The 144,179-nt window shown below is 38.2% G+C and overlaps 5 protein-coding genes, 5 long non-coding RNA genes and 1 pseudogene across 51 annotated transcripts; 6 read left to right on the top strand and 5 right to left on the bottom strand.

Moving 5' to 3' along the window:
* Positions 1–16,116: 16,116 nt before the first annotated feature.
* Positions 16,117–18,340, bottom strand: LOC136242927 (uncharacterized). Its single transcript, XM_066034434.1, has 5 exons — positions 17,974–18,340; positions 16,892–17,217; positions 16,680–16,827; positions 16,421–16,625; positions 16,117–16,367 (listed from the first exon to the last, which is right to left on the bottom strand). The coding sequence occupies exons 1-5, from the start codon at positions 18,193–18,195 to the stop codon at positions 16,237–16,239; spliced, it is 1,032 nt and encodes a 343-aa protein (XP_065890506.1). The 5' UTR covers positions 18,196–18,340; the 3' UTR covers positions 16,117–16,236.
* Positions 18,341–22,549: 4,209 nt separating this feature from the next.
* LOC136247758 (uncharacterized) lies at positions 22,550–23,774 on the bottom strand. Its single transcript, XM_066039584.1, has 2 exons — positions 22,611–23,774; positions 22,550–22,558 (listed from the first exon to the last, which is right to left on the bottom strand). The coding sequence occupies exons 1-2, from the start codon at positions 23,772–23,774 to the stop codon at positions 22,550–22,552; spliced, it is 1,173 nt and encodes a 390-aa protein (XP_065895656.1).
* Positions 23,775–27,984: 4,210 nt separating this feature from the next.
* On the top strand, positions 27,985–29,241 carry LOC136247757 (uncharacterized; annotated as a pseudogene).
* Positions 29,242–44,376: 15,135 nt separating this feature from the next.
* On the bottom strand, positions 44,377–48,741 carry LOC136246535 (uncharacterized). 2 transcript variants are annotated; one of them, XR_010696588.1, is made up of 3 exons: positions 48,578–48,741; positions 46,011–46,199; positions 44,377–44,486 (listed from the first exon to the last, which is right to left on the bottom strand). It is a non-coding gene; the product is annotated as an uncharacterized lncRNA (long non-coding RNA). The 2 variants fall into 2 exon arrangements; XR_010696589.1 differs by having other exon boundaries at positions 46,063–46,199.
* A 97-nt stretch (positions 48,742–48,838) lies between these two features.
* LOC136246534 (receptor-type tyrosine-protein phosphatase F-like) lies at positions 48,839–55,096 on the top strand. 2 transcript variants are annotated; one of them, XM_066038029.1, is made up of 10 exons: positions 48,839–49,344; positions 49,724–49,775; positions 49,886–49,957; positions 51,948–52,084; positions 52,805–53,017; positions 53,115–53,346; positions 53,401–53,688; positions 54,294–54,407; positions 54,528–54,653; positions 54,961–55,096. In XM_066038029.1, exons 1-10 carry the CDS (start codon positions 49,276–49,278, stop codon positions 54,963–54,965), a joined length of 1,308 nt encoding a protein of 435 aa, XP_065894101.1. In that variant the 5' UTR covers positions 48,839–49,275; the 3' UTR covers positions 54,966–55,096. The 2 variants fall into 2 exon arrangements, with proteins under 2 accessions (XP_065894101.1, XP_065894100.1); XM_066038028.1 differs by having other exon boundaries at positions 54,525–54,653.
* A 16,352-nt stretch (positions 55,097–71,448) lies between these two features.
* On the top strand, positions 71,449–93,511 carry LOC136246549 (uncharacterized). 10 transcript variants are annotated; one of them, XR_010696609.1, is made up of 7 exons: positions 71,449–71,502; positions 84,518–84,633; positions 86,169–86,281; positions 92,507–92,627; positions 92,920–93,009; positions 93,079–93,217; positions 93,304–93,511. It is a non-coding gene; the product is annotated as an uncharacterized lncRNA (long non-coding RNA). The 10 variants fall into 10 exon arrangements; XR_010696611.1 differs by having other exon boundaries at positions 86,164–86,281; XR_010696612.1 differs by having other exon boundaries at positions 84,518–84,638.
* On the bottom strand, positions 78,176–80,796 carry LOC136246545 (uncharacterized). Its single transcript, XM_066038044.1, has 8 exons — positions 80,682–80,796; positions 80,526–80,618; positions 79,237–79,736; positions 79,019–79,189; positions 78,699–78,971; positions 78,569–78,636; positions 78,422–78,518; positions 78,176–78,372 (listed from the first exon to the last, which is right to left on the bottom strand). Coding segments are annotated over exons 4-7 (429 nt in total). The 5' UTR covers positions 79,106–79,189; positions 79,237–79,736; positions 80,526–80,618; positions 80,682–80,796; the 3' UTR covers positions 78,176–78,372; positions 78,422–78,517.
* On the bottom strand, positions 82,525–121,377 carry LOC136246546 (spectrin beta chain-like). Of its 12 annotated transcripts, none has more exons than XM_066038045.1 (5): positions 106,749–107,321; positions 106,647–106,696; positions 106,532–106,592; positions 89,926–90,108; positions 82,525–83,427 (listed from the first exon to the last, which is right to left on the bottom strand). In XM_066038045.1, exons 1-5 carry the CDS (start codon positions 106,754–106,756, stop codon positions 83,391–83,393), a joined length of 339 nt encoding a protein of 112 aa, XP_065894117.1. In that variant the 5' UTR covers positions 106,757–107,321; the 3' UTR covers positions 82,525–83,390. The 12 variants fall into 12 exon arrangements, 5 of the variants coding, with proteins under 5 accessions (XP_065894117.1, XP_065894121.1, XP_065894119.1 ...); XM_066038047.1 differs by lacking the exon at positions 82,525–83,427 and adding exons at positions 83,435–83,688; positions 86,573–86,622 and having other exon boundaries at positions 106,647–107,321; XM_066038048.1 differs by lacking the exon at positions 82,525–83,427 and adding exons at positions 83,711–84,627; positions 86,573–86,622 and having other exon boundaries at positions 106,647–107,321.
* Positions 107,733–111,335, top strand: LOC136246550 (uncharacterized). 2 transcript variants are annotated; one of them, XR_010696617.1, is made up of 3 exons: positions 107,733–107,978; positions 110,559–110,616; positions 110,661–111,334. It is a non-coding gene; the product is annotated as an uncharacterized lncRNA (long non-coding RNA). The 2 variants fall into 2 exon arrangements; XR_010696618.1 differs by lacking the exon at positions 107,733–107,978 and adding an exon at positions 108,736–108,845 and having other exon boundaries at positions 110,661–111,335.
* Positions 120,588–123,074, top strand: LOC136246547 (uncharacterized). 6 transcript variants are annotated; one of them, XR_010696606.1, is made up of 12 exons: positions 120,588–121,383; positions 121,434–121,537; positions 121,583–121,657; positions 121,738–121,817; positions 121,876–121,972; positions 122,022–122,118; positions 122,170–122,264; positions 122,323–122,420; positions 122,471–122,564; positions 122,617–122,779; positions 122,830–122,884; positions 122,934–123,074. It is a non-coding gene; the product is annotated as an uncharacterized lncRNA (long non-coding RNA). The 6 variants fall into 6 exon arrangements; XR_010696605.1 differs by having other exon boundaries at positions 120,589–121,383; positions 121,716–121,817; XR_010696604.1 differs by having other exon boundaries at positions 120,591–121,383; positions 121,583–121,697; positions 121,741–121,817.
* Positions 123,075–129,580: 6,506 nt separating this feature from the next.
* On the top strand, positions 129,581–137,362 carry LOC136246533 (uncharacterized). 14 transcript variants are annotated; one of them, XR_010696585.1, is made up of 9 exons: positions 129,581–131,173; positions 131,476–131,526; positions 131,845–131,918; positions 132,384–132,457; positions 133,063–133,188; positions 136,426–136,561; positions 136,614–136,852; positions 136,901–136,943; positions 137,111–137,362. It is a non-coding gene; the product is annotated as an uncharacterized lncRNA (long non-coding RNA). The 14 variants fall into 14 exon arrangements; XR_010696580.1 differs by having other exon boundaries at positions 129,582–131,173; positions 132,384–132,526; positions 133,063–133,166; XR_010696578.1 differs by having other exon boundaries at positions 129,585–131,173; positions 133,063–133,166.
* The last annotated feature ends 6,817 nt before the right edge of the window (positions 137,363–144,179 follow it).

Here is a 144,179-nt window from a genome sequence, read left to right as displayed (position 1 = left end):
AAATCACCTGTAGAGAGTTCAGCTACAAACAAATCTCCCTGTAGAGAGATCAGCTAGAAGAAATTACCTTGTAGAGAGTTCAGTTACAAAGAAACCACCATGTAGAGAGTTCAGCTTCAAAGAAATCACTCTGTAGAAAATTCAGCCACAAACAAATTGCCCTGTAGAAAGATCAGTTAGAAGAAGTTACCTTGTAGAGAGTTCAGGTACAAAGAAACCATCATGTAGAGAGTTCAACTGCATATAAATCACCTGTAGAGAGTTCAGCTACAAACAAATCTCCCTGTAGAAAGATCAACTAGAAGAAGTCACCTTGTAGAGAGTTCAGTTACAAAGAAACCACCATATAGAGAGTTCAGATTCAAAGAAATCACCCTGTAGAAAATTCAGTCACAAACAAATTGACCTGTAGAAAGATCAGTTAGAAGAAGTTACCTTGTAGAGTGTTCAGCTACAAAGAAACCATTCTGTAAAGAGCTCAGCTGCAAACAAATCACCTGCACAGAATTCAGCTACAAACAAATCACCCTGTAAAGAGATCAGCTAGAAGAAGTTACCTTGTAGATTGTTTAGCTACTAACAATTCACCCTGTAGAGAGGGCAGCAAGAAGAAGTCACCTTGTAGAGTGTTCAGTTACAAAGAAACCACCATGGAGAGTTCTGTAATAAATATATGTATTATATATATAATTTGTACATTTACTGATAAAATCAGAAATATTTAAAGTACATCTGCTTCATCTTTTCTTCTTCCTGTGGTAAAGAAAAAAAAGACAGGTTAAAAAAGTACCAAAGCCGGCCGTAGGCTGGCTTTGTGGTATACAAATACAAAAAGAAATGAAATCTAATCTAAAACAGCCAAGTTGTAAAAAAACAGTGCGGCCCTCAAAAAGGCTATGGTAAAAAAAGATGTGAAATCCAAGGTGGCGGCCAAGAAATGGCTGTGATGGTAGGTTAATGGTAAAAATTTTTAATAACGGCAATTTAGGTGAATTTTTTTGCCAAGACCAAAAGGCACAAAAATTTACCTGAATTGTCGTTATTAAAATTTTTACCATTAACCTACCATCACAGCCATTTCTTGGCCGCCACCTTGGATTTCACATCTTTTTTCACCATAGCCTTTTTGAGGGCCGCACAGTTTTTTTACAGTTTGGCTGTTTTGGATTAGATTATTATTACTAGAGAGTCCTTACTTAATTAATTGTTATTTTCATATAACCATTGTTAACATTGCGGTCATAGCTTCAGGATTGGTGCAGCAGAGAAAGGAATAGAGGACTCACGGTCAATCATCAAGACTCTGCTTGGGGAGATGGAAACAGTATTGCACACATCAGAGTACAGTATATGCATCTAGTGCATAACACCAGAGCCTTGATCACCATTGAAATTAAACAAACTTTCAAACTTGGTGTAGCAATTTAGACTAAAAGTTGCAGTACTTATACTTTCCTGAGGGAATGCGCCCCCATGTAGAATCCCTTGCCCATGTTCAGTTCTTGTCGCAGTTCTTTGCCCGACATGCATAGCTAAGGCCACTCCAATTGGTAATTATGTTTATGGCCCTTTGAAATCAGTTTTAGGTGCGGGCAGGCGGAATTCAGCAACAAAGCAACAATGAAGTGACTGCTCAATTAGAGGATTTCTGTGATTTACTGACTGTTCTATTAGAGTATATCGATCCGCACTATGCACTCTACCCATTTCTTAGGTTTTCGCTGATAAAATACAAATTATAACACTTAGTTAGTTAGATTTAGCATACTTGTTGCAGCCCAATATTTGTTTCTGAAATCCAGGCTTTTCAAAAAGCTGATGCTGGAATTTTACCCATGTATTTCTGAAATTTCACATTCTCCAAAAAAGGTTGCGGGCGGTGGACCAGAAACATAATTAACAATTGGAGTGGCGTAACCAAGGACGGTTTAGGGGGGTGCTTGGGGTGCTCAAGTACCCCCCTCCAAAATTTTACCATGTGCAAGCTAGGAAGCTTCTAGAAGTTGCAGTATAGATGTAATTGCATCTTATATGTATGCATGGGCAATGAAAAGATGGAAAGAGAAGGGAGAATGGCTAATCTTTACTAAGAGGGGTTCAAATTATACTTTTGGTGTGAGACTTAACTTATAAGCTGCTAAAAATCGAAATACTCTAATAGAACAATCAACTACTAGAACATCCATCATAATGTTTTTTTCAAGAAGTTGCCAGGATGTTTTCTTGACCTGTACACTGCTATCTTACCATTGCTCCAAACATCCTATAATCACTTTCTGAGAACAACTTCTGTCAAATAGTCTAATATTATAGATAATTTATAGTGGTTATTTTCAGTTGTTGCTACATTGATGCTTGGGTTGACATGCTTAAGTAAAACAGTTAATTTCTTAGCATGTATACAGTTAACAAGGCTGTAGTATCTGAGAACTGTTTGTTTTAGTTTTATCAGTACCAAAGTTCCATATTGCATTTATCTGAATCTAGCATCAACTGAAGCTAATAAAATTTAATGTCATACAATGTTTGCACTCCGAAACCCCTTGAAGCTCAACTTAGAAGCTCAAATGATACCACAGCATTTACGCTGTCACGTTATAAGGGAGTTAGTTGTGGCCAAAAACTAATTGTATATGTAAGTGATTTTGGACTCTGGTTGTAAAAAATTAATATGGTGATGGGGCCATAATATAGTTGTAAAAAGTCAGATTGAAATAGCAACAGAACAGTCTATGCCTATATATACTACAAAGTTGAAGTTATTTTTGTGTTGTATTTTAAATCACTACAATGACCTTAAGATCCAATCCTGTGTATGTCTTTGACAATCCACTATTATGTATTGCCTTATAATCCAATAACATTTAAAAGTGTAGTTCTGTTTTTCTTACAACTGAACACATCCATCTTGTACCCCCACAATCTTTCAGTACAATAGAGTATTTGGTTAAAATAGCTTCCAGATTCAATCTTGTGATAGCTATATTATTCCAAAAATTTCCAGAGGGAGCATCACCCCAGACCCCCCAGCTGGAAAATTCTACGTATGCGTACTCTACACACTGCATGGTGAGTGTATACTTGCCCTCTCTTCATTGTTACTGTTTGGACGTTATAGTTTGAGCCATGAGACTGTAAAGCACACTAGCTATCCGGCATACCTTAAGCCAAGCAATACACTAAATTTAGCAATCTTGTATGTTGATGACTTTACCATATAAGTTTTAATAATTCGTGAATTGATGTAATCAATTGGCAAAAAACCAAACTCTAAAATTGCTAAATTTAGTGAACCGCTAAATTAAGGTATTTCAAAAACAAAATTAATGGCAAGTAGCTATTGATCATATGTGTAAATTTTTCTGTCGGGGCATGCCCCCAGACTCCCATAGATAGAACATGTGTGTTTCGCACACTATAGCTAGTTGTAACCAGTTTCGCTTTTCTTAGCCAACCAAACATTATGTTAGCACCCCCCACTTCTGAAATCCTAGATCCGCCCCTGCTAACTGCTGTCAAACCATCATGCACACAAATGATTTTAGCAGCGCACAAACAATTCTTGACAGCTTATACTATTATTAAAGTAGACATACCGCATTGGTTGAACACCAGGCTGACAATTATCACGTGATCTATTTAGGGGAAGTCTTTTGGAAAGTCCCTGTAACACCTCAAGTGGAAATACGTATGCGCGGTTTAAAATTGAATGTTAAATGGCAGTCCAAGTCGAGGTCCAAGTCTTGACAGAGAAGTAAAGCCGTAGTACTAATAAGAAGCATTTCTTTTTTGTATTGTAACTGGATTTTCAGTGGCGAGGCGTAACTATTTGTAACGCGACGTACACCACTTGAAGAGTCAGAGAGTCTAGAATACTGAGGCCATATGTCATGGAGGTACTACAACGAAACGAGTAGTGAAGAAAGATAAAGTTAGTGTGTAAAGTGCCACATTGCCACACACTGAGTAACCGCGTTTATATGATAGGCTTTTAGACGTGTGTGCAGTGCAAATTCACTAACTTGCTAGCAGCAAATGCCGGTATTATATTACCTCGAGGAGGGATTGTCGACTAGGCAACCACCACTTGCCACTTACATTGTCAGAAGTCTGGGAATGTTGGCTGCAGGTAGAAGAAGAAGGCAACATGTGTAATGTTTGTATGTACTCATTTACACTGCGTACTGGTATTAAGGTTATGGTATAGTCACGGGCAATCATTCAAAATTTTGAATGCCTATCGATTCTTTTTGAGAAGATCATAAAACCAGTCTAGCAGCGTGAAAAGTTTCAAATGAAGGTGAAGCCCTTCATATTTAATGTTCTTATGTAGCTACAGTTTAGTTTGAGGCAGGTGGAATACTACAATTGTTGTAGTAACACAAGTAAGCCAGCCCGTACATCGCTCAGTTCCAGCTGTCACTACCATGTTTTTCCGCCGCAAAACACCGCAAAAGCTGTAGGCTGTATTGGCATTTCTGGGGCATAGTGATACTGTATATTAAATTTATTAGGTCCTGTGGAAGCGTTTTTGGCGTGTTTCTTCCCAGTGACTCAGATACAAGCCTTCAAAGAGTTTGTTTCACTCGAAAAACTACTAAAACTTCAATAAAACGTCTATACAACCAGTAACTTAAAAAATCGCTTCCATAAGGACCTAGATGTTTTAGTTGTTTAATCACTTGTGTTGAAATTATAAGGATTCAGTAATCTGTTAGTCTGGTTTTTGGCAGTGCGTTTTTATAAAACATCACTCTGCTGTGGACCACACACCCAAGAACAGTTGTTATTCTGTAGTAAAAACAAACAAACACAATAATTAGTTGTATTGCTAACACAACACAGTTGTAGAAATTATTTATCCCTGCTTGGGTTAAAGCAGGTTTTGTAATTTGTTCCGCCCACGCATTTTAAAACTATTCTGTAACCTTAATGTACGTTGAAACCTGTCTAATCAGGTCTCTGTGTAGTCACCTGTTAAAACCAGCCAACTTGTAAATCCCCAAATGTGTCATTTGTGCAAAAAGTGACAGATTTCAGGTGTAATGTATTCAATGCTCGCCTGTTGGTTTTTACAGGTTATCTGGCCATAGCATGTGGTTTACCAGTAGTAGTTGGATGTGGTCATGGTACATACATAACTTCGGACCAGGCAGAAACTGAGTGTCATGAATTACAGGTCAGTGTACATACAGAGGAATTGTAGTATCTTGTGTGTTCTTTTTGTAGTTCTCAAATCAAGTGTACATAGACTGTAGTGACATCAAGGGTGTTGTGAATTTCCAAGTCAGTCTACGTACTAAGGAATATTGTTTTATCTCATGTTTCCTGAATTTCCAGGATCAGGCGTACTGTTATGATGGGACCAAACTAATATCCCGGTTAGTTTACATGTTGTGCTTAGTATTTTCCCATATCCAGATTTTAGTACTTGTCAGGCCATCTGGATCAGTGCATTTCTCCGCCATCCCTATTATTAATATAAAAGTGAAAGATAATAGGCGCTGCACAGGCGAAGTGCCTATTATCTTTCACTTTACGTCAAGACATTTGGAATTCGTTAATTCCAAATGCCAACAATTAACGTAGTGGCTTAATCATTAAGAGTAAACAAGCGTTGTATATCAAAGACTGTGCCAATGATGACAGAGGCTAAGGTTATAGTGGTGGGTGGATATGTGTGAGGATTTAAATATTCGCGAAGGCTTGTTCACTCTTCCAGGTATTTCTCGGGCCTAGTCTGGCGCAGCCCGGCACCCTACTATTTGTGAAGGGGCGGCTACTCCAGACTATCTCGTGCCTCCTTTCACTTTTGTCAACTTTTTTGGGAAATTATTTTTACAGTAAAGACGGAAGGCTGTCCTTCAGCTGTGCCCTATTTAGTCATGAATGCATCAGGTTTAATAGCTGGGTGGCTGGAGCAATGCATGGGGGTAAAATTTCTTTGCTCAAGGAAATGACAGTGGTAGTGAGTCCCAGCTATTTTCGCTTAGGTTGCGGTAATCACCTCATACAGGCTCTGTCTACAGTGCGTAGTCCATGACCTAGGTGCCTGTTGGTACCATCTTTGCTGAATAAGGTTCATGTTATTTTTGTTATGTGGGTACAGTATGTAGTCAGATAGCATTGATCATGTGGTAGCTTGTGGTTTCTATGGTAAAATTTTTACCACACCCCAAATTTCAGCAAGAGCCACATATACATATTATGTGCTAGTTGAATTTGAGATTGGCACAATTTTGATTTTTCATGTAATTTATTTTTTAGCTACTAATGTGGTTTTCTAACCACGCCCATTGATAGTAATCATGGTAACAAGCTAACAGTTCATTATTGTCAGTGTATTCATTAGAAAATACTTATGTAACGACTGTAGGAAGCACCTCCAAACTGATGTTGGTACACTTAATGTCATAACAGGAGAGGGTCAGCCTGTGACAATAACACAATATTAAAATATTACAGCAGCTATTATTGTACTATAATATAGAAATGAAGAAATTGAAGTTAATACTGCTTGTGAAGTTTATACTGTTCATAGATTGATTTCAAGCAATAAACATAATGTTCTGTGCTTTTATTGTAATTATGTAATATTATTACTTTTGTGGCAACTAAGTAATATAACGAAATACACTATAAAAACAGGTTATATAACTCAAGTTACTTATACAAATGTAACACATTACCTAAGTAATATAGTTACTGTAACGAATCTAATATTACGTAATATTATTACTACAAGTAATGAAGTTACTAATCTCATTAGTAATACACTGAGTAATGCCTAGCCACAATGAAGTAATGAATGAAGCTTATTCACCAGCTCTTACTTATAACCAAGATTTGGACATTGTCCAACAATGCAGTCGTGTCACGTGATAAGGTGGTAGTTTCACACATGACAGCTTAAGGCTATGGACACAAAGTAATATAATATGTAATATTATTATAGTTACTTTATTTTATGAGTAATATGTACCACCCCAAAAACACCTTCGCTGTATAAAAGGCGCGCCCAAGAAACTACAAGTACCTGGAACCCAATGTAAAAAACAAAAGGTAAAATCAGCTTGGCTGAAGTGAAAAGTAACTGGTAACTTAAAGAGCTGATATCTGAAGCGGCCAAGAATACAATTACTAAAGTTTAATCCATGCAAGAACACCTTGGCTATAAAACAGATGTATACATGAAAGTAACTGGCAACTGAAATGGCTGATATCTGAAGCGGCCAAGAATGAATGGTCATATACAACTAATTCAAAAATTTAACACTGAACCTTTATCATTCAGCTGTGTTCTATATTCACTCTTGCTGCATCGTAAAGTAATTTCTTTTAACTCTAATTGGCTGGTAATTTGGCCACCTTTTTTAATAGTCAGTATAATAGAGCAAAAAAAGGCGGCCAAATTACCAGCCAATTAGAGTTAAAAGAAATTACTTTACGATGCAGCAAGAGTGAATATAGAACACAGCTGAATGATAAAGGTTCAGTGTTAAATTTTTGAATTAGTTGTATATGACCATTCATTCTTGGCCGCTTCAGATATCAGCCATTTCAGTTGCCAGTTACTTTCATGTATACACCTGTTTTATAGCCAAGGTGTTCTTGCATGGATTAAACTTTAGTAATTGTATTCTTGGCCGCTTCAGATATCAGCTCTTTAAGTTACCAGTTACTTTTCACTTCAGCCAAGCTGATTTTTTTTTTTGTTTTTTACATTGGGTTCCAGGTACTTGTAGTTTCTTGGGCACGCCTTTTTTACAGCGAAGGTGTTTTTGGGGTGGATATCACTCATTTTTGTCAGTGATAGACTCTACATTTGGTTTAAAAGGTAATTTTTTTGGAAATGAGCAATTAACATTAATGCAGAATATTATCTTGGAGAGTCAGTAAAATCCATACATAATAATGATTGTTTCATAACACCGTAAATTTGGAAGTATGAATTTACGGTGTAGTATGACTGTTCTATTAGAGTAAATTTATCTTTACTGCCTGCACGTCATGAATATATCTCATATCTGTGCATGTTAAATGCTTCAGACACCTAATTAAACTTGCAAGTGCCTAATTAGTTCACAGTTGCTACACAGCTATAAATACATTTGTAATTGTTATCATCATAATCATTTATCATGTTATAACCATTTTTTCAATAATTTGGTCACAACTTCAGGATTAGAGCAGCAGAGTAAGGAATAGAGGACTCAACCATCAAGACTTGTATATGGGAGATGGAACAGTATTGCGATGGACAAACCTGGGACTAACCCCTCAAGGGTGTTGCAGTACAGTATAGATGCAAGACCAGAGCCTCGATCGTCACCTTTTGACTGTGATCACAACTTCAGGATTGGAGCAGCAGAGAAAGGAATGGAGAACTCAATCATCAAGACTCGGGGAGATGGAATAGTATTGCCATGGACAATGCCAGCACTAACCCCTCAAGGATGTCACAGTGCAGTATCAACACAACCACTCCAACCAGTGCATAAGATCAGAGCTCAATCATCACCTTTTGACTGAAATTTTTATACTTGATGAAGCAATTAAAACAATAAAGTTGTAGTACTTGTACTTTCCTGAGGGAACATGTCCCCAGAGTTCCAGACTCCCTTGCCTGTTCAGCAGAATAATAGGATTGAGCCTTACTACCACTTTCACCTTTATTCTTGGCCTGAATGTACATATCAGCAACATAATACAGTAGCTGTGGATAATGCTAGTTAATGCCCCTAGGCAGAGCTATAGGGGTGGGAATTTTTCCCTACTATCATACTATCATAGTAGTTCTTCTTGCAGTTCTTTGCCTGGCCATCATCAACTGCTGTCCATCAACTGGTGTCAAAACATTAGTCTCGTCCCCCAGATCCTTCCTCAAGCATGCTTATCACACAAAAATAACTTAGTTTAGCAGTGCACAAACAATTATTCATTGACAGCTTATACTACACTTACCGCATTGTTGAACCATGTATACCACCAGAATCCACCAGATTGACAACTAACAGTTGTCAATCTGGTGGTTCAATCAGTTTACATGTTGTCATGTTAGTGATTTTTTCCTAGTACCCAGATATTAAGTGTATTGTATTTAATGCCCACTTGTTATGTTTTTAAATTATGGTATATCAGTGTAGACAGTGCAACAGTAAGCCTTCAGTGTTGTAGTAACTATTTGTTTCATAATATTATGTTGTTGTCCCGGAATGGCACAATTTTTGGGCAACCAGTGTGAAGTCCGGTGGTACAAACATTGTATTATGACCAAGTTGTGATAGCGTACTTTTGTTTGACTAATGTCCTAATGTTCTGGTTTGACTAATGTCCTAATGTTCTGGTTTAACATGCTTACCCAACAGTTATGTTATTCATTCACTTAGCCTGGGATATAATTTTTGTTCATTTTGATTATCCATGCTATTATTGACACAGCCCGACATATTGATTTTTTGTACATTCTCTTTTAATTCAGTGCCTGCTGGATTGTGTCATCAGATATCGAAACAAGTGTTTTTGGTGTTGTGACCGATGTTCCAGGTCAGTTGCATGAGTGTTTAATTTAAGGTTAACTTCAGTGCCTGCTTATTCTTTTACAGGTCTCAGTATCGTCATGCTGACATACAAGAAATCATCACTATTGTTGGAACTATTTTTAGTCAAGTCTTGATGTGATGTTAATTAACGTTGTTACACATTGTTGTATGTTTACCATATGGCAAGAAATTATCATGGCCATCATGAAATTTGAATATTGTGTAAGTTGTGTGGACCAACCCCAACTCATACATGGTCACTGGCAAACCACGAGCCACAACACCAACCACATTCGAGCAAACCATTACAAAATTTTTTGCACCATTTGTCTGTGCATAATACTTAATGAAAGCCACAACACAAGCTACATGGTACACACTACATAGAGGTGGTAACCCCTAAAGGCTTGTTACCTTTTGTATTCACCTTACCGGCCTTTGTGGTTAATCTATTAAAAATTACATGTAAATAGAGAATTGAAGAGTATGCTTAAAGCACCTTCGCTAGTGATTTTGTTCTTCAAACCATAAGACAACTGGCGATTTTTAAATGCTTGCGTGGGGTGTGGTACTAAATGGAATTTAAAAGATTTCTGCTTAAAACGCCATCCCTAGGGAACTTACGGTTCAGCACGCTGTCACAACTTGTTTATCAGGCATTAGAATTTGTGTCCACGTCGTGTCTTTAAAAGTTATTGTAGGGATTAGAGGTTGATTGAAGAAAATCCGCTTATAGGCAAACCAGGATTGGATAATGTCAGTGCTAGATGGACTATACAAACACGGCTATGTTGACTGGTTGATTGGTATAACGTGACAATAGTTGTAACATAAGGTAGAGAAATAAAGTGAAATACGCCTATTTTTTATTTTGCGATGGTTACTTTTTTATTTTAGCGAGGTCGCAAGAAAACTATGATGATGATGATAACGACTCCTAAAGATTTTTTATCACGTAACGCAATACAAATCTATTGAGAGATGTTGCATAATTTAGGACTAATATTGCGAAACCGGCCCTACACGTAAATAACTCACAGTATGGGCCGCGCGTCTTTTAATTGGGCGAGCGCTTTGTAGTTTCTTGGCCGCGCGACTCACTACCGTGAGTCTTGATATAACTGTACCTAAATAGTTCAGTTGCAAGTAATATGTAATATGTAACTAGTTACTTTTACAAAGTAACTTGCCCAACACTGGACTGACATTAAGCATACTGAAACCAGTTTGGATATGTTCTGTAATGAGACTTCAAAAAAACACAATTTTACACCATAGTAGTTTAAGTATATAGATACATGTACATGCACACAACACACTCATTGTCACCGACTCAATTTTTTTGAGTACGTGCATAAAAAATACACATGAGACCGAATTTGACAAAACTAGGCTTCCACACACATCCAATTCTCTGACTTTAATCAACTATATAACTTGACTACTCAGCAAGCTATTGACCTAAAATTTTCACACAATTCTACCATAGCATGGCAAAAAATTCCAGGTCAAAATTTGAAACTAATGGCATAATCCTACAGTGAGTTACGGTGCTTCAAAGTTATAAAAGTGGATGTGTGTGGAAGTCTTGTTTTGTCAAATTCGGTCACTACATAAATTATAGTAACTCTAGAATTGCTATAAATTTCTGCTATTGTCTGGATAAATTCCTTTTGTTATCTTACTTCTAGTGTCCCATGGCCAAGACAAACATGTTCTTTCCTATAAAAGCAGGAAGACCTCCTAATTAGTTACTTATAGTTTCCCATGGTCTTTGCAGGTCCCTGAACAGAGCACAAGTACTAAAAGCAAGGAGGAATTAGCTGCAGACACACAACTAGTAGTACACAAGGTGACTGGTCAGCCACACTTTAAGCTATTGTAGATCTTTTAGCGTGCAATTACATAAAGAATTGTGAGCTGCCTTTTGTGACCTGCATTTGTTTGACTAATGGACTCGATTATACAGAAGATATACAGAAAGAACTGTAAAATTGGCTGGTCTTGCAGGCGTGTGATGAGATGGCAATGTTATAGATGAAATACAAGATGAATTAAAGGAGATACTTTTAAAAATGAACAAAAATGTTTGTTTATAACTGTAATACAATTTTCGCATAATTTTACCATTATTGTAGCATAAAATGACCCTTAAAATTAGACGCTACCACTAATACACAGCTGTCATGCATTTTTGTATAATTGGGATGGATATCTTCTGAAAATGCAATGAATTTGAACTGATTCAGCTCAGATAGTACCGACTGACCCCTCTAGTTGATGGGCTAATGCGTTTGTCACAATTTTCCGTCAAGTTGGTCAGCTGTCATATGCTTTATTATGTGCATGTGGGGACTATATGTACATTATATAGCTCACCATCATGTCCTTTGTTCAGCCCTTAAAGGCAAAATTCATATAACATATAATAAAAAAGAACAAAAATGCAAACAGAATATCTAGCTATGACCATTTTGACAACAAGACGAAGGCTCTACTGCCTTAACAATCGGCCAAAGCAGATCTATAGCTACTCCCTAGCTTAACAAGCACCATCTTTTAGCTACACATGCATTTATATAAGAGGCAATAAAAGACTCGACAGCATATATTGAGGATGTTACTATAATTTTTTGGTGACAAAATATAAGGGTTAATAAAGCAGGCTTCTACAGCAACAGTTGAACAGTGGCTTTATTAGATTTGTTGATTGGAAAGTGTCCAGATTGATATCTAATGATGCTGATAAAGTCATAACATGTGAACAAAGTATGTAGCTACATAGTTGCTGGCTGGGGGCCTAAACTAGGGTATATATAGCTATACACCAAGAACCCTAGCAATTTAAGGCATATATAAGAAAAACACTCTAATGCAATTGACAACAATAGCTAGTAAAGCAAGATTATAGTAAAGCATGTAATTATTAAAACAGGCAAATTCCTATATACCATAATTGAAGTGAAAGAATATTTCTGCTATAGGCTAGCGTAATTAGATATCACATTATGAAAATGTAATCTCCTATATATAGTCACTATATACAAACTTAGTCTATGTGGTTTGTCCCTTGGTCCTATAGCTATAACCTGCTTGAGAATTGGGAGAGTTTGACCATTAAAGTAGAAGGCAACTATTTATGATTTATTTTATCCTGTCTGTCTGTCTCTATAGTTAGGTCGATCCCTGCAGGGCAGATTATGCCAGCGCATATTAAAGCCAGCATAATAAATAACCACAAGCATCAAGTATAATGTCAGCATTATAGGGATAATTTTTGAAAAATCTATTAAAATTTGAAATGCATGCACCCTAAAGAAACCAAATGATCACTGCCAATACATATTATTACTGCATATCATATTCATCAACCATTTCCAAGTTGGTTATCAGAAATCAGATTGATACTCTTATAAAGCAGTCAAAATAAAGCAGTTGAGAACACTAATAAACTTTAATAAAGCAGTCATTTCCTGAACATAATCTTAATTTTAAAAGCATTGATTTTTGAGCATTGTTCAAAAGCATACTATGTAATTATAAGATTTTGAACATAATAGGCCTGAGCTGTCACATATCAATGACTGCATGTTTGTTAGTATATATATTAAGTGTGTTTGCCTGTTTAATGTCTCACTGGTACATGGGGACAAGTTTAATAAGGTTAGTGATATACTGACCACGTGATACTGTTGCTTCCCCTAGGTGGCACAGATGGTCAGACTGAACCACTGTTGGCTAGGCTGAACAAGCCTGACCATTGTGAATTGTGATGACCATAATGCCTGCCTTATTGAGTAGACAAAATTGCAAGTACAATGTCATTCCCATATCAGACCTGCACAAATTGTGATGAATTAGTGTGACAATAATATAGTAACAGCTAGCTTGCTGGTGGATTATATAGGGTCAAATAATATAAATGTGAAATGAATGACACAGTTGCTCATACCAGATGTCAAAGCAACAAGAATTTAGGGTCACCTTTGGATTTTGACAAAATACCTGTGTTGCTCATCACCATACCCATACAGTTTTTTAGCCTCATAAATCACACAATTTCTTATTTATTACAAACATGTACAGTTGCAACATTCATAAATTTATTAAAACTCAAAAGGTCATCAATTTAAAATTAATAAAGGTCATAAAGTAATTTGAAATGTCAATTGACATTGTTTGATCAATTAGCAGTGCAGTTTGGTGCAATATTTGGGAACATAAATGCTGCATTCAAGATTGCTATATATGTTCAAATATGATTAATATTGTCACTATGTTAACCTAAATAACAGTTTGTAAGTCTAGCTACATGGTCTAAGCTTGTACATATAGACTGCTGCTGTTCTATGCACACAGTACTGTATAGATATTACTGAGCTAAGAGAAAGGAACTTCTTCACTGTTATCAGCTGTAATTGCTGTTTATCCTCATGTATGAATGGATTTATTTCAGAGATGTCTTCACTTCAATATAGTGTTGGATATAGCTTTAGTATATTGTAAAATATAAATATTATTGCGGAAAACCCTATTCAGTGGAGTACGCTATGATCTGTCCTATACAGTATTTCACTATTCACCACTGCATCACTTCTAATTGAGGTGTACCTTAGTGGTAATGTAGAGCTTCCTTTAAACCCTGGAAAGCTTAATAATGTAAAAAACTTTGACAGAGCACACTATGGAACATTGTTTTTGTGCTATTTTTGTATCAAATATGACACCATAATATAAGAGCATAATAGTCTGAAGTGCATAATGCTTGCATATTATGTGGTTATTTCGAACTGTGGAGCTTATTTTCAAAAACAAATCAATTCTTTCTAACAGAGCAGTCAGTGGAAACTGTAAACAGCAATAGAGCACTCAAATGCATTGTACAAAGTTAGATAAATTCTATTTGAACGTTAGTTATAGATGTCTTAGGGTTAGTTGTTACAGATGTTACAGGTTGCAATTGCAGTTAAAGATGTCCTGTTCACAGATCTTGTAGCTAGCCACACATATAAAGAAGCTTGATCATTTCTTCTTCGGTAGTCTCTAGTTGGACCATGCAGCTGACTCTCTGCAGAAATTCCTCTAAACAACACATGAAGAGACATGTATGAAATTTACAACTCTTAATTTTTCAGCAATGATAGACACTGGTATAGCTCAACTGTACATTGCATGGTCAACATACGTAGTTGTATACTGAAGTCATCCAACTACTCTATTAAATTGACATACAGTGAGATTCAAAGTAGAGTAGAAACAGTGCATGTATACAGTATATACAAAGTTGTTACGAAGACATCAGCATCCCTAAAAGGTAACACATTGCAATCACCAAGTCACCACTAATGGCCTTCGCATCTGCCAACAGCCACAAACAATTGTCAGTGTTGCATATATATATATATATATATATATATATATGTATACCTATAGAGAGTGCGCTTTAGAAGGCTTATCTGATCACACTCTAGAAACCCCACTATACACTAAACCACTTGATTATATGCTGTGTACCTCTACGTATATATTGCCTTGACGATGGAGGGGAATGTGATGTGCTATTTTTGGAATTTAAGAAAACTTTTGATAAGGTTCCCCATTCACGATTATTTACAAGCTTCATCATTTTGGTATTAGCTAAAGGTTTTCTGTTAATTATTATGGATTGAAGGATTTTTAACAAATCAATCACAAATGACAAATGTTCTATCTGGTGTTTCACAGGGCACGGTCTTGACACTTTATTGTTTTTACTATAAGTGAGTGATCTCCCTGATTGTGTTCGTAACAGGATAAAGTTATACTCCGACAATGTTTTATTGTATTCAGTTATCCACTCATAAGCAGACTGCATCCTTCTGCAATAAGACTTAAACTTGTGATACCAATGGTCTGTCATATGACTTATGGACTTTAATCCTATTATGTGTGAATTCTTACTGATTACTAATAAAAAGAATCCTACTTGCTACCAGTATTACAATGGCAACTGCACCATTAAGCAGGTAACGCACAGTAAGTACCTAGGAGTACCTATTGATGAAAAGCTGGCATGGAATGAATTTATCCATATTATTTGTAACAAAGCTAGACAAGTCAATGCCTTTCTGAGACAAAACTTTTACCAGTGTCCTCTTCATGTTAAATATAACTTGACTATATATGTATAAATCTACGGTCCAGCCTATTATTGAATTTGCTTCACCTGTCATTGATTAGAAGAGGGTCATTTGCCGTTAATAATTTTTGGAAAGGTCTGATTTATATGGATCTTGAAAAAAACATGGGAATCATCCATTATCAAAATTAAACTAATTGCTTGGACACACACTATATGTTACACACAACTTTCCATCCCCTCTACCTTGTGTGATCATGCACCTTTGTATTAATATTAACTTATTCCCATAAGATCAACTCAATAATTTAAATATTAATAATGATGGTTGTAAAACATAACATTAGCTACATGTATGCACAATAATATTTGTGTTGAATTACATTGAATGAGCAAGTCTTTTGCTAATGTCTATTAAACATAATAAACCTTCCCTGAAGAGGTAATAATCACCATTTACCAGACTGTGGAAGGCTGGTGACAGGTCTTGATAGAGACGGAAGAATTCAGTCTCTCGTTGAGTAACCAAGCTGGGATTTGTAGCTAACGGATCCTCGCCAAAAGGGGTAAATATTGTTATGTGTCCCCAATGGATTCAAAACTTTGCAAGGCACTTTGCCCATCTGGTATTGCATTGGGATCAATCATTTGTGCCATGTTGCTCTCAAGCATTAGATGTATTGGTACTCCTCTTTGTCTTTTGGAACCTATAGGATGTATATTTATCTACACAAGCAAACAGCCATGTACTCGACCTCACCTGGTATGACATGGTAATTCCAAGCTTGAACTGCCATAGTCGTTCCAATGTTTGCTACCTGCAGTGTGTACCATGACATACAAAATTTTGTGTGATGACAATCCCTGTTTATGTCACCATTTCCCTCTAGAGTGATCAGACATGTCTTAATGGGGTAATTAACCCGACTGTTGATCTCTACCCAGATATGTTCTACGCAGTGATTCTAAATACATTTACATAATTGTTGATGTTTTACATAATTATTTCACTACTATACCTGTTTGGATGTGCTCTGCATATGCGGGGATCGTTTAGTGTTATGTCTTAGGTGAGCTAGGCATTCTTGAACATAAAGCTTTAAAATCCACTCTTTCCCCTGGTCTACCCTGATCTGGTCCCACAAACCATACTGCTGAATGATTGGTCTATAATATGAAAATAAAAGTGTAATACTTGTAACATTGATCTATTATGGTATGATATGCTCACTGATATAAGTGCTCATATATGTCCACATTGTTTTTTATTGGCATTGAAATGAATCCAACAATCATCCCACTGTAACTGTCCACCACTGCTATATGAGTAACACCATACATGACCAATTTTTCGTTTTGGTCAATATGGAGCTTGTGGCCTGCATATTCAGCATAGTATGGAATTGGGTTTGTTTGACGTGCAGTGGCTGTAGTACGGGCATTATGATAGGCACTGTTGTTACGGCTAAGTGAACTTGCAACTCTATTCTGACTGATGTGGACTCCCCTGGCTGCTAACAAGCCTGCCATTGTCTTTCTTCCATAAGTTGGTCCAACCTTAACACAGATGATACATATAAATAGTTGTATTTATATCTATAATATAGATCAGTATATGCGTGTGGTTAATGCGGTCATGACATGTGGTCGTGAGATTATGATAAAAAATTACATAACTGTATGCATGTTGAGCTGACCAGTATACATATTTTTACATGAGGGGTGTGCAACCATGCCAATTCGCACTCAAATAAAATTGATATGCAACTTAGCTAGCTAGCTAGTTTTGCCTTTGAGTTGTTTAAGCTTAGGCCATCATTAGTTTATTCCTTGTTTCCTGTCACTGCCTTAGGTAGCCACACCAAATTTTAATTATTTGATTATTGATCACTTGTATGGAGGGAGGCACAAATTGACTTACCTGTTAAGGTAAAAGCATATAAGTATACCAATATGAAGGTTGGAGTCGGTCCCTCCACTCTTGTTGAACAGACTGCATAACCTTGTGCCTTTTAAGATCTAGATACTCTAATAGAGCAGTCATGTGCGTAAACAGAGCTATATATATAATCAAAAGTCACCTCCCGCCCACATCATTTTTGTTGCACTAGGTGACGGGGAAAAGCAATATAATAATGATGATGGCCTTAGCTTTTATATATATATATTTTTTTTATAAAAATTAAATGAAATCACTTATCACACTCTTAGCTATAGCTATTCGAAATCAAAGTACCTACAGTAGCTATACTTCTTAGTTCGTAGTTAGCTATACATGTGTCACTAAAGTACCAATCAAGTTTAGCTATCTACCTGTACAATGGCTTCACTGACTATCATATCCACTTCTCTGTCACTTAACTGGGACATCTTCTTAATCCCCTTTTCACTGCAAAATCTTTCTATCGACCGGACACTGAACCCTCTTTCACCGGGAAAGTTTGTTTGTAATTCTTCACTAATTTGTTTGTGCGTCTTTCTCATAACCTGCACCCTGAACTTGATAAAACTTTCAATTTTTTCTAAGGCTGACATGCCTTCGGTAGTTGGAATATGACGTCGCGCTTCTAGTTTTTGTGTGACCAGCTAGTCTCAGCTCCTTCAGTAGCTTTGATCATAGCGATAGATTCAACAATGAAGTTAGTTAAGGTATTTAATATCTAATCAAAAACAGCTAAGCTGTAAAAAAAGTTGCGGCCCCAAAAAGGCCATGGTGAAAAAAGATGTGAAATCCAAGGTAGCGGCCAAGAAATGGCTGTGATGGTAGGTTAATGGTAAAAATTTTAATAACGACAATTCAGGTGAATTTGGTCTTAGCACAAAATTCACCTGAATTGTCGTTATTAAAATTTTTACCGTTAACCCACCATCACAGCCATTTCTTGGCCGCCACCTTGGATTTCACACCTTTTTTCACCATGGCCTTTTTGGGGACGCACCTTTTTTTACAGCTTAGCTGTTTTTGATTAGATTTCACTTCTTTTTGTGTTTGTATACCCCAAAGGGGATTTTCTGTTCTTTACCACAGGAAGAAGAAAAGATGAAGCAGATGTTAAATACTTTAAATATTTCTAATTTTATCAGTGAATGTACAAATTATATATATATATATATATATAATACATATATTCATTACAGAACACGCTACACGGTGGTTTATTTATAACTGAACACTCTACAAAGTGACTTCGTCTAGCTGATATTTCTACAGGGCGATTTGTTTGTAGCTGAACTCTCTACATGATGGTTTCTTCGCAGCTGAACTCTCTACATGGTTGTTTCTTTGCAACTGAACTCTCTACAAGGTGGCTTCTTCTAGCTGATATTTCTACAGGATTTGTTTGTACTGTAGCTGAACTCTCTACATGATGGTTTCTTTGCAGCTGAACTCTCTACAAGGTAACTTCTTCTAGCTGATGTCTCTACAGGGTCATTTGTTTGTAGTTGAACTCTCTACATGATGGTTTCTTTGTAGCTGAACTCTCTACAAAGTAACTTTTTCTAGCTGATGTCTCTACAGGGTCACTAGTTTGTAGCTGAACTCTCTACATGGTGGTTTCTTTGTAACTGAACTCTCTACAAGGTCACTTCTTCTGGCTGATCTTTCTACAAGGTGATTTGTATATAGTTGAACTCTCTACATGATGGTTTCTTTGCAGCTGAACTCTCTACAAGGTAATTTCTTTACCTGATCTCTGTACAGGGTGAATTGTTTGTAGCTGAGCTCTCTACAAGTGACCTCTTCTAGCTGATCTCTCTACAAAGTGATTTGTTTGTAGCTGAACTCTCTACAGGTGATTTGTTTGTAGCTGAACTCTCTACATGGTGGTTTCTTTGTAACTGAACTCTCTACAAGGTGACTTCTTCTAGCTGATCTTTCTACAGGGTGATTTGTTTGTAGCTGAACTCTCTACAAAGAACTTCTTCAAACTGATCTCTGTACAGGGTGAATTGTTTGTAGCTGAACTCTCTACAAGGTAACTTCTTCTAGCTAATCTCTATACAGAGTGACTTGTTGGTAGCTGAACTCTCTACATGATGGTTTCTTTGTAGGTGAATTCCCCAAAAAGTAACTTCTTCTAGCTGATCTTTCTACAGGGCGATTTGTTTGCAGCTGAATTCTTCACAAGGTAATTTGGTTGCAGCTGAACTCTCTACATGGTGATTTCTTGTAGCTGAGCTCTCTACAAGATGACTTCTTCTAGCTGAACTCTCTACAGAGTGATCTTTTCGTAGCTGAAACTCTCTACAGGATGATTTGTTTGCAGCTGAACTCTCTACATGATGGATTCTTTGTAGCTGAACTCTCTACAAGGTGACTTCTTCTTGCTGATCTCTCTACAGGGTGAACTGTTTGCAGCCGAACTCTCTGCAGGGTGATTTAAACACTCTACAGGGTGATTTCGTTGCAGCTGAACTCTCTACATGATGGTTTATTTGTAACTGAACTCTCTACAAGGTAACTTCTTCTAGCTGATCTTTCTACAGGGCGGTTTGTTTGTAGCTGAATTCTCTACAGGGTAATTTATTTGCAGCTGAACTCTCTATAGGGTAATCTTTTCGTAGCTGATCATGAACTCTCTCCAGGGTGATTTTTTTCAGCTGAACTCTCTACATAATGGTTTCTTTGTAGCTGAACTCTCTACAAGGTTACTTCTTCTAGCTGATCTCTCTACAGGGTGATTTGTTTGCAGCTGAACTCTCTACATGGTGCATAGTTTCTTTGTAACTGAACTCTCTACAAGATGACTTCTTCTAGCTGATCTCTCTACAAGGTGATTTGTTTCTAGGTTAACTCTCTACAGGGTGATTTGCCTGTAGCTGAATTGTCTATCAGATTAACTGGTTGTAGCTGAATTACCTACAGAATAACTTGCAATGTAATATAATTGTTTGATAGAGTAAATTATAAACGTAGCCGAATGCTCTATTAGGGTGACTGTTCTATTAGAGTATCTCGATCTCGCATTTGCAACACGTAGTTGGTTTTCGAATCATGACTCAGTGGTTTGTAATCCGATTCTTCTGTACTACTACAAGGACTTTCTATGATGATTATTCCAGCTACACACCGATTTTCAGCTCCTTGCTCTAAGCGGTTTCCCTGGTAGGCATGAAAACTAATAGTTTTTTTATTCATAAAAATCGATTGCGTAATTGTGACATAGGTTGGGTTTCGTGTCATATCTCCATGGTCTTTATCTCGATTCTCTTCAAACCACAAAAAGGCACTCCTACGATGGTTACTCCATCTACATAGCAATTTTCAACTGATTCCTTCAAGGGGTTTACCCTGTGGGCGTGACAGACCTTCGACCTTATTTTACGCGAATAATCGATCATAACTCCGTGAATGTCCATAGGATTCCTACCAAAGTTGGTACTGAGATCCGCCTTAATGAGCCCTTCAAGTGTGCTAAATTTCAGCCCGATTGGAGCACGCATTCGTGTTTTATGGCGAATTTTGCGAAGTGGGGGAAATGAAGAAGTAGAAGAAAAAAAAACCGAAGAAATTAAAATGAAATTTTGTTCGCTCGTATCTCGGAAATGGCTGGAGCGATTTTCTTCAAATTTGGTATGTAGACTCCCATAACGAGCCGGCACGTCTGTAGCAAATTTGGTTCCAATAGGATAAGGAATCACAGAACTACATAGGTGTGAAAATTGCGTTTTCTTTCTTTATATTTGTATTTGTATTTGTATTTTAAGGATAAAGGCTTATTCCTGTACATCCATAAACAAAATTAATAATTATTATGTACTTAGCTATTCTAATTACTATACAAAATCAAATAAGCAATTACTGTAGTGTCTGTCCAGCAGTGTTTTAAAATCATTGACAGAGGGAGAATCAACAATAGATTGGGGTAATGAATTCCAGTCATTGATTACTCTGTTACTATAAAAATTAGATCTTGTATACGAATTAGTGTGATGTTTGAATAATTTCCTTGTGTGACCTCTTGTTACAGTAGAAGTGGATGGGGTAATTAAATGATTTTCTATATCATAACTGCCTTTGAGAATTTGGTACAAAAATATCAAATCACCCCTTCGTCTACGGTGTTGTAAAGATCATATGTTTAGATATCTTAATCTGTCGTAGTATGATAAATGGTTGATAGATGGAATCATTCTGGTTGCTTTACGCTGCATTCTTTCAAGTTTTTGATTGTCAAGTGTGTAAGAAGGTCCCCATATGACATTGTTATATTCAACAATTGGGCGGACAAGTGTTTTATATAGTTTTACCATGACATCAGAGTCCTTACACTCAAATGATTTACAGATGAGACCTAGAATCCGGTAGGCCTTTTTAACTACCATATCTGTGTGAATGTGAAATTTTAATTTTGAGTCAATTTGTATGCCAAGATCTCGAATGTTATCCAATAGCTCCAGCTGGATTCCTGCTATAGTATAAATCCAGCTGGAGCTATTGGATAACATTCGAGATCTTGGCATACAAATTTACTCAAAATTAAAATTTCATAGCTCTTCCTGTTAATATACTCACGGTGTGGCGCGCCGGCTTCTTGGGCCGCACGACACACTATCGTGTGTCTTGATTCTGTAATGGAGTAAGTTATAAACGTAGCTGAATGCTCTATTAGGGTGACTTTTTTTTTTTAAACCATCAGAATAATGATGAAATGACAAAATTACATACAGAGCCTCGGACACATGCGACTACAAAGATAAGATCCGCGTAGGCATGGCAAGGATACACACAAAAATAATTAACTACAAAACTTAACTTAAAGTGTCCAGATTGGATTACTACGTGCATAAAAGATTCTCTGAGAGGAAGTTATAGCCACAGCAGCTGCTCTATCAAGCAATGCTTTCGTCTTGGAAAAACTCAGATTTGAAACTCTTTTCATAGATGTTACTGTCTCTGTAAGGTAATGGCCAAGGCAACCAATTTCAACTGTGTGGTAATGACTAACAAAACCCAAGCGGTCAAGCTCAGCAATAATTTGCAGATATTCTGGCTTCTGCTGCTTACGTTCTCGTGCAGCAGAAAGGTCAGCACGAGAATTAAATGGGCAGGTAAGTTCCAGAAGTACAACAGATTTCATTTCTGCATTATATATAACAATGTCAGGTCGGTGAGAACACACTAGTACAGCAGGGGGAATGGTGGCAGGAGGAGAGTCAGACGCACGTTTGCCATCCAAATCAGCAAATATTTCTACATTATCCAAACAAGCTTGCAACTCAGACATCAAACATAATAAAACAGCATCATGACGAAAAGTAAACCTGCCTTGCTGCAAAGCCACAGGACACCCATTTAGCACATGGTGACAAGTTGGACGAGGTGACAAACAAAGTGAACAAGTTGCACCAGTTTGTATATGCCAGCGACGTAAATTTAACGGAGTTCGTAATGTATCTGATGAAGCTCGCAGCACAAACGAAAGCTGGCCTGGATGAAAACCCAACAGGAGTCGATTCCACAGCTTAGAGTCAGCTTCCAGAACAGCACTTGATTCAAATTTACATTGAACAGAGAGAGTGTCCAGCTTCTCTTTGCATAGTGTCAATTCTCTAGAAATGGCAAGGTGTTTGCTAGCTGTGTAGAGCTTGCGAGCCGTAGGAATAGAGTCCAGTTGAGCTCTGGCTTCATTGAGTAACTCCTGATGAGAACTGTTAATCTGGAGGAAATTGGAGGAAAGATCCACTTGTAAGGCCAACTCCTTAATCATCGGATCTGATGAGGAGGAGATGTTGGCAAGTAAACTAAGTTTACACTGCTTTGAAATTGAACGCACACTAGGACAGCAAACACCTGGATAGTTCAAGATCACACGAGTGGCACTGCGAGGTAAACAGAGCCAACGTTTCAGGTATTTAGTAGCTAGATTTTCCATTTTATTGATAGTGGATGGTCCAACACTATCAACAGTGAGATGGAATCTGATGATTGAGAGAACATAATTCCTATAAATCCATACTTGGTACTCAGGTCTTAATGGCAAACTATCAACTTTCTGTATAAGGTCAGAGAACCTAGCAAACATAGCTTTGCCAGAAGCACTTTTGGTAGCATGAGCAAAAACTCCAATCAACTTCCCCAAATGTTCTATTAGAGTATCTCGATCTCGCATTTGCTACACGTAGTTGCCTTTCGAATCATAACTCAGTGGTTTGTAATCCGATTCTTCTGTACTACTGCAAGGACTTTCTATGATGATTATTCCAGCTACACACTGATTTTCAGCTCATTGCTGTAAGCGGTTTGCCTGATAGATACGAAAACTAATAGTATTTTTTATTCATAAAAATCGATCGCGTAATTTTGACACAGGTAGGATTTTGTGTCATATCTCCGTGGTCTTTATCCCGATTCCTTTCAAACCACAAAAAGGCACTCCTACGATGGTTGCTCAATCTACATAGCAATTTTCAACTAATTCCTCAAAGGAGTTTACCCTGTAGGCGTGACAGACCTTCGACCTTATTTTACGCAAATAATCGGTAATAACTCCGTGAATGTTCATCGGATTCCTACCAAAGTTGGTACAGAGATCCGCCTTAATGAGCCCTTTAAGTGTGCCAAATTTCAGCCCGATCCGAGCACGCATTCGTGTTTTATGGCGGATTTTGCGAAATGAAGAAGTAGAAGAAAAAACGAAGAAATTAAAACGAAACTTTGTTCGCTCGTATCTCGGAAATGGCTGGAGCGATTTTCTTCAAATTTGGTGTGTAGACTCCCCTTGCTGGCCGGCACCTCTCTAGCAAATTTAGTGCCAATCGGATGAGGGATCACAGAGCTACATAGGTGTGAAAATTGCGTTTTCTTTCTTCCTGTTAATATACTCACGGGTGGCACGTCGGCTTCTTGGGCCACACGACACACTACCGTGTGTCTTGATTAGCTATACGCCATTAGTCGTAATTACAAGTCATTTGCAATTACTATGTTAAATAAATGTAATAACCACTGAAAAGAGCTGCTTTCTGTGATGCTAGCTCTATACTACTGCACTTTTTTTAATGAACCAGAAACTAAACTTTATGCTAGATAATAGTCTATCAGTAACATGCTTTATTTTCAGTAAGCTTTAAGACATTATTTTATTCTCAGCCACCATAATCATTTAGTGCCAGACCGTAGCTAGCTAGTAACTGTAACCGCAAACGATCACTGGTGACATTACATTCACACCTCATATGCATCATCCAAAGTGACTGAAAGATAAAAGGTAATGATCAGAATTTACTCAGATGACTATCGGCAAGAGTACATAATGTATATATTTAGGAGAGTATCCATCGCTGTATTTATTTTATTTATTTATTTATTTATTGATTAGCAAACACCCAACAGGGTTTTTACGCTAATGTACAAGGTACGTACACATAAGTGCCTAGTTTAAGTTACAATAACATAAGTGCCTATAATTTAGGTTACAATAATGATTAGTACTAAGTTACAATAAGTGCTAAGTTACAATAGGTGCTAGGTTACAACTAGTGCTAAATTACAGAAAGTGGTAAGTTACAATAAGTGCTAGAATTACAATGAGTGCTAAATTACAGTGAGTGCTAAGTTACAATAAATACAATAAGTGCTAAGTTACAGTTATAAAGTAGGAGTAGTTGATTGTTTAAATGTTTCAAGATCAATGGTAGATAGATTTGGGATACATAGATCGTTCCAATGGGGAATAGTTCTGGGTAGGAATGAATAGAGATACGTGTTTACTGAAGATTGTATGTGATTAAATTTCTGATCATGATGGGCTCTGGTAGCAGTTTGATTTAATGATGGCAGACAGCGATTTGGGACCAATAATAAATGATTAACTATCTTGTACAATAGGATGAAGCGTGCTTGCTTTCTGCGTTCTTTTAAAGATGGCCAATTTAGTTCATTTAACATGTCTGTGATACTGTCACGGTGGTGTCTGTTCCAAGGCTTATTTAAGACGAAACGAGCAGCTCGATGTTGAATCATTTCAAGTTTAGAAATGTCGTTTTGGTGGTGTGGGTCCCAGATGGCACAACAATATTCGATAGATGGTAGCAGAAATTGTTTGTAGGCATAATCTTTGAAGTGTTTATGACAGGAATGTAAATTTCGCTTTAGGAAACCAAGTAATCGATTTGCTTTGTTGCATATGTAGTCAATGTGATCGTGCCATGAAAGTTTATTGTTCAAGTAAACTCCAAGATATTTAATCTTTTCTACTGATTTCAAGGGCACTCCATTCATTTGATATGTAAATGTTTTGGTGGTATGGTGTGTGGTAACTTGTAAGATGTTGCATTTAGATACATTAAAGTCCATCTGCCATTCATTTGCCCATTTTATAAGAGTAGTTAAGTCATCCTGCAGAATCTTCTGATCACTTGGTGAGTGTATAGGCCTATAAATTAAAATGTCATCTGCAAACAGTCGCAACTCACTATGTATGTTTGTAGATATGTTGTTGATATATATTAGGAAAAGGGCAGGTCCAAGAACTGAGCCTTGGGGGACACCAGATGTTATGTCACAAGATATGGAATAACGGCCTTCTATTACTACTTGCTGGGTTCTGTTGTGTAGAAATGATTCAAACCATTCCAGCAAACTTCCTCTCACTCCCCCTTCAAAATGCACTGCGTAATAATGTTATGCAATAGTCATCATCACCAAAGGTGCTAACTTGCTTCAAGAGCTGCAAGGGCCTTGAAGTGCTTGCAGGTCTTCCCTTTGGTATATCAACGCCTATCAACAAGTCTTTCATGGCGAAGTCATGTGTTGGAGTTTACTGAAATTATACTAAAATATTCAGATATGTTACACAATGTTGCACAATTGTTACGCAGTGTGTTTTGAAGGGGTAATACAGGCGTTGGATACTCTCCTAAATATATATATTATGAACTCTTGCTATCAGGAATAAATAAACCTGTTTTTTGTTTTTTTTGTATGATCTATGTTTGATATTCAATATTACTAGCTAATTAACAGATATGTACATACGTATAGCCACAATTGCTTGTGTCTGTAACTAATACAACATGATTTATAATGGTAGCTTGGCTATCTGTCAATCAGCTCAGTTAAAGCAACTGATGGCCAAGAATAATTATCAGTTGAAGACCAAGTGTGCTTGTGGTCATGCTGTCAACAGGAATATCTAATTGTTGGTCACACTATGGTAGACATTGGCAAGCATGGAACGTCCTGGGTTGTACTACATGCAACCATGGTGGTTTAAATTGGCCATGGTCACTGCCCTGTCCAAACAAATGCACAATGTCCTTTGTTTATGGCAGAAATCTAATTAGGCTGTATCTCTGTAAAGATTCTAGCCAATCATAGACTTGTATGCAGAACAATCAGTTCTGCATACAAATCTCATACAAGTCTCCTGCCTCAAAACTGATGGGGCTGCTGGTCCCTCTGGTATTGATGCTGCTGGTTGGCGGCGTATGTGTACTTCCTTCCAGTCTGTATCTGCTGATTTGTGTGATTCCCTTGCCTCTGTTGCTAGACGGATGGCATCCACTTACGTAAATCCTCATGGCCTTTCACCCCTCTTGGCTTGCCGCCTTATTGCCCTTGACAAGAATCCAGGCGTTCGTCCCATCGATATAGGTGAGACGAGTCATCGGATTATATCCAAAGCTATTCTTTTTATGGTGAAGACTGACATTTTGGAGGCTGCAGGCAACCTCCAACTTTGTGCTGGTCAAGAGGCTGGCTGTGAAGCTGCAGTCCATGCTATGCAAAGCCTTTTCCATTCTTCTAACACCCAGGCTGTGCTTTTGGCCGATGCCTCCAACGCTTTTAATTCCTTAAATCGGCATGTTTCTTTACACAATTTACACTTTATCTGCCCTCCACTTGCTGTTACTCTTACCAATGTGTATAGGGAGGCATCCTCTTTAATTATTGATGGTGAATGTCTACTCTCTGAAGAGGGAACCACTCAGGGTGATCCCTTGGCTATGGCCATGTATGTGCTCTCTACTGTTCCTCTTATACAAAAGTTGGATGGCTTGGCCACTCAAGTATGGTTTGAAGATGATGCTGCTGCTGCTGGGTCTCTTGCTGACCTGCTGGTCTGGTGGAAACAGTTGTCTGGTTTGGGTCCTGGCTATGGGTATTACGTGAATGCTTCCAAGTCCTGGTTGGTCTTTAAAGAAGATTACTATGACCAAGAGTTCATAATATATATATTTAGATAGTATGCACTCTTGCTATGACACTGCCTGCACTTTATTTGCTGGTACTTCCCTGCGCATTACAATTGAAGGTCGTCCCTACTTGGGAGCTCCTCTTGGTTCCCCTGAATTTAAATCTGTCTTTCTTCAGGAAAGGGTATGTCAATGGCGGAATGACGTTATTCAGCTTTTCAATTTTGCCTCCAGTCAGCCACATGCTGCATATTCCGCTATGATTCACGGCCTGTCATCTCGTTGGACCTTTTTAACTAGGACTGTGTGTGATTTGTCCTCTCAACTCGCTCCCCTTGAGGAGGCTATTCGTCTGCACTTGCTGCCGAAGTTATGTCTCCATGCCCCTAATGACTCTGAACGGGCTATGTTTGCTTTGCCAATCCGTCAAGGGGGCCTTGGTGTATTTGACCCTTGTAAATCTTCCCAAGACAACTATCAGTTTTCCACATCTGTTACATCCCCCCTAGCATCTGCCATCCTGAATCAGCTTTCTTGCTTTGATTCCTCCATCCTACAACAACAGCGTGCTCTTAAACAAGAAGCTCTATCCATCAAACGTCAGAATCTCTCTCAAAGATTTTCAGAGTTTTTCTCGACTTTGTCCAACAATCTCCAACTGTCTCTGAAACTTGCTGGTGAGAAGGGTGCATCCTCCTGGCTTTCCACTTTGCCTTTGGAATGTCATGGATTTGCTCTCCACAAAGGTGGCTTTTGTGATGCGTTAGCTCTCCGTTATGGTTGGTCTCCTAAGAATCTTCCTGTCAGCTGTGTCTGTGGCAGATCCAACAACATTGAACATGCTCTCAGCTGTCCAAACGGAGCCTTCCCTACCATCCGCCACAATGACATCCGAGATTTGACTGCAGAATTAATGTCAGAGGTTTGTCATGATGTATCTACTGTACCTCCCCTTCAGCACTTGAGTGGTGAATCTCCCTCCCTACGTACAGCTAACCAAGATGACGGTGCTCGCTTGGACATCAAGGCTTCTGGATTCTGGGGTTCTCGGTTTGAACCTACTTTTTTTGATGTTAGAATATTTAACCCTTATGCCCCTTCAAACCGTTGTAATCCCTATCACCAGCATGAAACTTCAAAGCGCCGTCAGTATGAGGAGAGAGTGCGAGAGGTGGAACATGGTAATTTTAGTCCTCTTGTTTTTTCAACTTCTGGACCACTGTGGCTTACAAGCGCCTGGCCTTCCTCCTATCTTGTAAGTGGAAATCACCCTACTGTAGGGTGATGAGCTGGCTTCGCTGCCATCTTGGCTTCTCTTTATTGCACTCTGCCATCATGTGCATAAGGGGTTCTCGCTCCTCCTCTGGTCATCCCTTTAAGGGTCATGTTCCAGCATCAGTTGACCTTACACTGAGGGAGGGGCGTTTTGGGGCCGTTTAAACCCCCATTTCCTTTTTTTTTCTATTCTGTGTTCTGTAGGTTCTGTTTCAGTAGCTCTGTAGGTGTATTATTATTATTATTATTGTTAATTAGCAAAGCCCACTAGGGGCAACACGCTAATGAGCATTACAATCACATATTATAATATATTACTTACAGCGTTCTTAAATGTTTCAAGATCTATTGTGTCGATGTTAGGAATTTGTAGGGAGTTCCATTGAATAATTGTTCGAGGGAGGTAGGAGTATTTGTACACATCAACTCTTGTTTGCAATTGAGTTAGCTTGAGAGGATGTTGAGCACGGGTGGAGGACACTGGAGTTGGTGACGGTAAGTAATGATCAGGTATTGCTAGTAAGTTCCTGACAATCTTGAATAGGAAGGTGAGACTAGCAATTGTTGTTCTGTTTTGAAGTGTAGGCCATTCAAGGCTGGTTAACATGTCTGTGATGCTATCATGGTTTTGGTTAGATCTGTGCTAGGGTTTGTTCAAAATGAAACGAGCAGCGTGGTGTTGAATCATTTCTAGTTTACTAATACTAGTGTGATGATAGGGGTCCCAGATGGTTGAGCAGTATTCTAATGATGGTAATAGCAATTGTTTGTAGACGTGTTCTTTAATTTCTGATGGTGCATTGTGAAGATTTCTTTTTAAGAATCCAAGGAGTCGATTTGCCTTGTTACAGATGTAATTGATGTGAGGATCCCATGATAATTTGTGGTGGAGATGGATTCCAAGGTAATTGTGTTCTAATACTGTAGCCAGTGGAATGTCGGACATTTTGTATGTGAAAGTACTCTTGTTATGGTGTGTTGTTATCTGTAAAATTTTACATTTGGAGATGTTGAATTCCATTATCCAGTCAGTTGCCCATCTTGTCAGTGAGTTTAAATCATCTTGAAGTATTTTATGGTCTTGTGGTGTTTTAATGGTTTTGTAAATAAGGATATCATCTGCAAAAAGATGGGTCTCACTTTGGATGTTGGCAATGATGTCATTGATATAAATCAAGAATAGAACTGGTCCAAGAACAGACCCTTGGGGAACACCAGATGTTACATCACAAGTGGATGATTTAGAACCTTCTACTATAACTTGCTGTGTGCGACCATGAAGAAAGGATTCAAGCCAGTGTAATATATTCCCTCTTATTCCATAGTGCCTTAGTTTGTAGAGGAGTCTTGAGTGAGATACTTTATCAAAAGCTTTAGAAAAATCTAGTATTGCAGCATCAACTTGTAAATTTGTGTCTATTTGTTTGGCAATGTCGTTGATGGTGATAAATAATTGTGACTCACAAGAGTGCTTAGACCTAAATCCGAACTGTCTGTCAGAAAGTATATTTTGATCTTCCAGATGCTTCATTAGGCCAATGAAACTTGATTACCAGTTTCTCGCTCAGATTTGTGAAAATTTGATGCGGGCGGGCGGTTATTATTCATTATTCATTATTTTTCCAAAAGCACAACACGCATCCAAACATGAAGATTTCTGTCAAAAAAACAGTGAGATCTACACTGATTATTCTTGCATTAAATAGCTAAAGTACGTTACTAATCTATAACAAGTGATTTTTCCATTAGAGTATAGCTGATGCTGTATTAGAGTAAAAGTGACTGTTCTATTAGAGTATTTCGATCTGAAATACCAATAATGAAATTCCATGCGGGTGTATCAAAAGCATGCGGGCGATGACGCGAAACTGCTAATCAAGTTTCATTGGCCTTATTTGACTTACTATAATGTGTTCCATTGATTTGTGTAGGAATAGGCTAAACCCATTTTATAGAACATCTTAGCGTACAGTAGAGTGTGGTGGATGGGAGTGCCAACTTGGGCCGGTTCTTCTTTCTTGAAAAAAAAATAAATAAAGAAAATAAAAAATAAATAAAAAAGAACAATCGGTTTCCATGGAGAAACACGTAGCCAATTCGATGCACTCATGGCACACCAGCAGTTGCTGCTATATAAAGGTCTGGAAATGCTACAGCATCATAGTCCTCATAGACTACCTCAGCTATACACTGTTATCATGGCTAGCAGCAGTGGTTCACGATCAGGCAGGCGAGTGACGCTCCAGCGAAACGGAAGAAGAGTCGAACTCAGTGTGAGACAGACTAACACGGAGAACATTCGAAAGCTATTTCAGGTCAGCAAACTAGCTAGCTAGCCCTATCATGGGCGCTGGACTTTTAATAATTTAGCTATTATTAGCCTTGACTGTACGACTGAATATTCAGTGTAGCTATAGCTACTATCTGAAACGATCTTTTATACTTATTTATACAGGTTAACCCAACAGATATGTGGTTACGGGACGAATGTGATGGTACTATCTACTTCCCTGAACCTGACAGTGCCTTTGACCTACACAGTCTACCTGAATACGCGACACTAGTGGTGGAGGAACCAACTGCCACTGGGTTGAATGCTAGGGCTGGATTTTCTCCTATCACTCCTCGAGGTCAACAGGTTGTCGCATCAGCAACAGGGTCCGCTACATCTTCCCAAGGCAGCTCTCTCCCACCAGCACCTATATTTCGATCTGTGGTTGCCTCAAAGAAAGTCACAGTTAGTATCAAGATATTTAGAGCCAGACTGATCCTAAGCAGAAAAAACAAGAAGCCTGATTTTGAAACTATTGGTCAAACGTATGTAGAGGTAACGGAGACCACAGCTAAAGTTGTAAACATTAAGCAAACAGTACTTTTTATTTTTTTATTTATTATTTTTTTATTAATACTTTACAGAACTGTACAGATCAATAAATAAAATTAAACAATATTCAAGAGCTTATAACAATTAAATTACAGAACTGAAGGTCTACCCGGTGGTGTCTTGCACTGGTAGCCATAATTAATTACTTACAAATTACAATAAGCTATATAACTACAAATAATAATTACAAGGGGTAGCTATAAAGAGTACAAGTTAAAGAATGAAATAGTTTGTAGGAGCTGGAATGTTTAAACATTTGGAACAGGGGCAATGGAAATAAAAAGTACATAGGTTATTACTGTCAAAATTGTTAACAAAATGATTCCAAAAATAATTCTTGAGTTTGAATTTGATAGTTAGGAGGGTTTGGGATAGGTCAATTAATGCAGGGTAAGCTGTTCCACAATCTGGGTATACGGTAGAAGTAGGAATTCATTACGCTGTTTTTAGATGCTATCACGTGTCTAAGTTTGTAACCTGCTGATCTTGTTGGTCCATAGATAAATTCTACAAAGTTTAATATGTTGAACTTTTCAGATGGAAATTTTACTGATTTTATAAAAAAACATGATGTCAGCTAAATCGTAAATATACATCAGTGGAAGAAGTTTCAGTCTCAAAAGCCTTTCTTTGTAGTTACTGGTGTAGTCATTAAGAATATATTTGGTTGCCCTCCTTTGTACTCTTTCTAACAGTTCAATATCAGATAGTAAATATGGCTTCCACAAGCAAGAACAATACATTAAAGTAGATCTAATCATTGAAACATACAGATTCTTCCTAGTCTCCAAACAGTAACTTTCCTTAAATATGCGGCGAAGTAATCCAAAAGATTTATAAGCTTTAGAAGTAATGTCTTGATAGTGTAATCTCCATGATAAACTATCAGAGAAATAGATACCAAGATCTTTACAGCTATCAGAGCAAGGAATGGTATTTCCATTGATGGTATAAAATGAATTAAATATGTTGTGATAACATAAAAATATAAATTTTGGAACACTGAATGCAAGGTTATTGTTATTACTCCAATGAGAAACTGATGAAAAATCTTCTTGAAATCTATGGATGTCCAACTCAGACTTTATTTTCATAAAGCACTTTGTATCATCAGCAAAGACAAACATATTGGATGAATGAATAGCAGAGGGAAGGTCATTAATGTAAATTAGAAAGAGTAAGGGGCCAAGTATACTCCCCTGTGGTACACCTGACAATACGGGTAAGCAATTAGACAAACAGTTGTTGATAGAAACACATTGTACCCTATTACATAGGTATGATTCAAACCGCTTCCAAAGAGTTCCAGTGATCCCAATGTTCCAGAGTTTCACCATTAGTTGATTGTGTGGCACACTGTCAAAAGCCTTTCGAAAGTCTATGTGAACAACGTCCACTTCATCCTTGGAAGTTATCAGTTGGTGGTGATATAAAAGTAATTGTTGTAGGGTTGATAAGTTACTCTGGAAACCAAATTGACAAGGGGTAATACACTTAGCCACAGTACCAATCATCTTAACATATATCAGGTCTTCTAACACTTTTGAAACATTGCATAACAAGGAAATGGGTCGGTAATTTTTGACAGATGTCTTATCACCAGTTTTGTAAATTGGAGTAATCTTATGTGTCTTCCATTCAGTTGGAATTACACTGGTGTTTAAGCTGGTGGTAAATAGGTGAAACAGTGGTGCCACAAGAGAGGTGGCACAATTTTTTAAAATGCTAGGAGCTATGTAGTCAATTGCAGTTGCTTTGTGTGGATTAAGATTAACGAGAGCATTAAACACATCAGACTCTGTTAGGTTTATTGCGCCCAGGGATTTGGCTGGAATACTTAAATCATTAGGATTTGGTTCTAGGGAAGTACTTCTAGCAAAAACAGAGAAAAAGTACTGATTGAAAAGCTCAGCTTTATAATGATCAGTGTTGGCTACATTAGAATTGAAATGTAACTGTGGAGGTAGAGTATGAGACTTAGTACGAGACCAGTGGGGGGATGAGTATACCATTGTCACCACCGAAGGTTTAGAAATAGAAGATTCCCAAAACGTCTTACTATGAATCAATAAGATCTTATATGATCATGCATGAGCAACTGTGGGACTCTTACTAAGGTATACCTTACAAGATCTTTGGTTGGGACATCCAAGTATCACATTGATTCTCAACATGCATCCAGTATGTTATTACTCAGAAAACCTTTCCTTGAGCATAAGTGTGATACATCCTTGAAGCACATTGATTCTCAACATGTATCCAGTATGTTATTACTCAGTAAACCTTTCCTTGAGCATAAGTGTGATACATCCTTGAAGCACCTTGATTCTCAACATGTATCCAGTATGTTATTACTCAGAAAACCTTTCAATGAGCATAAGTGCGATACATCCTTGAAGCACATTGATTCTCAACATGCATCCAGTATGTTATTACTCAGAAAACCTTTCAATGAGCATAGGTGTGATACATCCTTGAAGCACCTTGATTCTCAACATGTATCAAGTATGGTATTACTCAGAAAACCTTTCCTTGAGCATAAGTGTGATACATCCTTGAAGCACCTTGATTCTCAACATGTATCCAGTATGTTATTACTCAGTAAACCTTTCCTTGAGCATAAGTGTGATACATCCTTGAAGCACATTGATTCTCAACATGTATCGAGTATGGTATTACTCAGAAAACCTTTCCTTGAGCATAAGTGTGATACATCCTTGAAGCACCTTGATTCTCAACATGTATCCAGTATGTTATTACTCAGAAAACCTTTCAATGAACATAAGTGCGATACATCCTTGAAGCACATTGATTCTCAACATGCATCCAGTATGTTATTACTCAGAAATCCTTTCAATGAGCATAGGTGTGATACATCCTTGAAGCACCTTGATTCTCAACATGTATCAAGTATGGTATTACTCAGAAAACCTTTCCTTGAGCATAAGTGTGATACATCCTTGAAGCACCTTGATTCTCAACATGTATCCAGTATGTTATTACTCAGTAAACCTTTCCTTGAGCATAAGTGTGATACATCCTTGAAGCACATTGATTCTCAACATGTATCGAGTATGGTATTACTCAGAAAACCTTTCCTTGAGCATAAGTGTGATACATCCTTGAAGCACCTTGATTCTCAACATGCATCCAGTATGTTATTACTCAGAAAACCTTTCCTTGAGCATAAGTGTGATACATCCTTGAAGCACATTGATTCTCAACATGTATCGAGTATGGTATTACTCAGAAAACCTTTCCTTGAGCATAAGTGTGATACATCCTTGAAGCACCTTGATTCTCAACATGTATCCAGTATGTTATTACTCAGAAAACCTTTCAATGAGCATAAGTGCGATACATCCTTGAAGCACATTGATTCTCAACATGCATCCAGTATGTTATTACTCAGAAAACCTTTCAATGAGCATAGGTGTGATACATCCTTGAAGCACATTGATTCTCAACATGTATCAAGTATGGTATTACTCAGAAAACCTTTCCTTGAGCATAAGTGTGATACATCCTTGAAGCACCTTGATTCTCAACATGTATCCAGTATGTTATTACTCAGAAAACCTTTCCTTGAGCATAAGTGTGATACATCCTTGAAGCACATTGATTCTCAACATGTATCGAGTATGGTATTACTCAGAAAACCTTTCCTTGAGCATAAGTGTGATACATCCTTGAAGCACCTTGATTCTCAACATGCATCCAGTATGGTATTACTCAGAAAACCTTTCCTTGAGCATAAGTGTGATACATCCTTGAAGCACCTTGATTCTCAACATGTATCCAGTATGTTATTACTCAGAAAACCTTTCCTTGAGCATAAGTGTGATACATCCTTGAAGCACATTGATTCTCAACATGTATCGAGTATGGTATTACTCAGAAAACCTTTCCTTGAGCATAAGTGTGATACATCCTTGAAGCACCTTGATTCTCAACATGCATCCAGTATGTTATTACTCAGAAAACCTTTCCTTGAGCATAAGTGTGATACATCCTTGAAGCACATTGATTCTCAACATGTATCCAGTATGTTATTACTCAGAAAACCTTTCCTTGAGCATAAGTGTGATACATCCTTGAAGCACCTTGATTCTCAACATGTATCCAGTATGTTATTACTCAGAAAACCTTTCCTTGAGCATAAGTGTGATACATCCTTGAAGCACATTGATTCTCAACATGCATCCAGTATGTTATTACTCAGAAAACCTTTCCTTGAGCATAGGTGTGATACATCCTTGAAACACCTTGATTCTCAACATGTATCCAGTATGTTATTACTCAGAAAACCTTTCCTTGAGCATAAGTGTGATACATCCTTGAAGAACATTGATTCTCAACATGTATCGAGTATGTTATTACTCAGAAAACCTTTCCTTCAGCATAAGTGTGATACATCCTTGAAGCACATTGATTCTCAACATGTATCGAGTATGTTATTACTCAGAAAACCTTTCCTTCAGCATAAGTGTGATACATCCTTGAAGCACATTGATTCTCAACATGTATCGAGTATGTTATTACTCAGAAAACCTTTCCTTCAGCATAAGTGTGATACATCCTTGAAGCACATTGATTCTCAACATGTATCCAGTATGTTATTACTCAGAAAACCTTTCCTTGAGCATAAGTGTGATACATCCTTGAAGCACATTGATTCTCAACATGCATCCAGTATGTTATTACTCAGAAAACCTTTCCTTGAGCATAGGTGTGATACATCCTTGAAACACCTTGATTCTCAACATGTATCCAGTATGTTATTACTCAGAAAACCTTTCCTTGAGCATAAGTGTGATACATCCTTGAAGCACATTGATTCTCAACATGTATCGAGTATGTTATTACTCAGAAAACCTTTCCTTCAGCATAAGTGTGATACATCCTTGAAGCACATTGATTCTCAACATGTATCTAGTATGTTATTACTCAGAAAACCTTTCCTTCAGCATAAGTGTGATACATCCTTGAAGCACCTTGATTCTCAACATGTATCCAGTATGTTATTACTCAGAAAACCTTTCAATGAGCATAGGTGTGATACATCCTTGAAGCACCTTGATTCTCAACATGTATCAAGTATGGTATTACTCAGAAAACATTTCCTTGAGCATAAGTGTGATACATCCTTGAAGCACCTTGATTCTCAACATGTATCCAGTATGTTATTACTCAGAAAACCTTTCCTTGAGCATAAGTGTTATACATCCTTGAAGCACCTTGATTCTCAAGTGCTTGTGGAACTCAACAGACAATTGAGCACTTGTGCTGTAAAGCATTAATAAATAAAGTGCAATGGAACTTCATGAACATGCATAACTGCATGCTTGCAGCACAAATATCTGGTCAGACTCCTAACCCTGACTGGCTAAGGAGATGTATATAGCTCATGCAGTCACTGTTTGTGCCAGAAGAGTGAATGGGTGTAATGATCAATCAAAAGAATCAAACATGAATCAAACGCTAACTGAATCTTTTCAAGTGAAATGATAAATATAACGCCTGCTCCAATAGTGTCGCACAGTTATAGTTAGATCAGTAGCAGTTTGGGTGCAGCAATCATGACCAAAATCGGTAAAACTGCCTCGAAGCGAACCCGGTCCGACCAAGAAGCGACGGCAGAGCCGGTTCCACCTAAGCGGCAAAGGAAGACCAATCCGAAGGTTGGTTAGTGTAGGTTAATTGTATGGTGGCCGACTCATAAAGCTTCTAGCTACCTTAGTCTCGCGGAACCGTGACAGCCAGCCCGCCCAGCGTCCTGACCCAGAAGAAACCGTCACAATTCCGCACAGTCGCGGCTCACCCGAACAACCACGCAGAAAAGGAAAGAAGTCTGGTAAGTATTCAGTAGCCATGTGCATAGCATCAAGTTATTTTTTATGCTCATTCTATATAGCTAGCGGAAATGGCGTAAACACCACCAGTTCGGCGTCGTCACGTACAGCAGTTGAGCAGTACCGCGACAATCCGTCAGACGTGGAGTACAGTGAAGAGGATCCGGAGGTAGAATCAGATGGGGATCCCGAATCAGATGAGGTACGTATTATATAGTCTCGCCTGGCCAGACCGCTTTTTCCCGTATATTGGCTGGGGAAAAAGGGTCTGGTGCAACTCCAATAGCTGTTTACTTCTGAGCCGTCCCCAGATTCCGGGGACGCTAATTGAATAACATTGGTCACAAAGGAGGTGCCATGACGTCAGTAAAACTATAAAGTATTCCTACACTCCTGCTCCGGTTGTGAGTCTTGTTACACGATGAGTAAACAGTTATTGGAGTTGCACCAGACCCTTTTTTCCCCAGACAATATACGGAAAAAAGCAGTCTGGCAACGTGAGACTACGTATTATATAGGCGCTCTTGCATGGTAATTCCTTTAAGCCAACACCATTTAGTATAGGTGCAAATTTTAAGTCTTTGATTGTTTAGACCACTTGCATGCTGCTTGGTCAGTTTAAATGCAATGTGTAACTATACAGTATATCCTCTTACAGGATAATTGTGAGGAAGTAATATCTAAGGCTAAGGTATGTAGCTATGCAAGTGTACATGTATAATTGCCATTAAATTTTAGGAGAGCATTGAAAACCCTATAAAACGTGCCCGGATAGTGGATTATCTTGTGGACCAAGTTGATGAATTAAGAGCAATGCAAGATGAAATGAATGCAAAACAAAACAAAGTAGTATAACTCAAAGCGTCATGCATGCAGGTTATCTGTTTGTCATTTAATTTTACACAGATACTTGAAGAATTATCAGTCATCAAAAGGATGATGAAGCCACAGTGCCAAGAACAATCTGTACCTGCCCACCACATGGTTAACGGGCAAAATGCCATGCTGTGGACTGTTCGTGATGGCAGGGCATTTGCCCTTACTTTAATGACAGCAATATTTGACAAAGACAAAATGGCAGGCCGCCTTTGTTTTATATCTTCCGCAGGCCGAAAAAGAACCAACAAAGAATTGTTACCACAAGATGAGGTATGCATGCATGCAATTGCAGTTAGTAAAATTCTAACACTTTATATAATGTTGCAGGTTCAACTCATAGTGAAATTAGTAATGGAGCGTTTTCCCGAAACAAATATGAGTTTGTTAAGAGAAGTAATGAATCAAAAATGCCGGTGTGTGTATATAAGTATAGTGCTACATTAAAGTGTATATATACTACAATGCAGGGATTCAGCTCCTAGAAAACAGCAGCTACATAATGTACAGGAGGGTACTCATGATCATGGTGGTGGATCCCGAGGTGATGATGATGAACTATCAAATGAGCAGTAGATTTTTGTATTGTATAAATTGGCTTGCGTGACTATGTGATTTTTTTGTGTATTGTGTTATTATTGTGTAGTTAATATTTTGTATGGCCTGTTTTTGAATTAGCTACATAAATCTTGGCATATACAATATAGGTGTATTGCATGGACATTTGTTACCGCTGACCAAGTATAGTCAGTCGTCGACCAAGTATAGTCAGTCAGTCATGCCATCATATCATGGTTACGGTGAAACAGCTCTCCCATGAATTTTAAAGTTTCACATACCACAGTAGTGCATGCCTGTGGTTGATGTTGCCATGATTTTGTTGTGTGTTCTATTATATAGAATTAAAGCAAAAACATAAAGCAATATGAAAGATGGTCAACAAGTATATGTTCACTACAATGTATGGTGAATTGTCAAAGTAGTGAATGTCACTATACCTATGTAGTGAAGTTCCCTATACTTAGTGATTCACTACTATATATGTAATGAAATTGTCACGTAGCGACGTTCACTATAATAAGGAGTGATTTTCACTACTTTATAATTCAATATCTTGTAGTGAAACTGTCACATAGTGACGTTCACTACAAAAAGTACTGATGCTCATGACTCTACATATATGGCCATCACCAGCAATATGTATTAGTTAAAATATTGCCGCAAGTGCTATATGGAAAATAAAGCACAAAGCGTGCAGCCGAGTGCTTTATTTTTTGTATAGCACAAGCAAGGCAATGCTTTTAAAGGATTTATATGGAACTTTCTAGTCACCATATACTAGGACTCGTGATAAACTCGTGTTGTGCGAATTGTAGCCAGTACACATACAAACTAATTTAACAAATAAACTTACATGTAGTTCACCATGTTTGGCGCTGTACAACTCTTGGTTTAAGATGATTTTAGTTGAAAACCATAATCGATTATATTGTAAAGAATTTCCGTGATACTTCCAGGATTTGTCCATTAACATTCACAAACGTAACAGCAATGCTACTTTTCACCAGCCCATCATCAAAATATTCAGGCATGTGTATAAAATCATTCCAGTGGTAGGCTTTCTGTTGGCTAGGGTGCTGGCTGGGATGATTAGTCACTCAGCGAGGCTCGGGCTATCAGCCTGAACCGGCTTGAGTGATGAGTTGTACTGGAACAAGTGCTGTGGGCTATTAGCCTGCATCAAGCATGTGAGGCAACAGTGCTTTATTGCCCACAAAGAGTGCTTTAACTACCACAATAAAACACATATTGTGCAATGTGTGCTTTATTGAAGTAGTTAAAGCAATCTTTGTGGTCAATAAAGTACAGTTGGCTAAAAAGTGTGCTTTATGGCATTTAAAGTACAACTTTCCCTTTGATCTCAGCCCACGCAAAGTTCTTTAAAAGTGTCTTAAAATGACCTCTTAGTATAAAAGGCACTGCATGCATGCACGTATGTAATCCTCTAGCTCTGCAAATAAGCAAGATTTATGTCCACCCACCATGCAATGCAATTTGATTCTCTTAATTCTAACTCTACAAAAGCATTTAATCAAAACCAGTTGACCATTTTGCACGATTTTGTACTCTCTGCTAGGGATAATTAATTTATGTGTATCATCATTGTCTTTAGCTGTTTTGTTTTGTATTGTGCTGTGTGTTCTTGTAGGGAAGAACAGCTATTGCCAACTACAAAGAGGTTAAATAAAGAATCAAATCAAATATACGAGGGCTGCAACAACTTTTACGCAGCCCTGAAAGGTATTCTCCTCAACTATAGTAGTAGGAAATTTTCAACTACAAAACTTTCGTGAACTTCGCAAGTAACAGTTTTTTCAGGAAAATAAAATCGTGAAATGTTGGAGGTGGGTATTACCTTTGTCAAAAAAGCTAGTTTAATTTCTACACTTTCATGAATTTAAAAATGTGAAAATCATAGTTTAGACTATTTTGCAAAAGTTTCATGCTTTGAAAATTTCTCACTATACGGTAAAACAGGCAGGAAGACTCACTTGGCTGCTTTATTGGGCAGACTAGGTTATTCAGACTAACCATATTAAACTATACTACTAGTCCAATATACTTGCATGCACTTATATGAGAGTACTCTTGTTTATTCATAATGGAGACTTGTATAGCTGGGAGTAAAATGTATGATTTTACTAACCACTATATTAAAATAACAAAGCACACAGGAAATTATAAATACCAGTAAATCGAAACCAATAAGGTGCTAAAGACACATCTCCATGCTTTTTTCTCAGGTATTGTCGACCTGCAATGGAAGACAACCAAAATCTTTAATGGTTGTACATGCAGGCAAACATGAAAAGTGTCCTGATTAAAATATTACATATATAAATGCAGTGTCGAGTCTTATTAGGGTCAAACTGGATATACTGTATGTGACAGGGCTTGCAAAAATAAGGCATGATATACATTATGTATTACTGTGTGTGAAACCTTTAAATATCTACATGCACACATTACATATGTAACCGGGATCCCATTTCTCTGTTTTTATATTTAGGTAAGAATTAAAAAGCAAGAATACCATTTGTCCTTAGAGTTAACTGTGCATCAGTGTAAGAGTGTGCATTCATGTGTGATTGGGACAATTACAAGTATTATTCTTATACAAGTATAAGCAAAAATTAGTAATTTTTCCTTATATTTGTTTGTTTACTTTTAAAAACATAATTATAATTAGTGAACTCGCGCCTACCACCTCTGAAGAAAGGATGGCACGCCCAAATGCGTGCCCCAATAATTGCATAGTGGAAAGTTCATAAGCCGGTGTGCCTTATGTTTAACTAAATTATTTAGCTCTTAATAAATGGAAAACTGTTTGAATAGTACCTCTGCCACTACAGAAAATACGGAAGATTCGCTCGTCAAAAACACACACACCAGTAATCGATTAGTGCGTAAATATTATAGGCATGTAAATGCCTTACGTGCCCCTAATATCTATGATTAGTGTACGGCGAACGGCACCATTACCCTCTATTTTCAGCTACCGGTGAGGCTACTGATATGTTGAACACTTGCATAAGTAAGAAATGCCTGAGTAAGTCTCGCACTAAAGCCATTACGCGCGTACCACAAATTGTCACCTTTGCAGTACTGGAGAAAGGGACTGGGCACAAAGGACCTTTAAGGAGGACAAAGGTAGCACCATGAAGCAGCCACTGCGGTTGGTGAAAAGGCACATCTCGGGACGAAGTGACATCGAACAGTGAAGAAATCAGGCCTGTAGTCTTAGCCATTATTGAGTTGTGTTTGGCTTAAGGCATCTGTCAGTCAGTCAGTCAGTCAGTTAGTTAGTGGTTAGTATAAAATTGTATTAGTACTAGTAATAGCATGGGTAGCAGTGAAATTTGGGATAAATACCACTCGTGTTGTATTGGAAATGGCAAATTTCCAATACAACACTCGTGGTATTTATCCCAAATTTCACTGCTACCCATGCTATTCCCAGTTAATACCATACTCGCTGCATATACGCATGCTGTGCATTAGCGTTGCTATGTACACAATTTGTCACTACGTACTAAACACGCGTCAACACAAATTCTAGCCAATGAAATTGCAATTACAACTTTTTCACTGCTACTAGTGAAATACGGGATAAATTTCACTGCTACTATTGGGACTTTTGTATGGGCAGTGAAACAGGTATGGTGGTATTAAATAAGAAATTTTTTAAATTTCATAGCAACTTAGTGGAAGGGTTTAGGATTGATCTGAAAGCATTTTTGAGCTTGGCTGTGCCTAACCAATACAGTGAAACCTCGATTATCCGAACTAATTGGGGGGGAAGGGTGTTCGGATAATCGAAAGTACATAAGATTGAACATCCATACATTTATATACTGAGCTTTGCTCAACTACTCTAATCAAGCATACACTTTTTGACAAAATATCCTAATTGAACAGTCGTTTTGGTGTTCGGATAATAGAGAGTTCGGATAATCGAGGTTCCACTGTACTGCCAAACTGTCATAAAGTTAATATTAGGCTGATTTTTGGGTGATATTTTAGGGTAAGAAACCCTAAACCTCCATGATCTCTAATATACATTTACTACCATACTGTATGATGTAGTGTGCTGACAGTAATGTATTGTCTTTTCATAGATAAATGAGTGTGGTGGTGCACAGTATGGCTTCCACCATTGTCAACAAATGGCCACTATTGGGTATGCTGAAGAACAGCTGAAGCAAATGACAGCATCACCTCTGCACCATGGGTGCTGGAAGTTGAGTATGACCATTAGTGTAAGTGTGTCCATGTCTTGCTAATGGGTGAGGTGGGACTTTGGGTGTCACTCTGGGGCACTAGCCCTCCATGGATTTTCCTAGCAAGACTCATAGAGTTTGACTTGGTGAACAGGCACCAGGGTTAGCGGGACCATCTTGTTGGTACGTAACTAGTGACTTTACTTTTTGTGTGCTTGGGGCATTCTCTATTACAGATATTTTATAGCGTGTTAACAATGTTTTATTTTGTCATCATAGATGAATGGGTGTGGTATTGCTGAGTATGGCTTCTGAACTACCATCAACATCCACTACTGCTACTGAAGGATGCATCACCTCCCTGGACGGTATTAGACAATGGAGAACAGACAATATTAAGATTTTTAGTTTATAATAGTGTGCTACATTTCTGAGAATGTTTAATGTTACATTTTGCATTCCCTTCTCACATGTTTTTTTTTAAAAAATTAATTGTATGTGATGAATTTACCAAATACACCTCACAAATGTTACATTAGGACAATACAGTAGTGTGGGATAGCCATTAGAGAAGGGATGATGCATTGTTATAAGGCCTAGGCTTGTAGATTAATTGTGACTAAGTCATATTGCAAGGATGTAAAGATTTATATTTTTCCCTCACAATAATTATTTCAGGTTGCAATTACAATGGAGATGTACTACAAGATGACCTGATTACACATACCTGTAACCGTGCTACTACATGGACAGTCACTTGAACTAAGGTGTGTTAATAAGAGAGGTGCCTTATTAACTCTTGACTATAGGGTATCCATGATTTTACAGGGTGCATTTTTGTACCTACGTAATATTCGTAAAAGATATCTGGCTCTAACTACTGCTGTCGCTGCATGTGGCAACATAGTTCCAGGATAAAGCTCTTTTAACACGTGGACTAAAATAAATGCAATAATACTTCATGTACAAAATTAAAATAATTATGTCTGCTCCATGCTAGTCAGCTCGCCATCAAAGCTACAAATAGAAAAAAATTGTATGTTGAGACAGCAGTGCGCTTCATTTAACATACACTGCACTACACTTCATGGAAAAACCCGCCCACTCACACACAAAAGCAAAGCCAAATCTTTAGGATGGTGCACTGACCCAGCAAAGCTGCATTATAAGTTAGGCACTCTGAGCCAGTGCAAGCAAATCCATCTGGGAGCTAGAGAGCTAGTACCCCACAAGTGAGGCTGTATCATGCCCCAGGGTGATGGTGTGGACACCTGAAGTCCCACCTGGACTTCACCCATGGACAGCAGTTAGACATTTGCCTCCCCAGGTACTCATTGATGTTACAGCTGGGTGGGCTGCTTCCCTAGTTAACACCAAGTCCCCATTTCACAGACACGCACACACACACACACTCTACACATACACACGTATGATACACTGCGCAAAAGATAACAAAGTACTCGCAAGGGCTCACACACGTTTGTTAGCTGCGAAGCTTCACTGCTTAAGCTTTAGGAACAGGTCACATAGCCTTTATAAACAGTACAGCACTAAGCGGATCAATTAAATAAAGCCCATTTGTGTTGCATTTACACTAATTGAATCAGATGGTAAGTGGTAAGTTCAAGGCAAGGGGTAGCCAATGCCTTGGGACTCTCGCACAACATCTGAGAAAGCCAATTAGAAATACAAATATTGAAATCCAAAATCACGTAAAACAATGGAGAAAGTGGGTTTAACAAAGTGGAGAATGAAATGGATTAACCACGAATGGCCAGAATAAGATGTAGAACAAAAGCAACTGCATGGTAGCTAGTAATTTCGGTAAAAACAAAAACATCAATAACAAATTTGTATTTAAAGTATTTAGAAATACTTAAATATTGGGACTCTCGTACACCATTCCGGAATTTGCGTGGGCATTGGCTACCCTTCGGTTCAAGGGGTAGCAATTATCCACACAAAACATCAAAATGGTTTATGAGAGTCCTGCATTTTAAAAGGACTTCTAAATATTTGTAAATCTATTTTGAATGTGTTTTCTTAACAATGGTGCTAGCTACCTGTACCATTGCTCTCGCCCTAAACCTTGTTCTAGCTATTCATGATCAATCGATTTTTTCGTCCACTTCCTTAAATTCACTTTCTTCACTGATTGTATGTGATTCTGGATTTAAGGATTCCTAAATATTTGCACATTTCTAATTGCATTATTCAGGTGGTGTATGAGAGTACCCCTCTGAAAAGCTCATAAGTAACCTAGCAACAAAGATTTAATTACCACTGATTCTAAATATGAGTCATATGTGTGGCTTCACAAACCCCACCAAAATACACTGCCTACTTAGCAGTATTTCTACTTATGACCACTTCACAAGCTGTTCGCAATGCTTTCATGTAAATTCCAAACTACAAATTCTATAACATACAAAACAAAATACCACACGCCACACATTACAACAGGTCATGGTATGCTCATCTCATCCTTCTCAATAAACGCGTACAGGTTGGCATTACGTACTGAGTTGAGAGATCACCAACCATATTAATAAACGTGTTCCAGAGATGAGACCACTACACTCCTAACAATTACCAGTTGACTGATATCCCGTCGCACACTCATATGGCCTCATCTTCACTCTGACCGTCTTCCTACCCTGTTGGCATTCTGCACGTTCTCTGTGATCTACTTGTGATAAATGACTGGCAGAGTTCTCCACGTTGCTATGACTACAGTCAAGATATACAACGTGCAGAGATGTGGATAGATTGAATGACAATTCACAAGAGGCAAAATTATGTGTGATAAGATCACTGAAATAGTGCAACTGATCACCGCTGTACTAAAATTACACCATTACATGTACACGAACACACACGCACGCACACACACACGTACGCACGCATGCACACACACAGATTTGTGTATGAACTAACATCAACATCACAGAATTAACATGCTCGTAGTTGGGATTACCAATGCTTAAGTTATCCGACTGATAATCTAATAAAAAATACAAATACTGCATACTTGTCACAACATTCTTAGCACACACTACACAAATGCTTTCTCTCTCACATAGTCTGGCGTGGCCGACCCTTTTTTAGGCGCTCATAAGTGCCCCAATAAAGGGTCTGGTCTATCTAGCATTAGGCAGTTGTGCCTAATTACCGAAAATTGGTGCGTCCAATGAAATCACAACATTTTAAATTTTCGTATGGTAACTAGGACAACAGGTCAAAACAAAAGGCTTGGAAATTCATTGTTTAAATAGGATGGATGGATATTCTTTTAGCAGGGTCTGCTTTCTTTTTAAAAATCAGCGTGTATCGAACGCCATTGGCGAGGTAGCAGAATTAGTGTCTCTACAGCCTCTACACCAGCCCAGCAACAATCGTTTATAGATAGTAAGTCAGAGAAGTCATTAACCCTTAAACCCGCATAATCCAGAAAACTGGATCTGATGTGCGTGTCATAAACAAGCCTCTGTAACTTTCAAAGCATACCCCTGTTAGCCATGAATTTTAGGCCATTCATTTGCTGGTGCAATAAGAATTAAAACAGTACCTAGGGTTTTACCCTAGTGCTAAACTATAGGGCCAAAACCTTCCATGAAGACTAGGTAAAGAAACACGGATATTCTTTACAAAATGATCCATATCTCCACAATGCTTGCTGCTATCCTCTTGAAACAAACGTCATTCGTTTTGCCGTTAAATTTTACACCAGACAGTATATAGATCACATGATTAAATCCACAATCAAAGGTCGTGGCAGGAAAATGCAGTCATGGAAACAAGGGTTCCTGCTGTTCAGCGCTTCATAACAAGTAAGCCATTAGTAATCAGAATGTTCAGTTAAGCTTCTCCAAGTAGCCCAGTAAACAGACTTTCAACCAACGTATAGCTTTAGGCTGAAGTATGAATTAAGTTTCTTTAACTTAATATAGTCATTCATGCCTGTATTGTGCCATCACGCATTCCCCAAAAATATTTTGCGGGTTTAAGGGTTAAAACATCGTTGCTGTGTTGTGATCGTGAATTTTGCCATGATTGATAGTGTGAGCCGCAAAAAAATTAATACATTCTTAGGAATGCTAGATAGACCAGACCCTTTTTTTTTCATGGTGCTTATAGGCATCTAAAAAAGGGTCGGCCACACCAGACTATCTCTCTCACACACATCATACACAAATCAAGTCTGTAGCCATATCCATAATTCGAGTTATGTTTGAAGACATCAGTCACTTAGTTAGTTAGTAGAAAATTCTGTTATATAAAGAAAATATAGAATTTTTTGGGAAAGTCCAAGACATTTTTGAGCCTATCCAATACTGCTAACATGTTAGGAAGGAAATTAAATGCAAAGGTGGTTTTTTGAGGCAAGGAAACCCACTTCTTGATCATCCCTACTATATAGTATGAAGTGCTACAGCAATATATTAAGTAACTATAAAAAATGCAAAAGATTCACTTGTTGGAAAGTACACCCTGATCACAATTTATTGTATAGCCATTTAACTTTGTTGCAGTTATAAATAGCCCACTACCTGGTGTTGTAAAGGAAGAAACCACTCTGCATTGCTACAGAAAATGTAATAATTTAGCTGTTAGGAAGCTATTCGCAAGATTGACACCTTACTGTACTGCCAACAAAAAGAAATGGATACAAAGGAGAGCAAAAGTAAGGTAAGGTCGCGATACATCCATTGTACGTAGTATGCCAAAAAGCATGTCTCAAGCCCGAAGCCTTAGCCATTATTGAGCTATGTTTGCCTGAAGGCATTGCGATCAGTCAGTAGAAAACTCTATTAAATAATTATGTAGCAACTACTCTGGGCTACTCTAAACACACTTTTAGGCTTGATTCTATACCTAACCAATGCCGGGCCCGGACCAATCCTGCCAAGGTGTCTAGAAGGTATTGCTAGGATGCTTTTTGGTTATTTTGTTTTGAAAAGGTGCTAATCTTCATGATCCCTAAAATACAGTGCTACCATACTGCAAGATACGGTATTACTGTACTACATGATTAAACAGTAACTATGACATTTTGTAACAGTAACACATTACAATTCTCATCTCTGAGGTAACACATTCAGACGAACCTGAAATCGCACCCTGGACGCGGAAGTAGAGAAATTGTATCAACAAATAACACTTGGGTCTGTTTGACCCAAGCTAAAACACTAGACAAGTCTTCTTCGTCATCCATTTCACTGGCAGTACATGAAAAATATAGAATACAGTGTCACCATGCCATTGTTATAATCATTACCATATATGGATATTAAACCTTACGATTGTGGAATCCTATAGTATACATTACTACTCTACTCCGTAAATGTAATTACCATGGCAAAGGGAAAAACCGAGGGTGGTCTATTGCAGTCGAGTTAAAATACGTATGGTCGACTTTAGATAGGGATGGAACGAAAAGGGAATCATCTTCAATACTTCTTACTAGTCTCGCGTGGCACAGACCGCTATTTTCGCGCAGGGGCTTATCGATTATAAGCCCCTGCGCAAAAATAGCCGTCTGTGCCACGCGAAACTTACTTCTTACCACGTATTGAGGGTTAGTTAAGTACATACACAGACTCTGCTTGTACTTAAGATGTTGCTAAACTCATAAGCTTTGGTGCCGGTGCGTTGAATGGTGTTGGCTTGGTGGAATGTAATCGAAAAGCGGTCAACAATCGATCGCTTACGCTAATGGCAATAATGACATTCAATGCGGGTGCTTCCCATTATGCGAAGGGTCGGGCTATGCTGTAAATCGAGCCATAGATAATAAGACACCCCTATGATCGGGCAAACATACAAGGGCCACGTGATCCCGTTCCAATCCCGGCACTTCAAAAGCCAATTTACTTTTTTTTTTTTTTTTTTTTTTTTTTTTACCCGGGCTTGATGGACTGCCCTTGCCTACCACCCCCAGCACATAAATGGCCTGTGCTGGACAAACCGGGACTTTCTTAGTCCACGGCAAACTGAGACTCTGCCCGAATCAGCTCCACAATTGGGGGAGTCTTAACATAGTGACCGATGGATGAGCGGGCTCCGCGGATGCATTGTATGGAGGACCGCAAGAGAGAAAAAGATAGACAGCACCTTAACCACCCCATGACAACAGAGTAATCATCGCCCCACTTGTTTGAAAGTTGATGAGCCAAGCGTTGATAAAAAACAGAAGCCTCATGAGCCAGACCACCAGAGGCAGACATTACCAGGGGGGTAAAAGCCAATTTACTAAACTCACACAAATGATTGTCGAGATGGATCTTGCAGTATTGCTAGTCACTTGTAAGTTCCGCTAGTTATACTATCCCTAGGTACCAGTGGTTACCGGAATAGTATATGTATCTATGGTCACTAGCTATTAGCTAGCTCTATTATCAGTATGTATGTTGTAGATTCATTGCTGTGCGCGTGCTCAACTTGTGCTGGAGAGAGTGGGACTCTTCCTGCTAGTGTACTGCTTAGACGTAAGTACAGTGCTAACTGTTGTACATAATATGTACTCATGCAGTCATTGCATAATGTGTTTCAAACATGTAGCACTCCACAGAAAAGATGCTCTGCTAAGTCATTTTGTGGTGGCATGCTAATACCATAGCTACCTATTCATTTGTGCTCTGTGTATAAGTTGCATACTAGGTGTGGGAAGAAATCATAATGTGTAGCTGGGCCAGTATCTTCTCTAAACTCCAAAATAAGGCTTCACTATATGATAGATTTGTTGATAGGTGTTGATTAGAATTGATTTATCAAAAGGAAAGCTTAGGAAAGACCAAAAGGAAAGATCTAGCTAAATTATTTGCCAAATCCTTTGCAAGTGAAATCGCCAAAATTTTGTATCCTACAGTAGATGAGAGACAAGCATTTCATAATTTATTGTTTACTAGATCATCACCATAAAAATCCTTGTTTACACTTGTTTTGAAGCAAAGGTGTGGGTGCTGACAGTAGTACTTCCTCGAGGTCACAAGTATCCCCATCTTCTTTTAAAGTTCTTTAGTGATATGATTTTATCACAAATTTCATCTGTGATGGGTTTGTATTCTGGCTTAATTATATCTGCCAGGATAGTTCTTGCTGCTGACTGTAACCATAGCCACACTGTAGCTAGCTAGCTGATTTCCATAATAGCTAGCTAAACAAAGTATACACGGTATTAATGTGATATCATATAGCCACAGCCTTTTTATAACTGGTATACGTACTGTATACAGCCCATTCATGTGATGCTCATCAAGCTATAGCAATGCTTATTAGCTATTTGTCAGGCTTGTCCCAGTGATAATGATGCTACAAGCATCTGTCTAGTTCAAAGAGCCAAGAGTTCATAATATTTTAGGGGTGGGGGGAGTATCCTACTTCAGTAAATGCGTACCATACTGTGAAGTTATGACACAATACCTTGAAGAATTTCAGTAAAACATTGGTTTCTCTAGGATATCACTTTAACACTTCGAGTGTTGATAATACCCCCAATGGGTTGCTTATTGAAGCCACTGTACCTCTACCTTTTGCTGAGCAAAAGCCTGGCATTTGAAGGTGATTATAGTATTGCATCATAACTTCAGGTATGCGTTTATACAGGCTATAGGATACTCTCCCTCCTATGATATTATGAACCCTTGATAGAGCTATATAGCTGTTCACATGGGCTACAGGTGCTGTGGGAACAAAATACCACCATTGGTATGGCCCATGAAATCATCTTTTTAATACCATAGAGATTCAATTGCATCAATTTCTCACCTCACACACATGTAAGGGGCAGGTTAAAAGGTCAAATCTTAGGATGCAAATAGTCATTATTCACATTGTCATAGTGTTTTGGGAGGTAGTGGTGTTGGTTGGTCAGTAGAAACTACCACTAGTGTAAGTGAGTGCAAAATACTGTTTGCTTTCCTCCTACATAGTCCTGTCCCAGGAGAATTTGACTCCAATTCCCTACCCATATCTCTTTTCACTTTATTGCAAATCAAATGCACAAGTATTTCCTTGTACTTACTGTATAAAACATGGAATTTGCTACTGCAATTCACAGACTATGTATGATAAGGTGTAGTTTGTATTTGTGTACCCAGTTTTGGTAACACTACCTTCATGTATGTTATATATCCTAAGGTTGCAGTACATGTTGCTGTAGACCTTCAGCGCTGGTCACTGTTTTAAAGCATTAACAAACGTGTTTATACTACATATGTACTATATGTAATGTAGCATAAAATGTACTATGCTACATTTATGTGAATATTGTTATAAAATGTACTATGCTACATACAGTACAGTGCTGTATGTACTATGCTACATACAGCACTGTACTGTATGTAGCATAGTACATTTTATAACAATATTCACATAAATGTAATGCACTGTGCACTTGCAATACACTGTATTACATGCATGTATGTACCACAGAGCTGATAACATTAATTGTTGTTTGTGTTCTTGTCTGTCACACAGGACCACCAGACCCACCTGATCAACTAGCATTGTTATCACTATTGGCTTATCAGGCTCAAGTGTCCTGGGTGCAACCGTTTGATGGCAATGACCCAGTTGTGGTGTTCCATATCCTTGTATGGAACAATGATGTAAATGTGAGTTGTGTGTCTGTCTCTATAGTCATGTCTGTTTCTTGCCTGTAATCAAAAAGTTTAGGTTTTGGGTTCAATACTTGGTAAAGTACAAGGGTAATGTAGGCAGGGGAGGCAGGTGCCTCATCAAATTTGGTGGCCACAAGACAGCTCATTAAACACTTGTATTAGCTATTAAACATAGTTTTATAGCACTAGCAATTAACATGTTTATAACTCAACTTAGCTACACTATAGATTTGCAAGAATCCATCCTAAAGAGGTTTCTGAAGATTAGAACAGGACTGGTAAAGTTAGATCAAGATACCCTAATAGAGTGGTCATCCTAATAGACACTCATCTTAATACAACAGGCAATATATTGCTGTGCTGCAATGCTGATATCACCCTCCAGTACAACTTCAGATGACCTAACTTTCAAACATTCAGTATGTCCACAGACCCCCTAGCGCATGTAAATCATACTAGAGTGCAAGCATCATTTTAAGGCTACATGCAAGATTTGCTTCACCTATTTAAAAATTCTGGCTACGCCCCTGAAGTAATGTCTATTTGTTGTTGCATAAGAAACAGTAGAAGGAATTGTCTGCACTGACCTCAGTTGCGTGTACAATTTCCCTGTGCTGTGACTGTTTATATATAGATGGTTTAATCCGATGTGCTAGTATAGTGGCTGTACAGTATGTATGTGTATGCTAGTATATGTATTTCTTTGGAATCTAGTTCACTGTCAATTCTACCTCTCCGATAATATTATTTACAAATCTCCAACCCAACATGTTGTACTGGTTCCAAGTTAAGGCTGAGAATGGAATCGGAGTCGGAAATTTTAGTGAAGCAAAAGAATTTGTTACCCTATCTCTCCCACCACCATCTCCACCCGGTAATGTTACAGTGAAGTTGATTGGTATTACGTCAGTCAATATTAGCTGGCAGGTTAGCAGTCCATTACATATACTGATGTGGTACATACATACCTTTGTAAATGTAGTGAGGCACACCTGTTACCAATTGTCTGTTGTACCATTTACAGATTCCAGTGTTCAACTCCAGTGTGGGAAAAATACTGTACACTTATGTACACTCCAAAGTTCGTAATATTCAAAAGTATAAGCGTTTTATAAATGAATGGATAGTCTGTAATGAGACCAGCATTGTCATCAACACCTTGGCTAAAGGAACAGACTACTTTATCAAAATATGCTTAGGTAACAAAGTAGGAAAAGGTCCTTGTGAAGTGAAGATGATTAGTACACTCACTACAGGTAACCATTATGAAAATTGCGTGAATTAAAACTTGATCACTTTTGATTATGTAGTACCTTCTGTACCAGTGGTCAAGACACAAACAATTAACATGAACACCATCCAAGTGACGTGGGAAGTTGAGGATGATGGGGGAAATCCCTCATTGGATTATTCTTTGAGGGTGTCAACTGACATTAACAGTGTAGGAGAGTTAATACTAGACAATATAGAGGTGGAACACAGGCAATCCCGGGTGAAGAACCTGATGCCAGGAACTAGCTACTGGTTTAATGTAGTAGCTCACAGTAGCAGCGGTGACAGTGATATGGGATGGTCAATAGAAACTACCACTAGTCCATGTAAGTGAAATATGTGCTGTTTGCTTTCCTCTTAATCCTGTCCCCGGAGAATTTTCCTGCACAAAATTCTAATTGCTCACCCTTTCTGTAATTTCTAAAACTAATGATTTTATTTGCTCATTAATTCTTATAAAACCTTGAATTTGCTACTACAAGTCACTGAATATAATCTTTTGTAATAATGCAGTGGCGGAGCTAGAAATTTTCCGAGGGGGTTTCAAGTTTGCAAAGTCTTGTCACGTAGCCACATGGTATGCCCGCAAAGGCTTCAGGCACTAGTAACACTAGCCTAGATCTAGGTTGAAGACCAAAGAAAAAAGGTCTCAGCTTGTTGTTGTAGCAATTTCAAAACCTGATGGACTAGTTCAACTAGTAACAGTCCTCCTCCAGCATGGTATATGCAGCTTGCTGCCAGTTCTGTACTCCACTCGAGCGCTTGTAATGAGTAAAGGGTGCGTGCTATTCTCAGAGGGGGTTTCCATGCACTGAAACCATTGCTACCCCCCTGTATCCGCCACTGTAAAGTGCAGTTTGTCCAGTTCTGGCAAACTTAATATAGTATGTATGTCATAGCCAAGTGATGTTTATTGCTAATACTTCACCAGATGGCTCTTCACTGGCAAGTACACATACCACAACTTTACTGGAGTACCAGTACTCAGTACGAGTACCAGCTACCAGTACCCACATTATTTCACCTTCAAGTACTAGTATAGCAGGTACGTATATGTACATGTACAGTTAGTTTGTGGGTGCTAGAGTATGATATTATAGTGTGTCCTTTACTTACAGTGCTGTACATATTACAGTCTTTTGTGTTCACTTCATGTTTATAGCAGATGGATCATTTGATAACTCAGGGCAAAAGATGATGGAATTTGTAGTCTTTGTTAGCTGCTTTGTGATGGGAATTTTGTTTGCTGGCTGTTTTGTGATATCTTACAAATTAGGCAGCCAAACAATGAGTAAGTTGACATACTGATGTATGTACATGACATGTGTTACAGTGGAACCCCTCTAAAAGGACAAACTCTCTATATAAAGGACACCTGTCTAGGCCCTAAATCAGTAAAACTAGTACTTTATGGACATAAAGGGCACTTTTTTCATTTAAAAAGGACAGAAATAATTTCTCCAACGGTGTCCGGCTTAGAAAGGTTCCGCTGTACTGCTAAATACTGGCGTAGACTGAAGGTATCTTTCCCTCTAAAAATCCCCTGCATAGTGTCTGTGCATGCGTGTGTATAATTGTAATGCTTTTTCATTGTGTAGGTTAATTGCTATGGAGAACAGTGCATTAATACAAACAGACTTATCAATGATCGAGCAACACAGAATACAACATGTTTAACTACTTAATTAGAGTATGGCTTGCTACATAATATTGAATATTAAATGATTAGTGAAGTGTTTGTTAATCTGTACAGAGGCAGGGAGAGGCATACATGGGTAACACAGTTGTGCAAACAAACACACACATTTTGAGTACATGGCCATATTTCAACATTGTCTCTTTTACATGGGGAGTTGTTATCTATATTACGGATCATGACTAGGGTCTAAAATTATAATGCTGCGTTATGTGAACTGAGGCTAGACTACTGGTCCCATAACCAAGACAAGTCATACCTTTAACAAGGTATATAGATGTCACTTATGAGTATAGTTCATTATCTATGATACAAGTTACCTATACAAAAGCTCCATGACAAGGATTGCCCATATATGGACTTCACAGTCACACATCCCTCTTTATGCTACATATATGATCTATGCTTAGGGTGGAACAGTGACATGCACTCACCATGGTACAGATGTCTTGAGACCTAGTGCGTCATCCCACAACAAATTGCATTTTATGGGAAAAAGTGAGGGCAAAAGGTATGGAGAGTTCTATGCAAAATCATCCTGGAGCGTAATATTTTTGCCACCGCTCAAACATGTAGTATACTTTTACCTATTAACTTGCTTTATACCAACAATATCTATATGTATCTTGTAGTACGATTCCTCCATTTGGCTATAATTTAAAAAAAAATACAACATCAATTGTTTGCATTTTTGCCCTCAAAAAATGGTGTCTTCGTGATTATTAGAATGCCACACCCTAGGTCGCAAGATGTCTATAGTCAATATTTCCATGCACTGAGCATGTGTGTTGTGTCTGTACATAGCTGTTATGTATCTTGAGTGTTAGTTTATTAAGCAGGCTTGGTCTGTAGAAGTACTACCATGCACATACAATTATTTCTCCACACCTTTTTTGATAAGGGAAGACCGGTTGCATCAGTATATAGAAAAAGTGCTGCTTTTCAGCAGTGCCCTCATTACACCACATATACACACAATACATTAACATAGCTACAAAATAAATTCAGCCAAAGTAAGACTTATATGTAATAGTTATACCATGGCTGCGAGGGATTTTGCTGATAGAAAAATACCAAGCAGCCTTGGTATAAGTGATATATATATCACTCCCACGTACTCACCTGATAGGTGAAAGAACTAATGGTAGTTGACCCCATTTCATTTTTACCCTACCATCTGATGATCGATCGTGGTTTTAAAAAGCATTGGCGAATGGCATTTAGAATGTTATTCATACGTTACTACACAAACACACTATGTCACGATATTTATGATTGTGGGATTGTATTCGAAGTTTACTGAATTATTAGCCCGCTAACTTCGCTATTGTGATGGTAAGTAAGTACAGTACTTTAGGCTATAAATTAAGTAAGTTACTATGTTAATTACAGTAGTTTAGACTATAAATTACTGACCTAGTTTAAGTAGGATCTTGTCCAGTGGTTTGCTCATGGCTTCATGATGGCTGGCATGCGATGTGTAGAAATACGTATCCATGCATCACCCTGGTGATTACTTAGCCATTAGGCTAATTATGGGGAAAAGTTTAATACTACCATCTATTTGTAATTTAGCAACTACAGCTAAATTGGCTCTAAGTTCAATACTAAACCCACAATACAAAGTTGAATGTCGGCCAAAAGAGTTCCAAATTTTATTCCCTTATAATAGAAACTTTTTACCAAATGTAGTCCTGGCTCTAGGCACAAAGAGGCAATCACTGTTTTTTTCAGTGTGGCCCATGGTAGATAACAGTTGTAGTATAGCTACTTAAAAGTGTCCATCAAATAGGATAGTGAAAGCTGATGAAGAGTTCTAGCAGCATGAAATCGTCATGTTCAGACAGGAAAAAATTTGTATAGTCAGTCAATGAACAAAACTACATTCAAACCTTTTAAAGCACCACACAACATCACAATAGTCTAGTACCAGAGGAAGGACAAGAGTACAATACAACCTGCCCAACAACTCATTAGGACATAAACAATAGAGACAGTGCAGTCTAGACTGTGTCCTCTATTGAGTGTGCCTGCTGAGTACACCAAGTAAAATTTTTGTCAACATGATATTAGGATGGTACCTGAGAAAGTTGTCCATATTATTATAAATTATTTCTGGAGCATCACGTGAGATCACGTGACCTGCCAAGAATCCTGGAGCAGTGGAAAGAAGTCTGGTCAGTGTGTGGTGGCTGGCACTGATCGTGGAGTGATTCCAAAGTATATTTTTGTGTGTTTGGCTCCTTTACAGCAAGATGAGTATTAATTGTGACTGGATTTTGGAAAAACGATCCAAATCGCACATTAGAAGTTCCGAGATAAACGGTTTTAAAGAATTCAAGCCAGCATAACTCTCCAAGGATAGCAAGCACGCGTGTGAAATTTACACAAAAGATGCATCAATCTGTTACCTTTCAAGCCACTTCCAGTACTTGTAGCTGCTTGTACAGTTTCCCGCCAAATAAGATAGAAAATCTGAGCAGTTGGACGAGCGAAGTAGTATCACAAGTGCTCACAAAGGGGTGGAGGCTGGGTGGTGGCGGGGAGGGCAAAAGTTAGACCTCAAAATGGAGGCAGACCACGATTGGAGTCCAGACACCAGATTACAGGGCTGTGCTGGCTCCTTAGTGGTTGATATGTAGCAAAATCAGCAGAGAACACGTCTGGCCAACATTACAAGGCTGTCCACCAGTAAACCACTGACTCTTGCCAAGCCAGGTCCTTCACAAGGCCTGAAACCGCCATTTGAGCACTCCACACCACCCAGAAAAGACGTGTGTAAAAACCAGCCTCGTGTAGTTTGAGTAGTGCTGAGGGTCAAAACTTGTAGTACGATAGTGTAGCTATCCACTGGTGGTGTTGGTTTGATTTTGCCTGATGTGCGATTTGGATCGGTTCTGTAAAATCTGGTCACATATCACTATCTCGTAATTCCTGTTGAGAATCAATCAACATCACATGAGATTTACCCTTTCACATTGAAACTTGACTGGTTGGGTATGCAGCCAGAAATCAGCATGCAGAATCAAGATCACTCTAGATCTGTAAACCACGTTTTGCCAAAAGCAAGTCACCAGTACTCACATGTAGATCCATATCATCTGACACATCAATTATAGCTATACATATCAGTTTGTCTGGGTGCATCATCCCGCGACTGCATGGCCGGGGATTCGATTTTCAGGACCTTGTTAGAGTGGAGTCCCACTTAGTTTGATTGCTCCAGGGCCTCAACTTCCTAGTATGGCCCTTATTTCAGTTATCCAGCACGTAGCATCAGTGCTGGGGGTGGTGGCAAGGCCGGGCAGTCCATCTAGCCAGGGGAAAAAAAAGAATTTTCAGGATTATCACTGAGCATGCTTGAGTCCGGTCCACTGGTCCGAATTTTAGCAATCAAGTCCAGTCCGGGCCACCTGGTCCAGTCGGAAGAATACTATAGAGACATAACCCGAGACCTCAAGTCTGGCTCGTCGGACTCGAGTTGACACTAGTCTACGGTCAGACACATGTTCAAACGATTATAAACACCCGTAAGCACATGAACTTGATGAAGACAGCTTAGGAAAGTGCTATAGTTTATAAACTCAAAAGCGCGATGTACCATAGATAGAATATTTTCCGGTTACGGAGAATATACTATCTATGGATGTACTCGGTTGCGAGTTTCGGGAATCAACCTTAACGGGCACCTCCTGCCTGAAGTAATGTGTACACGTGATTGACATGAAGTGCTACATAGGCATCAAGTAGGGCGATATGCCTGCGTTGAGTCAAAAATAGAAAATCTAAGGTTGAGTAGCAGGCTCAGTTCAAGCCGGCCTATACGTTCTTACACACAGGTAAGTAAACTTTTGTTGTGTTTAGCTATACATAGCCATAGCAGTACTGTACATAGATTTAGTTAGCTATTTCAGTACGGGAAAGTATACTGACCACTATGATACCGGTAAATTTTAGAGCGTGCGTGTTTGTGTGTGTTATAGCAGAGAACTGTATCAATGCGCTAGCTTCCGACTAGCTACTTACTGAACTATGGCTATGATGTGGATCAACTCCGTCTGACATCATGCAAGTTTGTAGGTAGCTAGCTATATGCAGTGATAAGGCCACTCCAAAAATATTCTCTGTTTCCCGTCCTGGACTCAGGCATATTTGCATGTGAGCGGGCGGTCCATTTCCATTATTTCATTATAAGATTGGCTAGCTTTTCAAGCCATTATTTACCTGGCACAGCCAAAAAGGCTGTGCCAGGCACGTTTAAGCTTGTTTTTTCCTTTGTAAGTTGCAAAAATAACACAAACGTAAAGTTTGTGCTGACTTGATTGCACTGCTGACACGTGAGCTGACGCTGTTTTAAGATAGCTTTTACTGAGCCTATCAGTATGCAAGAATAACCGGTAAATAATAGAAGAATACGGAATAATGGAATATTTAGAGCTGGCAGTAACCACACGCGGGCGGTGGATGGGAAACAGAGAATTTATTTGGAGTGGCCTAATGCAGATCGTTGCGTTTATGACATTCATCTGATGATGAAGTTTGCTCTACGAATAAATAGCTATATAACAATAACTATAGCTATATATATTCCAATTTAAAGCTTTGTTGGCTAATTATTGCATGCGATAGCGGTACATCAATGAGCCACTTAGCCTTTGTGCCCAGGCTGCTTTTTTTTCTTCTCAGTTTTTGTGCAGGGGTGGGAGTTCAGATACACAAAACCACATCGCGTGACGGAGATTCACAGATCTTTTTTAACCACCACCCTCACAAAAGCGGTCTGCATGGGCACGAGAATACTTCCAAAGCACTACATTACCAGAAATAGCTACATCGTCATATAATCTTGCATGGCTTGCGCTTTGGTTGTTTTATTAAACTAATGTTCCAACATCACAAAAGAGTCCAAGCTGAGATGCTACTGTGCATGAAATATACCACGATACATATACAGCCGGTGTACTCCAGCTTGGAAACAGCTAGCTGCAGTATTATATAGCTAGCTTTAACAGTAAAAGACTGTTTGAATCATTGAGTTAATTATTTTACGTTAATAGCTATATATGGCATTCATTTTCTTACTTTATGCTCATGCAGGTATATACGTAAACATTACCAGAAATGCATGCTCATCGAACCTTGTATGGTTTCAATTCTTTTATTAGAGTGTTTCAGCAGTGTTTTTTGTTTAATATCTTGGTTATATTATTTAATCACAAAGTACTATGGGCTAGAATGTTTCTTTAAACACATTTCCCTTCACGATTTCAATAAAAAGATTGCTGTTTTGACATCTATAATTGTGGTTTTTAAATGTACTGTCCACAGGCTTTTCAAAACCACAGTAATTAATGTGATTATTGTAGCTATCACAGCAATTAAAGTACCTGCTGAGAATGGCTTTTTACCTATAGCTAAAGAACGGTGCTTTCAGAAGTATAGATATTTATCAAAAGGCAAAACACTCTAATCAACAAACAGCAAAACTCCTAGTTTTGTTTTGTTTCTTGCAAATTTACAAATTTCAGATACAGTAATAAACAAGATAAGCACATTCCTAAAGAAATATGCTTAATTTATTGTGTCAGTACTGAAATTTATCCAAGGCAGAAATGCTCCCTAATAGAGCAGTCGATGACCATCATGTTTAACATAATTTCTGGTACTGCAAAGAATACATGTAGTGAATTGTATTCGATATGATTTAAACTATATGTTAAGAAGCCAAGTTCACTTGGAGCTATAACATATATTATTATTATTATTATTAGCACTTTACAGTGACCAGCATGTAATCTATACCGTGTAAAAGCAGTTGTGCATAGACAAGAACTAGGTTACATGTCTTGTCAGCACAGCTATAAAACAACATTGTGCATGGGTAATGTTCTGCATTGAATGCTTTATTATTATTGCTGTCTTGAGTTGTAAATGATGTTTGTAGTTTACAGAATTTAGTAATCTGTGCAGAGTGTGATGGCAGACCCAGGGCCAAGACGTCAATACAGAAAGTATCTCCGATACCCCACTATACCTATCCCCAAGACCACCATGTGGAGGAGAAAGAAACGACTCAAACAAGTTACTTATTCCAGCGAGCAATTGGAATCTGAAGGTTTGTCGCACCACTATAGCAATATATTTTGTATTATTTTGCATACAAACATATACTTTGGTATATATAATTATGCAGTCAATTTTTAAAAGAGTTTTGTATATAACAGGCCAAACTTAATCAAGAGTGTATTTGCATACTGATCTGGCTAGTGTACATGCATTATATTGATGTCTACATTACAGCTACAGTTAATGAGCCAGTACTTTGTGGAAGTACCCCACCTCTAAGTCAACTGGAACCAACGTTAGTAGATTCCCTGCCATCATCTCCAATTCTGTCATCATTAGCGTCTCCTCCGCCCAATGAATATATGAGGGAACTCGAGGATAGTGCACTCCATAAAGATGCACTTGATCATGATTTACAATCAGTTCATGATGAGCCAATAAAACCGGTGTACAGCAACCCGGAATCATTTCAAAAAATCTACAATGGCAGCAATATTTCTGTATGTGGCTTCAATTGTATGATTATGAAGTTTGCTAATAAGCATAATCTAACCTACAGTGCTATTGATGAGCTGCTAGAATTGTTAAACATTATTTGTCCAAGGCCAAACGAAATCCCAACTAGTATATATAAGCTGAAGAAGTTTTCAAGCAATTTGAAAACAATTCGAGTAGCAGGGTATTTTGCGCCAATTGCAAAATTTTTGAAGATGAGGGTCGATGCACTTGTAAAGTACCGAATAAAGGTCACATGGTTTCTACAGGGGTGGAAAAGCCTTTACAAGCTATACTTTCTGGTAAGTGTGATTGTCATGTTTAATTATATAAGCTGCATGTATATGCGTCTATAAGATTATAGCTGGATCTGACCATGCATGTAGCCATGCTAAGCTCATCAAAGTTGCATTTTTATAGTACGTAGCTGTAACAGCTGCATGTGAGAGAACTGGTCGTTATTAACTTTACTTGTGAAACTAGAATAATTAGCTATATATATGTGTGTGTGTGTGTGTGTGTGTGTGTGTGTGTGTGTGTGTGTGTGTGTGTGTGTGTGACCAAATTTTGGAAAATCAACCACTTTGTCACATTTGACACCTCAAATATTTATGACTGAAACAAGTCATTGTAAGGCACTAATCAACTTTATAGTGAGTACAGAATTAGTCTGTACCCTGAATTCCCAGAAAGCTTTTGAAATATTTAAATAGCCACATTATTTGCTTTTATGGCAATGCAGTAAAGTACTCAATTCTATTTATTTCACGCGTGACAGAGTGGTTGATTTAAATCCGGTCACATATAAGCTTATTATTACAAAGCTTTCAGTGCTGTGTCCGTATGATTATGTATTTGCTTCTGTCGATATATAGATCATTGGAATTCTTTAATTTTTTCTAAGGGAAAAGACTCCCTTGATACCATTTCTGATGTTTGGGATAGTGCACACCTAAATGGAGATGCCTTTTTTAAAAACACAAGAAATGTTGCACTATCATTTTGTTCTGACGGAGTTCCGATATTTAAATCTTCAAGGACAGAAATGTGGCCAATATATATCTGCATATTGAATCTTCCTGCATCAGTTCGGACAAAAGCTAAAAATATTATTTTGAGCAGTTTGTGGATTGGGATAGGAAAGCCATCTTTTCACCATCTATTAGAACCACTTTTGGCTGAGATAAACTATTTGACAACCGTGGGCATGGAAATTGAACTACCAACTGGTAATGTAACAGTTAAAGCCAAGCTAGTGTTAGGCATTTTTGATTTGCCTGCAAAGGCTTCAATTCTATCTTGTACACAGTTTAATGGTTACTATGGCTGTAGTGTATGCCTCCATCCCGGTAAACAAATGTCACGTAGAATGGTCTATCCACCACGAGAAACCAGCATGAGGACACATGACCAAATAAGATCATTTGCTCAAGAACCGATTGAGTGTGGCAAACCAAAGAAAGGCATAAAATGCATTTCGCCATTAGCAGACTACCTAAATTTAGTGGATTCCGTCCCAGTTGATTATATGCATGCAATTCTTGAAGGAGTTATGAGTAAGTTGATGAATCTCTGGTTCCAATCCAGTAATTGTAGGAAACCTTACTATCTTAATAAGAGAAAACTGAGAGCTATTGACTGTTTATTACTAAGGCAGACTCCACCAGATGATTTCAGTCGAGCACCAAGATGCATAGCAAGTCACAGAAAATATTGGAAAGCCACTGAACTGAAACAGTGGCTACTTTACTATTCTCTTCCTTTATTACAAAGCAAACTTCCTCCGCTCTACTGGCACCACTATTCTCTGCTGGTATGCACAATGCATATTTTGTTAAAAGACGAGATTTCATCAAATGAGCTACAGGCTGTTGAGATAATGGTCAAAGATTTCTTGAATTTATTTCCAATACTATATGGACAGATCAATTGTACACACAATGTACATCTCATTTCACATCTCACCAGATATGTCAAGCTGTGGGGTCCACTGTGGACTCATAGCTTATTTTGTTTTGAAAACAAAAATGGTTTGATAAAGAGCCTTTTTCATGGAACCAATGACATAGGTCAACAGATTTTGTTCAATGTAAGTGCCCAATGTACTGTAAACTCGCTTTCATATGACGTAAAGTTAAGCGATGGTGATATGGTAGCCAGCTACTTAACTGGTGACAACAATTTCAAATCTAACATGTTTCAAATTGCTGAGCACGTATACACAGTGGGTAAAATCGAGCTTGTGAGATTGACCAAAGACCAGCAGGACGCACTACAATTCCAAACCAATGGAAGAGCTGAAACATTTTACAGACTGCACAAGTTTGGAGTAATGTATCACTGCACTCAATATACACGTCAGACATGCAGCAAACGGAACAACACTTTTTGTCAATACCGTAGGAGTGGTACAAACCACTTTGGGAAAATTGTTTTGTTTGTGAAATATCCAAAGCCATGTGCCTTAATTGAAGAACTTGTGCCATCTTTCCCTACCCTATCACAACAAGCTGGCTTTATTAATCACCCAAAGTTGACTAAACATCAAAGAGTGGATCTATTAAGCAGCATCATGCCTACAGTATCTCAAGGAAGACTGGTTAGCATTGATTTAGCAGATATATTTAAAAAGGCTGTTCTGATGAAGGTCGGATCAAAGGAGTACATTTGTTCAATACCTAATTCATATGAGCATCATTGATCACACATTTTTGCAGAGTCAGTCACATATATGTGACATGCTGAGTGAAAACCTGCCACCGTTATCGCATAATTCTGAGAAATACTTATTGAAGCACATCACTTATGAACATTCCTGTTCACTGTTTACTGAATTGATTAAAATGCACATAAAACAATTTTGTAGCACAAGTAATTTACCCAATGTGACTATTCGACTCGTGCTATAATTGTAAGAATATCTTTATATTGTCTTGGTGTGATGAAACAAAGTAATTTATTGCTATTAATTTATGCTGCAGTGAATATTACAATAACAGCTTCATTTTTTAAGTTGACACAGCCTTTGTACTTGGATCTATGGGCGTATACTGTATTACTTGGTTAAACACCGAGGCTACTATTACCTTAGTCCCAAAACTCGGTGTGGCTACAAGGGTGGCTACTGTTCGAGGGTGGCATTTATTGTACTAAAGCATTGCATGTGGCTACTACTCAAACCATGCAAGTTCAAATTCGAAGAAGTAGAGGAATTCCAGGTTCCATTTTCGTACTAATTGTCTGCTGTGCCATACAGTCTACCATACAGTGTGAGGCGTTTTGATTAATAGCCGCAGCATTTATTCAAGGCTGGCGTTTATACTACAGCTGTACTCTTCATTGTGGCCACTATTTGAGGTGCGTTGTTTAACCAAGTAAATAAGGCATGTAGGCTAAACACTGTAGCTTGCCAAATTTCCCAATCCATTAGCCTGCACCTTCATGACTCACTACTGGAGATTTTGTCCATGAAAATCCACGAAAAAAATGTTCACCCTGTGAAAAGTGAAGTTTTCATTGGGTGGCACCAATCAGTGAAATTTTATTTTCATAGCATTTTCATAGGAAAATTTAATGAAAAATCAATGAAAAATTACCACTGAAACTTCTATGAAAATCAGTTTCACAGAGTTTTCAGTGGTAATTTTTTCATTGGGTTTTCATAAACTTTTCCTATGAAAATGCTATGAAAATAAAATTTCATTGGTGTCACCCAATGAAAACTTCACTTTTCACAAGGTGAACATTATTTTTCATTGGATTTTCATGGACAAAATCTCCAATAGTGACTAATGTCTGATAAAATAAGTACAGTATGGTCACTGTACACGAAATCAGTTGTTCTGTGTAAGTTCCTAATGCCAATTGCTATCACCTCACACCAATATACCAGATACAGCTGAAACTTCTGGATAACAAAGTAGCTATGAAAAGAAGCTTGAAGTAAACTGCTGTCAGTGAGTAGATATCCAGTGCGCCGAAAAGAATTTAAAGCCACTACTCCTACAATCGGAATTCTCTACCCCAATATGTGATTGATGCAAATTCTCCTAATCAGTTTAAGAGCCTGCTGGACAGACATTATAATGTAATGTATGATTTGTAATGTACTTTTCTGTGTAGCTATGGATGTACTGGCAGGCCTATGCTAGAAAAAGCGGTCTGGCCACGCGAGACTAAGGCCTATGCCTCAGTTATCCAAAATTTACAATTACAATCGAAAACCTTAGCTAACTATCTTCATTGGAGAAAATGTCAGTCATAAAAAAGGAAAACAGAAAGTTAGCTTAATAATTGCTACTGCAGCTCGCTATATAATTCAGCGTTGTACGCTTCCAGCTTCGCTGCAGCTTGTTGCACAGCAATGCGTCAGTCTCGAGGCCTATACTAAGTGATCTTCTGTTGCACGGCTGCAATAAGTACGCGGTCTCCAGTGATCTATGGACTGTAACTCGAGGCTGTGGTGAATTCACTAAGGACTCTGATTCCGGCTGCTGCAATCCAACTCGCCTCTGATTCTCACGTTGAGAGCACTTAGGCGTGATCTCGGCGAGGATTTGGGAGGTTTGCAAAGTAATCGGTAGCTCGCTTGGTTCGACCGTTGCTTCCTCTTTACCTTCTTGGTAGATTGCATCATGATTGCATAACAAACAAATTTCCCATCAAAATTCGTGCGCGCGTTACACGTGTTGATTCACGGGGCTTTAATTGGAAGCTTCTGGATGTCTTCAGGCTGCTAGAGTGATTAGTCCTTCGCCCCTTTATTACTATGGAGCGATTAAGGGATGGTTGTCATGACAGAAATACGAAAACGACACAGCTACAGCCGGTTCTCTAAAGAAGGAGAAGGAGGGATTTAATTAGAAATATATAATAAAGGCCACTCGACCAGTGCACGCTTACTGAGAAAGTGAGTACTTATAAGAGGGAGTAATCGTGTACAAATAAATTCTTGTTTAGTGTACGTCTACATGTATGTTTTAGCTACTTGACAGGAAGTGCAGTTTTTTGCCATAAACACAAGGCTACATGAATGAGTTGAGTAGTCTGCTTTTGCTGGCTTCTTTTTCCAAGGCCACTGGCAATCTGTATTGATGGTCTAGGCCCACAATAATGGAGCTCTTGTCAGAGAGTAGACAGCTGTGTATGACTGTACAGCTCTGTGAGGTTGGTTAGAGTGCTGTAGTGTTCATTTGCCTCAAGTTAGTCAGTTTTGAATCCTGTATGGTCCACAGCTAGGCTTATTTCACTCCTTTTCCATCATCTGACATTTTGTTTCAACATTTCCTTGCCTTCCTTCCACCACCCGCCCATTGTTGAGTTTTAAAAAACTATCTAAAATGGCGGGAAACTTAGTCCTTGGCTACTTGTTCACTGGATGTTTTAAAGGTAAGGGATTGGTGTAAAATGTGTGGAAATTTAGTTCACGTAGCTTTACCCATTGGCGAGCTATAACACTTTGAATAATTAAAACTGGCATATCTCAGTACCTGTAAATAGGCTATAAGACCGGTTTCATAGATCCAGTCACCTATATGTCTCTAATATTATAGAAAAGTCAACAAATAGCAAAATAGTGCATAAAAGTTTTTTAAAATACTGAGTTACCATGTAGCTTGGTATTACTGCATAGAAGGAAACTTTAGTGAAATTCTTGTTAAAATCTATTTGGCAAAATAAACCTTAGTGAATTTTTAGTCTATTGAATAGTGTGCCAATGAAATAGTAGAAGATTGGTGGATTAAACTTTGGCAAATTTTGAGCAATTCACCAAAGTTTCCCTCTATACGGTATTTTAGTCATTGGATTGGGGTTGTAGAGCACTATAATAGAAATGAATGTGCCACCCAGACGCTTAAATGGTAGCTGTCACCTGATATTGGTTAAGCAGACAGCAAAATTGTCGTTTGGATTATTGGGATTTGTGTGTCTGTGTGTCAAACTGCTGTCTGTGCATGTTTCACTAATGGGTGAGGTCCAGGTGGGACTTCGGGTGCCCATACCATCACCCTGGGCATGGTACAACCCCACCTTCAGGGTACTACCACAGTTTGTAGTACTAATACTTGGCCAGCCCATTCATCTCTCCGTGAAAGCCAATAATATATTTTTAAATGTGTGTACATTTAAAATTGGGTCATATTGTGGCTGTACTACTGTAATTGATTTATGTAGCTGTGTGATGGGGGTACCCTAAGTGTATTGTAAGCTTAGCTTATAGATCAGCTGATAAGTAATAGAGACTTGAGTCACCCTTTAATTAATATAATAGGAAAGACCTTTTTGCATCAGGCAACTGATATCTATTTTATGTTAATTAAGGTCTTGAATACAGCCTGTATAGGAGCATATACAGGGATTTTAATTTTGTACTGCAAAGGCCATGCATGATAAGGCTTGCCTTTGCAGTGCAAAATTAAAACCCACAATCAAATCTTTTATATGCTACTATATAAGACCATGACCCTGAATCAATGTCTGGAGTTATTTTTTTATATTTTGGTATTTTAATCAAGTACAACATACAGCCAATTTTTGGAAAAGGTCTACCCTGTTTTAAGGGTGTGACCTTGTTACTCAACTGGTCATGACATGGATATCATGAAACTTACCTTAGGGTTAGAGGACAGGCTTACCTAGTATCTGCGAAAACCGAACATAATAGTGCAATTCAAATTTTTCAGTATAAAGCATTGAAATACAATGGGTAAATAATTGCATAATACGGAAAAAATTCCGTAATTTTATAAATGCCTCGTACTTAGTGAGGGAAAGGTCGAACGGTTAAAACCTGGGCATCAACTTGTACCCTACACAAGAGGAGTTAGAAAATCTTTGTTTCGTTGCACTACTCCAAATGAAATAGTTATGGCCGCTTGTTCACATCACGTCGAAGTGGTAGTACGCAATCGATTTTTCTTCATGCATTTTGCCTTTGTTAGTGGTGAAAGAAGGTAACAGAAAAACTAACATACCCAGCGATCGATTCCCCAGTTCATGGCGAACACGATGGTGTAAATTTCGAGTCTCCACAGCATTGCATTCGTAAGTTGCATCCGTTTTAGTAAGCGCCTGTAAACTATTTGTACAAATCGATCTTTCTGTTGTCGTTTAGTTGGGATATAACTCCAGAACGTCTTGGCATATGAAGCTGAAACTTTACCAGGAAATATACTTGGCTGTGTGGATTATAAATATTTAATAAAATGGAATTTGAAAAATGCACTATTATGTCTGGTTTTCGCAGATCCAGTCACATTTGTGCTGTTTAATTGTACTTTATGTTAATTAAGGTTTTGAATACAGGCTGTATAGGAGCATATACAGGGATTTTAATTTTGTACTGCAAAGGCCATGCATGATAGGGCTTGCCTTTGCAGTGCAAAATTAAAACCCACAATTAAATCTTTTATATGCTACTATATAAGACCATGACCCTAAAGTCGATGTCAGAGCTATTTTTGTATTTATAGTATGTATATAACACCAAGTACGCCTTAAGTAATTTTTGGAAAAGGTCTACCCTGTTTTAAGGGTATGACCTTGTTACTCAAATATATGTGACCGAATTTTGTAACAATGTCAATCTACACACAATATAACTTGTAATAAACCGCATTTAAAAGCAATTGGCAAAATATGAAAATTCTCCAAAAAAAACTTATACAAGTATTTATTGCCTCACTACTCCGCAAAGTAAAGGTCTAATCAACTTATCCTGGGTATCATCATGTTTGCCTGTCCATTGGGATTTCGAAAATCTTTGTTTCGTCCCCGTACACAAATTAGTTCTCGAGTTACACGTGTTTGTTTACATTGCGGTGATGAATAAATTTATAAATGACCTTTTCTCAGTGAATATGCCCTTCTTATATTTTGAAAATCATCTATACCTTGGAAGGTGGACAAATTCATGACGAACACAATGAGCCAAGTTTGAACTTCATACGCCATTTCATCAGTAAGTTATGATTGTTTTAAGCACCTGTTATTTATTTTCTCAATGGCTTACGTTTACATCAATTTATTTGCTTGTCCCGGCTATCCAGTGCTATATCTTCCACATGGCGTAACGTACCAGGCTAAAACTTGGTAATCCCATTCATCTGTCCCTATAGATAAAATCAATAAATGTGACCGGATTTGCAAAAAGGGGTCTTCCACACACATCCAATTTATGAACTTTGACAATTCATAACTTGTGATTGGAAAATTGTATTGACTTGAAATTTGGTCAGTACTGAGCACTAGCAGAGGAGGTTAATGGATGATGGAAATTTCAGGTTTATACTTTTGTTGATTACTAAGTTATGTCCTTCCATGTTCAATGAATTGGATGTGTGTGGAAGACCCCTTTTTGCAAATCCTGTCACAAATGAATTTTGAAAAGTTGACATTTTTTGTAATTGTATCACATATAGTACTGGTCATGTCATGGATATCATTAAACTGCATGTATTTGTAGTATTAGTTTGTGCTTTCTAGCTATTTCAGTAAACCACTGAAATTGTTGTTGTTGATGTTGTGTGTGTGTGTGTGTGCGTCCGTGCGTCCGTGCGTGCGTGCGTGTGTGTGTGCCTGTTGTGTGTGTGTGTGTGTGTGTGTGTGTGTGTGCGTGCGTGCGTGCATGCGTGTGTGTGTGTGTGAGCCAGCATAGCCAAGTGGTTCAGGGTATCAGCCTGTTAACCAAAGGTTGCAGGTTCAATTCCCGGTCAGGACACTTTGATTGTGCTGTTTTTTTCTTGAGCAAGAAACTTTACTCACATTGCTCCAGTCCACCCAGCTGTTAAATGGAGACCTGGTGTTAACTAGGGAAGCAGCCCACCCAACTGTAACATCAATGGGTACCTGGTAATAACTGGGAAAGCAAATGTCAAACTGTTGTCCATATCTCGTTAATGGGTGAGGTCCAGGTGGGACTTCGGGTGCCCACACTATCACCCTGGGGCATGGTACAGCCCTACCTGCGGGGCACTAGCCCTCCCCCAGGCGGATTTTCTAGCATGGCTCTTAGTGCCTGACTATAGTGCCCAGGCACCCCAGCAACTTTGCTGGGTCGGCGTAACTGTCCTTGATGGCGGCTAGCGACTTTGCTTTGCTTTTGTGTGTGTGTGTGTGTGTGTGTGTGTGTGATGCTGCATTTACACTTGCCTCATATCACGCGCTAGCTTGGTTCGGTACAACTCGTCTCAGTTTCCACTGTAGTATAAACACCTCATCAACCGAGCTGAGCCAAACTGAGCCAGCTCGCAAAAATCTGGCGTGCTGGCACGGTTCAGTTTTCTATATTCAGTGATAGTTTGATATTGTGGCTTAAATGGATAAAAGGAACACTATAAGAGATGTAAGAATTCAACACTTCATCACAGCATTACTACTGATTACTTACGGGTATTGACCACTTCATTATGAGGGATATTAATGGCCTTTACAAGTCATTAACCATTGGTAGAGCAAAACTATTCTAATACGCCATTCCCTTTCTTCGATCCTGACAAGCTGTTGACAGGCACTTTACTTGTCACCATTTTACGGACTAGCACGTTTCATTGTAGTGGTCTAAACATGTGGCCATAAACAGGATGTCGTGGTTTCATAAACCAGTTTGCAATCGTGCTAAGTGTAAACGCAGTATGAGTGTGTGGGTGTGTACCTATCTGAGGATGTGTGCCTGGTTTATAAAGTGTATTTACTTGTCCTGTTACAACCAAATTTATTGTGGCTTTTTTCTAATATGTCATAAATATTAGGAGAGTTTGTTGAGAGAGGCTCCACTGTATGGGAAAACATGTTGCTGTATGTACTACATATGTTAACTCATTCACTTCAGATGAGAAGCTGACTGCTGTATCCTGCGGGAGTGCTGCTAAGAATGACGATAAGAGTGAGTTTGTACGTGTGTGTCTGTGTGGGAGGTAGCTTGATGTCACTGTTCCATTAGAGTACAAGTATAAGCAAAAATTAGTAATTTTACATTCAATTAGGGATCATAGTAATAAAAAGTAAAGAAACAGGGTGGTTGCCTATCTGCCTGCAGATATGCTAGTGGACATTTAATCCCTAATTTAGTCTATAGCTACAGACTGAATTAGGGATTAAAAGGCCACTAGTATATCTGCAGGCATATAGGCAACCACCCTGTTTCTTTACTTTTTATTACTATGATCCCTAATTGAATGTAAAATTACTAATTTTTGCTTATACTTGTTTGTTTACTTTTTTGAAGCGTAATTCTAAATAGTGAACTCGCACCTACCGCTTCTGAAGAAAGAATGGCACGCCTAAGCATCCACCCTAATAATTACATAATGGAAAGTTCATAAGCCGGTGCGCCTTATGTTTAACTAAATTTAGCCCGTTATAAACAGAAAACAGCTTGAAAAATACCTCTGCAATCAATCCTCTGCCACTATAGAAAATACGGAAGATTCGTTCGTTAAAATGCGCCCCCCAGCAGTCGATTAGTGCATAAATATTAGAGGCGCGTAAACACCTTAGGCACCTCTAATATCCATGATTAGCGTAAGGCAAACAACACCATTACCCTCTGTTTTCAGCTATGGGTAAGGCTACTGATATGTTGAACACTTGCATAAGATTTCAAGTGAAGAATAGAGTTAGAAAACGCCTGAGTACCGTACTGTATGATTTTGTATACTGATGCGTGTTCTATTAGAGTTAAATAGTTTATGGAGCTCGAGACTGGGTATATCCAGTCTCTAGCTACCGTGTATGTGGTATACGGTAGCTAGAGACTACTTTTTTGTCAGTGTATGTATGCAGTGTGCCAGTTTGTGATACTGGTGTCCTGCACTTGATTATATAACATTAATTAACCCATTCATGGCCATATTTCCTGGAAGACTATACAAGTGTCTTTGTATTTATCCCTGTGGCCCTAAACGCCAATATACACCTGTAGTGGCATTGGCTCTTTAGAACAAATTAAACGACATATTACATAATTACACCAACATGCTGGGCTCACGATAACAGTCAGACATTGGACAATTTCCAGACAATTTAGCCAATTTCTGACCATGTTTGTATTTTGCAGGAAATTTTATCCTAGCAAAACAACCCAGGTGTGCATATTTAGTTTGCTGTTTACTTTTAAAGATGGACCGATGCTAATTTTTACTGATACTTTCAATACCATTATTTTTACTGCCGATACCAATACGCTAAGCATGAAAGTTTATGCTTAAGAAATACTGTATGGCTGCCATGAGTTTGAAGAAAATTGCAGATGTCTATAATGGCGCACTTTTAATCAGTTGGTTTTAGTGACTGTGATTGTCCATTTTCCAATGTTTTCTGTACATTGTTATGGTTAACTATAGCATGCAGTGGTTGTGCAACCGCAATTAGCAGAGCAATTAAAATTTTTCCGCTTATACTAAACTCCTCTATTAACATGGTAGTCCACAATAATGTCAATTGTAAATTTTAGTTTGTCAGCCATCTAATCAATTTTAGCATTTATCTTCAATCCAATCCATGAAATTATCTGCTACCAAGCTTTACTAAACACTGCTGAGTGGTTTTCAAGTAGAAACTCACGGATATTAACCATGGAAAGTGTTGTTCAACAAAATCTTTAACTTTATGGCTTCATAACTCGCTCATTATTCATTCTATGAACGGCGGACAAAGATGAAACAAAAGAGGAATCAATGTAGTTTCAATCTACATACAGAAAATTAGAACATACCATATACTTTCTAAAAAACAGAAGCATTACTGTCGGTTTTTATCAGTTTCCCAATGGCTTCAATACATTTTTATGGGCATCCATAGCATCCCGTGGTTATGTAATATCCAATTAACACTGATTCCCAGACGCTTATACTAAACTCCTCTATTAAATTCATGGGTGGCCAACATTTCTACAATGTTTGTTGTGACCTTGCAACCAAGTAGCACTTTCAGTAGGATTCTAATTAAAGCCCTTGTGAAGTGATTGACAAAATTAATTTATTAACAAACACACAAATATGCTTGAACTAAATCTATTTTTAGTTTACATGTTGCTGCACACCATAAAACTTGCGCATCTATGATTCTTATCTTCCTTCTGCACTCGAATTTATATTTACACACCCTAATTTATTAGGATACACATGAAGCAAGGGTAGCAGTGTTTGAAAGAGTACTAAAGGCTTTAATATTTATGGCTTTGCTGGTCGTACTTGTTACAAGAAACTTAATTAGTGATGGTTGGAAGCATGGTGAGTCTCTACTAATGGTATCGGCAGCTTTGTATTACTGATACCGATCACATTTGATACCACTGGTATCGGTATCGGTCCATCTTTACCAATAATAGCTGTCTCTTGGTTGCTAGGAGAGCAAACATTCAAGCCACCCTAGGGAGTGATCACAGATGTATCAATGCCAGCCCCTCGGCTGTGCAGAAGCCACTTAAATTCATAAATTGTGGTTCAATCCTCAGTGGAAGAGTCTTTTACAGTGATAAACATCAGAAAATGCTTAGTAAAGTCAACGTGTTATGTGCCACCTGTGTCCTTCCAAAGTCTGGGCAAGTTTGGTTTTGTCAGGACATTGTGTCCTGTCATTTTCAAATTCTTATCGTGAACCCTGTTACATATGTCAGAACCACCTACCTATACCATCAATAGACCTACAACTTTTCTTAATTGTTTTGCAAAGGAAATTCACTCCATAACGGCAGAAAATTCAAGAAACTTCTTTTAGTTATAAATTAATGTCTCACTCGATTGTCATAAATGTTCCAAATACAGCCCAAATTAAGTACTGTAGCATGGTGGATTCCATTAAAAGGAAGAGTGACCATCCTGGACGGTAGCTAGACTGCTTTTTTGTGAGTGTGTGTAGTGTGGAGAGGGGTGCTGTAACCTCCCTGCGCTACCACGGGCCTGGTAATGCATCAGAGTGGATTAGTCCTTCCTGTATGTGGTGTACAGGGTATAGTTAATCGCAGCAAACTGACCCTAGCCATCACTTTACAATTTATGTAATTGTGATTTTCAGAACATGCATTGGTAGAACAAATATTGCCATTTATATGTTTGTATACTATAGCTACAAAGCGCTAGTTTGCACCATCTCAGTAATGGTCCCTTTACAAACAGTCGATCCTCTAATCTGTGATGGTCTTAGTTGTTAATACATATAATTTCATGCACTTTTACTGCTTCTCTTACTATATTATAGTGTGTCACTGACAACGTGCATGAGTGACGAGCCCAGCATATGCAAACAGCTAGTGAGTTCAGATGATTTGCTGGGGAGGTACCATTATCACCAGTAAAATACTTAAGTATTACATGTACGTAAAGATCTTGGCAAAGTCCTACACTTTTCGTTTGAGTATACTTACTGTGTGCATTTTCTGCTCTCAAGATCTGTTGCTGAATCCATATTCCATATACCACCTTGATCTGTCAAAGACCACCAAGGAAGGTATATAAATTGTGTTTAGTGTCTCTATTGGTCAAACTTCCAGAGTTGCATTTAGTGTGTTTACATTACTTTACTGGTGCTCAGTAAACTATAAAAGATGGCCATTTGATTTCTTATTTTTTATGCATGCACATTGCTTTATTCTGAAAACAATACGGTACTGTACTTGCTGTATTCAACCCTTGAACTTGATTTTATTTATTTATGGTCTATGTACTGTAAAGTGAATTTAGACAACTATGGAAGCTCAAAATGTACTCCTTCGTACTTAAAGTACGTATGCTGTTACTGTGTAGTGTGTACATGTACATACAGTACTTTACGGTACAAACCAGCCAAAAGTTAAATGTGTGTTGCGTACGTGTGTTACACGCAGGAGTTAAAACACACAGCACTCAAGAAGAAAATGTGGCTACAGGCAAAGGTGGTGAGAATGCTTGTATGTGCATGTGCTAATGATACTCACCCTGTGAAGCGAAGATAACTCACTCGCAAGATAACTGTTAACTTGCTGTCGAAGTAGAACTGAAGACACTATAGTTTCAACCACCCAGGCTGTAGATTAGTCTCACCGCCAGCCGACTAGTTAGCCATGAACCTACGTGAATTAAGAATTTATCAGCTACCTGTACGTACCTTGGTTAACGCTACCTTGGCTTGTTCTTCATTACAACAAGGGACATCTGAGGAAAATTCTGTGGCCTCCATTATTTTCTGCATAAAATGTACTTAAATAGGTCAATTAAAAAAATTTAAATTTCAAATGAGAATAAGGGATTGCTGAAAAAACCTACGAAACAAGATGGGATCGCTGAATTGAGTTACTAAGAATCATATTGCATCATAAATCCCTAATTTGACTCTGGCTCGGGTTAATTTGCAAATGAGTCAAATTAGGGATTTGTGGGCTTATTTGATGCAACATGATTCTTAGCAACTCAATTCAGTGATCCCATCTTGTTTTGTAGGTTTTTTCAGCAATCCCTTATTCTCATTTGAAATTAAAAATTTTTATTGACCTAGTTTGTTTGCTTTTTAAACAATCCATTTATGGAATGAATTATCAATTTGTTGAGTGTTAATGTATTAATGCAAAAGCTATTAGCATGCATGGTGCATAGCTATAGTAATTAATATACATAGGATGAGTGTTCACGAAGTTCCACCTGATAGTATTGCTATTTTTTAATTGTTATGTATTATTTAAAGGAAGAAGAAACCACACTGCCATTCACCACACTTAGCATGCTATATAATACAGTTTTCGCTTTCACCAGAATTAATTGTAATACAGAGCAAAGAATAGAAGTTCGTCCTAAAACATCCCTTTCATAAATAGTAGCTGGAACTGAGGAGAAAGAAGAGTCCCTAATTCACATCATGGCAGAGTGTATAAATGTTGCGGATTGAATATCTTATACGCTGTAGTTTCTGTAATTGTGGACATCTGGCTGGCTCAACTTAGTCATGCACTGTGAGTCTGTGATGCACACAATGCTTTGACACTGCACCTGTGGTGGAGATCAGAAGTGCTGCACTGTGGTTTCTATGTGATATACGCTTGGTTTGTGGCTGTGCTTACCATATATGGTGTAACTTCACACATTCCATGAAACCTGATTTGTGGTCTGGGGGCGAGACTGTAGAAATCTTATACCATAACAGTAAACAACACTCTAACACTGAATATAAACGTCTAAGCAACAATTATTAACCTGATTTGCCTGCACCTTGCCGGGTCAGAGCATCTCGTTAACGATCTTGTTAATCACTATAAATGGGCGTGGCATTGCTAAAGACACTAATGGCTAGTGAGTATTCTACACATAGGCATAGCCTTCCTCTTTTAATATTTGTAATTTACTGATTATTTTCACTACTACCAGGTACTCCGTCGGCCGCTCCATTGTTCCACAACCCGCAGCCTTCAACAAAACTAGCCGATTAGAGCGCACTCTAAGACATTTAGGTGCTTATAGTTTCTAATAAGCTTAATTAGAGCCACACCCATTCTGAGATCGAGATTGGCAATGTCTGAAACCAGCTGGTTTATCACAGGCCTCCTACAACTAGGGACCCGCCAATTATGCTGGCATAATTATGAGCATAATAGGTGCCTGAAAGCATTGAGCATAATGCTAGCATAATAGGAAGAATATTTCAGCCATACTACAAATCCTTGATAGTCAAACTACACATCATAGAAAAAGATCGATATACTCTAATAGAACAGTCAATAACTCTAGTAGAACAACCAGGCAGCTGACTGTTCTATTAGAGTATATCGATCTTTTCTGTCACATGCAGTTTTGAAAAGCAAAGATGTGCTCCAGCCACTTATTATGTGCCCATAACTGCAAATTTATTAGCAAAACATGGGAAATGAGGCATAAAGCTTGAGCATAATTTGAGCATAATAGGTAAAAATTTTGAGCAGTGCAGCATAGCATAATAGGTAAAAATTTGAGCATAATAGGTGGGTGCCTACTTACAACACTCAGAGGTAACAGTAGTGATATAAAAACACTAAGAGAATGCTGTGCAGACAAAGTCTTCAATCTGGTTTTTTCCAACATGGGCATAAAATGGCCGCATACAATGATTTCTTGTTCAGAGGGGCTAGGAGTAGGTGATCTGCTGGGATTTTCAATTCATTAATAGGACATGAACATGAACTCACAGAATTCATGGAGCAATAATTCAACCACTCCCTAAATACTTAAGTCAGAGTGATGGGCTTCAAAATCAATGGAGCTGATTATATTAGCACTATGCCATAGGATGTGACGCGCTTAAAAGTAGGACTCACCTTCCGCTTTTCTGAATCCTCGCTTGTCTGAGGCTCGGATTGAATTTCCAAGAATTCATCATCTAGACAAGTAAGCCAGTCAATACATATATGTATAAGTAGGAATGCTAACAGGTTTACCGTCTGTTGACTTTTGTCGAACTCTCTTCCTTTTAGCCCTTGGCTTTTTGCACTGCAGTTCCATCGAAATACAAGTACTTCTAATTAATGCCAACCCATCACGTGATTTTAAGCCTGCAATGTAAGGGGCGTGGCACTACCCAAACGGTTAATCATGCATTCACGATTGTTGTTTGCAAGCTTAAAACAGAACATTAATCAACATAAGTTAGATTGGTGAAGTGTTTATAATATATATGGTACAAGTGTTCACTGAATACTAGCTAAAGTTGTTCTAGAAAATCCGCCTCTGAACCCGCGGGCATTCCAGCAGCTCCCCGCACTTCACATAGCGACCCATGTTCCATATAGACTCGGCCATACGATCCTCGATGGATACTATAACAAAACATCACTGTAATAGTGTTTAGTTAACAGCAAAACTTACGCCAGTAGCCGTGCACGTGACAGGGATGCCTCCTACTGTTGATTTGTCTCTCAAAATCCTTTTGCAGGACAGCTAAGTCGTATTGGATCTTCGCTCTCTGGATAAAATGTTATAGATTTAGTGTGCAACAGCCTAAAGAGAACACACCAAATAGAAACTCTGTATATCATTCTTTCTATTTCATGCCTTGAGCAACATTGATCTGCATTCAGCCTCTGCAAACAAACAACATTCGTTAGAATATCAAGCAGCTTTGTTAATAATATGTTAAACATACCAGTTCATCTTCCAGCTTTATGAAGTGTTCAAGCACTTCATCATAGTAGTCATCATGAACCAGCTTTATGAAGTGTTCAAGCACTTCATCATAGTAGTCATCATGAAGTGCTTCAAGCACTTCATCATAGCACTTCATCTTCGCTTTATTGAGGAACTCCGGGTCCTTCTTGTGCACGCACCTGTGGAGCTCCTCAATAACGTTCCTTGTCTGCCTCGCGTCCACCAAGATGATGTAACTGTTGACATACTTGTCACCATAGTAGTTTGCATACTGCAACGAGACAAAGGTAAGCTACTGTTATAACAGGAGACGCTTACGAAGGGGGTGCTGAACCGGCGGCAGTACTGTTTATTGGTGAGCAGCTTTGAATGGCTCATCACTATGGTACCCGATCCATCCTCCATCAAATCAATCGTAGACCCATCGTCTTCCTTTTCATCCTCCCCGGGAAACTTCTTGCAGCACTTGGTCCACTGGTTATGGCAACACTAGCAAAGGGATCATATAACAAGTAAGATAACTAGCTAACACTTACTCTTTCTTGGATATCTCTAGGAGTAAGCGCTGCCCTCCTTGGTAGGTCGTAGCATTGAACGGTAAGGATGTAGCAAACCAGAAAAATGAGGCTAACTGAACAGCACTACATCTTGCTAACAAGCACCAACTAATAAACTGCACAAGTAAAGAATTAATCCAATTTAATCCATTATAGTTGCTCAACAAATAAGCTGTGTCTACAGTTGTACTGTTATTTACAACCCAATCCATAGGTAACTTGTAGCCACACCTCTTGCACATACACCCTCAGGTGGTGAACAAAGCAACATGGACCAAACAATGGAAATACAGCTCTAGTATATTCCAGTATTTTAACTAATACATTTGACCATTGAACATCTAGGTCTACCTGTATAGGTTATACAGTACACAGACAGCACCTGGTGAGATGGGGTCAAGAAGGAGAAATCTGGTTAGTATAAACACTCTTGGAGAGAACAACTATGACAGGTTGATGTATGTAGCTGCTTGCAGGAGCTGTAAAGTAGAGTCTAATTTAAAAGCTGCAAATATAATACTGTATTGTATATTAAATTTTTGAAAAATCGAGTGGCAGATTATTATTCATGGCTAAAAGTTTGATGATCATGCACAAACTTAAGATTGCTATTCGATTGCAGCAACAATAGTGCACCCTGAACCAATGACAGCTCCATGTAGACTCACTTCTAATAAAACATCAATAGTAACCAATAGTTTTAATAATATCAGAGTATATACAACTTCTAGTGGACAGTTCAACAACACAGATTTCTCAACCACAAGTACACGGTGTAGTTAATTCAGCCAAATAAGAATAGGTGAACAAAGGTACTATTGTCAACAAGCCACATCTCACTGGACAGTGAGATAATTTTCTGTAAACCATCCAACAGTTGAACAGTAGAAAATCAACACATTACATTTTATCTATCTAATTATCAATTGTTTAATAACAGGGTAATACAAACATTAGACAGATATGTTTGCTTGTTATACTGCTATTTACAGTAGTTCAATTTGCCACAACATTTTATAATGTACGGCACAGTTCATATATGCACCAATTAGGTTGCCATAGATGATTCTTCATGATTACAACATACTGATAAAGTAATTAAAGTAGAGGGTAGTCAAAAATAAGTGGCTAGAAATAGTTGACAGCCTGATTGCTCTAATAGAGTTGACCATAGGTGACTGCTCTATTAGAGTATCTTAAACTTGGCAGTACCGAGTTCTCTTTTTTCACATATAGTGTATGAAAGAATGGTAAAAATCTAATCTTACTTGACAAGGTATGGCCTCACAGCACACTTAAAATAGCACATTCTTGAGGTGCAAGGATGAATTGGTCACTGCCCCGTGACTGCGATAATTTACCTGTACAAATACACAAATACTACTTCAAGTATTTGGTCTAATAAACAGTATGCAAATATGTACCTGCTGTGCAATGTCAAAACTGCTCCAAGGAGTTCTTGGTGGTTGAACCATCATCCAGTGTTCTTCTAAGTAGGTAATAACTTTATACGGTAAAGGTGAGTCACATCATCTTGTAGGAAAGAACAATCAACTTAACTTTGCTTGACAACTAAATTACTGTATGTCTACAGTTGTACTGTTATGTATAGCTCAGTTCATGAGTAGATTTTTTATTGTGGTAGCCACACCTCTTGCATGTACACCCTCAGGCAGTATGCAACAAGGTGTTGATAGTAAATAAAGTTATGGGATAAATTAGTATTTTAACATGCGCATTTAGACCATACAAGTGTTGGAAGATACAGACACATCTGGAATGGCCACAAGTCCTTCGGAGCCACCACTCACTGATGAAACCAAAAATGGAGGATATGGTATCTTCTAATCATTACACTGGTTGCAATTTCCTTGCTAATGTCCAGTATGACTTATCCTGCAGAGAGATTTCGAGAGACAAATCAACAATAAGAAGAGTTCCCTTCTTGACACACAGCCACTGGTGTAATTAAACTAAACACTAACAGTGATGATTAATTGTAGTACTGATCGATGGCTGAGCTGATGTGAAGCATGTATTTGCTGCAGCCTTATCCAACAGGGTAAGAATATGCAATGAGAGTACATCACTTACAGCCTCGCCAAGAAACTTTCTGGCCATCTCCCACACTACTGAGCCAGATGTGCACATTTCGCCTCCTTTGTCTTTCTGTGTAGCACCCCAGACACTCAACTTCTTGAACAATGGCAATGGCAGCACAAACGAGTGAGGGTTTCAGAAACAATGAGGAATACGATAAACTCATCAAGTTGACAGATAAGCAAGCAGAATATGAGATAACCAAGACGAAGAGGAAAGCAGAGACATTAGAAAAGCTGCTCAAACAACAACCCACGGCCAATGTGCTATTAAATGGCATTATTATTGATGATGAATTGAGGGAGAAAGTTTCCTGCCTGACTAAAACAGCTGCCAACATATAAGTTGTACTGGTGGAACTTTTTAAAAGAAGACTTGGTAACAATGGATGCCGTGTGGTGGATCTTACTAGACTGACACTTGAATACAGCCATCTGTTGTCACCAGGTCTTCAATTTGCCAGACTATTGATGATGCAGCTAAAACATACATTTCCAGCTCACAGAGAATTTTCTTTGCTCGGAATTGCAGTGAGTGGACAGCTTAGTTTATGTATTAATTGAACAAATTTTTTTGTACATAGTTTTAGTTTAGGTTGTTTTCTTTTTTTTTCTAAACCTTGCTGTGCCCACACAGACCTCTTCATTGAATCTGGTTGTGATAGCACACGACCGAGGTCTCATTATTGTATTTTGCACATTCAGTGTTTACAAATAATGGTTCTCTCTCTCTCTCTCTCTCTCTTTCATGCTGTTTGGGGACCTCACTTTATGTTTGACTAGAGAATGTTCAAAGTACAGCAACTACAAGTATTATTTCCCACACAGGATAAGTCAACATTATCAATAACTTGTATAGTCTGTACCAAGTGGACACATTAGATGTATCTCTTGTAGGAGCAGAAATGAATTAGGGCAGCCTGCCAGAGACAACCCGGCGCAGCAACTACACTATGCATATCAGTATTCAAACAAGGCTGCCATGGCGGAATACCACCAGAGTGGTGGCACCACCAAACAATGCAACCAAAATAAGGTACAGTACTGCAATTAGCTGTTCTTTGTAGTTGTATAACATTTTCCCTCTCTCTCTGTCTTCACAACTGTCATATGCTTCATCATATACCCACCATACTCAATAAGAAGACAGATTGAAGTAAGCGGACATGTACAGAACACTTAGTGTACCTGGATATCACAGTTGCTGCATGCATGCCTTTATGGTTGTCAATTGCACTGATATGAATGTACACCTGTCAAATAAGATATGTTAGAAGGGCCGCATTGACCTGGTAAACGTGTTATAATTTTGACCTTGCATGCATGTCCTTTATAGGCCTATAGTATAGGGCCATGGTCACTGTGTGGTGAACGGTTTACTACCATGGAGTGCCAAAGTTGATAAAAAGCCAAATAGTACAAAATGATGTCTCTTTACAGAGAATGTATTTTTGCCACCCCCACACAAACAGTCTGACTTAATGGCAAGATTCTTCATCGTCAGACTCACCAGCCACTTGATATCAAACCTCTTGGTACTGAGGTGTGATTTACCAGTCTTGAGTACTGGGATTTGATTTACCAGTCGGAACACTGGGTGCATCTGATTTACCAGTCAGAGCCTACTCAAAAGCAGACAAGAGCAGCCACTCGAATATTTCCAGGAGCTAGAGATGCAATGGTACAAAGCCTTCCCGGTGAGAGCTGTCCACACCATAACCAACCCTGTGGTGCTGATAATAAGGCAGCACAGTGTGACCTTAGTGGTGTTTGGGTCATTGTAAAAAGTGAGGGTATACCTAAAGATATATGTAATATATGTATATGAAAAGTTAAAATAATGAAATTATAATGATTGTGAAATTGCTAACAACATCTCCTATTACAAACGTCGTATTAAGCATTATGACAGTCTGGAGTAGCAGGCTCCATTTAACACAGAACAGTCCCTGTCAGACCTCAAGACTCAAATAGAAGAAAAGATTAAAGATTTGAGTTCAAAGATCCAGCACTTGCTGCCAAATCAGTCTTGTGTTAATGTGGAAGTAGATACAGTGACTCCAAGACAGTCCTGGAACAAAATTGAATATCACTACATTGAGCATCACAGACGAACTAGCTGATCATGACCATAAACAATGTAGTTATTTTGCATGCACAGTAACATTTTAAGTAAGCGTAGTTAGTTATTATCTCAAAATACCATTCAGAATTTCCTGTAGGCCTGTGAAACAAGAAGAATATTATGAATAATATGAACAATCCGGCCTATTTTGGAATTCTCCTGTATTCAGGTATTTGTTCTTTTCTTAATCCTGAGAGTATGCCTGACCTACAGTGTTAAAAAAGAACACTGTGAATGCTGTTTTAAATGTGACTCTGCTTTCTAAAGTGTTTTTTGGTGAGTGTTCTATTAGAGTTTATGAAAAATTCCTGGGCGATCCCTAATATAAACCACTACCGTGGTTTATGATTACACAATTAAGATTCTATATGAAGTCTATATACTAGAACCAGAAAGATATGAATGTTGGTGCATATGGGTGAATGTGTGCACACGTAACACTCAAAAAGCTTGCATGCATGCGTGAATAAAAAAACGCCTGTAACATGCAACACTCGTTTAACTTTTGGCTGGTTTGTATTGTAACATGAAGCATAGCAGTGCAATACCGGGACACTTGTGTTGTTGCCACTTGGTCTACCCACTCGCATGTTATAGAGACAACAAGATGTGTTATGAAGTCTTATAGTCCACCATCGTACTGCTTCTCTGAGTGTTTATTGTAACATGCATTTATAGTATGCATTATAGAATAGTGTATATGTTGTATAGTCTTGATCTGTGGCAGTGGCATCTAACTAGCTACAGTGGTAATTTCATGCACCTCATCCATACTGTGAAAATATAAATCTTCAAGAAGGAAATAATGTAAATGAAAAATAAATGTCCAAGCTATGTGTGCAAATGTTCACAATTCACTCATAATTTACGTGGGGTTAGAAATTGATTACATGTTGGTGAAAGTCTTGACTTAATTACTGGCTACTTATACATTGTACGAGTCATATATAGACCTGTAAGATGGTACATTTACATGCACTATGATACCCTCTAGTTTACTTCATTGTTTGTTGTTTCATCATTGTGTTTGTTCCAGATCTGACCTGATAGAGTATGACCAGTCGTTGACTTGTTCCAATATTGATAACCTCAACAATGCCTTCAAGGTGGCTGAACAAGAATTAGGACTGCCCCAGCTACTTGACCCTGAAAGTGATGTAATGTAGCTTGTACTGTGGGTATATGTATGTATGCACGTTGTAATAACACGTGTATGGTCCTTGTTACACATTGTGTGTGTGTCTGTACTGTATGTATGTGTGTGTGCACAGCTTCATAAGGTTACAGGATACCCTAACTGCACGTGTATGCAATGCAACATTTGCGTGGTGTAAGATCTAGATTTTTTCTTAATTCATTATAATCAAATCTTTAAACATTCTCAGCTTCTATTTTATTGATATAGAATTCAAATTTTACCATGGTAACATGAGTTCTCTGCATGTCAGTTAGTGAAAACTTTGAACCAAAAACCAGACCAATGAAGAATCACGAGAACCCACTAACAGTTCTAAGATTTGAAGAACATTATTTGTGAGTACCTGACTAGAGGATTTGTGATTAATGAGTCTAGTTTCTAAGATATGGCTAAAATATAAGTTAAAACATTATTTTGTGGTCACACTTCCATTTTTTAAATTCTATTACAAGCCAGACATGGGGCCAAGTACATTTAAAAGTACTTAAGTAAAGTACAAGTACTTTTGAATTTTCCAAGTACAAGTACTCCTGCAGCAATTAAGAGAGTACTTAAGTAAAGTACAAGTACATTAATATATGCTGTATTCAGTGTATTGTAGTATGTAAGTGTGCCTAGGGGGGTTGGTTTTTGCCAACCATTCGCTCTCTTAAACTCTTAAAATGCACTGACTTGAACAGCAGCATTGTTTTTGTTTGCCAGAATGCTATGACGTCATTAATCGTGGCAACATATACAGAGTAAGGTTGGGGAAGGCAGTAGAAGAATTGCAAGAAGTTGTAAATTGCACCTTCATACAATTTTGCTATTATCATTGTACACCTTCTGTGTACAAACTACGTAAAATGTTTGCAGTACTTACAAGTACTTAAAAGTACTTTAAGTACTCAAGTACATACAAGTACTTAGCAAAGTACTTGAGTATAAGTACAAGTACATTGGGGAAATTAAGAAAGTATTTAAGTAAAGTACAAGTACTTTCAAATCTGTACTTAAATGTACTTAAGTATAAGTACTCATGTACTTGGCCCCATGTCTGTAATACAAGCACTAGAAACATATTTTTTCAAAAATCGCTTCCACACTAGACAGGAAACTGGAGTAGTAATTTGTTCATACAGAATTACAACAACTTGTTTGACCATCCTGATTTTTGGTTCAAGAAAATATATGCAACAGTGAGCATGCAAAACTATGCATGCGCTTACAGGTGCGCCAGTTGCTAAGTGGGCTGTTTCCATGTTGTCTTGTAGCTTTACCAATGTTTTCTTGTACCTTGTTACTGTTGATAGTCTGTGCTGTTACTTTCCCAACAATTTTACGCCTGTTACCAGCTGATACACAACATGCCAACACTAATTACATAATTTTTTTTAAATCGACAGTCGATCACTATACTATCAGGTAGATTTATCTTTACTTTTGTGTGTGTGTTGTGTGTGTATGTGTACATGTGTATGTTTATGTATGTTGCACTACACCAGTACAGATATTGATGTTGAAGTACCAGATGACAAGTCCATCATGACTTATGTTGCGTCTTACTATCACTACTTCTCCAAGAAGAAGTCTGAAGGTGTGAGGCCCAGGAGAATAGCTAAGGTGTAATTGTGTGTACGTATTATGTACGTATGTGTGAAAGAATGGCCATGGTTAGCCAGCAACTGAGATTAATGTTGTTTGGTTAATATTTTTTTACCTGGTAACAGCTCTTGTAAAGGCATACTAAAGTTCTCCAGTTTTATCTATATATGTGTTTATTGTCAGTCAGTAAATTTTAGCACACCTGCCCATGACTTCAAGTGTGGAAAAAGGTCCTGGATTGCATGCGATTATTGAATTTTACACAACAATTAGCATGTTATTAACACCAATACATTATTCATTACTCACTTATCCATCCAAGGTCTGTGTGCTAATTATCTCTCTCTTAGTCATATTTCCTGTTTGGGGGTACACAGAAGTCCATCATAAACCACGGTAGTGGCTTATATTAGGGATCGCCCTGGAATTTTTCAAAAATCCTAATAGAACGCTCACCAAAAAATCACTTTAAAAAGCAGACTCGTGTTTAAAACAACATTCACAGTGTTCTTTTTAATCTTGGTAGGTCAGCCATATTCTCAGGGTAAGGAAAAGAACTCATACCTAAATACAGGAGAATTCCAAAATAGGCCGGATCATTCACATTATTCATAATATATTCTTCTTGTTTCACAGGCCTACAGGAAATTCTGAATGGTGTTTCGAGATAAAAACTAACCACGTTTACTTAAAATGTTACTGTACATGTCCATGGCCTATAAATGAGTGAAAAATCCCAGTGAATCACCTACATCCAGCCCCTCTGAACAAGCGCGACCATTTTACGCCCATGCTGGAAAATAACCACATTGAGGAATTTGCCCGTGTAGCATTTTGTAAGTGTTATATTGTTATACCATTATTAGTACCTTTTTGAGTGTTATAAGAGACCTGTGATAAACCAGCATGGCTGGTTTCAGACATTGCCAATCTTGACGATCTCAATGGGTGGGACGCTAGATTAAGATGCTGCGCTTATTGTGTAGGAATTATATGTACCTAAGGCCACTCCAAGTCATACCTTAGTTTCTGGTCACTCCCTAGCCAACAAAAGGATGCGGGCGGGCGGATGATCAGGACTTCAGGACTATCATAGACTCTTACATATACACCAGTAATACTGTAATGTTATTAATTTTGCTCAATTTACCCATTTCATATTGAGTTTACAACCAAGCTTAACCAACATTCTTATAGCATTAGTAGTTAATTATGCTTCTGCAAAATGCACCAGGAAAATTGTTGATGGCTAGCTACACTGCTGAGCACAACAATGTGTAGCTAACACTATAGGAAAGGTCTGCTCATGTAGCTACTTTTGCTTTACAAATGAAATGTTTCATTAGCTATATCAGGAAATTATTATTTATTAGCTAGCTAATAATAATCCAAAACTATATTAACACATCAGAAACTCTTTCAAATGTGAAGTCTCAGCCAACTATATATGCATGTGTTTCCAGCCTTCTATACAGTAAACCTTCAGTAAAGTAGCTGTCAAAGTTTTGAGTTGAGTTGTTGAGTGCTCCAGGCTAGTGTTTTTCAGTGATCATGTGGGAAAGCTAAGTTAATGTTTTAACTAAGGGATGCCATGCACTTGTTAATTTAGGACCATACTTGCAATTATTTAACCATGGAAAAGTTTAAGTTTGAGCTCACCAAATGTTACCGGATTTCTAGTCAGTATATCAGTGATCAGTGATAAGGAAGTCCAAGTTTAGATCCACTAGAAGAGTTACTAGACTAATCATTAGAGGACCACATCTGAATTGTTAGGAAAGTTTAAAGCTATGGTATATCTGATCATTAGGCTAGTGATCAATGCTACATACATACTGTACTGAAGTTACTTACTGGCAACAGAAGCATTACTAATAGCTATATAGCTAATCAAGGACAAGTCAGAAACGTTATAGTAGTATCTGTCTATTCTAGTATTAGAGTTAAGGGTAGTGTGACTGCTCTATTAGAATCCCTGACTGCTCTATTAGAGTATCTCGATATTTTGTAGTGTTTAAAAATCACTGTCCTTGGTCACGTACACTTAAGTGCCTGTAGTATTAATAATAGTCCTCATAAACTGGGGTTCCAGTTTTCCATGCGGGCGGGTGACCAGAAACTAAGGTTTGACTTGGTGTGGCCTAAATGTCTGGGGATGCGCTCTAAGCACGGAGTTTGGATGGCAACAGTTTGCTCTCAGCCGTGAGTTATATTCGTAGTTTATAGTGGCTAAGAATACAGCGGTGACTCTGGCGTAACTGGACGTTATTCATAGGATTGCATTATTATATAAATCTCGATATCGGTACCGATATGGTTATGTCGGTAATATAGGAAATTGGTGAAAGGTTGCCATTTTAGCCGATATATTAGTTAAGTGCTTTAACCCTTTAAGGACCAGCGTCGTACATGTACGTCAAAATATAGCCTTACACGAAACCCCAGTGTTGTACATGTACGTCCAAGATATTAAGCAGTAAACAAAGAGCCATATCTTCGCAGTATTAGAAGCTATGGGCTTTAAACAAAGACGATTTTGTTCGCCATTAGTAGGCGATTCTTTTGATATACAATGCCAATATATTACGTGAAACTACACTAGAATGAACTAGCCTTCTAATTTTAAGTATACTATATTTACACAACAACAAAACTAACCTTGTACAAATCCGTCCATAACTTTCACCTAGTAGCTCATATTGAGCAACAATAAACTTCACGGCGCTCTTCATTTAGAGATGCATCGATGATATACAAGATCATGTGATGGCGCTCTTTAAAAGGAGTAAAGCAATGGCTTGTAACAGATCGCATCGTGTAGAAGACAGATCGTCACCGGTGTTAGCAAATCGCTTTGCTAGTTGAAAATGGTAGGTTCTACACACTAATAACTTAGATATTTCTGCTTATTATTGATAGGCGAATCTGTACTACAGTTTGTATTAGCCCTTACTACTTCCTGCGGTTTTGGTGATGCTACAAACTTGCTAAGTAATAGAATACGCAAATTTCATAAAACTTACGGGTTTTCAGGGTAGGCACTGCGTAAATTACTGTAGTCCTTAAAGGGTTAATTAATTAATTGTACAATCCCATTCAAGTTTGACTATATGGCTGACTCGGTAGTGGAAGGTGCTTGGCAATCTAAAGTTCACCTCAATGGCTAGTGGTTCGATTCCCAGTAGGAGCATATTTTATTCTTAGTACATTTTTAAACCAGGCGTGTGCCCACATGTTTTACTGAAATTGTTTTATGAAAAGTGTGTGTGTATGTTTGCTTGTTTGGTTGTTCAAACTAGTAAGGTATGTAACTATGTTGTATAAGAATAAATAGAGTTTTACCTGCCGTGTTTGCCTCTTTGATCGCCATTGGCTGCTTTTAGATCGCCTGTAACGTAGTAGTGACATTCCCTACTTGCCTCCTCGAGGGCCCCCCAATTAAATTTCACATGTTAGGCTATATAAGCATTTGAGTGAACAGTGTAGTGTCTTGCCACCTATTAGGTGAGGTGTCATAGCGGCTATACTGCCAGCACTAAGGCCGCAAAACCACAGCCAGTGCAATATAAGATATATTGCACTATTGTCAGTGCAATATACCTTATATTGCAATGGCTGTGCACACAAAGCAATGCAGTGTGCACACACACAGAGTACAATACCTGATCTTTTCCTCCCTTAAAGCTATCTCCCTCTCATGCTCAGCATGTTCCATCAACTCCCGGGCCTGGTTAACATGAGCTACTGTCTTCTCCTCATCAGGTACATATGACCTCTGGTTATTAGCCCTCATCTGAGTGTGAAGGATGGACAACATTGCCTCGAGATAACTTTTCTCTGCAAACCTGTAAGTGGATGAATTGTATACAAAATCTTGACAAAAAATCTTGTACAAAACATTCAATGAAATATACCACTTTGTGTGGGCAGTTCAAAGGCACCACGAGTGCTATAATTTTTATATAGTACTGCTGCATTAATCATGTATAAAACAGTGTAACCAAATAATCAGCACACACAAACCAAGGTTCTGGGTTCTATGTTGTTATTGTGTCAAATGAAAACTTGACAATGTCACTTATTTTAGCTAGCTTAGCCTGCAGGCTGTTAAAAGAATACCTGTATGATGATATTCAAAGTATTCATGTATCATATTTGTGACCATATTTTGGAATACCAATGTTTTGGGCACAAGTTATAAACTCGAGATAAACGGATTTTAATATTTTAATTGGTAATAACCCACCAGCCTTCGCAGCTACGCGGGTGACATTTTCCCTCAGCATAGAGACTTTAATGGCCTTTCAGAGCATCCAGAGTACAAGAGCTGCCTGTATGATTTTTTGCCTTTTTAGATAGGTTTTTTCACAAGTGTTGCTCTATCACGAGTCCTCAAAAAATGGGAGGAGGGTGGGGGGGTAGGCAAAACCTAGACTACAAAATGGAAGAGTGTTGTAATGGCGAGCTCCAGACCACATTTCACGCCCATGGTGGCTCTGTATCAGCTGCAATGGCACAAAATATACACATGCATTTCACAATGGCATGACGTTGCCAGTCATTCCAAGCCAGTAGCATCATTTTTGGGTACTCCAGGGCCTCTAAATCGATTTTGGAGGTTTGGCATGCCTTAAGAAAGTCGTCTGCAGAAAGCAGACTTGAGAAGTTTAAGACTGATTTAGTATGAAATTCGTTAGCCAGACAGTGCAGCTATCTTGTGGTGGTGTTATCTCAAATCTCATGTATGTGCCCAAAACGTAGGTTTTCCAAAATCAGGTCACATTTACAAGTCAATTTGTCTACCGGTTGTGTAGTGAAGGCTTAATGTGGTAGTATTCTTTAGGTGTCTGTGTATATCGTACTGGCTCTTCCACACAATACTTTATACTGTAGCTATTTACAGTATTTACAAATGCACGTATTTGGCTGTGAGATAGAGCGGTGACTTATGCAAAGTTTAGTGGATAACTTTAGTGTACTGTGATGCTGTCAGTGTTTTGTGAGGATTTAAAGAGGACTGCCACCTTCGAATTCACAACTTTTTAAACCAGGCACACGCCCACAGCCAGTCAAAGGCCGGCAGTGGGCATGCCTGGTTTACTGAAATTGCTTTCCAAAAAGTGTATGTATGTATATGCATGTTTATTTGTCTTTCGATCCGCACCCACGTGAGCAAATCATTTAGTGGCAAAAGCAGCTTGTATATGAGATATAAAGGCTAAGCAAAGCCTGTATTATACGTACGCACGGGTAAGCTTAGGCTCGGAGGTGGTTTCTTTTCCGAGTTGAAAACCGGGCGTAGCGACTCTCCACATACTTTATAAAAGGTTTTCCTAGCAGACTTTTCTGGCATTCTGCAACTGTAGTAGACCGCTCAGTCTCCCAGGAAATCCATATCTCATTGTTATAAAAGTGGACGTGACCTGTACTTACGCGAGTGAAAATGAAGAGCAGCCCGGAGGCTTTATTGAAAGAATTTTCAAAGAATACTATGATAGACAGACTATAAAACAGTTTAAAAGATATTTCTGTGCGTAATACGTATGTTGATTCAAGCAGTTTGTTTAAAATGTGCTTCCTTAGCAGCACATAGCAACGTATCTCAGGAATTACAAGTAATTCATGAATTACGAATCCATCATTGCAATAAACTGTATGTGTATTACAAAACAAACCAAAGTGTTACAGTGTATGTAATATTGTTGTTGCGTTATAGTGATATAAGTCAGTAGAGCTGCATGGCGCCTGGTTTTTAGAAGTAGCACAACCTCAACTTGTTTCATGCTTAGTTGTTTAGTAAAGTCCGTTACTACAAGTACAAAGCAAAATAAACAACAAAGTGCATTATTTAGAATTTTTAATTATCCCGTAGTTCTCCGTTTATCGTACCAAATGTAACTTCAATGTTGCAAAGTAGTTACAAAACTGACTCCCATAATCGAAATGCTGTGGGTTGGCTAAAAGGAATGGAGTGGATAAATGACTGTTGGTCTGGGCTATCAGCCTACAATGTGCTTTGGGAGCATAGCAAATCAGCGATCGAAAGTAAGATTTGTGACGCTTGAGGTCTTTCTGCTAGCAGGTCTCTTATTAGATTTTAAAGACCTTGTTATCTCGCAACGATCAAGGCATTCCATTCATACATTGTCTAAGGTATCTTATGTTGTGTATGCGTACAGATTTTTGCATGTGTAAATGTTACATACGTCCATGTTACATACATATGTACACATAACCCTCCAGGCTATTCTAATTAAGGCACACCTGGCTCAGTGACAACATGGCTATTGTAGCAGAGGACAATTTTGGTAGTGATGTGTATGCCACCAAGGCAGCTATCAAGAAACTTGAAACTGATATGAAGGTAAGTGTGTGTGTGTTTGTGTGTGTGTGTATGCGGGCATGCATGTGTGTGTGTGATAATGTAGTATATGTGCATTTTGAATTATGGATTTCAGTGTGTTGTTTCATCTAGGGATTCCATAGTGCGTTTATCTCTGACTGTTTGAAATGCCATAATTACCTTGCTCATATAGTAGGTAGGGTATCACTGCACAGCGCCAGTTCTTAAGTGCTTCTTATGATTCATGATCGGTGTTTAATTAAGTGTCTTGCTACTGATATCTATAGTTCATCTGTGTTATTTATATACATAGGAATATGAAGCTTGATTAGAAGCCATGCTAAAGTTAACCAGTGAGCTAGAAGCAGGGAACTATCATGATAAGGGGCAAAATCAAGGAGAGGTGTGCATGGTGTGTGTGTGCGTGGGATTTGACTGCATATATATAGTTTCCTATTATTTTTGCTTTCAGATGTGATGACATATCCGACTTGTGGAAGATGTTATTGCAGTAGCTGGAGGAGCAAAGGAAACGTTAAGAAGTGGCAGCTGGCCTGTTCAATGTGTTTGAATGAAGAAAAACAATATTGTTGGGTATGGAGGAAATAAAGGTAAATATATGTTATTGGCTAGTACTTTTAAAACCTTGTGGTGATAACTTTCTGTGTGCATATTTTTACATTTTTTGTTCCTCCAGGATGTGTTGCTGAGTCATCCTTCACCTTGATCAATTAACTGGCTGAGTGTAGCTATATTGAAGGCTTTTGATGTGCTCTAGCTATCTAGCTAGCATACATGTATTGGCCAAGCCTATCAGTTATGATGGCTAGAACTGACTGTGTACATATATGTTTTATGATTTTTGTTGGCATGCAGCATTTGAATTATTTTCAATAAATTAATTATACATGCATGCAGGTATGATTGCATGGCTGGGGTATGCATGTACGTGTACCATAAACTTGATCACTCATGATCAAGTGTGGTTACATGGATAATTGTGTCCCATGGATGATCAAGTGTTTGCATTCCACACATGATCAAGTGTGAGCGTTCCACACATGATCAAGTGTGAGCGTTCCACACATGATCAAGTGTGAGCGTTCCACACATGATCAAGTGTGAGCGTTCCACACATGATCAAGTGTGCTCGTTCCACACATGATCAAGTGTGCTCGTTCCACACATGATCAAGTGTGCGCATTCCACACATGATCAAGTGTGCTCGTTGCACACATGATCAAGTGTGCTCGTTGCACACATGATCAAGTGTGCTTGTTCCACACATGATCAAGTGTGCGCATTCCACACATGATCAAGTGTGCTCGTTGCACACATGATCAAGTGTGCTTGTTCCACACGTGATCAAGTGTGCACGTTTCACACATGATCAAGTGTGTGCTTCACACATGATTAAGACCATTACATGTATGATCAAGTTTGCTACATTTGTGCTAGTGCATGCATGTTTCCAGTATATTCTTATAAGATCACACAAGCACCAGTAATGCCCCAAGTTTGAATCTATGAAAGATCCATATTGGGTTCTTAATACAGATCATACTGGGACAAAGTTTCAAATTCTTAATATGATCTATGCTAAGATCCTTACAAGATACAAAGAAGTTCATAAGTAAGATCATGTAAGATATATTCCTGGGGAGCTGCTACACAAGGTTGGCTAATATGATCCATGTAATTGTATCTATATAATAGTTGTTTTATTATTTATCTTCGTTCCGGCAATGCATCATAGCACACCTATATTTTACAGGTATTTCTTTCTGAAGGAGTTCTAGAAGAAAACTTTATGCCGTGACGTATACTAACTTGAAGCAGGCTACTCGCAGTCACAAAAGACCATCATTTGGGTTTGCTGACCATGATTCTTCTGATGGCGGAGAAATGAGTGGCCCTGATGACCACACCATGCATAGGAGGACACAAAAAGTCTAAAGTAATTGACACCAGATTCAACAGCAATTTTCAAATGATCCTAGACGAGACAGTTGCTACAAGAGAAATGATGGCTGATCTGATCACGCTAAACGGAAACTCTGAACCACCTATGGGGCTGAGAAGAATTATTCAAGACTCAGTCAAGTGTAGCATTTGCCACTCTGTACCCATAAAGGCACCGGTGATAGTGGGCAAGTGCTGCAAAACCTGCTTGGCTGCCAACAGTGTGCAGACACATGGTATTCTGGTGCCGACATGATGTCAAAGACCTGCCCCATATGCAGAGCTAAGCGAGCTTGTAACGAGACTATGCAACTAAGGGGCTTGACAGAGTTGTTGGATAGTGTTCAAAAATATTTTCTGGTAAATGAAAGGAATAAGGATGATGTGGAACGGTCAGTTAACAATACTGTTAGCAGTGGTAGCCAAGAAAATCCAGAGATTGTAGATTGAACTTTCAATTGATATTGAACTTCTTAGTTTTCTTTCTTTTTTTCTCCCTGTAAAATATAGCTATCGTGTTGTCATCACTTTAAAATTTAAATCAAAATAATTATATTACTATATCAAATCGATTGCGCTAGCTGTATCTGTACACCAATTAGTTTATCACTTTATTTCATTTGGCCAATGCGTGGGTGAAGTTTATAGCGGGGATCAATGAAAGGTGTAATAATTACTATAATAATCATAGTTGACTGGTTGTGCTCTTGTTTGGACAACTTGGTATGACTGTACTGCCAAAAGGTATATACTATAACCTTGCTCAGATAGGTGGCTGTATAGTTGTGATATGAAGTATGTAGAAAAATCTCAGTCAGCCAGCCATAGGTGATTCCACAGGCTTAGCTAGATAAAAGTCACTGAACAGGAAACACATGCCTGATTCTTTTTCTTACAATTGTCAGAAGCTAACTTTACATTGATACTTTTGCCAGGAAATTTGTCAGTATTACACCTACTTAAGTTACATAGTTGATCAACAAACTATAGGTATGTGTATGCTTTGGTGTATTGAATAATTTTTATGGTCTTCCAAGTCTATATATAGAGGTGGTTGTTTTATCATTACAAATCAATTCTAGGCTATAGGCTCACAGCCAACCCAACCAAATGCCAGCTGTGCACTCATGCACCTTACCTGTACTGTTTCCCATAAATGCATGTGTGTCAATCTCTGCGGGTTTGTTTGTGTGTATGCAAGTGTGTGTGTGTGTATGTGTGTCCAGACCTTTTAAAGAATAATCAAGTAGAGCCAGGTTGTAGCTTATAGCAGGTAACTTTAACTGCAGATGATCAATGGAGTCATGCACGAGACATGATGATGTTATTTTTATTATTACTTTTATTTATTTATTTTTGTGTTTACAGCTCGTATGAGTATTAATGTTATGATCAATGTTTGATATGCAATATATATTACCAAGTAAACATAGCTAGTTAACAGATGTGTACATACGTATAACCACACATGTTTGTGTCTGTAGTAGCTAATATTTATAAATGGTAGCTTGGCTATCTGTCAATCAGCTCAGTTAAAGCAACTGATGGCCAAGAATTCCTTATCAGTTGAAGACCAAATGTGCTTGTGGTCATGCTGTCAACAGGAATATCTAATTGTTGGTCACATTATGGTGGACATTGGCAAGCATGGAACCCCATGGGTTGTACTACATGCAACCATGGTGGTTTAAATTGGCCATGGTCACTGTCCTGTCCAAACAAATGTACAAAGTCCTTTGTTTATGGCAGAAATCTAATTAGGTTGTATCTCTGTAAAGATTCTAGCCAATCGTAGACTTGTATGCAGAACAATCAGTTTCCATGGAGAAACATGTAGCCAATCCGATGCACTCATGGCACACCAGCAGTTGCTGCTATATAAAGGTCTGGAAATGCTACAGCATCATAGTCCTCATAGACTACCTCAGTGGATTAACAACGGAAAAATAAAATAACTGAAAAATGCTGACTAAAAATACTGAAAAATACTAAAAATAAATTTTTTAAATCTTGGGAAAAGGTTGCAGTATAGATTGGCATTGTTACTTTTAGCTTTTAAAATGTTTTTAGCATAAATCTTAGGCTGTTTAAAGCCTTCAAATTGCAAAAATCCTACAGCTTTTGGGGGTTGCACCTCCAGACCCCCTGAAATTCTTCTACCATACATCAATTGCCTGTTCCCCCCTCCCCGTAGGTCAGGTCTAGAATTGCCACTGACTGTAGCAACTACATAAGTGACCTACATTAATGAATTACTGATGGGATAATATATTGCAGAGTTCATTAGATAGTCTAACTCCGGTGTGCATTTGAAGCAAAATGGTAAATCAATTATTCTACCTATTTTTAAAAAAATTGTATGATACTACCATACAATCCAATATAAGAAAACCCATGCCATTGTGTGGGTAGTGCAATTCAAATCAAAGTTACTGTTGGTTTGTCCAAACTCATTAGCATCCTTGGCTCAAATCCATCAGCCCAAACCCATTGGTCACCTCTTTAACCTCCATTGGCCCAGACCCATCTGACTCATTGGCCTCCTTTAACTTATAATGGTGAGTGCGTACAAAGGCCAACCCGAACGTTTCCAGTACACGTATATACAAAAAAAATGGATATCATTTAAGTATTCACAGTCTAAGCAAAGCATACTGTACAACAAAATTATACATGGTTAGCATAACCAAAGCCTAACAGTCTTCTATGAACTTTCCTCTATTTAGCTGAATTTTCCACAAATGATTGACCGACTGACTGACTAATTAATGCCTTCAGATAAGCATAACTCACTGTAAAACATCTCTTCACTGCCGTCTGCCAAATGGTGTCGACTTGCAATTAGGGACCCGCCGATTATGCTCATAATTTCACCTATTATGCTATGCTGCACTGCTCAAAAATTTACCTATTATGCTTAATTAATGCTCAATATTTACCTATTATGCTCGATTATGCTCAATGTTCATGCATTAGTTCATATGCTTTGTTACTAGTTTAACACTGTATAGAAAAAAAATGAGTGGCTGGAGCATAAATGATAAATTCTTGCTGCATGTAAGAGAAAAGATCGATATACTCTAATAAAACAGTCAGTTTGATGATTGTTCTATTAGAGTTACTGACTGCTCTATTAGAGTATATCGATCTTATTTTGCAATTGTCATTTTCCAGCAAGAATTTATACTATCGTACAAATATTTAACCTATTATGCTGGCATTATGCTCAATGCTTTTAGGTACCTATTATGCTCAAAATTATGCCAGCATAATCGGCGGGTCCCTACTTGCAATGACAGCTTTTCAGTCATACAATGGTATTCATCCAGGTCATCTTGTAAGGAACTAATTGTAGCTGCATAGTCTTGGCTTCGGCAGATCTTACATATTCAGCTTACATTTCTTCCTTTACTAACTCAGCTACATTACTGTTTAACAAATTATAAAAGATATTTCTCCATGACCATAACAATTGAATTTTCAACTAGTTGAACCTCTTCCATTGCTTCCTTCTTTGATTCAAGAAGACAAAACCAGCTATTGAGTATTCCCGGTATTCATCCCTGTGTTCCTCGAGTGATGTCATGACAGATATTATACGTAGGTGAAGATCTCGTTCTACAGAGCTTAAGAGCTTAAGCAGATATCATTTATATATATATCATATCATCATGTCATAACTCGATTGATTCATCACTCAAGTGGCAGCTATTGAAGATACAACGTTTAACCAAGAAAAATACAATACCTGCAATAGTACATTATTAACGCCTCAGTTAACACAACACACTATGTTGAAGTACACATGTGAATCGAAGTGTGTAAACAGTGGAATGGACTACTGGAATACTGCAATGGAAATTTTTAAAGTTCAATATAATATTTTTACATCCAAATAAGCACAGCTCCTGAGGAGATATAACATGCACATGTGAGCGCATATTATATGTTTTGTACTGAGAAGCTGTGTTGTGGAGTTATCAACCAACAATATGTGCCAATCGAACTTACTTCTTATACTTAATTAAATGGTGCAATCAACTCCATTCAAACCCGATGGTTAAGTTTCAATATGCACAGCTTATTGGAGGAACTGCCACGTGGTGGATAACTTACGTATGAAATAAAGGCCAATAGCACTTAATTCATGTCATACCTCCTCTCTTAGTAAGCAAAAAAGAAGTTTTCCCCCTGAAGTCAGCTAATTTAGCATACTTTTCCTCACCACAACACTTGTTTGACTTATACATGCAACTCAATAATTTATCACAAGAGTTCAGTTCAGTGTGCAATGTAGCACTGCCACAACAACCTTTACTGAGCTAAAGCTGACATAATTGTAGAAAAGGCTCATTGTAAATACTTACAATATAGTGCCGTTTCACATTACCCAAAATTTTTTGCTTAGGCTCCTGGTTAATGGTAAACACCTCATATAGACTCTGCCTTCTGTATTCTCCCTCCAGTGCCTAACTGGTATGAATAGCCATCTACTTTTACGATGTATACACGTAATCAGTTAGCTAGGCAACTTTTATCATTTGGGAACTACGTAGTTGATATTCCCAATAAACTGTTATTGCGCATGCTCATAAATTGGTAAATTTTGTCTACAGTGAGGTAGAGCTGAATTCAAGGGGAATCTACTTAAGGGAAGCTGTACTTATTTGGATGTAAAAATTGATATTGAACATTCAGTCCAGTATTCCATTATTACAGTAGTACATTCCACTGTTTACACACTCCCATGTGAATATTTCGACTGGCTTACAAGTGATACAAATTAAGAAATTTCATGTCAGTATTAGCATAAACGGTCATACCATAGTAGCCATATAGGTGCAACACCAATAGCTGTTTAGTTCAGTCTCGGGGATGCTAATTGCATAACTTTGGTCGCAAATTAGAAACCAATGATGTCAGTAAGCAAACTCGAGACAGATTTGATCTGTTTATCCATCTGAATTGTTCCGATGTCTCCACAGCTATTGGAGTTGCACTAGACCCTTTTTTCCTCACCCGGCAATACGCGAAATAAAAAAAAATTATATACATATTTTTTTAAAAGCGGTATGGCCACGCTAGACGAGTATGAAACTGAAAAGTGTATAGCTAATAGTCATATACATCACAAGACTAAACACTCACTACATAGCTACGTTGTTGGATAAGCTACCAGCATCTAGTCTCGCGTAACCAGACCCTTCTCTTTCTTTTGTGTGGGGGCGGGGAAAGAAAGGGTCTGGTGAACATAGTATAGCATCGTCGTTGGGCTATCCCGAAATTGTGGGGATTCTACTGCGCAGTTTCCGGATTGTCGATCGGCACGAATGACGTGTTTGCTAATATTTGCGTCATTTGCATCCTGTTACCATAGCTACTACTGAAATATCTATGGTAACAGGACGCAAATGCAGCAGATCACGTCATTTGCACCAAACAACAATCCTGAAACTGCGCAGTAGAATCCCCACAATCTCGGGATAGCCCAACAACTATGTTCACCAGACCCTTTTCTTTCCCGCCCCCACACAAAAGAAAGAAAAGGGTCTGGCTACGCGAGACTAAACAGCATCCGTCCTTGTATTCTATTTATTAAACAGCACGGAGATTATTAATTAGAGCATACACGCTGTTTCTTCTAGGAATTATCTCGGACTTAATTCTGTAAGTGCGGGTATTTCACTTGTATTATGCGCCAGTGTAGCAGCAAAGGATGGACGTGGCCTTTTACAAGGTTAGTTTCCACTTGTGTGTAATGCACCAATCAATGTATTGCCCCACTACCCCCCTCGGGCATATGTGAGGCTATAGTGGGGATTTGACACAGCCGAATGTCAAATGCCCCATAGTAGGACAAACCATAGATAATAGAGTAAAGGGATAGGAAACCCAAGCGATTTCCGGTTTGATTTCCGTTACGCGTGACTTGATAGGATAAGACAGTTTTGTGCTCAAGCATGAGAATTAGTGTTCTAAGCAGCGTAAATAGTAATCCAACAGACTACAGCAAGTATTTAGGCCTATGTGAGAGATTTTCGCGAGAGAATTCAGACCGTAGATTTTGTAACAAAGCGTATCGCATTAACCGTGGTTGTTACACGCTGTCACACTTTCGCTCATAGTACCTTCATGCCTCGTCCATACCGCTTCTTTTATAGCCGGTTCCACTTTCGAATCTTGTGGTAAGCTAGGCGTGTCACCAACACAGTCTTTTACCGTTGCTTTGTACTGCAAGGTGGTTCAAACTTTTGGTAAAAAATGGAAGATACTTAGTCGTTTCTTCAAGCAACAGTTCCTGTTTTGCTCCGATATTTCCTCTGGTTCCCTCTGTTAAATGGTAAGGAATAGGTTTATCACAGCTAAAAGGATAGAATATATTTATGAAGAAAATAAAGTGGTTTAAAGTAATTTTTGGGCCGTTTTTTCTCTCTTTCAATCTCCTTTAATTTTGCGCATAACTTCCTTGAGGGTTGGTGCCATCCTATTTCCCTCGATTACTTACTTGAGTTCACTGTAACGAAGTTTCACAGTCGTTGGGTACAAAATTCTGTCGTTACAACAATTTGTTTCTCTTTGATACAAGCGCAGCAAGCGTAACGAGTATGTTCGTGACGTAATACGCGAAATTCCAATAGAAGTGTACGTATTTTGTGACGTCACGTTATTGCGTTTCCTATCCCTTTTAAGTACTCTATTATCTATGGGCAAACCTATCGTATATAATCCCCACCGTTGGCCCCAGTTGCAACGCGGGATTAATTCGGGATTTGACATAGCGAAGGAAGTTACAACAAAAAATATTTGGGCACTTACTGAACGATCGTCAAATGCCCCATAGTGGGGCAGCAGTTTCGTGTCAATTCCCCCTGTAAAGCCCCACTTATGTCCGAGGGGGGTGGTGGGGCAGTACATTGATAGGTGCATAAATCTTACTGATTTGATTAGCGATTGTGTGATGCGCCATCTGCGTGGTGATGTGTTAGTTGTCCTTTCTTTTTCTAAAAAATTTAAATATATTTTAATGCTTTGTTGGTAATATAGTTTAGTGTTTTTTTTCTTTTTCTATTGCCCATAAGAATAAGGCTCTGTACTTACGACTTACTTCAAAGATGGTCACAACAGTGGCTTTTGAATTTTAATATTTCCAAGTGCAAACACCTTCACTTCGGCCCAGCCCACCACTATGGTCCTTACTGTCTCAACGGAATATTTATTGACATCAATGCAACGCACAGCGACCTCGGTATTGTTTTTGACGATCAGCTCAAATTCCACCATCACACCACTCAAGTTACTACCAAAGCTAACCGAGTACTTGGTTTGATTAAGAAATCATTTGAATACCTTGACTCTACCATGCTAACTTGTCTGTTCAATACATTAGTTCGACCTATCTTGGAATACAATAATCCTATTTGGGGGCCTCATTATATTCTAGACAACAGAAAGGTAGAGAAGATACAACGAAGGGCTACTCGTCTCATCCCACAACTTCAAGACAAATCTTACTCAGAGAGGTTGACACAACTAGATTTGCCATCTTTTCATTATAGACGTTTGAGAGGTGATCTAATATTTCTTTTCAAAATTCTTAACAATTATTTCACCACCGATTTTACTGATATATATACGTACTCAAGATCTATTACCAGGGGGCATCAATTCAAATTGTTTAAGGAACGCTCAAGACTATTATGTAGATCTAATTACTTTATCAATAGAATCACCAACAATTGGAATAGTTTGCCTAATTATGTTGTAAATAGTTCTTCGATTAACACTTTTAAATCATTATTAGATAGTCATTTAATTGATTCAAGATTTATTTTTGTATAAGTTATTTAATTGATTCAAGAGTTATTTTTGTATAATTACTGCATTGATCGGGTATGCAGGCTGTGCCTTTACCCGTATTTAATCATAATCATAATCATAATCATAATCATAAACATGGTATCGGAGTGGCTATTCGCACGGTCACGTACTAATAGCTTATTATTATTATTATTGGTAATACTGTGCAGACCTCTATTAGAGTATAGTGCACAGGTCACAACATACATACAAGTATACAAATTAAATAATTGCTAGTTTTTGTTTGAACTGATCAATATCATTGGAGTCAATCACATTTTGGGGTAGATCATTCCAGATTTTGATTGCCGAAGGGAAAAAGGAGTACATATAAGATTCAATCCATGTCATTGGTTGCATAAATCTCATATTATGACCTCTGGTACTATGTACAGTGGATATGGATGTCAGAAACGGATTTACTGGGATGTCAACAAGGTGGTTAATTATTTTAAACATCATTATGGCTTTCAGTTCATCTCTGCATCGTGCAAGTGTAGGCCAATTAAGGTCTGTAAGCATTTGCGTGACACTAGCGTAACGGGAGTAGTTGCTGGTCACAAATCTAGCTGCTTGTCGTTGTGTTCTCTCAATCATATCAATATCCCTCTTAGTATGAGGTGCCCAGACAACAGCTGCATACTCTATAATTGGCTTAACCATTATAATTGCTTTGTACAACCTGTCCTTAATTGTTGGTGTACAATTGTGGAGGTTACGCTGAAGAAAACCTTTAGTTCTGTTAGCCTTGGAAGTTATTTGTTTTATGTGTTCTGACCAGGATAGATTTTGGCTTATTGTTACACCCAAGTATTTGGCATGGTTGACTTCCTTGATTGGTTTATTTTGAACATTATACTGAGCTAGTATTGTGTGTTTCTTGTTAGCTATCCTAAGAAATTCGCATTTTTGTGGGTTAAACACCATTTTCCAATTGTCTGCCCATTTTCCCAGTACATCTAAATCCTTCTGCAACTGATTGCAGTCCTGTTCTGTGCGAATGGTGGCATAAAGTAATACATCGTCAGCGTATAACTTGATTTTGGATGATATGTTATTTGGTAAATCATTTATGAAACAGAGAAACAAAAGTGGAGCAAGGACAGTACCTTGAGGAACACCAGAGGTAACTGCTGTTAAGTAGCTTCGTGCTATTCGCACGGCAGTTACGTGATGTTATTATTTTAACAATAGTACACGGTTGATCCTGAAACTACACGTGGCTTTGAGTGAGATTTTTCTTTCTGGACCTTTCTCTGTGGTCTTCCGTCACATGTCCGTAGGAGACAAGATTGAAAGTTACCTTGTACAATGATCTTAAAGAGACAGTCTCTGCCTTTGAAAGAACGGATTAAACGTTCAACATCGATCAAGATCCGGCAATAGATTCAGCAGCAAAACGTGCATCATCGAAGGTATACAATAAGATTTGGGGTATAAAGAAATAGATTTTGTTTGCGCACATGGAGGAAAAGGGTACCCTGGAGGAAAATGTTCGGAGTGCATTTAGGATGAACTGCCGTGGGGGATACAGGGAGGGGGCCAAGGTAGTATGGGCCAAGATCGAGATACTCTAATAGAGCAGTCACTCTAATAGAGCAATCACTCTAATAGAGCAATCACTCTAATAGAGCAATCACTCTAATTGGGGCGAGCCTGAGCGAGCCCCAATATAGTCGAGAAATGGTCCGTACGTCGCGTTCACGAAAATTTACTGAAAGAAAACGGACTGCCCCACACTGTTAGTGAATGGTACGTACGTCGAGTTCACGAAAATATACTGAAAGAAAACGGGTTGCTCCACGCTGCTTCACGAAAATTTCATGAGCGGTGTACTTTTATTCCACATGGCTTAGCACGTGGTTTGATGGCTGAACGAGAAGAAAGGTTGGCTAGAAGGAGAGAGCGCGACAGACTAAGAAGGGCACAACAAACGCCTGAAGAAAGAGAGACGAGGTACTGAGCTAACTAGCTGTACTTGTAGTACTAATAGAATCTTATCACACTGACAGGCGGGCTAGACGGAATGCATATGACAGAAAAAGGCGTGCAAGCTTAACCACCGAAGACAGACATGTTGTGAATCAAACTCGTAGAGAAAGACAACAAGCTACATTTTTACTTTCACGAAATGGTAACAACTCTAATATTAATCCTTCTATTGATGACCACGATGTTATAAGGATAATGCAGCAAGAATTTCATGGAAAGCTAGCCACATTGCAGAGCCAACTATGTTCCATATGTTTAGAGCGTCATAATTTTAGCACCAATGATCATGCAGGTGCATGCAATCGTTGCCATAATGATTCTTTACTACCCAAGCTGTACTCTGTTGCCAACAATATGGACCCATATTATACCTTACATGGCACACATCACTGTACTATAGAATCACAACAAGCAGCAGTTTAATGGTGTCCATGTATGTCATATTTAATATGCACATTTTGTTTTACTCCATACGTAGGAGCTATCTCAGGTTGAAGAAATGCTGATTTCACGGGTTCTGCCAATCATGCCAGTGTATCATCTTCCCTATGGTCAATATGGTTATAGTGATCACATCCTAAATCTTCCGCAGGATGTCACATCCTTTATCAACAGCTTGCCAAGATGTCCAGCTACCCTAGAATACCGCACAGACTGTTTCATTCTAAAATACCTCTTGGTACCGTGAAATACGGCAAAAGTAGCTAACTGTTCTGCTTGACAGCTTCTAATAAAAAAAAGTAATCTCTGTTAATTCACATTCATAAAGCATTAACTTAATATTATTCAGGCTCGCCTCAACATGCAGTAGCATATGTCTAGTCATAGATATTATAGTATTAGAACAGTGTGTAGCGAGCTTCTAGCCTTCTTAGGGATTTTTATGTTCTTTTCAGGCAGTGATGAATGCATAGTTGCATGGTAGGGTGGGCAGCTATTGTCAGCAGGCTGTAACCTTTTTTCAGCGGTCTCACTTTATTAAACCAGACAATGTAGCATGCTGTTTTGACACCCTTTCCAAAAGTCTGCATGGATTCATCCCTGGTGTGTGCCACTTTTGCTATCACATTATAGGCTCAATTGTCTTGACATTGTGATTTGACAATTAATGCCCAGTGAATCCTTGTGCTGACTCTTGCTTGCCAGAAAATTTTTAATCAGATTCTGTCCATTGCCATGGTTCCTTGGAGTTGTAGGCCCCATAGCCACAGTTCAATAACTAAACAAGGGATGCTACTTGTTCCACTGGAGAAACAATGAAAGCAATGTATGTGATGGAATTAAGGTAAAATTCAGCCTTGTCTATGTTTGTATGCGAATGATAAATTTCCTTGTCTACTGTGGGATGGCATCACTCTTGCATTCGCATCACTTTGGAAGAGGCCAAGAGAACAAAATAATGCTGTTGGAGAAATGTGGTTTTGTAACTATAGGATGCAAGGATGCATTTGGCAATGTTTTTGACTCAGACTGCATGACTCCTGTTGGATTATTTTGATCTAATTAATCTGCTACTTTACAATTTTTGTTATTTTGTAAATCTCTACTTATTAACTTCACCATATCAGTTTATAAACTTTGACTAACTGATTATGAACTTCATGACTGCGTACATTTTACAATTCGTGCAGTTGGGTCTAACATAGAGACACGCTTGCATTTTTTACAACGATGGCTATAATATGTAAGTACACAACCCACAGCTAGCAGTCCATAGCAGGGAAAACGCATGCGCATGCATGGTGTATCCTTGGACTCACATGGCCAAATTTGGTGACGTATACCATTATACTTCCCGCATGCATGTACACACCCCAAAGATGTATGCCATAGTAAAGGATCTATGTGTATATACACACATGCCAACTGCATCTGTCTTCTCTTAATAACCGTGCAAATTGCTCTGAGCGAGGCCCTGTACTATTCGCAAGGTCACGTACAAATAGCACCGTGCTATTTGCATGTGACCATGCGAATAGCTCTATGCTATTCACACATGACCATGCGAATAGCAACTGCCCAAAAAAAGGTGCAGTATATCTACAACATATGTACTATTAAATACAAGTAATCGTATGGTGATGCATCCTGTTACAATTTTGTATATCACTGACCTGTACATGTATATGTGTGACTTTACACACATATGCACGCCTGCCATTGCTGTTTCTTTATCTACGGTGAATAATCTATATATAGCTATATTAATTTTATAATTCAGTAACATACCAGTGCATTCTACTGGTAGACTCAACTCATCGCCATCTTCATATATCCAACTACATGGTAACATGTTGATTTTGAGCTATGTACATGTAGGTAGCTATTTACCTTGCCATGCTGACCTGTGGCTTCAGTATTGTACAATGTTAAAGGTAGCAGCTGTTATTTATAGGTGTACCCACTCGTCTATGTAAGTATCTGGTTATTTCATTAACATCTCTTTCTACCCCAAGTAGTGCAGGTAGTGGCTTGTCTTTATGAAGCTACAGGGAGTGTTTTGTAATCAAACATAACTAGTTTCTAAGAATGTGTTAACTGACTAAATCAAACACTTTTTAAGTGTTAATAAAAGCTTCTTTAACATTTCCTATCAACAGGTCTGCGAATGCTTTACAAAATTCATGCATGTTGAGGCCTGAGTTGTCATGATGGACATTAGCTGCATATAACATGCACTACATAGCTTCATACAGGCATGTCATTACCTGCATTGCATGGGGTAACTGTTTACCAACTATTCTAAATAAGGTAAGGTATTTTTTTGATATTCTTGAGAGGAGTCCCAGGGTATAAAATGTCCCCTAGTTCACAAAAAGTCATCATCGAACAACAACCCCAGTAAGTGAGGATCATCTAGCTGTGTGTGGAGGACTAAAAGTACTTGCATGAGAAATAATAGACTTCATGTAGATTAGAATGTATATGTGACCCGGTCTGCGAAAAGGGCTCTTATAGCCTTTCCAATTGCATATATATGGTAACCCATAACTTGACTGGTGAATATGGTACAAGCCTACAATTTGGTCACTCAACAACCCTAACCTGGCAGTAGCTGTGGGTGTAATTACATGGTGATAGCTTTAGTAGATTAGGAGTTATGATTAGCCAAACATGGATAATTGGAAAGGCTATAAGAGCCCTTTTCGCAGACCGGGTCACATATATTTATATTATTTGTAATATGTTACCGAATGCTATGCTTACTGAATCAATGAATGCTTACTGCACCTGTACCATGTACTTTGTATTTGACCTCCTTATATTGTCTGTTTATGCAACATGATTTTGTACCGTGTGCTTTAACTGTTACATGTATGTCACCCTTTGTATGTCCTTATAAGAGTGTTTGCAACATAGCTCTTTTATTGTTTGCAACATAGCTTAGTTGATGAACAAAGTTTCAGAGTTATATGTTTCTCAAGCACTGAATCATGTTCTTTCAGGTTCAAAGAACTGGATGTGTGTGGAAGACCCCTTTTTGCAAATACGGTCACATTTTTTCGTCGAAGTAGAGATTGTTGATGGAGTTGAAGGATTTGTGTACTCTGTTGTCATAAGGTAGGTTAGTAGACGTGATAAAATTTCAGCATTGCAACAACCTCACATTTCTGTGGAGTTCATTATACTAGTGTATAACGTGAGTTGCATTTATAAGATAGAAAAGTAGTAGTGGGTAGCTAGCAGCAGTAGCACAGTAGTAACATGCCTGCATAGAGCACCAGTAGTCCAGGTTTGAGCCTCAGATGAGTTTTGTGGTTTTTATCCAAGTTTTACTGTCAGTTCAACAGTGAGCCCAGCAGACTGAACCGACTTTCAATTCAGTAACCACTGCCTTATTTATAACAGGAGTATATATTTTAGTATAATTCTTTCGTATTAGCGTTAAAATGTTTTCCTAGCATATAGGAATGTGTATGTTTTTTGCCTCAAAAAATGGTGGATGTGTCATTGTGATGATGTAACAAAGTGCCATGCCTTAGTGAGCACAAGGTATATAGGAGATACTTATGGGATATATTATTTTTATGTTTTTAAAGATATAAGAACTGGCCTAATGGCATACCCCACCACACTGTGCTAAGATGTTCCGTTTATAGGTTTTGTCTAACCTTACACCTACAAACAGAACCTACTGAACAAAGAATAGAGTGAAAGGAGCTTACTGAGGGGGATTACAATGTACACCCTGAACTCAGCAAATATGAAGTTAGCTGGAACAAGGAATGTAGGGTGTCCAGAGCTTGATATAGGGAGCCACAATTGCACACGATCGAAGACTTAAGCAACAGTTTCTTTACATTTGTAAAATCAGGAGTAGTTCAGCCCTAGGAGTATTAGCTCACTAAAGCCCCTAGTAAGAGAAGAGACATGATGAACAAGGGCTCAGAGAAAATGAAAAGGCCTTGGCTCGCACAAGGTCTATGAGTAAGTGTGTGGCTTCTTGTAAAATTCTATAGGTTCAGTTAAGTGTAATACATAGTAAGCAGGCCAGTGTGGGGAAATAATTCTGGCAGTGTAGGGTGGGAATTAAATAGAACCCTTAAGCAAACAATTTCTAGCATGCTGGTACATGTAATTATAAGTATTAGCATTTAGCATGTTGTCAAAATTTTTTCAGTGTAAAAGTAGGGATTTTCATGTTATTGTCAACCTCTGTTTGCTATGTTTTATTGCTTGGGTTACTTCAAGGTAGTTATGCTCTGTTATCTATAGCATAGATACAAGTATCATGCATGTACACCCTGAGCCCAGGGGCAATGGAGCAGCAAAAAAAGTGTGTGGGGGGGAGCAGGCTAGCTGTAAGTAAGGTGAAGACCAAAAAAGGTCACAACCTCTGACAATAGCTGCCCTCCACCAACAAAACTTTTTTATCTACACAAACGTAGTGCTTGCTACACCGCTTCTCTGAATACTGTGACTGCTCTATTAGAGTATCTGGATCTTGACTGTTCTATTAGAGTATTTCGATCTTTCCTTGCAAACTTTGTCCCAAAAAGTGGGCCATTGCCTATGACCCAGCCTCTATACCCAATCAGCATATCTCAAGTTGTGGGTGATCCATTGTAGTCTTAGGTCACTACATGTTTTCTGTAGGCAAATCAATGGTTATTAGTGCAGCTATAGACGATGATTAGTAGGGGACAGATGCCACTTGTGAGTTTTTTTGTGGCTTCAGGTTCAGTTTGGTGTTTTTGTTCAAATAATTGAAATGTTAAAAGTTCAGATACACCCTATAAATGCACAGTCATTTCTACTGTTTTAGTACAGGGACATAGCTACACCCGGGCCTGCACTGGTACAATCATTGCTGGTGCCTGGGCGTGCTCGTAATTAATACACACAACTGCTATCTTTCTGGAACATATTGTAAAACTTTCTAATTGCTATCAAAAATTGTGTATGCTAAGATTCCTGTCAATTTAGTAAGTAGATTTTATATAATTCCCAGCATTGCATGATAACATTAATATTTGAGTATGGCTTGAGAGTTAAAATGTTGGCGAAACCTCTCAGTGGACAGCAGTATTGGATATCAAGTAATTGTGATATTGTAATTGAGCAAAGCATTCAGTGTGTTCAAGTACATAGAGGTGATAGAAAAGTGAAAATGGGGCTAGAGTTTATTCTGAAGTACAGTATATTGTTATGCCTAATATCAGACAGCCAGAAGAGTGAAAAGAAGTCAGATAGTGAAGTTAGTTCATTTTTTGTTTTGTTTTAGCTTCTATATTATTCATGCAGTAGTATCTTTTGGGACAGCTTGACCTTACGGTGACCAAAAAGCTAGCTACACCCCTGTTTTAGTACTAAACGGAATTTTCAATCAATCGATGGCTAATAATGGGGAGGAGCACTGTTTGGTAATACCATTTGTAATTTTTTGTCACTGTTTAGTTAGTATGGCTTCACCACTGGGATAACTTATGACACAGTTTCAGCCACTCTGTCTCAGTTATAACAATTTGCTGCTACACTGGGATCAAATATAGGTGTTTAATGTACACCCCAGCTAAATATGTAGTAGACCTTGTGTCAGCTCAAATTTAAATATTACTGTTTACACACACCGGGTATTTCCTTTCAGAGTCTCTTGTTTGCACATGCAATCTTTAAATTGTGATTTACATAAATTTACAGAAAGCTCCTTGAGACTGCATGTTAGAGGAGGAAGAAGTGAGAAGAGGATCATGAACAGGTAACTAGCAATACTTCTTGAGTCATGTATATACATTTGTATAGTGTGCACCTATAGACTTCCAGTTGTGCAACCTTAGCGGATAAAAACACGTCAGAAAAGAAGTGTCAGTTAACTTACTCTAAAAGAACACCCAGGAGACAATGAAGTAAAAGAAAATATTTTGTGTATAATGATGAATGTACATTAAATTTGTATACGTCTATATTGTACTGTATTACAGCTGTGATTTGTTGCCACTAAGTATTACTATCTTACATGGTCATTAATTTTAATGTTCTATATAGAACATCAGTTTCGTGATACATGTACTCAAGTCATTTGCGTATGTACACCTGTACATGTATATGTGTTGAAGGATGCTGTTATAATTTAGATTTCCTATCTGAAGTTCACTTTTTTGGGGTAGTGGCTTTTTTATACAGGTGGCAACTAAGACGGGTTCTACATGTGAGCAGGTGTGTTAATGTTAATGTAAAATGGGACAGACAGACACACAGCCTTCAGCTGCCACTATGCAGTGAAGTCACACTGCCCAGTGACCAGCACTGTGCAGCACCTGGACTGGTAATCCACAGTAGGCTGTACCAGGTCTCACAGGTGAAAGTGTGGTCACCTGATTGCTATTTGAGACATGGACAGTTGAGCATTTGCTTCCACAGTTTACACCAGGTACACAGTGTGGTCCACCAACACCAAAGTGGGCCAGCTGGGATTTGAACCCGGAACCAGATAGACACCCTACCACACACATACAATACACAAAATAGTAATGTGGATTAGATTGTAGTTTAAAAGTTTCTGTTTAATAAACCTGAATTTTGACCACTGCTGATTTGTTATGTGTTTGTTTTATTACATGAGAAAAAGGTATTCAGGCTATTATATTGACACAGACACCTGTACACATAATCTAGCTTAGCTGGTTTCACCTGGATTACTAGCATAGTATAGCACTGTAATAGTCCTTCCTAATCATTGAATAGTTTGCATGTGATATAAAATGTGATCCACTGAATGAAACCTGCTGTTATTCCTCAGATTCCATTTTCTTGAATCTCTGTAATCTAGGGAAACAAAAGAGTGGACAGCCAAAGTGCCAAAGTTTCAGCCGTTTGTGACGAATGGTCTTGGAGTTATAGCGCTTGCAGTTGGAGCAGTGATTTGTACAGCAGCAATACAGGAAAAAAATTACAGGCACTTAGATAATCTACCATTGAAACAAGCTATGAAGATGGGACTGGGCTCAATCTGTGCACCATGAATTGGCACGTTTTCCTGTTGACAAAGAAGGCCATTCATCTAAGAAATGATGATCGTGAACGCTGTTTTTATTGTATCGTAAATTAACACCCATGACTCACATATCCTTTGCTGTGCTAACATGAAACAAAGATTTTCTTACTCTCCATGAACAGGCAAATCCACTGTTGTATAGGTTTTGTTGATTTGAGCTTAATTACAGTGCATACGAATACAATTAAAGCATGTGTAAATTTTTCGTTTAGCACACCTGTTTTTACTCAGTGTATTTCAATACAGTTTTACGGCTTTTGTGAAAATGGCCGGTTTTTACTCAGCGGGTCACAAACAGTTATCTTCAGAGGTACACATTTGTCTCATTACCAAACATCACAATAAACTGCCACGCAAAGTTCTAATCAAAATGTCAAATATTAAACTGCTCCCACACTCTACTTCATTTCTTCTTTAGAATGTACTTGCCAGCAATAAAGGATTGATCACTGCACCACCAGTATCAAGCTAGGCAGTATGCACAGTACACAATTATATTCATATAGCCTACATTTTCACATGAATCTGCACAAACTTTATTGGTGGGAAACTGTAAGGACTTGGGAGTGTTAATTGTCTGTATCAAATTTTGCTTGAGGAGCATATGTAGATACCACAACATTATTTTAGGGTGCTTGTGCTACTGGACTTCTGGATACCCAGCTGTAACTTCACAGTGGGTTGACTCATCATAATGGTCAAGTGTATACGCTATACATCTTTACATTCTAATTACACAAACACAAATACCATTATAATGACCACATCCTTAGATAGGCTAGAGGCTGACTCTAATACAGCAATCACCACACACCTGTAAAGAATAATGGTATCACAGTATGCACCGAGCTATGCTGTAATATCATCATTCATCTCTTGTTTCAGTACTTTTTATAGCTTGGATTCCTTAGATTAACAATGCTAGTGAACTCTTGTAAGGGAAGAAGTAACTAGTTACAGCACACCAGGATCCCTCGTGACCATTCATGCAGCCAAGGCTTAATTTTTCTTGCTGCTGCCTACCACGCCATTCTCAAGAAATAGTCCACTATAATAATTATGTGACTGAAACTAACTAATCTGGCAGCACCAACCTGTCATAGAGTAAGGATCTGGTGACCATAATATATGGAATTCGAATGTATGTCCAAACTGCGTGTAACAACAAATCCTTTTCAGGCTGGTGAAGAAAACACGAACTTCATATTTCTCAACATAAGTCTTTACAGTGTGTGTATCTCAGAAATCTCACTATAGCTGCTTTCCAACTGTTCTGAATTCACTCACCATGTTATTTGGCGCAAACAATGTTTTACATCGCAAATAGTAGTTTAAACTGGATACTGTGATTTGATTGGTTCTACCACTATAGTGGTAGTAGCACAAGTACCATATACTACGGTCACCAGCAGAGGAAGTTGGTCACGTGTCATAAGCCTATGATATAAAAGCATGCAACCAAGCGTTGTTCTAGTTTGTTTAGCAGCTAGGAAAGTAGTGCATTATACTGAGAAGGTTTGTAAGGGTGGTGGGATGCTCTGGTATGGATATGCAGTTGGTCTTTTAGAATAATAAGAGGTATGAAGGTTGAATTAGTTCAACCCTTTTTTGAGACCACGAGATGAATGATGACACATGACAACCTCCTCTGGGTCCCAAGAGGGTGTCACTAAAATGAGGAATGGAAAATTAGGAAACTGGAAATAGGAAATGGCTCTATGGAGTAATTTTGTCGTATGGTCTCTTCCAATGCAGTGGCTATACTGTAGCCTGATTTAAAATGACTGCTTTATTAGAGTATATAGAAACAGATCACAGCCCAAGTAGATAATGTATGACAACTGAAAAACTGAAATACTGTATCATGATCACGATTATAAATTAATGTACTACAAGCATTGCAAGGTGTAGCAGGTTGCATGGCTGCTTGTACCTTCACTGACGCCCACTTGCTGGCAATACTGCCTATACTAGAAATGCATTCCTAGAGAAATACTTGTTTCCCATTTCCTCATTTTGGTTTCTTAATTTTCCATTCCTCATTTTAGTCACACCCATCCCCAGACCCTTGCTCTGAAAGAGATGGGGAGGACGCTGCCAGGCAGGTATACATCATGTGTCACAAAGTGGCTAACTTGCTTTTACCATAGATTTTAGAGGCGCGTACGCCTCTAAAATCTATGCTTTTATGCGCCTATCAATGTAATGCCCGACTACCACTGATACGGGCTGAGGGTGGGGAAAGGTCGGGGATGGTGGGGGGATTGGTCGCTAAATTTTCCCGACATAGTGGGGATTTTTCTTCGCTAAAGAAATCCACTCAGATAGCGAAGATGTGTGCTTAGTTAGCAAAGAGTGTCTCGGGTGCTAGCTATTACGTTCATACTGTCCACTCGAACTAACTCATCACTATAGACCAACACCACACGACCGTACAAATCCCCTCCTAACCCCAGTATTCCCGTGGTCTGCAGGCCGAGACTTGGTCCGGGTTTGTATCGCCAGTACTCCCCAAGTAGGTGGGAAATTGTAATTTTCAGAAATGCAAATCCCCACCTCCCCCCGTATTAGTGGTAGTCGGGATTACATTGATATGTGCATTACAAAAAGCAAGCTAGCGTACCTTTACAAATATTAAAACTAGACGAACCTGTTGTAGTTTCCTAAATCAATTGATGTTTCAGCTCGCATCTCAGGTGATTGGCAGGCTGTTGGCATCGGGCCTCTGGTGATCGCGTATCTCCTGTTCTCGAACGCCGACCACGTAGTCTCGCGCAGCCAGACCACTATTTCTCCCCACGGCGCTTATCGATTAGAGATTATAAGCGCTTGCTCGAAATAGGTCTCACCCATTGAAACTGAATTGATTCATTATCACTCTAAGAAAGCGTCTTGATAGCTTGATATAAGGCCACTCCAAATGAATTATCTGTTTCCCGTCCTGGACTCTGACATACTTGCATGCGGGCGGGCGGGAGGTCCATTTTCATTATTTCATTATAAGATTGGCTAGCTTTTCAAGCCATCATTTTCCTGGCACAGCCAAAAAGGCTGCATAAAAGCTTGCTTGAGCTTGTTCCTTCCTTTGTAAGTTGCAAAACATAACGCAAACGTGAAATTGTGCTTACTTAATAGTACTGCTGACACGTGAGCTGTCACTGTTTCAAGATAGCCTTTACTGCGCCCATCAGTATGCAAGAATAACCGGAAAATAATGGAAGAATACGGAATAATGGAATGTTTAGAGCTGGCAGTAACCAGATGCGGGCGGTGGACGGGAAACAGAGAATTTATTTGGAGTGGCCTAATCTTGATCAGTGCGTAATTAACTGAGCACGTTTCAACAGACAGCTGCAGCTTAGCCGGCAGTGACTACCCTTTAAAGCTAGAAGAATACCTACAGATTCAGTGCAACTTTCAGTCCAATTGTTTTACACAGTCAGGTAGTTCATAATCAGCTAATAGGGGCAGGCTGATCTCGCTATATATAAAAAAACTGGCAAATATTAAACTGTCATACAAATAGACCAATCGCTATAACCTCAGTTTTTACCCATGTCATCTATTTGGCGTCCTTGTGAAAACGCTATACTATATGCTAGCTATCATTTCTTAAAAGGTATACAAAGGCATTTGGCATTTGGAATTAAACTAATTCCAATTACCATAGCAATAGGCTCTTCGCGTGTGATTTAACACGCCAACTGCTGATTGCCTTTCAGCTCTGATTTAAGAATCATGATGGCGGGGAAATGCACGCATACATCTGGTCATAGGGGTTTACCCACTAGCAGTTGGACGTGGTCATGCATAGCTTGGGAAGGAACTCAGAGTTGTGAATTTGAGGTCAGTTGATGTACAGAGGAATTATATTATTTCAATTGTTTTATGTGTTCTTTTTAAATTTGTAGTTCTCAATTATCAGTGTTAGACTGTAGTGACATAAAGGGTGTTGCCAGAGTGTGGTCTACCTGATGTTTATGTTACCTCATCTGGCCTGATAAGATCTCAGCATTATCACGGTTGTTTATGATCTCAAATATTTTCTGAAATCCTAGGATCAAGCATACTGTTGTGATGGGACCAAACTAATACCCAGGTCAGTTAAAATGGTGTCTATTTTCATGGTATCCAGATTTTAGTTTAATGCCCGCCTAACGGCTTTTACAGACCATCTGGTTTACACGTTAGCAATCGGATATGTTCATGGTGTGTAATTTGGCAACTGAGATCAAGTGAATTTCAGGATTGTTGACAAGCTAGGTGTACGGGCCAAATACCAAATAACAGTGGGTCTCGTATCATTTTCCACTTACATCCTCAGAAGTCCTGGAACTTTTGGCTGCAGTTGGAAGTAGTCAGTAAGTGAACATATGTCAGATATCAATGTTTGTATGAAAAATACTTATTCACACAGCTTAAATCACGATAAATACGGAGAGAACGTAGCACCGTCTTAACAAGCTGCAAATGGGCAAGGACGTACTAATACGGAATTCAGTCCATCTATGAAGAATTACGTGAATGTAATGCTGCTATGATTAAATACGAAGAGGACGGAACACGTCTTTGCAAGTTGAAAATAGGCAAGGACGTACTAAGACAGAATCAAGTTCGTCTCTGCGGGCCGTTGTAATGCTGTCATAAATTTTTACGTTCATCAATCTGAGAGGTTTACGAGACGGATGGATGACGATCGAACAGATCGTCAACCATAGATGGATGACGATCGAACAGAAGGGATGGCTCTAGATGTGTTACTGAAACTGGTTACTGCACCCCAGTGATTGCACAACTCTAGTCAAGCCTACTCAAGTTACTATTCCCAGCGCCAAAAATTACCCTGGGGGTTTCCCGAGACACAGCACTCGTATCTGCACAAGGTATACCATAGTAGAGGCGGATCCAGGAGCTGGTAGGGGGAGGGACACAAACAGGCTGAGTTGTAGGTGGGTGAGAAAAACCAGATCATCTTGTTAGTTGCTGCATTTATGAAATAGCAAATAATCACCACTTAGTAGCGTCTCATTGTTGATTTTTGACATTAATTTTTGCAGATGGTTGTGAAGTCTTAAAGCTGTGTAAAAGGCTATGAATCTCTAAACACGATAATTTTATGTTAGAGGCGCTTAGTACGCACGAAGGTGCTGGGGGAAATTTCACAGCTAGTTTGACTTCGGTTTGCTTTGATTCAGGTGAATTTGTAATAAATTCTACTAAAATCTGCATATCGTTTTAGCCCTGACAAAGTTGAGTATTACTCATAAGTATGATTCCTCCAAAAGGTGACGAGGGATGAGGGGGGCTTTTGCCCCAAATGCCCCATCCTAGGTCCACCATTGCATAGCTACTTCCCTATGGTTATTGCCTATGTACTCAATGACTTGATCTACTGCCTGTCAAGGAACAATCATCACGAAAATACGGAATAATAAAATAACATCATCATTTCTAAGTCTGGTTCCACTGGTGGCAGTGCATGTAATAAATATCATGAGTACTGTCCTGCAATTATTGCATGCATGGTACAACAACCATGCTCATCACAGAAAAAGGTAGAGGGTATCAGCAATTATAAGTCAGGTTAATCCAGCTGCTCATATAATGTGAACCTTGGAAATATAACTTGCTGTACATTGTAAACAAAATGGCACATAAGATGTCCATAATCTATACTTGCTGCACAATAAGATATTAGTACATCCTGAAATTTCACCAAAGCTTTAACAGTCACACTGCCATTCCCAAGGTGTTTATACCTAAGTTACAAATCTCAATCCTTTGATCTTCATTTTCTTCTTTCAATATTTTTACAGCTTTTTAGCGATCTGTAAATAACATGTTATTGAGACACATAACAGGTCATCTTTGTGAGAAGACATGATACACATACAAGACCCAGAATCAGATTGCAAGTATGTATAATGTAACATGAATGATACACCTACAAATCTCAGAAATATATCAAAAGTGTGGTCACACCACACAATGATGCACATACAAGACCCAGAAACTGGTCAACAGTGTGGTAACAACTGACACACATACAAGACCCGGAAAAGGGTCAACCATATGTGGTAACACATCACAATTGACACATATACAAGCCCCGGAAACAGGTCGACAGTGTATGGTAACAAATCACAATTGACACACATACAAGACCCGGAAACAAGTCAACAGTGTGTGGTAACAAATCACAATTGACACACATACAAGACCCGGAAGCAGGTCGACAGTGTGTGGTAACACATCACAATTGACACACATACAAGACCCGGAAACAGGTCAACAGTGTGTGGTAACAAATCACAATTGGCACACATACAAGAACCGGGACAGTGGGTGGAAACACATCGCAATTGACGCACATACAAGTCCCGGAAACAGGTCGACAGTGTAGTGTGTGGTAACACATGACAATTGACACAAATACAATACCCGGAAACAGGTTTACAGTGTGTGGTAACAAATCACAATTGACACACATACAAGACCTGGAAGCAGGTCGACAGTGTGTGGCAACACATCACAACTGACACATATACAAGACCCGGAAACAGGTCGACAGTGTGTGGTAACACATCACAGTTGACACACATACAAGACCCGGAAGCAGGTCGACAGTGTGTGGTAACACATCACAATTGACACACATACAAGACCTGGAAGCAGGTCGACAGTGTGTGGCAACACATCACAACTGACACACATACAAGACCTGGAAGCAGGTCGACAGTGTGTGGCAACACATCACAACTGACACACATACAAGACCTGGAAGCAGGTCGACAGTGTGTGGCAACACATCACAACTGACACACATACAAGACCCGGAAACAGGCCGACAGTGTGAGGTAACACATCACAGTTGACACACATACAAGACTCGGAAGCAGGTCGACAGTTTGTGGTAACACATCACAATTGACACACATACAAGACCTGGAAGCAGGTCGACAGTGTGTGGTAACACATCACAACTGACACACATACAGGACCCGGAAACAGGTTGACAGTGTGTGGTAACACATCACAATTGACACACATACAAGACCTGGAAGCAGGTCGACAGTGTGTGGCAACACATCACAACTGACACACATACAGGACCCGGAAACTGGTCGACAGTGTGTGGTAACACATCACAATTGACACACATACAAGACCTGGAAGCAGGTCGACAGTGTGTGGCAACACATCACAACTGACACACATACAAGACCGGGAAACAGGTCGACAGTGTGTGGTAACACATCACAACTGACACACATACAAGACCCGGAAACAGGTTGACAGTGTGTGGTAACACATCACAGTTGACACACATACAAGACCCGGAAGCAGGTCGACAGTGTGTGGTAACACATCACAATTGACACACATTCAAGACCCGGAAACAGGTCGACAGTGTAGTGTGTGGTAACACATGACAATTGACACAAATACAAGACCCGGAAACAGGTCGACAGTGTAGTGTGTGGTAACACATGACAATTGACACAAATACAAGACCCGGAAACAGGTCGACAGTGTAGTGTGTGGTAACACATGACAATTGACACAAATACAAGACCAGGAAACAGGTCGACAGTGTAGTGTGTGGTAACACATGACAATTGACACAAATACAAGACCCGGAAACAGGTCGACAGTGTAGTGTGTGGTAACACATGACAATTGACACAAATACAAGACCAGGAAACAGGTCGACAGTGTGTGGTAACAAATCACAATTGAAACATATACAAGACCTGGAAGCAGGTCGACAGTGTGTGGCAACACATCACAACTGACACACATACAAGACCTGGAAACAGGTCGACAGTGTGTGGTAACACATCACAATTGACACACATACAAGACCTGGAATCAGGTCGACAATGTGTGGCAACATATCACAACTGACACACATACAAGACCCGGAAACAGGTCGACAATGTGTGGTAACACATCACAATTGACACACATACAAGACCTGGAAACAGGTCGACAGTGTGTGGTAACACATCACAATTGACACACATACAAGACCTGGAAGCAGGTCGACAGTGTGTGGCAACACATCACAACTGACACACATACAAGACCCGGAAACAGGTCGACAGTGTGTGGTAACACATCACAGTTGACACACATACAAGACCCGGAAGCAGGTCGACAGTGTGTGGTAACACATCACAATTGACACACATACAAGACCCGGAAACAGGTTGACAGTGTGTGGTAACAAATCACAATTGACACACATACAAGACCCAGAAACAGGTCAACAGTGTGCGGTAACAAATCACAATTGACACACATACAGACCTACAGTGCAGGCCACTGTAAAGCTTTAATAATAATAATAATACAAGACCTGGAAAACGACAGTGTGTAGTAACACATAATTAACATACATACAAGACTTGGAAACAGGTCACCAGTGCTTAAATTACAAAGCGAATACCACGCCTACAACGTCAGTGTATGGAATTACAAAACAAAAGACAAATCTACATGAAACAGGTTTCCAGTTGGTAAATACAACCCGAATTACACGTCTATTTCATCTATTCAAATGAAACTTCGACGATTTCCACAACACTGACATGTGTTCACTAAAACACAAACCTGATTGTCGACTGTTGTATTCCGCCTTGAAAAGATGGTTTAATACACCCAACAGCACCGTACCGCACCGTACTTTTCATCCTTCATCCCAGCGGCACTAAATAGAAATTTTCATAATGTGTTACGCACGTGATCGTGCAGCCACGAGGCGGACATGCGGCGAGACAGGATGGGAGACACAAGGTGGTCGTCAAGAAGTAAAGTATGCTGATCTGTAAAGCTTTATGGATGGGCAGATACTCGCAACAGATGTTGAGTACCAGATCTGCTACTAGTAAGTCGTCTGCCATTGTCGAGGCCATTGTTTAAGAGTCCAGAACGGAATGATTCGTGAAGAGAAATCCTGACGATAACAGCAGTGGAAGGATATAATATTATGTTAATGCAGTAGTGGAAGGGAAAGAACATACTTTTAGTCTCTTACTGCTGTAACTCTTCTCCAGATTGCCAGTGCTCATTAATTAGAAACTTACTGAAATACCGCCCCACTATTCTTCAAAAGTTTCTTACGTGAAACCGAATAGTGTTTAAGGGATGCTGTGTATCTAGAATTAACAGTTTGGAAATGCTGATGGAAAGGGAACCCAATGATAGTACTAGTGGAAGAGAAGGACTTGCCACCAGTCAGACAATATGTAGTACATTCTTAGATGATTGTTCTAAGCATTTAGAGTGTAATCTTGTTTTGAGAAATGCTGGATGGCAACATTGGACAGGAAGAATAGCCGAGTACGATACTGGTAGAGAAAGATTAGCCAGCAGTGAGATGGTACATGCTTGAAAATATTTCTTGGAAGATATTCCAGAAGAAAAAAAAGCAGTAGTAGTGGAATAGGAAGACCTGTCAACAGGATGGTATGTACAGCACTTTAAATGGCTATTTATACATAAAAAGTTGCATTTAGAGTGACATATTTCTTGTAAGAAACGCTGTCTATATTCTATATTGGAAGAAAGAAAAGTGAACGAGAGTTCTAGTAGAAGTGGAAGACCTGATATCAGTGGGACGGTATGTACAGCATTCTTGAATGATTATTATTGTGTAAAACTTTAGTGAAAGGAATACTGACTATATTGAAAGAAATAAAAGCGGACTAGTGTACTAGTAGAATAGAAAGAACTGCCAGTGGTGGGACGGCATGTATAGCATTCTTGAATGATTATTTTAGGTATGAAACACTGTTTAGAGTGAACTATTTTATTTCTCAGAAGAAACGCTGACTGCTTTTGAAGGAAGATAAGCGGACTACAGTACAAGTAGAATAGGAAGACCTGCCAGCACTGTGATGGTATGTACACAATTCTTGAATACTAGTGATTATTGTTTCTATAAATCTTTGTACTTAGAGTGAAATATTTATCAGAAGAAATGCTAACTACTTTTGAAGAAAGATAAGTGGACTATAGTATAAGTAGAATAGGAAGACCTGTCAGCACTGTGATGGTATGTACAGAATTCTTGAATACTAATGATTTTAAATCTTTGTATTTAGAGTGAACTATGTCTCAGAAGAAATGCTGACTACTTTTGAAGAAAGATAAGCGGACTATAGTACAAGTAGAATAGGAAGATCGGCCAACACTGTGATGGTGTGTACAGAATTCTTGAATACTAAAGATTTTAAAACTTTGTATTTACAGTAAACTATTTTTCAGAAGAAATGCTGACTACTTTTGAAGAAAGAAATGCGGACTATAGTACAAGTAGAATAGGAGGACCTGCCAGCACTGTGATGGTATGTACAGAGTTCTTGAATACTAATGATTATTGTATCTATAAATCTTTGTATTTAGAGTGAAAATTTTCTAAGAAGAAATACTGACTATACGCAAGAAAGAAAAGTAGACTAGAGTACAAGTAGAAGAGGAAGACCTGATGTACAGCACTTTTGGTGATTATTTTATAAGTAAAACTTGATAAGTAAAACTTGTGTGTTTATAGATTGAAATCTTTCTCGGAAGAAATGCTTACTATGCAAGAGAGAATGGACTTGAGTGCTGCTAGTAGAAGAGGAAAATTTACTATTAGTGAGATGGTATGTACAGCACTTTTGAATGATTATTTTATAAGTAAAGCTTTGTGTTTAGAGTGAAATATTTCTTGGAAGAATGCTGACTATTTTAGAAGGAAAAGCAGACTATAGTACAAGTATAAGAGAGATCTGCATCAGTTTTCATGGTGTGTAGAGTGGCACCAAAGTTCCTGGTAGTAGCAAAATTAGATGATAGCACTAGAGCAGAGAATGTGATGGTATGTACAAAATTCTTGATTATCAGACTATAGTAATGTATCCTGTTTAGAATTTTTGGGATGAAAGGATTTACGCCAGCACAGAAAGTGATGAATGCAAAAGAGGTATGTTGAGAGTTGTTGCATTTTAATATTTTCAATCGATGTACACTAGAATTGAAAGAAATTGAGAGGGCAATCCCAAGGACGGTGAAGGCTGTATGAAAGAACTGACGGAAGTGAATATGAATACCAGAATTTCATTACTTTTCATATACTTTTATATTTAAATGAATATCCGATTTTCGTACCTCGAGTATCCTTCGGGATCACGTGCGCGGCTACGTGACAGCACTTCCATGACGGGGCGTAACTAGGTATATACGATGCATTATGACGGGTAACTACATCTGGACGTCTTGAAAAGTGGTCCCACGACGGATTACTACTAATCTCGTCGTGGGGTTACAGACGTTTTCCGTAGTTGCCACGTATCTTCGTTAATACGGGAGGAATTACGGGAAACTTTTCCACCGTATTTGTGGCGAATTTTGCTGTGTCACATGTACTGGTCTGAATTACCGAATTTATGTACAGTGAAACCTGTCTATTCAGGTCTCTGTGGAACAAGGTCAACTGTTTAAATGAACAAAATCCCCAAATGTGTCATTTGTGTAAAAAGTGACAAATATTAAGTGGGCACATGATTTTTGCCTACTTTTTCACACTTTCATCACTCATGACATTTTGTACCATTATGCTATGGTATTGCAATTTTCAGCGCTTAGTAAGTATTTACTTGGCATCACGATGCAAGTTACAGGATGGAAATATAAATTTCCAATGCTGAGATATGACCTGTAGAGTGATGGGGTGTAGTTTGTGCCCACATGCCCTGTTTTCGCAGGCCTGGTCACATAACGGGTATTGGCTTAGCTTGAAAATTGGTACTGTGACAACTCTAATTCTGACTTTCCTGTTGTATAGCTAAGAAATATTTATCATGTCGTACATTCTGGTTTGGTGGCCACTTGTTGTTTGACAGGTCTCCTCATGTTCATGTTTACATACTTAGGCACCAAATGTATAACTAGGAAATGTTTACCATGTCATAAATTCTGGTGGGCGGCCACTTGTTGTTTGACAGGTCTCCTCATGTCCATGTTTATGTGCTTAGGCACGAAACATTTATGTTACCTCTGGTACGCCAGATTCACTTAGCCTTGAATATAATTTTTATGTTTAATTCAGCACCTTGTTCTTTACAGGGCTCACATAGTCTTGTGCCATCATGCAGACATCCAACAAATCATCACTTTTGGTGTTAAACTATTTGATGTGATCTTTATTAAATTTTTGTTAAGTGTTGTAATATGTGAGGTATGTTGCTGAACCATTGTTGGCAGGTTTTGATAAACCTACTTTTTGCCATTTTTGGCAACTTTCAAAGCTGCCAAAAATGGCAACTTCAAAAACTGCCAAAACTGGCAACTTCAAAAGCTGCCAAAACCGGCAACTTCAGAAGCTGCCAAAACCGGCAACTTCAGAAGCTGCCAAAATTGGCAACTTCAGAAGCTGCCAATAGTGGCAACTTCAGAAGCTGCCAATAGTGGCAACTTCAGAAGCTGCCAATAGTGGCAACTTCATAAGCTGCCAAAACTGGCAACTTTTAGAGCTGCTTCAAAAATGTATCACTAGCAGCTCTATGATATTTCCAAAAGTGGCATAAATTCCATGTCCTTTTGTAGTTGCAAAAGTATTTTTTTAAATGTGGGATTGAAGATTTCAAAACTGGAAGCTTTTATAGCTACCGAAATTGGCAAGATTATAAATGTAAGTTTATAAAATATCCATAATGGGCAAGTTCTGTAATTACCAAAATTGGCAAGTTTCATAATATCCAATGTTGGTAAGTTTATAATTACCAAATTTGGCAAGTTTGAATTTCCAAAATTGGCAAGTTTGAACTTCCAAAATTGGCAAGTTTGAATATCCAAAATTGGCAAGTTTGAATTTCCAAAATTGGCAAGTTTGAGCTTCCAAAATTGGCAAGTTTGAATTTCCAAAATTTACAAGTTTGAATTTCCAAAATTTGCAAGTTTGAATTTCCAAAATTGGCAAGTTTGAATATCCAAAATTGGCAAGTTTGAATTTCCAAAATTGGCAAGTTTGAATATCCAAAATTGGCAAGTTTGAATTTCCAAAATTGGCAAGTTTGATTTTCCAAAATTGGCAAGTTAGAATTTCCAAGATTCCATTATTGGCATGTCAAACTTGGCAATAAAAATATAATTATAAACATCTTATTTCTTGCCAAAAATGGAAACTCAAACCCACAATCATTTGGTTACACACAGCACTATATAAGTAAAACCTGATACCTTCCAATTTTGGAATAACTGTTAAGATGATTGTGAGAGAAATTGAAGCACTTACTGGTTCCATGACAAAGTGGTGTATACTCTCCTTAGTTTGCCAAGGAAAATATGTTGCTCTATTGTTTTGCAATAATTCAGATCCCACATAATGCCAATGTTGGCAATAATGGGGGTCACAAATTATTGCCAAATTTGACAAAAAATGGTCCTGCCAAATTTGGGCTTAAAATAGCCAGTTTTGGAAGCTCGGTAACTTTAACATTAATTCTGTTGTTGTCACTACTTTGAAGTTGCATTTCGTAAATTGCCAGCAATAGCAAAATAAAATTCTTTACATTGCCAAACTTTACTTTTAAGGCTGTTCCAACTTTGGCAATAACCCAATAGCTGCAAAATATGGAACCCAATAGATTGACAAAAAATTGCAACATGTTGAATCTACATTTGGCAAAATATGGATAATGCTGAATTTGCCAACATCTGGAATAAACCTAATTTTGCCACAATTGGCAAAAATATGATACCAAATGTTGCCAAAACTGACAAAAAGCAGATTTATCAAAACCTGCCAAAATTGGCTGTTGAACATACAAGAACATGTTTACTGTAAGGCAAGAAATTTACTTTCATAGTCATCTTATCTGCAATTAGAATCGCCTCATTGTTTGTAGCTGTCACAGCGGTTTCACACGTCAATGGCAGTTTCACAATTCCACAAAGCACTAATCAATAATTAAGGTGGAGCTTGTATTCTGGCTTTGATTATGTACTGTAGGGCAATGAACGTTTTGTCTGGAATGTGGTTCGTGGTTTGTGACTTTGTACATGAGTTGGTTATTCCATACAACTTTAAAATAATTCTTGCATGGTGCATGGCACTAAATGGTGTCTTAACTAATGACTTGTACACCTTCTCTAGTGTCTGTATGTTTTCCATGCTTTCACACCTTGTTTATAAGACGTCTGCTGATTATGAGGCGTGGCACTGAATGGAGTCAAAGGATTTCTGCTTAAAACGCCTTCCCTAGGTAACTTACGGCCCTGCACGCTTTCACAACTTGTTTGTCAGACATTAGGGCTTGTGTCCACGTCGTGTCTTTAAAAGTTATTGTCTGGATTAGAAATTTGAACAAAGAAAATACGCATAGAGGCGATCCAGTACTAGATAATGTTAGTGCCAGATGGGCTGTAGAAACATGATTGTATTCAGTGGTATAATGTGAGGATAGATGAAACACAAGGCGAGAAATTCAGTGAATTATATCTAAATACGCTTGTTTAGAGGTTGCGACAAGAAAACGATGACACCAAGTCTTTTTAAATCATGAAACGCAGTACAAACCTACAGCATTGAGAGAGATTGCATAATTCAAGGGTAATATTCTGAAACAATCCCTACACATAAATAGCTCACAGTAGTGGCCGCGCGTGTTTTAATTGTGGTGTGCGCTTTGTAGCTTCTTGGCTGCGCGACTCACTACAACTCACTACCATGATGAGTCTTGATAAATTTCCAAGTTTGACAGTTCAGAACTCATCATGTGTTTGAGCTATTGTCTTAAAATTACATCCAGGAATAGTGTTATGTTAGGAGTGTTATGTGACCAAATTTCAGGCTGGCACCATACTCGCAAGCCAAGGTATGGATTGCCAAGTACATGCAATTGGAAAGGCTATAAGATCCCTTTTCGCAGATCCAGTCACAAATAATCTCGCATCTGAACACGTGCCCCAACAATCAATTACTTAAGTGCAGTGGCCATTTGCTTCGTCTTTAGCTATGTTCTGCCGGTTACACAGCAATACAAATGAAGAACAGTATGAGAAGCGTCTCTGCAATCACTACAGAAAATAATTATGAGCAATGAACTTAATATCTATCACCACAGCCACAGGGAAGCTGTATCTCACTACCGCAAATTGATACCTTGTGTTTATCTATTGATATTGGGCAGGCATCACTGCTGATGTTGCCCAGGAGACTAGCTATTCTCAGACAATTACAAAGAAAATAATCTAACTATAAATAATTATGTTGACAGCAAAAAGTCTGGGACACAAAGGAGATTAAATTAAGACTATGATGCATGCATTGTACATACAGTAATAAAGGCACATCTTGGGATGAAGTGACATCAAACAGTGAAAAATCAAACCCAGTAGCCTTATGCATTGTCTAGTTATCCTTGGCTGAAGGCATCAGTTAGTCAGTTAGTAGGAAATTTTGTTGAATATAAATTATGCTAGTACTGTATTTTTCTGGAGTAGCTACAAGTACAGATACTACATATAATCCGTATTTGACCGGTTAATAGCCGCGGCTACTATAACTTTCAGCAAGTAAAACCCTGCGGCTACTATGCGAAGGCGGCTACTATCCGAAGGCAGCTACTATGGGCTTGTGTGGCAGCAGCCCGTGACATTTATATGGATTCACGAGTGACTGACCTTGTTTAATCATCTGTCAGTACTGTCATTCATTCTAACTTCTCTCAAAAATGATATTTCCTGGCTTAAAACAACTCCTCTGCCTGGTTTCTGCTTCAAACGTGTCTTATCAACACTTGCAACAGTACATTCAGATACAAGCCGCGGCTCTTATCCTAGGGTGGCTCTTATTACAATAATTCTAGGCTGCGGAGAGGCTACTATCCAGAGGTGGCTATTATACGAGCCACAGCTATTGTCGTATTGACCGGTCAAATACGGTAATGGCAATAAAACAAAAGTATACATATAGGAATAAAAATATAAGTTTGTTAGTGATTATCTTGTATGTTCACTTACAGTAGCTGCTATTAAAGTTTAAGGCCCTATGTTTCTGCATGCATCGCAGACTTGAAAGGTTGCCACTCAAACTGGAACCATTAAATTCCATAAATACCTAATTATACCCTTTAAAATCCAAACAGACCATACAAATTACACACTAAATTACAATTGAAGGAGTAAGATATCCTCTACTCATGGTTACAAGTTCAAGGAACTGGAATCTTTGCTTGTCAAGTTGCACCATGGGTTAGGCGTGCTTTCAGAATAACCACTTGACATCAAATTGTGGTGCAGAAAGCACTACAGATCTGTAATCACAGATCTGTACAATAGTATCTAGTTCCCAGTAACAGAGATCTGCAGTTGGTAGCTTTTAACACACCATTACAATTTTTGTGGCATCACAAAGTTGTGAAAACATGGTATAGCAAACAATATAACATCATTAAGGTCTTCAAAAGCACATAATTACATATACCTCAGACACTTTCACATGCAACCAATCATGGCAAGGAAGCTATAAAAATATAATATAAGAACAAAACAAATTAAATTCTTAACATCCAACCTAGTATTATCGCCAACCACCCCAGTGCAGGAGTGTTGGGTTTCCATTCTCCACAAAGCTAGAGCAACACAAAGCCAATCTCACACTTACTGCCCCCATCAATGATTACACAACTGATTATTTTCTGAGCAGCATTATTCAGCATGGGGTCGGTACTATATTTTTGCCACAGCAATAAAATTTCTTTCTGTACACCACTGATCACTACACCTATATATAAATTACATAAGCCAGCACAAATACAGAGGCCTTACTCACTAGTATGCTAGAGTCTAGAGAAAACTAAAATGCAGAAAAGCTGCCTTCACCATTTAGGATACTATAACACTAAGACCACAAATTTGTGAAATTACTCATGCCACCAAAATTTTGCACAAAGCACATAAATCCCCTTAAACCACATTCCTGTACTACTCTACTAAATTTAATTTGTGAATATATATCTAATTACAATAACAGATTTCTTCTCACAACAAAGCCAAGAGCTTTACAGTAAGTATACCATGCAGTGCGTGTGATATATAACAAAAAAATTAGTTTTAAGTTACATAGCTTATATGTGACCTGGTCTGCAAAATGGAGTCTTATAGCCTTTTCAATTGCATGTACTTTGCAACCTGTAACTTGACTTGTAAATGTGTTAACACCCTGACATTTGGTTACCTAATACCCCTAACATAACACTATAGCTTGGTGATTATGAAGGTGATAGGTTGAAAACATGAGGAGTTATGATTAGTCAAACTTGACAATTTGGAAAGGCTATAAGACAGACAGGGTCACATATTAAAATTGCCAAAATTTGAAGGAAATTAAACTAAGAAATTCTTGTGGTGAAATTATAGCTTCTTTTACATGGCTTCATATTAGAAGGGTTTCCTGTATACAGCACCTTAATGACAAATGCAATTCAACTCTTCACATTGTGAATTTCTACATAATATCCATTTATAGAACTTTGCGTGGGCGAGATACTATAAATTTGATAAAGTACACTTTAAGCGGGCACGCTACTAATTCCTATGGCTTCAAACACAAAATCTTGATTTTCATTGATCTGTGCTTGCTTTCCATCCCCTTTTGTATCAGAGTGTTTGTCACCATGCAAAACATTTGAAATACATAGGTGTATAACTGATGTATTATTATGATATACACCAAGGATACACATGTGTGGCACATCTGTTATACACCATGGTTGTACCTGTGTATAGATACCATTTACACTACTATGTATAATATATGAGTATAATTGACTTATACACTACTGGTTAACCACGTGTATAACCTCTGTTTACATAAGTATAATATGTGCATATGTAAGAAATACATATTTGATATACTCACCAATGTATAATTGTGGTGTAACTCAATGTAGTATATCTGATGTGAATATCTTTACTATTATAAGATTAGAGGTTTCATATTAAAAAAATTAAAATTGTACAACATTGAGTAAACAACATGAAATGTGTCCAGTAGTGTTCACTTTGATAAAAGTAGCAGGTACATCATTCTTCTTCTATATAGGTCTCATCATCAAACGACGTCTACAGACAAAAGAAATCACTTAACAATGATTCAAATGCTCTTTTGTGGCCTTACCAATGAAACGAAGCTGATAAATTCACCAGATATACATGTGTGGACATAATTCTTCTTCCTAGTTCACATCTCCTAAACTCCACACACTGTTCTACAATAGAAAAGGTGTATTCTCCAATAGACAACTATGAAAAGCTATTATACCTGTTCACTGCATAAACACAGTTAACTCAATCATGATCATGTGCCTGGCATCTACACAATGAAGTATCAGTAGCATGTGATTCTACAATTCAGCCCTACAAAATGAATACTTTAAAATAGTTAGTCAGTAATACGACAACAGACATACCTGTAACTATTGAAATGCTGTGCAATCATAATAAGCAGCAGCAGTTCCATTGCCACTATCATTGAAAAGAAAAATTAAAGCTGGCAAGAAAGAAGCACTACTGCTTACCAAGCTATTATTATGTCAGTGCATGATGCAGCAAACTATGCCGCCAAAGCAACTTCCATACAATACCTGCATTGAATCATCAGCCCGTAAAACAGTATAGACAACAAGTAAACTAACAAACCTTTTAAATGTGCTTTTGTACCTAAAGACAAAACTACATAAACAGAAACTTTAATGAACCACACGCACAATTCATGTACGCTTACCGTGATACTAGTGGAGCACGACGCCTTGACCTAGTCTTGAGAGCGATACAACTACGCGCGTCTAGCTAACACCTAAAAGATTAATATTTAGTACACCACGGCAATAAGAAGTGAACATTAATAGCTACACTGACTCACCTCTGGAGGCGGTGCTCACATAAAAGTGCCTCCGACCCGATAGAACAGTGCGCAATGAAACAAAGTATCATCGATAAAAACTCGGATGAAAAGAACTGCGCTAGACTTCACACACTGCTAGTCTGAGCTCTCGGCAAAAGAGGTCTAACCGCATCCGGTTGTAAAACTAGTGTTGCTTATAAATTCGAACACTTACGAATCACGTGATTTGATACTCTGGAAGAGCTCATCGTCCTAGACCACCGCGCAAATTCCTACAGTTATGTGGCAAACTGGACAGACAGTAACTAGTTAGTTATTAGTGTTGATTCCGCTGTGAATACTACCTTCACTACTACATTCCTCTTGGTGAGTGGATATGTTCATAGATCCTTAGAGTGTAAAGGATCTATGATATGTTTGTATTGTCCTTTACAGATTACTTAAGCATGTTATACTTTATGTACTAGTCTCACCTGGCTAGACCACTTTATCTTTGTAGGGAGAAAAATGGGTGTGGTCCAGTTTGAATAGTCGCACTCATTCTGGACACACCTCTAAGCATGACATCACTGCTTTTGCACGTGTTAGTCCATATTATGTGTCTCACTGTGTCATATTGTATGTCTCGCTGTGTCATTTTGTATGTCCCACTGTGTCATATTGTATAGCCAGTCACCATCATTGGTATGATGCTTTGATAGACCACCACCATCCGAAGTGTAGGTTAAGAGTGATGCATCAAGTATTATGTACAGATGATTTAGTTTGTATGTATGTTCAGGAGTCCAACAAATCTCGCATAGCCAGACTGACTAAGCCTTTCGCTATTGAGCAACATGCTTGTTTTGTATCCTGTTGTGTTCAAGCAAACACTGTGCCACATTTTAAAGTATAATAGTCTCAGAACCTAAACAGTAAGAAGAGAATGGCTTTGCCAATTTGCACCAAGCAGTGGAACTTCCCCCGAAAAAGTTGGTCTAGCTATGTGAGATAGGAGGGTGTCCTGATATTCAAAATGAAATATAAATTCATTACAGTGGAACCTGTGTATTAAAGACACCTTGGGATCAACCAAAAATGTCCTGATTATTAAGATGTCCTGATTTTCCAGGTCAGTTTACATGTAAAAGCTGGTACTTTGGGGCCTCAACTAAGTGTCCAGGTTATGCAGGTGTCCTCTGTAAAACAGTAATTGTATATTCAGTCGAACCTCTCTAATCCAACACCTGCATAATCCAGAATCCGACTGAAATGTCATTTACCAACATTTTTGTATAGAAAACAACCTCTGTAATCCGACAACTCTGTACCCCATAATCCGACACAAACTGTGATTGTCTAGACTTGGAAATGCATTGTTTTTGACCTTTGTAATCTGACAGAGAATAATAGCGGCATTAGAATAATCACAGAAAATAATTTTTAAGCAACCAAAGTATTTAATTGGTTGACAGTAATAGAAAAAAGCTGTAATACTTACAAATTCTAAAATTAATTCATGTTTAAAACATTGTGTGATCTGTTTTACCTGTTATTTACTGCATAATCTGACATATTGTATAATGTCGGATTACAGAGGTGACTTGATAATCCAACAACCTCCTTTATTCAGCAAAATCTATGGCTCCCATTGAGCGTCGCATTAGAGAGGTTTGACTGTATACTGTAAAACAATCATTGTACAAACTGTTTGCTCATGGCTAAAATGACAGCTAACAAGTATGTGCAATATGTTTCTGTAAAATTAATTATTGTGTACAGCCTACTTTGTGTCTGGTAACTTTTCAGGTGTGATATGTGTAGAGCAACCCTCTATGAGCACAATGATCTAATTCATGGAAATTTTGGCACCACAATGACCCAACCAACCTGGTGTAACAAATTTTGTATTGCAAAATGCAATAAAAGACATATCTCATGACACATAATAGATACCTCAGATTTTGTTGGAAAAGTAGTGCATGGCAAATAGATACCTCAGATTTTGTTGGAAAAGTAGTGCATGGCAATTTAAATGAGCTATAGAAGAAGGAAATTGGAGAAAATTTTAGTGCATCAATTTTTTTAAATTCCACGTAGGGCTACTACAGTAACTGAGTGTCATATGTTTGTGCAGGTATGTGTGAAGGTCATCCTAGTTGATTACAGTGTTTATAGGGATTAGTGTGCTGCAAGGATTCCATGTATATATGTATTCCTATTCATAGTGTGGGTGGCTACTGAAAGTTTTATGGTGTGTACTCCTGTTTCTACAGTACCTACACGATGTGATGGAGAAGGCTACACTGCAGGAGAAAACTGTGGTCTCCCCTGGAACTTACATCAGTGATCAAGCTTATCCTTTTTATGAACGAGATAAGTGAGCCTACATGTGTGTATAGGTAGGCTACAGTACATTACACATGCACACACACATATGCATAATAAATAGGGACCCGCCGATTATGCTGATAATTTTACCTATTATGCTATGCTGCACTGCTCAAAAAATTCACCTATTATGCTTAAATTAATGCTCAATATTTACCTATTATGCTCGATTATGCTAAATGTTCATGCCTTAGTTCATATGCTTTGCTACTAGTTTAACACTATATAGAAAGAAAAAAATGAGTGGCTGGAACACAAATAATAAATTCTTGCTGCATGCCTGCATGTAAGAGACAAGATCGATATACTCTAATAGAACAGTCAGTTTGATGATTGTTCTATTAGAGTTACTGACTGCTCTATTAGAGTATATCGATCTTATTTTGCAATTGTCATTTTCCCAGCAAGAGTTTACACTATCGTACAAATATTTAACCTATTATGCTGGCATTATGCTCAATGCTTTTAGGTACCTATTATGCTCAAAATTATGCTAACATAATCGGCAGGTCCCTAATAATAAATATTAATGCTACACAGTACACACATGCAAATGCACACACACATATGCATAATAAATATTAATGCTACACAGTACACACATGCAAATGCACACACACACACACACACACACACACACACACACACACACACACACACACACACACACACACACACACACACACACACACACTGTTTTTACACTATGATGACTAAAATACTTGAATTGGCATTTTCTGGTTATACCCTGGTGGCTAAATGAAACCAGACCAGTGAGTGATATGAGATCAGCCATAATTTGAGACAATTATGATAAATTACTGAAATTCCTCTATAATCCATCCTCAGAGGATCTACGAAATTTTCTTGGAGGAAGCAACAGCAGCCTGTATGTACCTCATAGATTGTCAAGTTTCACTTTGTCATGCTTCACGTTCCAGTGGTGGTCTGGTAAATTGGCAATCATTGCTGTAAACTGGCATTACAATGGATGTTCATGACTGTACACAAACAAAGAATGTTGGGTGTAATCACATACATATAGTTAAAGAATCTGTGAATAATTCTACACTGTGCGTAGTAAGTGACCAATCTACAATGAATCATTTTTATTATAGACTAAAGTCTCCATCACACTATACGAAAGTATGCAGCTTACTTTTTGGTCTCTTGTATGACTTAACTGAAATCATACCCATAGTGCTAAACATTATAGAGTTATGAAGGCGTCAGCAGAAAATTTGGCTAAATAGAAAATTCCATAGTAACGAGTTTGGTCTGGGATGTGCAGACATGTGGTCGCGCCTACCCAGTGAATCAGCATTTGAGACAATTATGATAAATTACTGAAATTTCTCTATAATTCATCCTCAGAGGATCTATATATGAAATTTTCTTGGAGGAAGCAACAGCAGCCTGTATGTACCTCATAGATTGTCAAGTTTCACTTTGTCATGCTTCACGTTCCAGTGGTGGTCTGGTAAATTGGCAATCATTGCTGTAAACTGGCATTACAATGGATGTTCATGACTGTACACAAACAAAGAATGTTGGGTGTAATCACATACATATAGTTAAAGAATCTGTGAATAATTCTACACTGTGTGTAGTAAGTGACCAATCTACAATGAATCATTTTTATTATAGACTAAAGTCTCCATCACACTATACGAAAGTATGCTGCTTACTTTTTCATCTCTTGTATGACTTAACTGAAATCATACCCATAGTGCTAAACATTATAGAGTTATGAAGGCGTCAGCAGAAAATTTGGCTAAATAGAAAATTCCATAGAAACGAGTTTGGTCTGGGATGTGCAGACATGTGGTCGCACCTACCCAGTGAATCAGCATTTGAGACAATTATGATAAATTACTGAGATTTCTCTATGATTCATCCTCAGAGGATCTATATACGAAATTTTCTTGGAGGAAGCAACAGCAGCCTGTATGTACCTCATAGATTGTCAAGTTTCACTTTGTCATGCTTCACGTTCCAGTGGTGGTCTGGTAAATTGGCAATCATTGCTGTAAACTGGCATTACAATGGATGTTCATGACTGTACACAAACAAAGAATGTTGGGTGTAATCACATACATATAGTTAAAGAATCTGTGAATAATTCTACACTGTGTGTAGTAAGTGACCAATCTACAATGAATCATTTTTATTATAGACTAAAGTCTCTATCACACTATACGAAAGTATGCAGCTTACTTTTTGGTCTCTTGTATGACTTAACTGAAATCATACCCATAGTGCTAAACATTATAGAGTTATGAAGGCGTCAGCAGAAAATTTGGCTAAATAGAAAATTCCATAGAAACGAGTTTGGTCTGGGATGTGCAGACATGTGGTTGCGCCTACCCAGTGAATCAGCACTGCGGTGCACCATTACTCATGGAAAACAACAGCACTTGCATGTGTCCAGCTCATTAAAATTTTCATTAGAGATAGGTACTATAACCAATCATATCAAAGAGGTGAGCATATGTTCGCTTCCAGTGGTTTTACACGTTTCTCTACGCCTGAATAGTCCGTACTAAATATATATTATGTAAGGCCTACTTGTTCTTTCAGTGTGTGCTATCAAACGTTTGGGTAGCTGGCCTTTGTAACAAAATTTATTAAGGAAGAACAAGTAGCCAGGTGACTTTAGTGTTACTACAGGTGACTATATTAATATCACAGTCTTGGCTAAATGTATGTATGCATGTTGCTAGTTACCACTGTGGCTTACATACTGTTCTTAAAAGTTAAATTGACTACCTACCTTATATAGGACTTAATAATAATTTTCAAGTATACAGATCCTCCTAATACTTTGTGTATGATATGACGATGAAGCCAATGTTCCCGGTACTGCAGCGGTATATATGTGGTGTACGACATTACCCAAAAGCATAGATGTTATGTACGCCATCAGTCATGTTTCACCAGCAACTGTTAAGTATGCCTAAATACTGTATAATTAAAAAAAGCATCGATGAAATGACAACAAATGCTAGAAATTTTTGAGGGATGAAATTCTTGCAAATTTGTGAATATTGACAGTTTTCTATATAATGTTATATTGATGAAATCATTGAGGTTATTATAGTGATTACCTTAGTGAAGTAATGTATTCTCGAATGATGCTCTCTAGATTTTTGTGAATTTAAAGTCATGTTTTACACAGTTTTGCACAGTTTTGTCCCTCATAACCTATAGCCTGTGTGCACTTAGTACTGATATTCTTGGTATGATAGATTCAACCAGTAAAGTGTGCCAGATTCACTCAGTAGGGAGTACTCAAGTTGTACGATGACCTTTGTGCACTAACAACCGATATCCTTGGCAGATTCGGTCAGCAAAGAGTACTGAAGTTATAATGACAGACAATCGGTAAGTATGATCATGGCCTTTGCATACTAATAACAGCTTATATTCTTGACAGATTCAGTCAGCAAAGTATACTCAAGTTATTCTATGGACAATAATGACCATGGTCTTTGTATGATGGACAACTTGCAATAGCCTTTTGTGCACTAACAATCAATATCATTCGGCCATCAAGGAGTACCCAAGTTTACGGCAGACAACTGCTAAGTATGACCACGGCCTTTGTATAATAATGACCGATATCCTTGGCAGATTCACTCAACAGAGAGTACCCATGTGTACGATGGACAGCTGGTAAGTTTTCACTAGCATTTGGTCACTAACAACTGATATCCTTTGCAGATTCAGTCAGCGAAGAGAACTGAAGCTGTATGACATACAACTGGTAAGTACTGTATGTCTGAGCATTCACAACTTTACAACTGTTCTGAGCATTTACAACTTTACAACTGTTCTTTTGCAGTTTCTTTCAGTCAGTTATAAAGTTGTACCATAAATTTTATACTGGTAATTGTAGCCTATGTGCTCTTTAAAATAACTATGTCTTGGCAGATGCAGCGTGGTGAAAATAGTACTACATGTATGGCTTGAATTGATGTACAGCAACCACCAACTGGGTCAGGCCTGGTGTAGATGAAGAAAAGCCACCATGACAGAGAACATCTTAATGTTTTTTTTCTATACAAATGTAATTCTACATAAAGGCAAGCTTAGATTAATGCCACTTGGGATGACAATGGAGCTGTTGTTGTGTGTGTTACAGTTTATTGAATTACATTTTTATACATAAATTCTTTAAAAATAGCACAGAATACATAAGAATTTAATAATAAGTTAGCTGTATGTACTGTGCCCACGTAGCCATGCCAACAAGCTGTGGTAAGCTATACTACATTGTGTATATCTATTACATATGTACACATGATGTATACACACCAGTGTATAGCAGCCAATTTGTAATACACAGGATATACAATTATAGTATATCATATTCATACATACCTGTGTAAATTGAATGTATAATTGAGTTATGCCTACTAGTGTGCACCTGAGTATATCAAACTTTTTGCACAGTGTGTGGTAATTAAAAATCACCATCTCCAGTTAGAAGTACTGACTATAAGACTCAGTTTAGTATTGTAGACCTAAAGAATGAAAATTCTACAAATTTTGGATCTAGTCTCACGGTTTTAATTCTACACTTCTTAAACTTTGTCATCTGCTACCTAAGTATGTTTGTATGGAAAAAAATTTTTGAAGTATTTATCGATTGAGCTATTGAACTCTCAAAATTTTCTATGAGAAACAGTAATCTCCTCTTTTGAAGCCATAGTAGTCATTCCTAAAACTCTGTTTCCATACTTTTAAAGATAATGTTATTGCAAGCCACTGCAAGAATTTTTGGGGAATTTTACAATTAGCTGTAGGAGGAGGAGAATTGATTATTAGCACTAAAATTACAATGTTTTGTAACCACACCATAATTTGTACATACTTCAGAGGATATCACTCAGATTTGCACTAAACAGAAGTTCAATGTCTCAAATACAACATGTGTTATTCATCAGGTGGAGAACAGTATTTGTGTTGGTTTTACAGCTTCATATATATAAAATGCATAATTTTATTCACAGAAGCCATAGGACATAGTTGCTTGCCCCTTAAGGCAAACTGTGCTTTATTGCCCACAAAGTGTGCTTTATTGTACCGCAAAGAGTGCTTTATATTGGAATAAACCACTCTTTGCGGGCAATAAAGCACAGTTACCTGCATGCTCTAGTGCAGGCTAATAGCCCGTGGCGCTCACACCAGTATGATTAATCACCCAAGCCAGTGAAGGCTGATATCCCTCACCATGCTGAATGGTCAATCACCCAAGCCAATATAACTTCTACCACTGGATTGCTTTTATAGACATACCTAAATGCTTTGATGATGGATGGGAGAAGGTAACGTTGCTGTTATGTTTGTTAATGTAAACAGACAAGTCCTGGAGATATCATGGAAATACTTCACCATGTGTCACAATAAAATTGTTTACCGTCAATAACACCTTCACCTCCTAAACCTCGTTCACCAAGAGCCCATCACCTGCACCAGTCCAATCAACTAGCTCAATGGAGACCACGTCCTGACTCTTCTCCATCTATTTCTTCCATTTTTCAGCCCTTTCCTGCCCAACACTGCTATCTTCCTAACTACCTGGCCACATGACCAAAAATACTATAATAGTTACATTGGACAGTTTATTTGAAAATCTTTGCACTTTGATCTAAGTCACAATCAGTACCTTATAATGAAGCCTTTTACATTATTTGTAGTGCTGTAGCATATCCTGTATAGCCGTAATGGGATTGTTGGCCACGTGACCACTTTTTAAGTATTTACAGTTAAAACTGCACTGATTTTGAATTCAACACAGTTTAAGAATAGCTATAATAAGCACTTGTTCATTTTATCTTAAGGTCAGTCAGTGTCAAAATCATCAGAAACAATGAAAAGACCTGAGGCATCATCCTATTTTCAGTAGAAATCCTATATGAAGGATTTTTTGTCACGTGACCATCACTTTTTGGACATTTACATTATTGTAAAAATTAATTATGCTGATACCCAATAATGCAAACAATCTAATAATAAATTAACACTTTTTTGCTTTATGTCAAAGGTAAATCTGTGTGAAAAACTCCAGAAACAACAAAATGAAGCACCTTCCTATTTTGAGTGGAAACCCCACCCGGCCATCATAGAATTGATTGTGGGTTACGACCCAAACCTGCCAAAATATGTGATGAACTCTGATGAGTATTTATCATGCCAAACTATGCATATGATAGCTAAACTATGCGTGAGTTACTTTGTTGAAGTAGTTTGTGTGCATTCAGGCTGCTAATAGTTTGTGCAATGCGTGTTAATTACGAGTCCTAGTGTATGGTGAAGCTACATGACTACAAAGTTCAATAAATCATTTAAAGCATTGCCTTGCTCGTGTTATATAAAAATAAAGCACTTGGCGCTTGGCCTCGATGCTAAAAGCACTCGCAGAGCTCTCAACTCTCACGCATTCTGCGTGAGTCTCACGCATTGAAGCAAAATCTCACGGCTGTCTCTCTCACAACACCTCTAAACTCACGCATTAATCTATCTGACTCACAGCATGAATCTCGAACCAAAGCAACCGTTTCTTAGCATCAGGTGATCTCTCGTAAGGGTCGATTAATTATATTCACACATGTTAGGGTTGTTAGGTTTGTACAGAAGCCATTTAAACAGAAAGTCTTCCATTGCCATTATTGGCTCATTGCACACACCTTATAGCTAGCTAATTAACTGACTTCACATTATATTTTTAACATGCAATTATTAGTTATATACGTACTAAGTCATTTCCATGCTGTATAGTTACTGTATGTATTCAGGTCATTATATAATCAAAATAGAGCCTTGTCATAAATACATGCACAGACCTGCAGATGCGTTGCTCAGATCTGCAAAGAAAGCAACATCAGAATATAACAGGCACACAGCAGCAAACAATGAATTATATAATAGCTACATATACACTATACAATATAATCTCTTTCTGTATGTGATTAAAATCTGTATGATTTTTGTCCAAAAATCATGAACTTTTGATCAAAATTGCATCTGAGAATGTCTTGAATCGCAAATTTTTCTCATACCCCAGACTCTCTATAGGCAAAATCCTTTCCATTTAGGTAGTGTGATAACACACTGCAGGTGAGTCTCCTGCCCTCTACATAATCTCACTCATTTTCATACCAATCTCACTCATTATCACTTATGTTCTCACTCAAACTGATTTCAACCAGTTGAGAGCTCTGCACTTGGTTTCGCCTCTTGCATTATTATCATTTCGGTCGCACGCCCCGTGTTTTATTTGTCATTGTAGCACTCGCAACAATACTTTAACATATACAAAAAGGCAGTGGTTACTGAACTTAAAGTCGGTTCAATAAGCCAGACTTGCTATTGAACCGACAGTAAAACTTAGACAAAAAGGATCACTAAATGAAAAAAACCATAAAACTCAACCTGGGATCTAACCCTGGACTACTGGAATTGTAGGCAGTGGGTTAACCACCGCTGCTAGCTACCCACTACCCCTACTTTTCTACCTTACAAATGCTACACATGAAGTAGTCTCACTATATACAATATAATACAGTAAGAAGAACGTACCTAAAGGTGAAGAAGAAACCAAAGCTGAACCCGAGCCTAACCGTAACGCTAATGCTACTTTTCATGTTCCCTAAAGTCGAATGCTCAGGGAAACTACTAGACGTGTCCCCAAAAGCCGAATGCTCAGGGAACTATTAGACGCGTCCCCAAAAGTCGAATGCTTGGGGAAACTACTAGACACAAAAATAAAAACCTTTCGGTTCAGTAACTACTTCCATATAAAAAAGCCCTACTGTACCCTATATATTTACTATCTCCTATCAAGAAGATCGCTAGCAGTCAATCACCAATTATCTTGTAGTATTAACTGACAGTAAGTTTTCATAGTACATTCCATTGCCAATAACTACTCAAGTACTGTAAATGGTTTCTTATAATTTATGAGAATGCCTTTAAGTGTTAAAGAAGTATTTTACAAGTAAATGGTTTGCTCAATCCGTAATACCCTTTCTCTGTTTGGGACCCCGCCACACTTATGTAAACATTTAAAGACTAAATCTGTTAATAGATGTGCTGTCATCTTTTTGCTTGAATAACTTTCCCATAGTATATGGGAATATGTTTGGGTATTGTCAGTATGTCATCAGTAGTAACAGCTGGAGTTGTGTTGGTATTACATAATATTATATAACTAGTTCTGAGAAGTGCTAACGGACTAAGAAAAATATCCAAGTGCTATCATCCATGTAACTACTTTACCACAAAGTTGTTTATAACATTCCAACATTTTGTCGGTGTAATAATAACATTGATGACCTACTTGTTCCTTTCTCTTTGTTCATGTGAATTATGCAGAGTATATGCAATCTAATTAGCCTTATAAATTATACACAGTATATACATACTTTATATTTTTGACAACGTTCACAAATTCTTTCAACCCACCCCCGCTTCCTCCAAAAGCACTGTCCCTTTCAGGTTCATAAGATTGCAAAACTTTAAAAATTTTATAGCTTCTTGTGCTTATAGGTTGCCTTTTTAAACCATACCAAGACAAAACTATTTTAAGTGCTTACACTTTAATATATGAGGGAGTAGATAAATACTAAGAGCTGAAATTATAAAATGAATGATTTTCACCACACCCATGAACAATCAGACCACTCTACCTCACCCTTAAGTGATCAGAGTATGGTAGCTCATTGGTGAGATCAAGAATCAGATTCCTTATTTGAGTGATGTATTTATAGAACAAGCGCACAAAAAAATTTGGGATTTTCAACTAGTGTAGGGACCATACAATAGCACATCAATAAAAAGTACTGAAACAAGTTGGAGTAGTCCATGACAGTAAAACAATAAGAAGTGTTATATCCCTACTGTGCTCAAGATACCATAACGGAAATGCACAGTAGGGATATAACACTTCTTATTGTTTTACTGTCATGGACTACTCCAACTTGTTTTAGTACTTTTTATTGATGTGCTATGGTCCCTACTCTAGTTGAAAATTCCAAATTTATTCGTGTACTTGTTTCTTAACTTTTTTTGTATTATGATTTGATGTTTCCAAATGCAAACATCTTCACTTTGGCCCAGCTCACCACCATGGCCCTTACTATCTCCAATGGAACACTAATTGAACTCAATACATCACACAGTGACCTTGGTATTCTTTTTGACAGCCAATTAAAATTTCATGACCACATTGCTCAAGTCACCACCAAAGCTAATCGAGTACTTGGATTGATTAAAAAATATTTTGATTATCTTAACCCTATAATGCTAACACATTTGTTCAGTACGCTAGTTCGACCCATCTTAGAATATAACAATGCTATTTGGGGACCTCATTACGCTCTTGATCAGAGAAAGATAGAGAAGGTGCAACAAAGAGCTACCCATCTTCTCCCACAACTACAGGATAAATCCTATTCTGAGAGGTTGACATTATTATCATTACCATCACTCCTATACAGACGTCTGAGAGGTGACCTAATTTTCCTTTATAAAATTCTTAATAACAACTTCAACACAGATTTTACTAACTTATATGCTTTCTCAAATACTACCCACACACCAGGGGGCATCAGTTCAAGTTGTTTAAGGAACGGTCAAGATTGTTGTGTATATAGATCAAATTACTTTATTAATAGGATCACCAATGATTGGAATAGTTTACCTACTTACGTTGTAAATAGTAATTCAATTAATACTTTTTAATCGTTGTTAGACAGTTATTTACTAGATTCAAGATTTATTTTTGTATAATACTTTGCATTGATCAGGTATACAGGCTATGCCTTTACCCGTATTTAACCATAATAATCATAATCATGACTGGTGACCCATGCATACCGCATCTGAAATGGAACCACGTGCCCCAGCATAACAATTATCATGTGAAAAGTGAAGTATATATTGTGCTTTGCTGTCGGCTATATTCAACCCGTTACACAGCAATACGAATCAAGAACTGTTTGAAATGCACCTCTGCAATCAAAATAGCCACTATGAAAAATACGGACAATTTCCGTTTCGAAGGGAAGCCATCATGTGCTCACGCCAAATCAACACTTTCCCTGTCAGCAAAGATGAATGGGACACATAGGAGGACATTGGTAAGCCCATGAAGAATGCATTGTATGTACTGCGGTATGCCAAAAGGCACCTGTCGGGCCGAAGCAACGTCGAACAGTGAAAAAATCAAGCCCATAGCCTTAGCCATTATTGAGTTACGCTTGTCTGAAGGCATCAGTCAGTCAGTTACTTACTTACTTACTCAGTCAGTCAGTAAAAAATTCCGTCAAGTGCAAAAAATTTAAAATTCCGTAGCAACTAGTTGAAAACGTTTTGGGTCAATCTGAAAGTTTATTTTGGCTTAGTTTTACCTCACCAATACTGCCTGATCGTCGTAAGGAAAATTGAGGATGGTTTTTGGGTTATATTATTTCGTGGGCCCCGCCTACTCCTTTGTGGTTCTTACTATACAGTTACTATCGTACTCTATGATAAGTACCATATTGACTATAAAAATAGAAGCAGTTTCTTTCACTGATTTGTCATTAATGTTTGCACTCCAATGGCACAAGATAAAACATCTACATACATTGGCAATTCCAAAACTGTCTTAGAAAATGGATGTATCAATTAACTAGACTAAACTACTGTACTGGACTAGACTATTTGACTGAAGTTTTATTTGTTTTCTTGCCATTTATAGTCACACTGCGGAACCAAGAAATGTTTTATAAATTCACTACAAGACATAAAATTTGCACATTTTTTCACAAAAACTGCACGAAAACCTTGTTGTAGTTCATTATTGAGAATGGTTTGTCTACTGCTAGCAATGATACAAGCACTGTACTCTGTTAACACTGCTGTCTGTCTTCTGTACACTTCTTTTGCACATTGATAGAAATAAAATAACATCACCAACAGCCTACTCATTCACTCTAATTTCGACAGCTGTTTG

This window comes from Dysidea avara, chromosome 2, assembly GCF_963678975.1.
Source record: "Dysidea avara chromosome 2, odDysAvar1.4, whole genome shotgun sequence".
Taxonomy (NCBI): Eukaryota; Metazoa; Porifera; class Demospongiae; order Dictyoceratida; family Dysideidae; genus Dysidea; species Dysidea avara.
Note: the sequence above shows the minus strand (reverse complement) of the source record. Positions and strands in the feature narration are given on the sequence as shown.

Bases quoted from the DNA above. Each gene is read 5' to 3' on its own strand.
- LOC136242927 (XM_066034434.1), bottom strand. From the start codon at position 18,195: ATGTCAGCCTTAGAAAAAATTGAAAGTTTTATCAAGTTCAGGGTGCAG. The intron at 17,218-17,973 runs GTAGATAGCTAA...ATCTGTGTTAAG, and splicing joins TCAGTGAAGCCATTGTACAG to GTTGGACCAACTTATGGAAG. The intron at 16,828-16,891 runs GTGAGCATATCA...TTCATATTATAG, and splicing joins ATATATGAGCACTTATATCA to ACCAATCATTCAGCAGTATG.
- LOC136247758 (XM_066039584.1), bottom strand. From the start codon at position 23,774: ATGCGAGATCGAGATACTCTAATAGAACATTTGGGGAAGTTGATTGGA.
- LOC136246534 (XM_066038028.1), top strand. From the start codon at position 49,276: ATGATCGGGCAAACATACAAGGGCCACGTGATCCCGTTCCAATCCCGG. The intron at 49,958-51,947 runs GTAAGTACAGTG...TCTGTCACACAG, and splicing joins TGCTAGTGTACTGCTTAGAC to GACCACCAGACCCACCTGAT. The intron at 53,689-54,293 runs GTAAGTGAAATA...ATACTTCACCAG, and splicing joins AGAAACTACCACTAGTCCAT to ATGGCTCTTCACTGGCAAGT.
- LOC136246545 (XM_066038044.1), bottom strand. From the start codon at position 79,105: ATGGAGGATGGATCGGGTACCATAGTGATGAGCCATTCAAAGCTGCTC. The intron at 78,972-79,018 runs GTAAGCGTCTCC...GTCTCGTTGCAG, and splicing joins GCCGGTTCAGCACCCCCTTC to TATGCAAACTACTATGGTGA. The intron at 78,637-78,698 runs GTATGTTTAACA...GTTTGTTTGCAG, and splicing joins TAAAGCTGGAAGATGAACTG to AGGCTGAATGCAGATCAATG.
- LOC136246546 (XM_066038045.1), bottom strand. The intron at 106,593-106,646 runs GTATGTTACTGA...TATTCACCGTAG, and splicing joins TCTACCAGTAGAATGCACTG to ATAAAGAAACAGCAATGGCA. The intron at 83,428-89,925 runs GTATTGTACTCT...ATTTTGTTCCAG, and splicing joins TTAAGGGAGGAAAAGATCAG to GACTGTCTTGGAGTCACTGT.